The following is a 144,179-nucleotide window of genomic DNA, read 5'->3' on the forward strand; positions in this document are numbered from 1 at the left end:
TGAATATTGATGTTGAATTAAGATATAAAATTTCATTGACTAGAGACACTAAAAGCTTAATTTCTGTAATATAGTTGTTGATTAAATTAAACTATTATGATGTAATAATGATGCAAACTAAAGGATGGAGATATTGGAGGATGATTGATAAAGTTCACCAAGTGACAATTTAGAAGCTTAGCCATATAGAGATTAAATAATTAATTTTTAATAGGAAATAATTAATTTTCAATGTTGTGTTTGTGCCTCTTCAAACTTTTTATCATCTCAAACAGATCTGAGTGGGCCACATAACAAAGATTACGGGAGTGTTTGGTAACCTTGAAAAATGCTTCTAAGAAACACTTTTTCGTAAAACGAGACAAACTCTTCCACATATTTACTTCGTAAATTGTAAAAGTATTTTTGAAACTATGGTTTGGTTTCCATCCAAACACCCCCTACATTATACAAAGAAGATGGAATGACAAGAATCTGGCATATTCCTGGATATTCTTCTTAACCTCTAATAGAATTATTTTTCTTTGAATAAAAAAAATAATATATAAATTTTAGGCAATATTTCACATACGATATTATTAAAATAATAATACTAAATAACCATAAAATAAAAATTATATTGGAGAGATTAATTCAATAATAATTTTTCATACAGAGATTACTTATAATCTCTAAATTTATAAAAATAATTTTTAACTGGATTTATTATTTAAATTTGCTAATTTTTAAAACTATAAATTAATTTATGATGATAAAATTTCATTTCATTTTTGTAAATAAAACTGGAATATATCATTTCATTAAAAAAAAAAAAAGTGGAAGCAGCAGAGAATTACAAATCAACATCATCCACATCCTCTCTACAGAAGGGTGGATAATAAAAAAAATTAAATTCATAATAGCTTCCCAACTTTTCTGTCCATAACTTCTTGTGAAAATTTAAACTTGTAACAGAGACATACCACATTAAATGAATAGGATATTTTGTGTGAACAAAAATGGTTTTGTGTCTTAAAAAAAATTGTCTTTCCTTTGTTGTGTCTAAATGCATAGGATATTTTTTTTGAATACCACATTAAATGTTTATGGAAGTTTGTAATATTGTTTACATTTGATAACAGAAGTTTTATTGTGCTCCATCCAGTCCCTATCACATGATGCCTATTAGAATGGGTTTTTTATTCGTTTTATAAGGCATTTCATATTTTTCAAGAAATATTAAATATGTTTTCAACGTATGCTCATATTTAATAAAAATAATGAGAGAGTCTCTACCAAAAATAAAAATAAAAATAATGAGAGAGTATAAATTGATGCAATATCAAACTATAGTGTAGTTAATAGAAGTAATATAAAAATTACTTAAATTTTATGATAAATTTAATGTTTTTGTATCGTTTTCATTAGTATATATGAATTAATTATAAGTGATTTATATATAGGACTAAAAAAAATTTTTTAACAATCTAAAATCTAATCAAAGTGACTCAGGCATGTCAAACACACAACCACATGTTTAAACAAAATCTAAAAAGTAGTTAAGTGTCAATTCAGTTAAACAACTCTGAACGAGTTTTTGGACCAAAGCATTCTATTATAAATGTATTGCTGATTTTCTTTGGCTAATGAAATTGATATTTAAGATCATTAAATGTTAGTGTTGTCAATTTCAAGTCTGTGATGATGAAATTCGCCCAAAATTTCATTGGAGAAAAGTGGCGAACAGAGTGAAAGACTGAAAGGCAAAGCAGTACAAAGAAACCAGAATGGAAGTCACTAATTGAAACAAACACAACTCTCTCTCTCTCTCTCTCTCTCTCACATCAACGAAGAAGAGTTATTTTTAAAAAGAAAAAACCTTTTGAATATCCTGACTTACTTGACTTTCTGAAAATTTCATTAATTGCATTAACATCATCTTCTAGGATTCCTGCTGCTATTTCAGAAAAACTCAAAAGAGGCAAGCATTATATGCGGAAGCAACCTTATTAATTATTCCCTCTCTTTTAAACCACGGGAGATTTTTTTTTTCCCCTTTTGTGAGGTACTAGTAGTATGGTTTTTAAAGCAAGATATTTTTTAATTTTTAAAGTGTAATTAATAAGTTTTTTTTGAACATGCCATTAGTGAGTATTAAAAAGAGAGAATTACAATCAAGTCTTATTATAAGAGAAATAATTACTAAAAGGTCTAATAACAACCTGAACAGCCACAAACTCTAGAGTGGAGAATAACAACATCTAGAAGTTGTCTTGTAATTTTTTTCCTTGTGTGGGACCTCATTGTAATTCTCCATATTAAAAATTAAGAACTAGCTATTCTCATATTTCTCATATAAGACACCATATTATTAATTAATTTACTGAGACGTAAGTTACTTAGTTTTTTTTATAATTTAAAATAAGAGTATTGATTTATTATTATTATTTAAGTATTACATATTTTGTTTCATTATAATTATTTTTAATTTTTTATGTTTTCTTTTTCCCGGTTGGTTTTCTAGTCTTTGAAATGCTCTTTTCCTATAGTAGTGCTTCAAGCTGTTCTCTTCACAACTCGTTAACGAATTGTTTTTCCATTTTTTTCATATTCATTAAATATTAATAATGAATTACTCAGTTTTGAAAAAACCATTTTCTCTATTTTTTTTTCCAGCAGAAAGGACCATTTTCTTTTAGCGTTATATTTTCAGATATAAATATTTCATTTCTACGTTTTTATTTTTCATGGTTGTTATCCTTAGACTAAATTTTTTTTTGACCAGGCTTAGACTAACTGATTAATAAATAATGAAAACTTAGCCCAACCATCATTTTGAGAAGAGGAAAGGTGTGAAATTGCACATTTCTTTCTTCAAACCTGTCCTCTTACTTTGATTAACCTAACACTGTTCTTCGATATTTTAAAATTAGGTCATCGAAACCTTTTCTCTTAATTGTATTCTTTTTTCATGGGAAAATAATAATATTTATTTTTTAAAGCATCTTTAATCAGTCTTATGGACCATACCAGCCAAAAGTAATAAGAAAATAAAAAGAAAAGAAAATCACTATGGACCCAAACAAACTAAAGCTCAAGCTTAGCTCATTTTGAATTGGGTTATTTTGTTTAGCTTTTTTTTTTCATGTTAAAGTATAGGTATTTTTTTATTAGAAATAATCTTATTCGAAGTATTATCAAGACATTAAATGTAAACATCTTTTTTAACAGAAATTCAAATTTTAATTTACTACGTTGTAAAACTAATTCTTTCAATTTCAACTAGACCCAGTCCTATTGATGTTTAGCTTTAAATTTGAAACCTCTCATTTATTTTTGCCCACCCTCATATTGGACTTTGAGCTGAACAAGCCTTTCATTCAACGATGACGCCTCCAAACTTTACAGTATTTACATTTTAGGACTTTTTTGTTGGCCATGCGAAGAGTCAGTTTATTTATTAATTTTCGATAAAAACTATTTATATTTTGAATTAATTGTTATAAATTTAAAAGAATGTAATCCTCATAAGTTCTTTTTAGAAGTATTTTTTTACAAATCGAAATAAATTTCTTTACATATTTACTCTATATACTGTAAAATCACTTTTAAAATCATAATTTGGTTTTTATCCAAATCAACAACTAACAAATACTTATACAGCAACAACTAACTTCACAAAGGACAATTAGCCCATCTTGCAAAAATTTAGTTTCAGTATATTCCATTAAACCTTCATAGAAATTAGGTCATTTCAAGAAGCTATGCCGAAATTTCAATATTTTTGAATGTCCTTATATGTTTTTCTACGGAAAGAAAAAAGTTACAAGATCTTCTTGGCTTCCATTGTCAAAACTTTCAATAAAACGTGTGATCCATCAATACCATGTACTAGTACTAATCACTATTAAATAGAGTAATAGCATTATTAACCGGGTAATAACAAAAAATTAAAAATAGAAAAAATAGTTGTAGAAAAGCCAAATTAAGGTAATCGAGAAATTAAAGAAAACAACAACTTACTATCTTTTCCTTTTCACTCTTTCAATGCACAAAGAAAAGAAAGCAACATTTTACCCACTGCATTAGCTAATTGGTTTTTTTTCCATTTAAGATTTTCCGCATAAAATTGTTACATTCTTTTGTCTTTGGCTCTTTGCCCTTTGCTCATCCTTCTTGGGACAGGTGGTTCCACATTGTCTCCAATTTTCTTTTTGAAAAAAATTAGTTTATTTAATGTATGATAAATTTAAAGTTGTTTATTAAAAACTTGATGTGGAGGCATTATATTTATTATTTATTTTATTTTTTTAATAATTTTCTATTTTGCATTCTAAAAACTCAAAAAGATAATTTTCTTAACATTAAACTAAACCAAAGTTTAAACCAAGTTAAGTCCTAAATCTAGTTAAAAATTTTGGCAGAAAAAATTTAGTTCAAAATAATTAAAAATTAAATTTAGTAAGAATTTAAAAATTATTAAAAAATTTTAAACTGTGTAAAAATAGTCTATAATTGATAAAATTTGGCTAAGATTAAAATCTTATAATTTTATTATTTTACTTTAACTATAATCTATTTTTTATTCGGTTGGTTAATTTTGAATTAACAGTTTACATCATATATTCATCAAGTTGTATTATTATTCTTTTGCTAAGCACATATATTCTTTTATCAGAAATAATTCTGTTCAAGAATTTATCCTTCTATCAGAAACAATCCTGTTCAAAATATTATCAAGCATTAAATGTAGACATCTTTTTTATCAAAAATTTAAACTTTAGTTTACTATGGTTTATGAGGAACTGGCCCCAATGTTCAACAAATTTTAAAAACTACAAATGAATGGACACTTGAAAAAATGACATTAAATTAATTAGTGGTCCATATAATTTCAGTAATAATCGTCAATCACTTTCTTTACGTGTCATCAATTTTGTCCCATCCTGAGTTACCCCCGATGGCATTAATTTATTAGTCAATGGGTTGCATCTTAAATGGGCTGTGGCCCAAACTTGCAAAAACATGGGCCCCAGTTATAAAAATATTGTTGACCCTATGAGACCTAAAAATGACAATGCCAGTCATATTTATTAATCATGTGATTAGACATTGATTTGGATCCTAATTTACTCGTTAACCTACTTGATAAGCTCTTTGTATGTCTATTAAATAGTTGTGTCGTGTTATTCATGATTTATGAATAATATGAATTTTTGTAAATTGTATATTTATTTTCTTTTTGGAATAAAAGGCAAAATGATATTAAGGAATAACAACATTACAAAGTTGCAATAAACTAAGGGAAAATAAAAACATTTCTAAATCCATATTGATGTTAATTATTCCTCCAGTTCTATTTATTAGACAGAAAAACGATTTTCTTGTCCTAGTATATTAGATGGAAGTAAAGTTACAAAGTTGTTGACTTTTAAGACCAAATTAATGAGATTTAAGTTTTTTTATTCTAGTGAAATATATCAAAAGTGACTTATAAATACTCTTCTAGTTCTTAATATAAGACCCATTTAACTAATTTGATTAGATTAAGAAAGTTAGGTAAGTTAGTTAATTATAAGAAATGTGACACATTTTTCCTAAAATACTATAATCATCTTTTTTAATATCTCATCCTTCTCTTCTACTTGATTATGGTTGAGGGAGTATCCATAAGGGTAATTTAGAAAAAAATTGATAAATATGATAAATGGGTCTTATATTTAAGACTAAAACCAACTCACTAATTGGGTCCTATATTAAGGACCGGAAGAGTAGTATTATAAAGGTTATATATTAGTTGTTAATATTAACAGCAACTATTTTTTTAGTGATAATATTAACAACAATTATTTTCAATTGTTATATGTTGTTTGCTTTCTTGTTTATCCAGGGTTTTGAATTAAATAACGAGTGGTGCTTTTGGTTATCTTTGTAGTGTTATTGTAAAATCTTGTCAAATACTCTTTTCATACTTGATTAAGACATATTTTATAGTGTAATTAATAATAATAGATTTTACATTTATGACTGAGGGAAATATTTAGGGTTATATGTTACTTGTATGATTTCAATTTGTTTGTGAGCTTGCGTATCAAGATCTCCGGTCAAAACTTGTGAATATGAACAGTTTTCTTGTTGGTTATACATGTTATTGGATTCCTGTTATGATTTGATCACAAGTAAGCCAAAAGCATTCCTCCTGTGGAAAGTTTAGGATACCAATTTCTTCCTTAAAAGGAATGTTTGGGACAAATTTACCCTTTAACCCCCACCCCTCAATTAAAAAACATGAAAAGCTAATTTCTTACAACATGACGAATCAAGGTTTGAATTTTTACTAAAAGAAGTACCCACATTTAGTGCCTAACAGTACTACAAATAGAATTGCCTCCAATAGGAGGGTACTTATACTTTAGCCACACAAAAAAAAAAAAAGCTTTAGCGTGATCATGTGTAGACAACAAAATATGAGAAATGAATTATCACCCCAAAAAAAAACAGAGAAATGAATCATATATAAATTTTATTAAAACTATAGTTACATGCAGGGGTGTTCAAGGCCGGGCCGGGCCGGCCCGGTGACTCGTTCCGATCCCGGTCTTATTGGGACGGGACGGGACAAAAAAGGAATCGGGACGGGGTCGTCCCGTCCCGGTTCCTTTTTTTTTTAATTTTTATCCTATTTATATAATATCATTTTTTTAAGATTTGAGACTATTATATGGAACTATAGATATATTTATTTAGAGTTTTTATATTTGTTGATGATTTGAGATTGTTGATAATTAGAATTTTTAGCAAGTTTTTATTGTGTTAAAAGCTTTTGTTTAGAGTTTTTAATGACTATTATATGTAATATTTTGATTTTTTGTTTAAGAGTGCCCAAACAAATAAAAAAAATAAAAAGATGTTTTTATAAAGTCTAAGCCAAAAAAATATAATTAAAAAAATCAATTTTATTAAAAAATTAAAAAAAATTTCAGGACATCCCGGTCCCGTCCCGGATCCGTTCCGTCCCAACCGGGATCGGGATAACACCGGGACACGGGACAGATTTTCTGTCTCGTTACTGTTCACCAGGACAGAACCAGGACGGGCCTGTCCCAGTCCTGATCTGTCCCGTGAACAATCTTAGTCACATGTATGAGCCATTAGGTATGCCAGTATATAAAACACAAGGGTGTAATCATGGGAGCGTGTGGAACTCACTTCACAATTTGTAATCGTTTAGGCCCCGCCGCTAAAATATGTGTGTATATATCTACTTTGATTCTAAATATTAAATTTATTTTATATACTACAAAATGAGTTTTATATTTAGAATTGGAAGAGTATTAAGTTTTGGTAGTAAATACTATCTTCGGCCTTTAATAAGTTAATATATGAGATAAATAATTAATTTAAAAAAGATTAAAAATATTAGTTAAGTTAGTTAATTATAACAAATATGTATTAATTTTTCTAAACTGCTCTCTTTGATTATATGCATTAAAAATATTTCTTAATAAGAATTTTTTACAACAATATTTTAGATAAAACATTATACATCTAGGAGGCAAAGTTGCGTAAGGTCTCATATCTTGATATTCCAACGATTAAAAAGAAAATTCTAGAATAGGTATGCGTGGACATGATATACCTAATGAGATAATTTTCATGAGGTGAGACGCGGGCATTTCTTCAGTGTTTTTGAGGTTAAGAGAGGTTGTTACACACTGCATCCCGTCTTTATTATAAATTTTAAATAATTCATTTATATAATAAAAAAATAGTTAAAATTATTTAAAATAATAAATAAGTTAAGAATATGATTTTGTTTCACAAATATCCCCTTATAATAAGTAAAAAAATAAATACAAAAGAATGTATAGGAAAATATGACGAGATAGTATGTGATAATGGAGAGAGCAAATAATTGATGACAAAATTAAAATAAAAATGTATCAAATAATAAGATAAAACTAAATTAAAACTTATAAAATAAGTTATACCTCTCCCCAAATTTAAAATTTAAAAATACAACCAGAAAGCATAAAACAAACAAGCGAATGAATAAATAAATAAATAAAATGAGTAATTACGTGGTCAAGGTATCAAATTTCAAAGCTGACTATAATTTTGATGCAGACATTATTGTGAAGTCTCATGTCCAACAACTTATTGTCACTCACACGCAAACGCGTTAATGGGCCATCCTTTGTTTTTCTTTTTAAAAGAAAAATTGACCTCTCCTCAGGTTACTTCTATGAGAAATTTCTTTCTTTTTTTTCCTCCTTATTTCCAGCTTATCCAATTATTATTTTTTAATATTACTAATTCTCATTAACTCAGATCACATGAATATAAAATGTTTCAACATTTTTTTTTTCAGGATTCAATAACTCTTATCCATAATTTAATTGAATGATGTCAAACAAATCACGAGTTCAATTTCTTTATACAGAAAATACCAAAGTATCCTCTAAAAAGTTTAAACAACTGAATAAATAATGTCTTACAATTAATGTTATCTAGGGCACATTAATTTTGGACAATGAAAGATTTGTTGTGTACATTGTGAGACAATATTGGTTATTTTTAATAAGTATTATTAGCATATTATATTATTGGATTAAGAATCTCATTTAATTACCCAGTACTTTAAATAATTTTTTCCCTTGCACGCAACTTCCCCATATTAACAATAATCTTATTTTAACCAATAAGATTGTATTTCACTCAAAATATCCTCAGCGATATTAATTCTCAAGGTCTACTTGCAGTTTTTTAATCAACGTCAGAACTTAGAAGCTACTCCTCCAGTCCTTAATATAAGACCCATTTAACTAATTTGATTAGATTAAGGAAGTTAGGTAAGTTAGTTAATTATAAGAAAAGTGACACATTTTTCCTAAAACACCATAATCATTTTTCTCAATACCTCATCTTCCTCTTCTATTTTACTATGGTTGAAAGGTATTCATAGGGGTAATTTAGAGAAAATTGATAAATATGGGAAATGGGTCTTATATTTAGGATCAAAACCAACTCAAGAATTGAGTCCTATATTAAGGATCGGAGGAGCATTTGATATTTCATTTCTTTAATCAGCATTCTGGTTTTGATTTGATACTAGTTACTATAATACTGTTTTTTTCATCATTAAGTTTTTTTGTCAGTAACAATACCCACCAAGAGAAACAATTAGACAGTTGAAATTTTATTTTATTTTATTTTTCACAAGTCATTTTTCATAATACAAGCCCCTGTAATCAATATTTAAACCTTCTTTTAGTTATCTTTTTCCTTCGAAACTTAACATAGATAAATTTGAAAAAAAAATCAATTTAAGACATATTCAATAAATTAATTATGATTATAAACAATGCTATGATTTTCCAGTAGGTGAACTAATTGAAAATGACTCGTGTCCTGAATTAGAAAAAATTAGATAAATTAATTTAAAAAATAATGAATATTAGAGAAAAAAATGAATTAAAATTTTATATTTAAACTAAAATTAATATTTCAAACGAGTTTATACATCATCAACATGAGCTAGTACATACTAAACTTGCTTTTAAAGAATCTACCATATCCTTTTATCTCATCAAATATTAATCTTTATTATTGAAATAATACTCTTTCGGTTCTTAATATAGGACCCAATTGTTGAGTTGGTTTTGATCCTAAATATAAGATTCATTTCTCATATTTATCAATTTTCTCCAAATTACCCCTATGTATACTCCATCAACCATAATCAAGTAGAAAAGGGAAAAGGGGTATTAAGAAAGATGATTTTGGTTTAGGAAAAACGTGTTATATTTCTTATAATTACCTAACTTTCTTAATCTGATCAAATTAGTTAAATGAGTCTTATATTAAGGATCGAATGAGTTTATTATAAAGATAAAAGTAGCATCCAATACTTGATGTTATTTTTAAATATATCAAGCACTCTAATTGTATTTATAACAATCTAAGGACAAATTTTAAATTAAAAATGACAACTCGTGAAACTTATTTTATAGTATCTTTTCCTTAGACCCACTATAATTTTCCCAAAATAGTATGTGATGTTACTTCTCCCTCTTCGTAGTATGCTTTTCCAAGAAAAAGGTCTGGACACGTGTCGGCTAACACACCGGCAATAACAAAAAGCCAGAAGGGAAAGAGAGATGTCACATCACCACTGGGTAAGGAGTCTTTACCTCTCCCTCACAGTAATTTACTCACATAATATCTTTTTTTTATAATATAATTTTGGGAAAAAAAATTACTGGCTTTCAATAGGCCAGACCAATTTATTTAAAACATTACTGATCAATATTAGTTAGTAAAACTCTATTAATAAACACAGGTGTTTTTTTGAAAATTTATTTATATTTTTAGGATATTTATTAAATTTAATCACTTTTAATCATACTTTGTAGAGGGATGATCTGGTACACTCCTCTGCATTTGTGCCGGATCCTATGAACTCCATTTTCATTATTTTTATCACATCAAGAAAGTAATATCAATCCAACGGTCAGTAATGGAGATTCTCCACCAGCTTTACCGTGGGGATGCGCACACCCTGTCGTCCCACTTTTTGCGAGGGAAAGAAAGAGAGCAATGAGTATAGAGTATTTAATTGAGTAGTACTCATCCGTTTTCGTGTGGACGAGGCAATCTCCCCCAAAATTCAAATCCGCCTCGCCCAAGCAACCTTTTTCTCATGTCCCCTAAAAATTAACCCTAAAATCTATCACTTTTTATTAATTAATTTATTTCTTACGTAAAACTAAAACTGAGTCTCAAGTCACGGACAAGAACTATTTGGACAATTATTTAACAAATTTAAGTAATTTAAAAAATAAGATAAATTAGTTAATTATTATAAATGTGATTTGGATGCCAAAAAAATGTCATATATGACATTTCTAAAATACTTTTATATATTATTAAATTATATATTAATTATGAGTTAGGTAAATTAGTTTGAAAAAAATATCAAACATGAGAAATATAATAAACTGAGATTTTTATATTAGGTATTGGAGGACTCATATTGAAATTTTTTTAAATATGTAAATAATAAATTTCTGATAAGTTGCATTGTTTTTTCTTTCTAAACTTCATGGTATATAAGATATCCGCTTAAGTGAAAATTAAATTCTTTAACATATTCTTTTAACTTGGTCACTGATCACAAATTAGATAAATTTTAATATAATATTTTAATAAGGGTAACTAAATTAGATGGAAAAAATTTTACATTAAAAATGTCAATAATTTAAATTGAGTCATTATTTATAAATGACATTTTACTAAACCATCAAATATATAATTTTTTTATCAAAATATTTCACTATATACATTTTGTTTTCTAAAATTCTGGCATTAAAATTTTCTGGGCGGATATATAAACATAAATAATATTATTAAATAAATAATTGTCACTTGTCAGAGCTATGAGATAGAGAGAGGGGAGGCCGGGACCCACAATCTTTCTGGTATTAGTTCTGACAGCTTTCTGATTGGGCCCACCCACTTTGCATATTTTTATTTTTATTTATATATTAATGCGTATAAGTAATGGATTAGGAATGGCCCACATCAATGATTGTGAATAACTTACGTGTCCGTATACTTTAGTTTTAAAGTTGCATTTTATATAAAATATAAAATTTATGATAAATTATATGCTTCTCAAAAATCATAAATAAAATGAGATATTATTTTGCGTAACATATTATATGTGAAGACTAAATTCAATTATAGTCAAACCAAATCATCAATATAAAATTTAAATTCTATGATAAACTATCCTATTTATAACATATAAATGGTATGATTTAGTTTTTCTAACTTTATAAATGCACTAAAAATTATGTCTAGATGTTTATAACTCAAGTAAATAAATTTTTTTTTGGAAGTAACTTATTTAATAGAAACACCCAAGGTTGTAGTTATAATTAACACCATAATATATTTTAGAACGGAATGAAAGGAAAATTTAGACACTAACCATAAAAAAACGAAACTTTTGACACTCTTGGAAGGAAAGAAACTTTTGAAAGAGTTATTATTCAATATGACTTATTATATAAGATATCAAATTAAATATTATAAAAAAATAACATAATAAGTAATATTAAGAAAATTATCTGCATAAATTCAAAAATTCAAGGGAGTTTATTGCTAATTTTTAAAAGATCAACCCAATTATTAATACCTTAAGAAGACAAAATAAGGAATTAGGCCTGGCGCGATACCTAAATGCGCTCCATCCTTCTATTAAGGTCTATCTTCACTTTATGATCAAATTTTAGTAAAAAAAAATCAAATGAGTTGGGAAAAAGAGTTTAATGTCTAAATAAATTTTGCAGTTTAATAGCACTTGCAAATTTGTAAATATGTAATGAGAAAGGTTAATATATTTTTTCATCCTTTAAATTTGTTCTTATTTTGGTTTTAGTCCCTCAACTTTCAAACTATAAGTTTTGATCTTTCAATAGGTAATATCGACTAAGTTTTTATTGGATTATAGTTACCAATAAAAATAAACTTGAGAAATTAAGATATATGATTTGAAATTTGAGGAAACAAAACTAAAATAAAGACAAATTTAAAAAATCAAAATTTATAATCCTAATAAAAAAATACTTGCATAATCCTAGAATGCCAACTAATTTGAACTCTGATCACTGAGAGCGCTCCAAGTCAAATATGATTAGATTGACACGTCAATTAAAATTATTTGAGTTGGAACATTTTAATTGGTCTCAAAATTCAGATTAGTTGGCACTAAGTATTTCTCTTTATCCTTATATAGACATATTCAGTGAGAAATAATTTAGATATGCTCTCCTAATCTCTATCTCTAAGTCAACCTAAGCTGTTTTCAAAACTTTGTTGACTTGAAATGAGAATAAATGGAATGTAAGGTTTCATCTCTTTGAATTTAATTAGCCACCTGAGCGAACATAACATTTATCTTTATTTAAATTAATGAATTAATGAAAATTTATATAGAAAATTAAGGGAAAAAATAATTGCTATTTATTACGCACTTCAAACTCAGATTACTTGCAGTATTTCCCTGAAAAAAATTAATTAAATTTCCAAAATTGGATTTGGTGCCTAGTGGGTTGTTGAGCCAAGACCCAAGATGGTCAAAATTTATCCGTTCACTATTTTCAACATTCTCAACCGCCATCTTTACCATTTTAAAATATAAAAAATGCATAAAATTACATTTATCGATGGATAAATTATTTTTTATAGGCGGAAAAAATGAAGGTCACATCATATCACATCACACCCACGCACGCTCACACAATCTGAATTTTTTTTTTTTCTAAAATTTAACTGGGGGCGTGAATTTCATGAAGAAGTCCCACGTGGTTTACTACGATTTTGTTTTTACAGACTGGGGTTAAAATAAAAGAAAAAAGAGGAAAGATGTTGTAATATTTACTGACAGTGACTGGGACTCTGCGCTCTCATTACAGGTAAAATAATAGGCATATTCCTTCCCACTTCTCTTTTTTTCAGGCTTTGGTAAGATAAAGATGGATTGGAGATTTCCACTTTTTCACTTTTTAATTAACTTTTTTTGCACCACTTTTTAAGTTTTCATTTTTTTTCAATACATATACAGCAACGGAATTTTTTTATTTTCACATTTCCTTTTTTTTAAATATTTTTTCAGATGAGTTAATACCTTACAATATTTTGCGATGTAATTTTATGTTTAAATGATTATAAAATATCTGAAGATGTTAAACCTAAAATCGAATCCTTATTTTCATTATAAGTTAAGGCGTATTCAACACTTTATAATATTTTTTTAAGTGTATCTAACATCTCATTATCTCAAAATATTTTGTAGTGCGCTGGTTAAAAAAATAAAATAAAATATTTTGTAATGTATTTAGCTTTTTCAAAGTATTTTTTAGGTATGTTCAGCACCTTGAAACTTTTGTTCTTATTTCGGTGCATGATACACCAAAAAATATTTTTAAGTACTGGACATATATGAAAAAATATTTAGAGATGTTGAATGCACTAAAAAAATATTTCATGGTACTAGAAACATCTAAAAAAATATTTTAAAATATTAAATATAATAAAAAATATTTTAAGGTGACAAATGTATAAAAAAAATACTCAGGAGCAAACGTCAACCTTTTTATTATTCTCTCTCTCTCTTTTTTTGGCTTTTCCTTGGGGCTTGTTTATGCCTGGCACCTGCTCACGGTGTTCTAGATGCCACGAGCGGGGCTTCCAGCCGGCGGCACCGCACCACATCTCCCCCACTCACCCCCTGTCTCATGAAAGAACTCAAAATGATAATTATTTTTATTAAATCTAAAAGCTATTAAAACAAAACGTGGATTTAAATTATTTAACTTGGCCATAATTTTATATGCATATGAATAACTTCAAGTTATGTACGGTTTTATTGCGTGAAACTAAGATCTATCCGTAATACAAGTCACCTAAATACTACTTTGGGTTCTAAATATAAGAGCTAGCTGATTAATATGAGTAGATTAAGAAAATAAATTAAGTCAATTATTTGTAATAAATAGGTATTATTTTTTCTAAAATATTCTTGCTAATCAAGTTTATTAACTAAAATTATCATTATTATAACTATTTTAGAAAAAAAATGAATAAATATAAAAGACAAGATAGATTAAGATCTCATATTTAAGATCAAAATAAAAATTAATCGAGATCTTATATTAACAACAGGTAATAGTTATTAATTTCCATGACAAAAAAGATAATGACAGTATTTTCCATTGAGAAAGATGAGAGAGACTTGAATAATAGTAAAGTTAAAATATTATTTCAATTTAAAACTGACTTAGTGAGGTAGCCGGTGTTTACTGATTTCGCTGAGATGGTTAAAAATGAGCAAGAGAAAATTAAAAAAAAAATTGTCCATTACTCCGATGGGCACTCCGGCCCTTTCTGCACAGTTTCAAGATATCAACCTCCGACCTAATTTCCACATCCCATCAAATAAATAAATCCATTACACAGTTGTTGAGCTATTAAGTATGATTTTTCACTTAGAAAAGTGAATTGAAAACCGAGTGAAACTGACATTTTGGGAACCGAGAAAAAAGTTTTATGCCTTTTTTTTTTCCCTGTTCGTGAAGGATTTAAAAAAAAAAAATCGAAATTGTCACAATTTGTACATAAAATCCTTACCTTTCTACAATGTATTTTATTACATGGATCATATAGTTGGCTTCTTACGAAACATCTCCCTACATCCTTTAAACATCAGGAAAACAAAATTGACAAAAATAAAATGAAATTAAAAAAAAAAAAGGAGAGAGACATTTATCTGAATTTCTCTCATTATATGCTTTTGCTTAAGGATTAGGGAGAGGGCAAAAAAAAAAAAAGGTACGACGTCCAAAATTTTACTTCGAAGGTTTCTCTTTGAGGAGAGAGGCTAATCCGGGGACGACCTTGGTTCCTTTCTCAATACTCTTCGGTTTGATCGCCGGCAGCTGCCACGACGGTGACTCCGTGATGACTACCGCCGGCTTGGTGGTCTCGTCGCCAGGATCAGCCTCCGGCTCCGGATCCGGCAGAGAATTTTTCTCGCCGAATATCAACTCCAACTCGCCACAAACATCCTCCGTCGTCGCGGAGTCATCGTCGCCGTCGCCGTAGCCGATCACGTCCCCCTTTTTCGAGGTCTGCGATTCCGAAACGACGTCAGATGGGACGGAGGAGGACGATGGGGGTTGCTTGGTCCTAGTACAGGGGGAAGACAGCCACTTGGCTCGCATATACTCCGCCTTCCTCCACGGCGGAAAGTGCATCCCTTTCTTCTTAAGACTCTGCTTCGCTGCCTCTGATACGATCGATATGATCTGACTAAGGCGATCTGATTTTCCGACGAAAATGTGAGGCAGTAATTGAAGGATGCTTTTGTAAGCACCCGTCGATCGAGCTATCTCGAACTCTGATCGGAAATCGATGTCTATCAACAATCTCTCAGATTCAACGATGACATCGATATACTCGTATTCACCTGAAAATCAATCAAAGCGGAAATTTCTATTTCTTAATTTCTGTTTCCAATTGAAATTTCTAAATAAATCTCAGAAAAATTTGAGGAAGGAAAGGGTACCAGCAGGGCAAGATGGGGTTTTGTCCCATTTGGATTTACAGATGGAACAATCGTAGCCAAGCAAAGAAAGGCCTTCGGTAACGATCTTTCTCAAATCATCTTTACGTTTATGGACCTTGTTGTTCTCAACGATCTTCGCAGTGTCAGCTAACAGATTCCTCTCGGCAACACTAGCGCATAAAATCAAACCCTGGAAAAAAGAGAAAAGAAAAAGCAAAAGGAAAAATTAATTTCAGCTTTACTTAATTTTCTTTGCTTGGTTGCTAGGAAAATGACAGAAAATCTGAATTCACGAAAATTTCGGTACTATCTAGGCTCTAGATTCTGCGATTTCATCTCAAAACCGTAAGGGAAACGCAGGATGGGTCAGCGACATTTACCTTCACCACGTCGGCGGCCTCACTGAATGATCCGCCGGTGCTTGATTCGCCGAAAGTACCGAACAAGTCGAATTCCTCGTCGGAACTGTCATTACTGTTCCCGTTGAAACAATTGCAGCGATTGCGGCCGCATTTCTGTGCAGGTGGCTGTTTCTCGTTACTTTCCTCCATGAAATTCTGCACCATTTTAGCCAAGCAAAGTGAGCTGGGCTCGAACTCCGAGCCTCCTCCTCCATCTTTCTGATTCTGAGCGTCACCGCCGATGGATTTCTCCGCCGAGGAAGTCTTCAAAACGCTTGGAGACTGCCGATCGAACACGAACAGCCTCCTGAGCCGCGACTTCAACACTGGTTTCGCTGCATCGTTTCTTACAGCTGCATCCTTCAATTTCTGGGAATCGACAGGAACATCAATTGGCTGTATTTTCATCGGAGGCATGGCTGAGAAAATTTTGAAGAAGATGATCTGAAAACCCGGGTCCTTTCTACCTCTCTTTTTCACAGACTCGTAATTACACTAAACTGTACCACTCTGCGTCAGCTCTGCTCCATTTTCAGAGCTCAATGAACTTCACTTGCTCATAAAAAGGTCAAGTATTAAAGCGACAAAGCCAGACACAGATTCTGAAAATGTACATCGAAATTGAAAGACTCCTCTCTTTTTCCAGCGAAGAAGAACCAGAACGAGCTAGAATACTAAGCAAATCCAAGCAGTAACCCAGTCAACAAACATTCATCACCTACAACTCTGGTCAGCTAAAAAACAACCACTCACAGAATCAACTCGCCTTTTAACCGATCAACCAACAGAAAACCCAAAAAAAAAAAAAACTGCCAAAATTTATTTACCACCCTACGCGACACCGAGAAACCGATACTTTTCTCAAGACACACAGAAGAAGCGTCGAATAGCTTCTAAAAAAAGCGAGAAAGGAAGGAGATCGCTATTTTAAGGCCAGGGTTTTCGTGAAAAACATGACGGCGATGATCGGAGAGACGAGCATTGTTCATCGATAACAAAGAAAGGTTCGCCGGAATATTCATCTCTCCGGCGAGCTGAAGATCACCGGCAACAGAACACGATGGAGGAAGGTAATTGGGGGAAAAGGCAAACAAGAAAGCTTCTGAGGGACCCCTCTGTTTTTTCGGTGTGGAGCGATTAGGATTAGGTGGTAGTGTGCGTGGGTGGGCTTGCGCTTTTATAGCGGGAGGAGCCTCGTGCTGACTTGGATGGATCCTGCCACGTGTAATACCACGTGGCGTTGATCATTTGGAGAACGCAGGTGGCTAGCGTGACCGCCAATGCACCAAAGCAAACACGCCAGTCTTAGGATCCGTGACGCGTGTCCGAACTGATAATCGTGCGGTTCCAATTGATTCGTACCATTGAAATGACCATGGAGTCCTCAGTACTTGTTTGGAATAACGGGTACATGCCGCTCGTAATCCGGATTATCGAAAAGCGCTCACAATGCATAGTAATTGTGTGAGTGTGTATATGTGCGCATTGCGTGCGTTTGTGTTTTCTAAAATAAAATAATTGCTTTTTACTTTTTAGATTTATAACTCTTGTGATAATTCAAAAATCAATAATAGTAATATTTAAGTCATCAACTGTCCTGTAAAATTTGTGAATTTGCTGTAAAAATGTTTCATTTTATTATCAATGTTTTTAAATTACGAACAACTTAATTATATACATGCATATTATAAAATCTAAAAAAAAATTGTACTATTCATCTAATGACATATTTGACCGAATGAAAAAGAATTACAAAAGAAAAAATAACATAAAAAAAGTTAAAGATTGTAATTTTTCAATTCATACATATGAGACTTCAAAATCTCAAAAGAGGAAATGACATATGATCAGATGTTTTACAAATGTAATTAAATACTTTTTCTGATCTTTAATATAAGATTCTATTTGATTTTTATTTTAGTTTTAAATATAAGACCTTACTCTATTTTATCTCTCATATTTATTTATTTATTTTTGAAATAGTCCTTCTAATAATGATAGTTCTAACCAATAAACTTGATTAGTAAGGATATTTTAGGAAAGATAATACATATTTATTACAAATAACTAACTAGTTTTCTTAATCTACTCGAATTATTAACTAGCTCTTATATTTAGGATCGGATGTAGTAACAAGAATGCCTTTGTATCAAAAAATTTATTAACAAGTTGTGAATCGATAATAACAAGTGTTAAACAGCAAATGGTAAAAATGTACCAGCAATGATAAGTTATTTATTAATAAATTGTGAACTAACAATGACAAGTGTTAAACAACTAGTGATAAGAAATGTACTGATAATAAAAAATTCAATACTTTTTCTTCTTTTTAATTTGATACAAGAGCATTTTAATCATTTGACTAGATTTGTAAAATACCAAATTAGGCATCACTTCCTCTTTTGAAATTTTGAACTTTTAAACGCCTGAATTAGAATATTACAATTTTTAACTTCCTTCTATGTTTTTAAAAAAAACAAAGGGGAAAATAGAGAAAATATTTATTAACATACATGACAAGCCATAATAAACCTATAAAAAAAAACACTCAAATTAATGTGTTTGATAAGCCTTAGGGAACTCTAATTTCAATGACAAAGATAACCTTGCTTACAGTTTAAGACTAATTATTTATTTGTTTTAAAGGCTATTTGTGCCATTTACTTGTTTTTTTAATTCTTTTTTCTTGAACTAGTTTTGACTCCTCATGTTTTGTTACATTTTTTTTTCTCTTCATACCAAACATTTGGTTTCATTTGCATATTTTTTCTTTGCATCTCAATTTATTTTTATTTGCTGTTTAGTTATTAATTTACTTGGATGTTTTTCTTTGCATTTCACTTTATTTTAAGAAAACAATGCACACACCTCTCGTCAGTTTTATTTATAAAGACTTTTTCTCTAAATTTTATGATAAAATAATAGACACTTATTAATAAGACATGCAAATTGGTTTTATTGAATGCCCTTTCTCTTGCACCTTCTAATTCCAGTTCCCTTTTTCTAATTTTCCCTATGCTACAAGTTCACTTCACTTGGTTTCAAGTGTTTTTCAATCCATAGCTCATTTGGATCTTGTTTTGACCAAAATTTATTTTTATTTGTCGTTTAGCGATTGATTCATTTGGATTTCTTTTCTATGCATCTCAATTTTATTTATTATTTAGCATTAATTCACTTGGATTTCTTTTCTTTGCATCTCAATTTAATTTTATTTGTCGCTTAGCGATTGATTTATTTGGATTTCATTTCTCTGCATCTCAATTTAATTTTATTATTTGTTTAGTGATTAATTCATTTGGATTTCATTTCTCTACATCTCAATTTATTTTTATTCATCGCTTTGCAATTAATTCATTTGGATTTCTTTTCTTTGCATTTCAATTTATTTCAAGAATACAATATAAGGATCTTTCCCTCAATTTGATAAAAATTATAAAGACATTCTTTTTAATTTTCATGGTAATACTATCTCTGGTCCTAATTATAAGATATTATTTATAGTCTATAAATAAGGTCTTATAAATAGGACCGGAGTTAGTATACTAGAGACATTCCCTTAATAAAACATCAAAATTGGTTCATTGAATGCCCTTTCCCTTGCCCTCCAATTTGGATAATTATTTTAAAAAATTATATTGAAAACCAAAAAAATAAAAAAAGCTTTTGGTAGGGAGTGGCTATGCTGGCAATGATAAGTGGCGGGTGATAGGTGAAAAAGAAAAAAAATTTCTACAATTTTTCAAAACAAAAGGTATAAAAATACAAATACAAAAACAAAAATATAAAATTATAAAAATTTGTTTTAGGGCTTGTTTGGTTTATTGTTGTGAAAACAATTTATTTTTTTGAAAACAAAAAATCAATAAAACTTGTTTGATAATATGTTTTTAGTTAGTTACTTAAAAAACCAAAAAAAATAGTAATATGTTTTTTAAAAATTAAAAAAGCAAAACAATTTTTTTAGATATTTTCTTGTTTTGAAAAATTGAAGATATATTCTTTTCTTCTCACTCGCAGCCCGTCACATATCATCACTGGCAACGACTGCCGCCAAACATGTTTTTCATTTTTTTCTTATTCTAAAAATTTGTTTTAAAAAAGCAAGTTTATGAACGAAAGCAGAAACAAATAAGCTCTTAGTTTTTAAGTTTTTAAGTTTTTGAAAACATATTACTGTTTTTTTTCCCCTTGATACTTACATGACTAGATCTATAAAGGGGAGTCTCATTCCTTAATTTACAAGTATTAATTGAATGTTAAGTACACAGGTCTTTTAATTGAGGTTACGCAAATAAAATATTTAATTGCAAGTGTAGGGATCCTTTTAAGTAATAAAATGTTAAATAAAGTGTTATTCTAATGAAAATTTGATATAAAAAAAAAACTTGGTTGAGCATTGACAGATAATGAGAGCAAAACAAAGCATAAACCATACACTGCACTACATTTATAGTTGGTGACGATTCCAGAACTAAAAGAACAACTAGTATTATAATATAATTAGAGCTATTTTTAAGTATGATACTACCCTCTCTATATTGTAATTAGCATTATAATTTGTTACTCTACAACTATTGGTTAGCTAATATTATCTTCCAAACTACTTAAAGCTGTTTTGATTAGATTGATCACTGAAGTTTGGAAACGATAAATAAGCAAAATGCATAATTTTCAATCAAAAATCATATATTTTTCTCTTCTACCCACAAATACTCATTTTCTAATAATTAATCAATAATCAAACTGACCAATTAAAACACAATTCATACAAATAAAATAAGGAAAATGTGCCCAAACAACATGCATGAGTCCTTTTTTGGCCGAAACATGCGTGAGTCCTTTGAATTCACCAAAATGCATTTGTTCAATTATAAATTAATGGATAAAATTAAATATTTGATGACACCATTGCGGAAAATAATAGATAACAATTATGATTACTAATTCTATTATTTTTATTATAACATTTTTTAATATTTTGGCATGCTTGAAATAGACAGGAGAAATGCAATTTTCTCCCTGTTTTTTTTAGTTAAACCAATTTTTTCATTTGTAGGTATTATTGATTTATAAGACATTATTTTGTTCTCTTATTTCTTCTTTCTCATTTTATTTTTAGATCATTTTAATGAAAATTAGAATACTTATTTCATTCGCATTCGCAATATTTAAGTCACAAGAGATTTTCGGTTTTGTGAACTTAAAATGCTTTAATTTTCAGAATAAATTAAAGCTTTCAAAAAATATTTAAATTGCGACCAAAAAGCACAGTAGTCGAGCCAAATGCCTCTCTCGGATTAAAAAGGGGGAGAGGGGTCAAGTACCTCCATTCCAAAATACCAAAAAATGTTTATAAGTTATAGTATAATTAAAATGTTAATTAAAACAGATGACATTTACACATAATTGAAAAAGAGTTACATTGTTTCATTAAATGTCACGAACTCACGATGTGTTTTTTATTTGAAAAAATAAAAAAAAATACCTCTTAAATTTTAAAATTCTAGATTAAAAATTATTATAAAAATATGTTGTCATTTGTTTTTTAAGTATAGTTAATTGCTATTAAAGCATAGTAAATAAGACTGATTTAGAATTTTGAATTTCAAGAATTTTTTTTGGAATTCGCCCTTTTTACTTTAAATATTTGTTTTATGATTTAAGCAAAAGTCTCATATTTATTTGTTTCGAGAAGCTGTACAATAACGACTCTAAACAAGTATTGAGCATAAAGAGTATATATTCAACTGATTCTTCCACCTAAAAGACACGTTTTAATTACTTTTTATTATGTTTTACACGTAATTAAATTAAGCATAAAGAGTATATACTTAAACATCATTCCAAGTTTAAGTACATTTACTTCAGAAGGTGACCAAGAATCATACAATTTGGGTAGGTTCAATGTAATACAGCTTTCAATCTAATCTCACGAAAAATATTTCAATCATATGTTTTCACTTGCTGCCATGTCACGTCATTTGTCATTTGTAATACGAACTAACATAATATTGATTTAAATTATGAATCGGGGTGGATCAGTTTTATTCAACACAAAAGTTAAAAATTATATATTTACATTTGTGTTTATTTATAAATATTTTTATATAAGTCGAGACAAATCTCTTGTCATATGCTTACCTATAAATTGACATTTAAAAACTACTTTTAAAGATCTCAATTATTACTCCAAACAAGTGAAAATATCAAGGGAAAAAAAAAAAACCGGACTGGACCGGCCGGTTCAACCGGAAAACCGGTGAACCGATCTGCAGTCCGGTCTGGTTTGGATAGTGAACCGGCGGTTTAATGAACCGATAAAAAACTGGTTTAACCGGAAAAAAACCGGTATTAAACTGGGTAACCCGGTTCAGTGGTTACCCGGTTTTTTTTTTGCTTGCCAGAATCCCAAAAAGGCACCATTTTTTTTAAAAAAAAAAAGCGCTTCTTCTCTTTTCCTTCGGTCGAGTAACTCGAATTCCCTCATTTCCCTTCCCTCTCCTTTGCGCAACGCCGGCTCTTCCCTCCCTCAAGCCCAAGCCAAAATCGCCTCCTCCAAGATCCCTACTCCCTGGCGTCGTTGGCTGCAGAGGTCCTTGTTCAGCCTTCCCCAACATTGCGGTCGCCTTCGCCTTTGCCTCGTCTTGCTTCAGCTTCACCACTCGCATTCGCAGAAGGCAGAACCGCAGAACCAAAAGTCAAGTCGCAGCCTCCACCTCCCAGTCGCATCCCATGTCTGAGGCTCTAAGCTCGCAAGTCTCCCTCGCTCACCACCTCCTGCTTGGCCTTCACTAGTAGCATTCACAGAAGGCAGAATCGAAACTCCAAAGTCACAGGTCTCCCTCAAATCCCGATCAGCGTTGTCCCTTCAGTGCATTGAGTTGTGGGTAAGCTCGAAAATTTTTCCTTTCAGCTAGGTTGTGTTTTAGGATTAAAGAAAGAGCGCCTTCGTTTCTTCTTTCTCTCTGGCTGTCGAAAGGTTTGGGAAGGGAGAAAATAAAAATTTTCCATTTGATTTCTGAACATTTGAAGTAGGAGAAGAAAGTAGTTGATGATTTTTTTTTTTTTGCTGAAATAATATAGATTTTGTTTCTTTTGGAGATTAGATGAAATTGATTCTGGATATGTAAAGTATAAACACTCTTAGCTTAAAACCGAATAATATACAAATTTTTCTGTTTCAACTTTCAAATATTGATTAGTACTCTTCTGGTCAAGAAAAATGTATTGATTAATAATCAATATGATATTTTTAATATTATGAATTAAATTATATTATTTTAATATGACCGGTCTGACCACGGTCTGACCAGTAACCCTTGACCCACTGTCTTGACCGGTTTAATCTCCGGTCCGGTTTTTTGTTCCTTGGAAAATATCATATTAAAAGCTTTTTCTATTCACCTAAATTATTTAAATGGGAAATTTGGTCAAAATTCTGAATAAAAAAATTAACTGTGCAAAAATATCTAAAAATTTAGATATTTGAGCATGTCTTTTATTTTGAATATAGTTACGAATAAGTCACACATAACTGAAGAAAAATTCTACCTGTTGTTTTTTTTGTCAGCTACACTTGCTGAAGATAGATCGTATATAAATCCATAAACAATTTACAGTTTGTTGCCATATTTATTTTCTTATTAGGGACTTTTCACTATTTTTTTCTATTTAAACTTAACTCGATAGTATTATTAGATATCAGATAATTAAATAAAAAAACTTGAAATGATATGGCATACTAATATACTACAGGTTAAAGCTAATGAAAAATAAATAACTGCATAAAATGGTATACCAAAACTCATAAACTTGGGGTTAATGGACAGAGGAGAATATCAGAGTAACTCACTTTGATTGGCCATTCATGTTTCATGGCTTTATTCATATTCACCATTGAATTATTGAAATAACACATAATCTAATTGGTTGATGGTGATTGATCGATGTTCTGGTCTAGATTACAATAAAATTAATAAAGAAATTACAAAAAAGTTTGTGATAAAACCAACCATTCAATATATTAGTATTCGTTTAGGTGAAATAATTTTTTTGAGGTGGTTAAATTATATAGTACTATTAAATATATCAATCACCCAAAACCGAACATGTGGGATGGGATAATTTTAATTTATTTAGAGCCATGCTTATGTTCTAGATTGATGTTGAAATTCTGTACAGATAAGTGACTTTAATAATAAATATTATATAGTATAATTAATATATTGTTTTATATTATAATAACCCCTGAGATTATTCATGAGTGAAGAGCTACATATATGATGACAATGGTGAAATGGCACCCTGTTTTATATAATACATGAAAGGGACCAAAAGTAATAAAAAAATCGTGGTTAAGGAATTTGAATTACATATTAATATCAAATAAAAAATGAAAACAAATAAAGACTAAGTCAGATCATCCAATCGTGATATTTTAATTATTTTAATTTCAGTTGTTTTGGTGGATGAGGACTTACTTCCGTGAATTGTTTGTGATGAGTTTTTCTTTTGGCAACAGTAGGTAGAGAATCTGGTTCAAATCGTGTCCGAAAACATTATTCTTAAGAGTTATTATGTTTAGTCTTTAATATAAGAACTATATAACTAATTTAAAAATATTAAGAAAGTTAAATTAGTTACTTATAATAAAGATATATTAACTTCCACACATTTGAATGCAGCAATTCCTGATCACTAAACTTAGCAAAAGAGCAGAGGATGAGGAGAAAAAAATAATCAAAAGCTCAAGAGCAATGTGCTGAAAGATATAATAATTTTATTTCATTTATTTTTAATGAGGTTTGGTTTTAATTTTTATCTTTTTTCTGCCGTTTTCCGTTGTTTATATAAGAAAAGTTAGAGTGGCTCATATTGAAGAGAAAATGTAAAAAATCACTCAAGATAGTTTATTCATGTTTAAAGATCTTTGACTGTGCTCATGAAGAGGGTGACCAAATGACATGAAGTTCTATGAAATATTCAATAAAATTAATGAACAAGTTTTTTTAATTAATGGCTTATCCAAAAACAATTTGATAGTTGACAGAGCTTAATAATATTACGCGATTTATATAATCGACCTCATCTAGTGAGATATTAACTTTGTTGATGTGTGGTGTTAACATTGGTAAGTAGGCTAATGTGGATTACTGATCAAGATTGATGTAGCCTATATGCAAATTAACTGAAACTCATTAAAAGTATAAAAACCAGTTTTTAAAAAAAATGCAGCTTACACGCATAAAAGAGAATAAAGAAATCAATTTTAACTCGCAAAAATGATATTGATTTTGAGTGAAGAAATCGATTTTCAATAGTGAAATCCTTTCCACATTCAGAATTTCAAATGTTAGAATTTAATTTTTATTGTTGAAAATTTATTTTGTTAGTCAAAATGGGTTTTGTAAGTTGCATCAATCCTATTTAGCAGCCTATGTTAGCCTATTTAACGAGGTTAACACCACATTCACAAAGTTAACATTACTAAACTCAAATTCAAATTCTTATAAAACTAGAAGGATCAACATTTTGGATGAAATAAAATATAAGAACGGAAAACAACTAAACAACATAAAAAAAAAAACTATAATCAGAACTCCTAAAATGAGTTTAACCCTAATTTTTTCTTGAAAAGAATACAACTCTTCTCTTCCCTATTAGATCACAATTAGATAATTACAGAATCATTATATTCTAATGAGTATTGATGTGTTGATTAGACTGTCCATGCTTAAAATTAATGAAATCTAAAATATCCGACTCTGCTTATTTACTTGGTCCCAATCCTCTGCGCATGTTCCGTATGTCTAAAAAAACTGGGAAGCCTGAGAGATGGAAACGATGAGATGATTTGCCTTTTACTAAAGGTTCAAAAAAGTTAAAACTAAAGTTAATAATAATAACAACAACAACAATAATAATAACAATAAAGGTTAATTTATCTTTATTTTAGTTTTGGTTCTTGAAGTTTTAAATGATAGGTTTTGATTTCTTAAAGAACAAAATGATTCAAGTATTTATTAAATTATAGGGACTAATTTTTTAAAAAAACATAAGAAACTAAAATCAAAATAAAAACAAATTTAAAAAAATGATATTAATCATAACAATAATAATAATAAAACAAGAAAAAGGATGTTTTTTTTGACCAGCAAGAAAAAAGAATTGAATGAATTGAAAAGTCTTGAATTGTACGCATGTCTGTCTGTTCAGAGAGGTGCCCCACCAATGCTCCAAATATTGATGTTCGTGCCAGACAATCTTCAATAATATCAATAATCATCATATTAAACCCAATTTTGCAATCTATAATAATCATATATAAGTATTTTTTTTTACTTATGAAGATTGAGTTCATAATTAATTGTCTCATGTTTTGTGATGATTCAAATTGACTTGAGATTTCGGAGTAGGATGATTAAACGAGGAATTCTTTGGTGTTTACACATGTAAAACGAATTAAATAATTATAATTTTGATTCTTAAGCTGAGCGACATATCTTATTATCTAAGTATTAAGAAAAGTATTAAATGAACTTAATGTCTCGTTATTTGATTTTCATCTCATTTCTTCCTTGTTAATTTCTTATTTTTTAAAACAATTTCTCACTTAAGATGTGTATATATATTTTTTTTACCGCCTTTCACCGAATTAAAAAAAATTCACACATCTAACACATTTACAAAGTTGGGGAAAAAATTTAAAAAAAAAAACTTATGAAAAGTTAAGTACACAATATTGTATTTAAATAAAATTTAAGGAGGTATTTAGGGTTAGATGGGCCAAATAGCCCTAACAATTAAGATGTAGACATCGAAGGCGTATTATTTAGATTCTATTAACCCCAAAAAAAACAAAAAAGGCAGATTGTATCTAGAACTCTTACCATGAAGGTTATTAAAAAAAAATTCTCATCATGAATAAAACATATTTCTGTACTTAATAAGATTATCATATTAATTACTTTCCTTGAATTTAGAGTCATGAGTTGAGCTAAATGAGCTATTCTTTAACATGGTATTAGAAATCACTTATAAGCATGTTTCACGTAAATTGAGATAGAAATTTTTTCACATATTTATCTTGTATTTCATAAATTATGATTTAAAAGCTATTTATAAACTATCTTAAGCGAGTTCTAAGTTGGCTCGTTTAATCAGTAAACATATGTTTCATTTTTCACCCTTTCTTTGTGTCTGTATATATGTTTTACATGATTTTTATAATGAATATTAATATCAATTCTAGTTCTATTTTAAGTAGTATTGCAAATGATTGGTTTGAGTTAAAAAACTAATATCTCAAAAATCCAAATTCTATAGATACAATTAATCTTGAGAAATCTACTCCTATTTTCAACACACACACACAGAGTTTAAGCTCCAAGCATTCAACTTTCTTTCAATTCATCTTTTTGTTTTAGAAAAGGGAAAGCAAAAATCATACAACAATATCTTTTCACAATCAACTAAAACCCACACTTTAATTTGTGAAAAGTGGTTCAATTGATTAAATATTAGTTTATAAGACTGAGTCAATTTTCCATCATGAACAAAAAAAAAAAAAAAGACTTCCTGTTGCCTTTTATTTCCAGCTAATTATTATAGAAGATATCATTTCACTGTTTCTTTGTATATTGTCACGTAGACAAGAATTGCTAACTCCATGTTTAAAACTATAAGAATAATTAAGAAGTAAAAATACTCTATCACCCTAATATTTGCAGTCAGTGCAATTATTTTAGCATATATGTTTTTCTTTTCTTTTTAGCACTTTAAATATCAAAATTTATTTTCGTGTATTAATTATTGAATTGCTTCTCTCAACATGTACCCACATGTTGTTAATTACTCAAAATAGGAATAAATTATTTTCCTAGTAAATGATTCAATATGCGAGGCAAACAAGTGTATTTTATTCCCTATTAATTATACGTATTAAATGGGAATTTTCATAAAAAGAATCAGTTTTTAATACAGAAAATTAAAAAGTATTGTAGAACAATCAAACTACATTTATTACAAAAGACTTGCTTAGCTAATTTTCTTTGATCTACGTGAATTATTTATTTAGTCCATACATTTATAATTAACGGAAGTCACTTTTTTAAAAATTCTACTTTGTTGTTTGATGAAAAAAGTAATAATCTAAAAATCAATTTTTTAAAAAAACAATGTTTTTATTCTAAAATTTGATAAATAAAAGTAATTAATAACATCGATTTCTTATAGGAGACCATCAAAATCGGTTCAGGAAAGATGTACACAGAAAAGTACATCAAGAAATTAAGAGCCTCTTGTTTGTGCCAAGCTGGTTGAGCATTATGGTTGTGAATAATAATAATTAACCTATGAAATGTCATTATTATTATTATTATTATTCATGAGAGCCTATAATTTTTATACTTTGTCTTGGGAAAGCAAAACAAAATCACTTAACAAAAGCCATAACTTTTCTCAAAACACTGAATTGTAAACTTGTATAGCTGTATGCATTTAGAAAATTGTTTTAATATTATTATTTACAAAATACAAATATTTTCATTTTTGTTGTTCTTTTATGTATGATTAAGTGCCAAAAAGCCACAGGGTTTGCAATCAGTGAGACATAATCATGGCCAATGGATTTGGTTAATGTCACTAAACACTCTTGGGGTTTATTTTTTCAATGTTTGAGCTTTACCATTGATGGCACTTTAATGAACTTCTTTTGATGATGTCTCTAATGAAATTATTAGAATTATTTTTTTATTTGCTTTTGAAAAATTAAAAAGAAAAATGCCCATCATTCTCACTTTAAATCTTTTGGGAACATGGGCTAGTTGTTAGCTTTTAAATATTCAAATGCTATAATTTTATTAGGGGTTTTGCTTTTTGTGTGGCTTGGAAAAAGTTTCAATCTTTGAGTAGTTTAAGAAATTCATTTAAGGGGACCTACCTCCAAAATTTGCAAATATTAATTGTATCTTTAATTTTTTTTAACCCCTCTAAGCACTGAAATCTTATTCCAATAAAGTCATCTTGAAGGACAATCACTTTCTTTTCATCAAATTTGCCATATCTAATTACCAGATTAAGAGGAGAAACAGGACAAAGTTTGCAGCTAATTTCTAGCTATCAAGGATCATGACATATCCATTTCAATATGATTAATCATGAATATTAATTTCTATTATCAAAATTAGTTGAATCAAATGAAATGGATTTAATATTTTTTCTATATAATCTCGACTTTTTTTGGAAAAAATTTCAAAAAAAATATCTCTTAAATTTCATAATTTCAAACTAGTAATTACTATAAAAATATGTTTTCATTTGTTTTTTTAAGTATATTTAATTGCTATTAAATGATTATAAATAAGACTAATTTAAAATTTTAAAATTCAAAAAAAATTTAGGATTTCTTTTTGTTTTTTTTTTTTTTACACTGAAAGAAGTATAATCTCGAATTTGAGTCTCGTATAAATAAAAAATAAACTTAAAGTGCTTTTTTTTATTTATAGTTCAATATAGCTTGAATATGAATCGTTTGATGCTGATAAAGAAAAAATGGGGAAAAGTCTTTTATTAGACATTTTATTGGTGAGCAGGATCTAATAAACTTTTATACATATAAAGTATTGGCGCCTTGCAAATTTTATACACGTACTTTGATTTAGGTTCACCTCACCAATAAAATGTTCAATAGGAGACTCTTCCTCAGTTTTTCCTAACAAAAATGCATACTACTTCTCAATAAAAAAGTCAAGAAGTTCAATTATTTTCAGTAAGATTTTTTATTCAAAAAATATTTTTTTACATATTAACACCATATTGGATAAAATTGTGCTCTTATTTCCTGAACAAATAAAATAAATTATCACCGGAAAACAATAGAATGAATTATAACACTCGTGCTGCTATAAATTTGGACAATTTAACTTTAATATGAATAGTCCTTTTTTTTTTTTAATAAAATAAGTTTAATTTTTAAATTTTTTTTTAGCTAGGCATGGGAATGCTCATATTTTTTTATGGAAAAACCATATTGAAGGTACCTATACTTTCTCTCAATTTTTAATTTGATACCTATGTGTTTTTTTTCCTTTAATTAAATATTTAATTTTATCTTTTTAGCAACATTAGCTCTTATAACTTTGTTCTATTGATATTTTTAGTCTCTACATAAGGATTAATGATGTTAATAGAGGAAAAATAAAGATTTGGTTAAGAACAAAAAGCACATAGGTACCAAATTGAAAATTGAAAAAAAAAGTATAGGTACCTCTAATATAGTTTTCTCTTTTTTTATTGAAGGCAATTCTATTTGAACACTATTAAGCATTAAATGTTGGTAACTTTTTTTAGGGGATTCAAACTTTGATTTGTTATATTGTAATTTATAAGAGACTAGCTCCTTTTGTTAGATTTAATCTTCGTTAATAATTTGTAACTATTCTTTATTTCAAAATAGTAACTAACTATTATATCCTCGTTCCATTTTTTAATACAAGAGCTAATTTATAGTTTAATTTGATGATAAATATAAAACTTCAATCTAATATGTCCATCGTATCTATTATTTCTTTCTAAATGTCTAATTTTTAAACTAATATATAATCTGTACGAAATATATTGAAAATAATTTATAAATAGGATATATTAAAAGCCGGTAAAAATATATAATTTGAATAGCCTTAGCTTTATGATAACATAAATAATGCTTTTTTGCTTGTAGCTGACGTGTCAATCTTAATTAACTTCAAATGGGATTTATGATTGAGGATTAATTTAGGATGTAGGTTACTTAACATGATATGTTCCGGAGAGAATCTTTAATTTTATTTATTTTAATTTATAATCCTTGATTGCTTTTACATTGGATATCCTTTTGTCTGTAATCCACACGGGCGCGCACCCACAGGATTACACACAATGCATTTGGCTTTATGACAAGTTTATAACATAAATATATATTGTCTGAGCTTAATCTCAGGCATAGATTTGGTGAGTTGACTTTGACATATATCTGTAAATAAATGTGTGTTAGGAGTAGTTTTTATAAAATATTTTTTTTATTTATTTTTGTTGAATTTTTTTGATAAATTTTTTTAATATATACAATCAATAAGAATAATTTAAAAAGAATATAAATTTAAAAAATAAAATAAATTAATATCTTATATTTAATATCAAAACAAACTACTTTGTTAGTTTTTCTATTTAAAACCGGAGGAAGTAGCTAAATAGCTGATTTACTACCTCCAGTCCTTAATATAAGACCCCGTTTGACTTTTTGTTTGGTCCTAATTATAAGACCCCAATCCATTTTTTCTCTCATATTTATGCATTTTTTTCCAAGATAGTCCTTCTAATAATGATAGTTCTAACCAATACACTTAATTAGCAAGGATATTTTAGGAATAACAACACTTATTTATTACAAATAACTAACTTAACTTACTTCCTTAATCTCATCAAATAAGTCAACTGGGTCTTATAATTAGGACCGGAGGTAGTATTTGGCAAGTTAACCAATTTAGGGTAATGTAAGTATCACTATTTCCTCTGTTCACACACCAAACTTTAGCCAAAAGAACCTTTATCCTTTGTAGTTTGTATTATGAGAGAAAATAGTATATTCTGTCAACTGGGGAATATTCGTATTTTAAACGATGGTAATACTCAAATATTCTACTTCAACGGAAATGGCAATTTTAAAAATATTGCACACTAAATGATTAATATACCATTTTGTAATTTCCAAATAATTTCATCCTCCAAAAAGCTTGGGCAAATAGATTTTCGTAGAATCTGCCTAATTTTTAAATGAGTTTGTGCATATTTTTATAATTTAAATATTTTAACAAAAAATAAGATAGATTGGTTTTTAAATAATTTTTTATAGAATTTAATTTTAATTGGAATTTTAAATTAATTAATTAATTAACAAACAAGTTTTAAATATTGAAGATGTAGAGGGTCTTTGTCCATAAAGGGCATAGCTAATAAAGGGGAAGCAGCTGGCCTATAAATAAAGAAAGTGGGCCATTTGGATATATTTTGTTGCAGATGAGATGTCAAATCGTTCTCCAGTTATCAACAGGGATTGATCCAAGTAGTAAGCAGCTTGGTACCGCTTAAGCAAGGTCTCGAGTTTGAGCCTCAGCGTATACAGAAATTTCTGTTGGAAGTCTCACCCACCATAGCCAGATGTGCGACGCGGGTTGGATCAAGATGTAGCCGGAGCAAAACTCTAGTGAATTAGGTAGGCAACAAAAAAAAAATCATTCTCAGTTGCTTTTAATTTTAGGCCACAAATTGGTTAAAAAATAACTAAAGTATATCTTATTAGTATGAAAATTTTAAAAATCGGATAATATATATTTTGTTCTAAAAGTCAATGGTTGAAACAATGATCAAACGAGTTATAATTAAATTATTATATTCTTTATATATAATAATTATTTTAAAGAGCACAAAAAATATTAACAATTGTGATTTTTAAATAACACATAAAATTATGATCTTTGATCCCCTATTATTATTTTCCATATATACTTGGAAGAAATTAAAAATAAGATGGAAGGATGATGAAGATCTCTGAAGGTTTTACCATCATGGAAGAAAACAAAAATGATTGAGACGTGGAGTGAAATTACTAGACAGAAAAATAATTAACTTATTTGGAAGAGATCATTTTAAAAAATAAGAAAAAAGTTTCATTGAGAATTTCAACTGTTTGAGTCAACTTCATTTTTGGGAGTTTTTGCGGTTCATTTTTGGATTTACTTCATGATCAAATTTTTATATTGTTTTTTCTCTTTTAATTTTATTTTATAAACATATTATTATCTTTTGCTTATTCATTTGATGCATACAAGAAATCAATTTTGACTTAATATTTAGTTATTTTGATTGGCTTTAATGGATTTGGATCCTTAATTTTGAACACTAATTTATTTAAGTAAAACTTATCACTCAATTAAATATGGTTACATCAGATAAAAGGAAGCTAAATAATTTTTCAGTCAACTATAAATTTGAAGCTTCTGAATATGGAAAAAAATTAGGGTAAAAAAAAGTACATATCTGGTCCTCTAATTTTATACAAGATTTCACTTTGGTTTCTTAATTTTGTAAAGTATTTTTTATTTGTCTTAAATGATGATTTTTTATGCTAATCATTTTTTTTTATTTTAAGAAAATTTTGTCAGTCTTTTTTTGAAATTTTAATGACTTCGTTTTGTTGTTAATAAAACTAACGACAATAGAATTAGAAAATTTAAAATATATTTTATAGACTTAAAAAATAAAATAAAATTTTGTATAAAATTAAAACACAAAAAATATATTTTTACCAAAAAAAGTGTAAAGACAAGGACAATGGTCTTTTATTTAGATATGACAATTGAAAATTTAAATTAGTCAATAATATTGAATGTCATATGTTTATATAAAAAGAATTATCAAACAATAAATCTCACATTTAATTTCTCTATTTTTGTTTGAAAAATGTTGTAATTAATTTTCCTAAATTAATAAAAAAAATAATATTTATACTACCGAATATCCAACCCAAACTTCTAAGCCCTCAATGCATGCAACCAAATAATAATGATGAAAAGTCGAAACATGTTTGGGTGACCACTGCAAAAGAAAGAAGAAAGACCGGTAACATACTATGCAACCACTTTACCAAAATTAATAAAAAGGTAATTGTCACTATATTGTTGTCCTTTTCCTTATTCCTCTAAACTTCCTCATTGGTTGGCCTACCTTACCATCATCATCATTATTCATATTATATTTCTTTTTCTTATTTCTTAGTTTTTTTTCTAATTTTCTATGAGTAGAGTATTTCTTTTGTATTACTTCATTTGAAAATAAATAAAAATAGTATTATTTTATTTAACTACACTATGAAGTTTGTACTTTACAAGAGGTCAATAAGTTTAAAACAAAGCGTATTATTTATTATTGTATATTAATAGTTTTAATTTATAAGATAGTTCTTCACCACTTCCCCTTCTTACATTTGTCAATTGACCTGTCAGGTTAATTATATCCTTTAAAGTTTCAAATAAAAAATATTTAAATTTAAAATATCAAAATAAAAAAATTAATATATTTTTCTGAATAATAGCTTATTTTGTGCATTTTAAATCATAACAATAAATTTTTTCAAAATAAATTTAAAATTTGACATCTTTTTTTATAAACATTTATAACTTTAGGGTCTGTCTCATATAACAAAAATGGAGAGGAGTAAAATTTTTTTTTAATGAATTAGATTAAAAAAAATAAAAGAGCGGGGTTAAAACATTTTAATTACTTTTTTTACTATTTTATCTTATATTTTTTCTTTATCAAAATTTTATAACCACCTTTTTTCAGTTTTTAAAATCGAATCCATTAAAATTTTTCTTCTTTTCTCCTCCCCTCCCCCATTTTTCTCATACCAAATATAGGGTTAATGTTTGAGTTGTAATTTTTTTTTTTGTAAGTGATGAAATCTCAATTTTTTTTTTTTGTGTGGTGATGATATGGAGATAACCTTCATAGTAAAATCTTGTGATAAAACAATGGCGGTTTCTATTTGTTTGTATCAAATGCAACAAAAGTGGTTGTAATTGGAAGCAGTAATAATTTGCTTACATTATACAAAATAAATGTAAAGAAATAAATAAATTGAGATATGATGAATGATAATGACATAAAGCAATTTGACAATGAAAAGCCTTCATAGGAAATGATGACTCTTTCTTGTTTCCTCTTCACCAATACCACTTCAGATTGCTGTGGGTAAGATTCTTGTTTCTTTGTTCTTGTTTTAAACATTTGTAACATGTAGTTCTCATACATTTTGCTAATTTTCATTTCATCTTGATGAAATTTTATAATAAATTTATCATGGTATTATTTATGTTTAAAATTTTTAATCTAGTTTTACAAATAAAAAATGACTTTGATACTCCTGTTATAAATATAAAAACTAAATAATTAATTTGATGATTTTAATAAAATTATTTAATAAAATTATTTGTACAAAAAGCAAGTTGATTTTTTAAAATATTTTTTAATAATCATTTGTATGGCAAATTACTATCTCCATTATTAAGCAAAATATCTAGTTTGTGATGCAAATTACACTACAAATTATATTTTATAATTAAATAGGACAAAGTATTTATTTAATAATAAAATTTCCTAATATGTGTAATTAATGGAAAGATTTTACAAGAAAAAATATAAATTTAGAAGACAAAAGTGATTAAAATATTACATTTAAAATCAAAGCAAATCTTTCTACTAACTCTTATAGTTTTATATTTACGATGGGAGGAGGAATTAATATTTAAATTTGAACTACTAATATTAGATATTGGATGATTGGATTAACAATGCATCAATTTAATTTTTTGTATTCGAGGCATGTAACATAGTAATAATTTTTTATGAGGTGATTGATAATATGTTATCTTGACATGTTAGTTGTATATAGTGTTATTTTAATTAAAACCATTAGAATAAAAATTTGACATCAGATCTTTTTATCGGATATTTGATGCGACACATATTTAGTGTTTTACATGAATGGAATCCTTTTTATTTTGGCCAACGTTAAATGAATTGAATCAAATTGTGCATATTCAAAAAAGTGATGGCAATGCTCGTAGAATTTAACAAAAGTGGTTGGTAAACTAAGCAACTTTTGGTGATAATATAAAAAAGCCAAAAAATGAGTGAAATTATAAGGATTAAACATTATTTATATAGCATATTATTGTCAGGTAGTTCCATTTAAATGTGTTTGTGAGATTTGAAATGTTTTTTCACCTATGTTTCGATTATCAATTAATGATGTAGACCGTGGTGATTTTTAAAAAAAAAACAAAATATTGATGTAAATTTTAAAGTGCTTACAAATTGATAGATAGCCCAAGCATTACGCTTTGATCTATTAAATAGTTTAGTTGTTTTATTAAAACTAAGCTAATAATTTGACACTTAATAGTTAATACCACCAGAATTCACAGGACACCGATCTAAAGCATTCAATCTTATTAATGATTTGAGCTTTCGGTTAATTGGGATCTAAGAGTGCCTTAATTGAACTGTTCCGTCGGGAGGTCCAAGACAAAATATCTGACTAAATTAAATAAATTTTGTGTTTTTTATTGGAAAAATCACAAATCCTTTAATAATAAATACACACAAGTATTTAGATTAAAATATTGGTGGCAAAAACATAAACTAAACTTTCTTAAAGGGATCAGTTTTTTTTTTTTATAAGATAACATTCACTTTAATTTAAACATTTAATGAGTTTTTTTTTTAATTTTATCCTTATATATTCTCTTTCCTCTTTAATTCATTTGTTACATTTTTTACTTATTCTCTTTATTAATAGGGGTATATTAGGAAAAACAAATATATGTCTTACACATTTATTGTTTTAAATTAATTTTAATTATTTTCTTGATAAACGTAATAGATAAAGTTTGATTTATATTTTGAACGAGAGGGAGTATTTAATCAAAACATGAATATTCCAATTAAATTATAGGTTAACTTATACTGCATAAAATAACTTTATTACATGAGAAATTAATACTTATTTTAAAAAATATAAATTTAATTTATTAATTTATATTCAAATATTGTGGAACTGAAATACATAAAGAGAAAATTGAGAAAAAGTCTTCCTTTAAAAAATTTATTAGTGAGAAGAATCTAAAACAAAGTACTAATATTTTATGGAGTTATAATGCATCTAGCGTCCCAAAATATTTTCTTAAGTGTATTTAGCACTTGAAATATTTTGTGGTACATCCAGTGTCCTAAAATATTTTTTAGGTGTATCTAATACCGTGACATATTTTTTTATGCATCTAGCACTTGAAAGAATTTTTTTGGGATGCGTCCATCACTCAAAAATATTTTTTTGGTACATCCAACACTTATTTGAAGATGTCATATGCACCTAAAAAATATTTTAGAGTATTGAATACACTATAAAATATTTCCGATACTAAATGCACATGAGAAAATATTTCGAGATGCGAGATGTATTTTAAGCCCATTTTATATGAACAAAATTTTCAGAATGCCAATACTTTCCATCTATAAAAACTTTTTTTTTTGAGCACTGTGTACAAAAACTTGTCAGACATTTACGCTAATAAAAGTTTTAATGGGAGACTTTTTCACAATTTTTTTCTAAGAAAAATTACAAGAGTTGAATGAGGCTTGTTTGATGAGATGATGAACTTGTGGGCAACTGATTGATTTAATAAGCTTAGTAAAAGATCAAATTAACTAATTTTAAAAAATTAATAAATTATTAAATTACATAATTATAATGTATGTTGTATAATATTTCTAAAATTATTTTAATTTATAAATGAGACAAGTTAGTTTGAATAAAATAATAAATATAAATATTTTAAAATAAATTAATAATTTTTTTAATTTTTTAAAATCAATCAATTGAGTCGTATATTAAAAATTAGAGATGGTGGAACAATTTTTTTTTATATAGTATACGTGTGTGTTTTTGGGGGAGAAAAAAGATATATGTGTGTGAACACTTCATTAGACTTTTGAATCACGCAAAAGATTAATATAAACTGAGATAAAATTCTCTGTATATATTTATCTCGTATTTAATAATTTATGATTAAAAAGTCGTTTTTAAATCATTTCAAACAACTCCTAAAACCTCAACAATTGTTCTCACTCTTGATGATCACAGCCTCGCAGGTACCTATCTGATTCTTATTATATGTTATTTGTAACACATTTTTACTTATTAAGGAATACATTAAATTAACAAGACTTTTTAAGTTTGCTCTAATTAAAGTTCCTTCTCTTTCTACATTTACAAATTGTTATCATATTTCTCCTCTTTTTTTCTCTCTTTCCAATAAAAATTAAATAATGATAAAATTTTTAAAAACCAATACTCATCCGGTCCTAGATATAAAACCTATTTATACTATAATATGGGTCTTATATTTAGGATTAAAATATTATTAAATTTACTAAAAGTAACTTATATCTAAGATCACAAATTCTCCCTATACTAACTTATTTTTAGGATCGAAATGGTGGTCGGTTGGATGACGAACTGTTGGATTCTATTTGCTAAACCCAGTATTAAGTATTTGAATAAGTTTATTTGAAGGAAGTAAATACATTAGACGAGTTTTGTGTCATAAAGATAATGATCCTTATTTTAAGAGTACAATAACTTATAATAAGAATTACATTTTTTTGGGAATATACATGGCAGCAATAATAAGAACTAAAATGATATAAATAATTTGCAGTGCTATCACCTTTTATTTTCTGGGGAGTTGAGGCGAATTCACTCCCCAAATTATTTAATAGATTAGGATATAAAAATTGTCCACCAACAAAATTTTCATACGGACAATTATATCGCAGTCACAAGCTTGCGAAGCATGGAAAAAAAAAAAAACTTAGCACCCCAATGATTAATCTTGCTATAATTTAAATTAGTCAATGCTTAATAAGAATTCTAAATACCAGTTAGTACTGGAAAAAATTAGTAATTTAAGATCAAATAGGGATGTTACCTAGCAATAGACATAAGCAATGTGCTTACTTTCTATTTCTTTAATTAAAAAAGAATAATAACATTTGAAGCAGAAGATGATATTCTTTCTGGGTTAGGGATAAAGGGAAAAGAACAAAAAGTTGCAGGGCAGTTGAAGACAAAGACAACTACAAACTCTTTAAAGCGGAAAAAAAAAGGAAAATTAAAGAAAAGAAAAGTTAAAAAAGGGATTAAAGTGGTCTGAATCTGGAGCTTCTTGCAGGTTCCATAATGAAACTGTGAAACCCTCCCTGTATTTTGGATCATTACTTGAACATCTTACTGTCTTTTCTAGCTCGGTGTTCCTTCGGGGTCAGATATCGGGTCATTGGTCAATCCAACCCGACCAATCCGAGTCGGATATTACAAATTTTGTAGGAAAAATAACCAAAAAAAAATCTACTTCATTTCAAAATAATAAATAGATGATTTTAGCATGTTAAATTCTTTATAATAATAGTCAAAGGATATTTCTTTTGTGATTTTCTCAATTTAATTATAAAAGTGTTGTACAAAAATATTTATTCGGTTCTTGTGAATATCTAAAATATTACTGTTAACGGATAACCATGTGCTGTGATTTGTTGACACTGGATGTTTAGTAAAATCAGCAAGTTAATTACAAAAGTGTTGAATGAAATTGTTAATTAGTTATTATGAATATCTAAGGAATTCTCATCAATAATTAATTTATTATTGTGAATGGGCAATTTTTCAGCCATCGCAGAGGTGACTGTTAATAATAATAATAATACCAGTAGCACCTTGATTGGTAAATTACCATAGTATACCAGTAGCTCTTTTTGCCCCAAAAAACGCTACTTTTATGAGTGTGTTGGAACTTGGAAGCCAAAACAAAGAGTGGGGTTTTGCACAAAATCTTTAAAGTAACAAATCTGAGTTTTATTTTTGACCATAAAATCTGAGTTAGTAACTGCATTTATGGCTTCATTTATATCACAAGCAGGCCTATACGCCCAGCTACTTTACCATTTGTACCTTAATTAATTAGGCTTCTTTTTTAAAATTTTTTTTTTTGCATTGTTTAATGCCAGTTTTTTTTTCCCAATTGCTATTTGAACTTTTTTTTTAAAATTTGATTTAAAAAGGTAGATGCCAATCATCTGAAATTACAAATGAGACTCAACCTGCAAAATTTTTATTTACAGAGAATTTTTTATGTTACTGGACTATAAGATTATTAGTTCTGGTAATTTGAAATTTAGACACCCTCTTGCTTCTTGTTTTGGATTTCCACTTGTGAATCTCAAAAAGCAGTGCTCAGAGAACACAGTTTTTAATGGGAATTTTGATTAGGTTTCAAGTTTAATTTAATACACAAGTGTTGACATTATAGCCTCATCTCCTATTTTGCCATCACTTGTGTCATTATCCATCCACCGACTCGCTTGTCTTTATAATTACTATGATTAGACCATGATTCGCTTGCGTTGTGAATTAATAATAGCAGCAATAATATGCATCAATTTTAATTTTATTATAATATTTTAAAGATTTGCTTTCTAAAAACTACTTAGGTTTCATTTGATTTTTCGAACACAGAAATTGATTTTTGATAAGTAGAATAATATATTTTAATCTGTATGAGAGAAATTAAGTTTACTTCTTATCCATTTTTTTCAGCCACTGGCCTTTTATACAAAACTGAACATATGTAATACGTGGAACAAATTTATTATTATTTAATGTTTTTTTATTTTTAACATCAAAATTTAGGTAAATTAAGTTTTGGGTACTTCTAAGGGTTTTTTTTAATCTATTTGATTTCATCATGCAATGTCAAATGATATTTTCATATCAAATTTTAACTTTGAAATACTCCTTACAAGAATCAAATTTAGGTTGCTATCTTAATGAACTAATGAAGAGTCATGATTAATTGAGGGCAAATTACAGCTATTAACCCTAAATTTTTATCTTCAGTCCCTATTTATATTTCTCATTATCTAATGATATTCAAATGCTTCAACTGCAACTTGTCTCCTATTATCATTAAATGAAATTAAAATTTAAAAATTTTAACCATCCAAAATTAATAAAATAACCTTCTTCACCTCCTTTAATTAATCCGTCTGGGGCCATAGAAAGGGTTTTGATGGCAGAATAAAGAGCAATAACTCGCATGGTGCAAACAAATATCAGATGTCAGACTGAAGAACATCAATGCCCTCCTTCTTTTATCACTCCGGAAAAATTTAGAGAGAGAGAGAGAGAGAGAGATTTTCATTTCTTTTATTTAATTATTTTCATTATTCTTCTTCTTCTTCATCTTTGGATGAGACTTTTATAGGATTCTCATTGCAAAATACTCTTCCAATTTTTGATTTAAGATCTAATTAACTAACTGAGTAGATTAAGAATGTTATGATATTTTTTTTTAAAAATACCCTTGACATATTCTTTAATTTCCTCATTTCCTTTCCTACTTGATTATTGTTGAGAGAATATTAGTAGGACTAATTTGAAAAAAATTAATAAACATGTGAAATAGATCTTGCATTTATGACCCACATCAACTCTTCAATTAGGTCCTACATTAAGAAAAAGAGGAGTACTTATTTTTAGTGGGATTTGATGTGACTAACTCCTGAATTTCAAATTCCTGGTGATAATCTTATTAATCTTGATTGTTCTCATGAGATGCTTATACAATAATCTGCCCAACAACTATGATTACATGTCATCTGCAACAATACCCCCAAATTTTCTTTAGGAAAAATCCAAACTGAGAAAAATAAGAACGAAAGAATGAACAGAGATCATATTAATTTAACATCTTGCTCATCAGTCTGTTTGGTTCATTTGTATTCTTATGCTTGTTCTTTTTTTTTTTTTTGTAACATACGCAATCTAAATAAAAGTTAATAGACAATGATAAATCTTTACTAAAGAGTGTCAATATTTATTTTAAATAAAAAGTATATTTTTTTGACAACGGATTGTCATGGTTTTTAACCTATTAATTTTGCTCAACCAACCAAATTAAAATGGACTGTGCTCATTTTTCTCTATCAAGACAAGAGGTACTGATGAAAAGAACTAGAAAACAGAATAATAAAACAAGAAAATACTTGTACCTAACAGGGGAAAAAAATTTTCAAGGTTAAAAAAAAACAGGAAAAAAAAGTTAAGAATAGATTAGCAGGTTTAAGTTCAAATCGGTAATCGGACAGCACAAGCCCAATACATATTTTATCCGCAAGGTTATTTCAAGATGGTGCCAAACAAAGGTTGCAAAGTGATATTGGGCCGGGCCAGGGAGAGGGGCGGCAGCAGCAGCATGTTATTTTTCCCAAATAATATTTATATTTTTTTACCAACAGGAATTGGGTCTAATAGAAAAAATTAGTCCATCACAGCATGACCAACAAAAATTCAAATCTCTACTAATAGAGATGCTTACATCTAGTGTCTGACAGTGCTTTGAGTATATTGAGTAAGATTGCTTCTAATAGAAGAAAGATATGTATGTTTTAGCAAAAAAATATATACATATTTTTACTCTATTTTTATCTTTCGGAGATACAAGGACAAGCCGGAGCTTGGAGTAAAGTTTCTCACGAACAATATCAGAATTTTCTAAATCAAATTCAAAGGTCACCTTGGTTATGTCTAGTAACGGACCCTGGCTAATGCATCTTACTTTAACAGAACTACGAAGGTTCACAATTGTCAATGTGAAAAGAAGGTTCTTCCATTACCACTTACCAGAAATAGTCCAGTCCAGCCGCTAAAAATTTACTGTTGAAACAAGCATGCATGCGCGCGCGCGCACACACATGTATGGCACATTTTAGCTAGGCTTCTCACTGCAGAATCTTTTATTGGAATACCAAAAACAGCTTATTTAAGACAAGTTAGTAATACAACATAACAAACACAAAAGCTAGATTGCAAGCAAAAGAAAATGAAAGCAGGAGCTACATCTGACCTTCCAAGGATAAAATTTGCCACTATAGTATCTCACCCTAACAAAAAGAAAAATCATGTGCAGGTGACTTTGTGCACAAATAATAAACAACCACTATAGGTAGAGTACCACACCGATTTTAGTTGCAACTCTCAAGGCGCAAAAGGCGTAACAAGAAAGAGCTTATCTCCTGATTAAACTTTTCTCTGCTCCATTGTAGCACATTACCAGTATGCAAATTTTGCACCAAGGGCAATTTAGACTATATAATCCAGAACTATTGACTGTGCTTGCAGCAGGAACGAAACATACTTCTCAAGGAACATTCATTACTTGTATGGACTGCAACATATCAGAAACAGCAATGACAAGGTCGCCTGATTTGATCAAATTTCTTGCCTTGAGCAATGAGAAGGTTCTATTGAGGTTGCTGTCCATGTCATCGGAGAAGCTAAGGCGAAAGGGTATGAGGCCCCACTGCAGGTTCAGACGTCTCCGTACTGATGGAGTGGTAGTGAAAGCAAAGATTGGGCAGTCTGGACGGCAACGTGACAGCAGAGAGGCCATGTGCCCCGTCGTTGTGTAGACAAAAAGTGCATCTACTTCTAAATTATTGGCTGCAAAAGAATAAAAACTCAATTAAAGATACAGGAGTAAACAACTTTCAGCAATTCAAAAGAGCTTTCCGTTTTCATAATCATGAAAGGTTCCTCCAATCCTGAAACATAGAAAATGACAGAAGCAGGTGTCTAACTGGAGCCTTAATAATTAGTGTTTCAAAAAGGAAAACTTCGAAGCATGAAAAGAAAGTCCACATTAAATAAACTCAGGAACATAGCAATCCACATTCTTCGAACATTTCATGACTTCGTAGGGTTGTTGAACACATTTACAATCCCCCGCCTCCCCACCCCTCCAACAGAAAAGGGGGGCGGGGGGCTCGCTGGACTAATATTTATGGTCATGCTTAGTAATAGACGAGACAACACAGGAACACACTATAGACCATTCCACCATACAAGCTCCCTAAATCGCAAAAAACATGTAAACTTCAGTTGGCTTTAAGGCTTTACTGGTTTTTACCATGATAATCATCAAACCTCTAGATTGGCAATAACATTTAACATACCAATGATATGACTATACTTTAGCACATATATATCAACAAGAAAGATCTACAGAAGCCAATAGAAGTTTCTTAACTTGACACTGAGTATTGATGCCATGTCCACCCAAGTAAGCATGTTGCAAACGTATTTGAAAGGGGGGGGGGGACAACACCAGCATCAATAATACTTGCATACAACCAATCTGTGAATGAAACAGAAAATTAACCAAAGCAAGAAAGTGTAGAAATGCGAGCTTCTTACCCATTTTAGCAGCAGAAATACAGATCTCTTCAGATATATTTTCTGAAAAAGAATGCCCAATTGATGGAAGTATCATGGCTTCATGACGTTTTTGTTCCCTCCACCACCTCTCAATCCTCAAACTGACGCTCCTTAAAACAGTTAGGGCCTTGTCAGGGTATTGGCCCATGGCTGATTCACCAGAGAGCATCAAAGCATCAGCTCTCTGCCTGACTGCTTCTGAAACATCGGCTACTTCAGCTCTTGTAGGTGTGGGGTATTCAATCATGGACTCAAGCAGCTGAGAGGCAACAATGACTGGCTTATTCAACTGCCTGCAAACTTGAACAATTCTCTGCTGGGCAGATGGAACCTGTTCCAAAGGTATCTGTGCACCTAGATCTCCTCTTGCCACCATAGCCCCATCTGATGCTCGAATGATCTCCTCCAAGTTCCTCAATGAGTCAATACTTTCTATCTTGGCAATGACAGCAATATCACTGCATTACCGCATAGCAATAACATGGCCAAGATTAGCAAAAGTTAATAATTTAATGACCTAACATTCCTAGTAATAAACCAATGGTATAAAGTTTCAAAGGAAAAATGCTCCATCTTCAAAAATTAATGACTGGCTAAAATACTTAATTGTTCCAAATGCCTGGTACCAGGGACAGATTGGTTTTTAAAGAAAATTTTGGTCACAGCGTGCCCAGATAGCACGATTACTTTTAGCATATTCAATTTATCATTACTTGAGATCACTTTATAAATCAAAATACTAAAAAGTTTTACCCTTCTGGTTGCCTTCATTTTAGTTGTTAATTTGGTCTTAATCTCAGCAATAGCAAATATTTGTTGCCGCACAATTTTTAACCTCCAAAATAGAGATCTCATCAAAGAACAATGGCACGTTTTTAAGATTTTAGTAGCTCTGGATCATCAAATATTAATGTGCCCATTCCTACCGGTAATTTACAATATAACTTTCTTTCATATTTTATAATGCTTCAATTAATTACATTGGCAGAATGTAGGACTTTATTCCAGAAGTAACAAACCCTAATTTCCTACTGAGCATCCGACACGCAGTCTATCTGCTCTTCCTTACAAATCAACAGGATCCCTGCTCTACTTGAACAATGGCTTCATAAATATTCTACCATGGGGATAACATTTTCCTATAACAGTTTCCTTAACGAAAAAGAACTGATGAACAGGGGAGTCAGTATTCAATACAACTGAGCTGACAGCTGAGTATGAAATATGTCCATATTCTTTTGGTTCAGTGACAGATCAGATGGAATCAATGCAGATTTCTTAATGCTTCAGATTCTGAGTCTATCTAACTAGGGTTACAGTTCTTAGCAAAAAATATTTTGAAAATTAAATGACATTAATTGGTCACCTGTCGGCATAGTCACCCAATTATATCAAAACGCAATCCAGTACCAACGAAAAAAAAGGGTAGTGCAAGTAATCAATAATAAACAGATTATACTACTAAAAATGTATAATAACAACATAAACTTTCCACAGTACATACCTATCACGAGCTCGTGCAGCAATATAGCTTTTAAGATGATTAATGACTTCAGCAGACTTGACAAATGATATAGCAATGAAATCAACACCCTCAGCAATACCAAAATCAATGTCCAACCAATCCTGGACAACAAAAGCAGTTTGAGAATCAGATAAACGGAAAGTAAATCTATTAAGGTAGATAATTTTCCCAAAAAAAGGTAAACTGAACACCAGACCACCTATAATCCAAAGTCCAAACAAAATCATTCAAGGACAAAGACCCCAGAAAATGTATAAAAGGTATATTAACCGTACATTCATCAAGCTCCATACTTTATATAATATTGGAGAATCAACAATAAAGTCCTAATATTTCCTGTCAGGGTGTTGCAGTGATTGTGCCATAATCCTGGTCGCCAGGTCTAGTTCATGTTTGGCTCAACATCACCTCAAATCGCTTCAAACACTGCTGACCGGTTGTTTCCCAGTTAGTCCATGTTATTCCGAAACTCCACCTTGAAGGGGAGTTTCAGATATACAGAGAAAATGCTAGATTAAATGCTAACGATAACCAGATAGTGATTCTAATTTTGAGGCTTTTTATTAGTCATAACTAGTCTTTAATGCGTTCTTTGGTATCCTGAACAATGGATACAAAATTTGATGCAACTCATCATCATGCTACATTTCATCTGAAAGGTTTTCTCTCTTCGTTGATATTTTAAAATCAAGGGAAATAAAAATAAAAATTTGTTTCATTCTTTTTATGCATTAAGCTTCCAAAAAAGAAAAAAGAAAAAAAGAACCATATCATTATATGCTGTAATATGCTCTTCTCAGGCTTCCCCTATGTGATAGAACTTAACGGTACTACCACAGATGATATCCCAAATTAATGAGCTTCAGCTCTTTGCTCAAGACATGTTGACTAAAATATTTCATGCCAAACATAAACTTCAAACCTCTCCAAGTATTCGACCACAAAAAAATAACATTTAAGTGAAGCAAAATATCTGGAGGAAGAAGAACATAAAAGAACTGTCAACCTTTGAAGAAATAGTGGGGAGCATGGCATTCCTCTCTCGGACTAGACTCCCATTTCTCCAAAATGTCAGATTGGCCCTTGGCAACATCAATCCAGGATCAGTACAAAGACACTTAACGTCTGGGCCAATCTTTTCAATTACTTCAAATCTGACCATTCCTCCATCTACTAGGAGTTCATCACCCACTTTGACGTCTGTGGCACATCAGATCCAATTTAACAATATAAATACAAAGTTAGCAAGAAAACTAGCAACATTATGACTCCAAAAAACAAAAAGCTAAATGTTTCATCTAGATTAACCTTCAGCAAAACCATCATAGTTCACATTGATGGTGTGTTCTGGAAGAGTTGAATCAAAGGCTCTGACACTGAAAGTCCAAATGTCACCATCCTGCACAAGAGTATTGAACCACAATGAGCTTTACAATGGAGAAATTAATAATTTGTTAATACAAGCTCATCAATTTGTTAAAAAAAAAAATTACAAGCTCACAAGTTAATCAAACATCAATGTAAAATGTACAGCCCCAAATCACTGTCATCAATTTTCTTTTGATTTTTCAATCAATCAGTTTGATAAGATGAATTTAGGCATATATTTCCCTTATTCTGACCATTGTATATGATCAGAATTCCAAATGAGAGCACAAAACCAAAAAGAAAATGAATGCACATGCTCCACATCGGACAGATCGAGCATAGAATTATAGGAAGCCTTAGCAATGAGAGCAGAGGATGAAGAGATGGTGGCGACAATAACGGAGGTGGAAGGGAGCAGGATAAGGGTGTGCACTATGAGAACAGACAATTTGAAAGAAGTAAGCCCATAAACATAACACTGACGCAATGCGAAAACTTCCACTGAAATAATATCTTAAATGACAAATAAATAAATGACTGATCTCCATGTCTATAATGGACACAAGTCAGTATTGCTTAGAATAGGCTAATATGTAAAAATTTAAATTCAACTCAAAGCCGTAAAAATATATGAAATATTCCTGAGGAACTAATAAATGACATTGTCTGCTCATAAATCTGTATTGAGCACCACGAAAAAAAAAAGTTTGCGGCTTTCTAATTAAACAACTATGTGCCAGCCATAATTGTCTTCAACTTCAAATACCATATGAACAGCCAACCAATACAAATAATGCTATAACTGTATTGCACTGTACAATAGAGCTACTGTTCCCACCGATCCTAGCAATATATCGTAAAGGCAAACCTAGACAATAATGAAAATTCCCTGGTTTCATTCCAGAAACCTTCGTTCTCACACTATACTGTCTAGTATGCATTATCACCCACCATACTTACAAAAACCAAAACACTGAACAGTGCAGTGCCATTGCATAGAAAAGAGGTAGAACAAATAGCAAACAAAGCAGTCAATCGCAGGATTAAGGACCCAGGGCAATAATAGAATTTCGAATTAAAACCACCTCTGCCTTGGCTGAGGAAGCACCACCAAGATCACCCATATGGATTTCACTACCCTCTGTGTCCATCATAATAGCCACAGCAAAACCCTTCTCCTCGTTGAGCCTGCGCACGCGTTCGATCACCATTTTATGCCACTCCCGGGTACCATGACACATGTTGATTCGCGCCACATTCATCCCTCCCACTGCCAGAGCCTCAAGCTGCTCGAACCCACAAGTCGCCGGTCCAATAGTGCAGATAAGCTTGGTCCGCCTCGTGCTGCGGAACCCATTCTCCTTAAGCTCAGCCTCAGTCACCGAATCGACCTCAATGGAGCTCAAATCGGAGACCAACCCCTGAGCCGGAGTGACCACAAACCCAGCTCCAGCACCATTGTCAGACAACAACGCCTGGGAAGATGAAAACGAGGGATCGAGATCCGAACCCGCCGAGGCTCGAATGGATAGATTAGAGGTGAAGGTCACCGGAAACCAAGAATTCAAGCTCCTGGGCAATGAAAGTTTCGAAATTGAATGGTGAGTGTTGTTGGGGAATGCACTGCAATTCAGGCTCCGAGTAGATGGTGAAGTGAAGAGGTGAAGGGACTGAGACATGGTGCTTTGAAGAGAGACGGAGGAGAGAAAAGAATTGAGATTTTGAATACAACTTTGGCGAAGATGAGGTCTATGAGACGGGAATGAAAGAAGCAAAGAGGAGGGGGCGGAGAGAACGAAGGAGGAGGAAGTGTGAATGAAAGGATGAAGTGATATTGGAGCTTCGAAGATGTCGCCCGTGTTGGGGAATAGTGAGGGCACGAAGAGAAGAGACCCCTCTTTTGAAAACGGCTAAACGAAAAAGAACGAAGAGGGGTTTATGATTCACCCGGGGGGACCAGACCCCAACGTTGGAGACCTCGGCGGGTGTTTTCTGAAAATTAAGAGGGTATATTCCATGTTAGATTTACTTTTTAATATAAAAATTAATTAATTAATTTAAATAAATTAAAAATCAGTTAAGTTAGTTATTTCTAATAAATAAATATTATTTTTTAAAAATATTTTTATTAATTATATGTATTAACTAAAACTATCTTTTGATGAAATTCTTAACATATGTAACTACTATAAAAATTATATTAAAAAAATAGATAAATATAAAAGATAAAATATATGAGAGTTTTATATTTAAAATCAAATTAAATATCAATTAAGGATTGGAAGCAATATTTGTTTCATGTGTCTATTTATTTGATATTTTTGTTGCTTTGATTTGATGACACATACTAATTGGTGAATATTCCACGTCATTTGCATTCCATATTATTTGACATTTTTTTGCCAACATTTATTTGACATTTTTATCATGGAATAAACTATGTCAGGTTGAATGAATCATGTGTGTCAGACTAAGGAATTAATCTATTGGTTAATGTTTTGGGGTTGGATTTCTTCTTCTTCTTATTTTGTTGGGTTCGGAATTTTATCATTGTGAATTTAAAAAAGAAAGAAAAATAGTAGAGTTTGGGTTGCATTACGTGTTATTTATACATGAATGTTTTATTTATTTATTTATGAATCAATGCATTTGTTATTAAATATTTCAACTAAATTATATTATTTTAATTATGATTGAATTTATTCTATTCAATCACAGTTAGACTATTCAACTTTAACTATTCTAATTTTTCAATATTTTTTTTATCAAAAATAAATTTTCAGTACTTTTGAGTCAGCTCATTTTACGTAAATTTAAAAAATGCCAATTTAATTGAGACTATATAAATTAATGTCCTATAAAGCAAACATATTAACTCGTATTATTTCTTCTTATAAATTTTATTAATTTTTAAAAGTTAAATCTAGTAAATATAACTTATTTTAAACCCACATATTATATAATACACGTTCACATAATTTAATCTTAATATTTTAAAGAAAACATAATATACCTTAACTCAGGGTTTAGGTGCAGTAAATGGCACTTATACTTTCCAGTTTATCAAAAAAAGTAAGCGGCAATTAAAAAAGACTAAGATATACATATGATCTTTTAATTTTATATAAGATTTAGGTTTGACCGTTTAACTTTAAAAAGTATATTTATAATTCTTTAATCCTAAAATGGTTAGTATTAGGTAGCGATTTTTTGTAACAATCATTATTATTTTGAAAATATCATCATTTTTTGTTAATAGTTTCAGATTTAAATGACTTAAAATATGCTTTTTAAAATTAAAGGATCAAATTAAAACATCGTACAAAGTTAAATAACTAAAAATATACTTTAAACTTAAGGGGGTGTTTGGTATTAGACAACAGTGCTTTTAACAAGCACTTTTCTGTAAATTGAGACAAAACTTCTGTATATATTTACTTCATATATCATAAAATTATTTTTAAAACTATAGTTTGGTTTTATAACCTCCTAAATAAAATATGGGTTATAAAAGTCAACCTAAAGTTAAAATGGGCTAATCCATAAACTAGATACTACCTCCGGTACTAATTATAAGAGCCAGTTAACTAATTTGAGAAGATTAAGGAAGTAAGATGAGTTGGTTATTTGTCCTAAATAGGTGTTGTCTTTCCTAAAATATCCTTGCTAATTAAGTGTATTGACTAGAACTATCATTGTTAGAAGGGCTACTTTGAAAAAAAAAGTATAAATATGAGAGACAAAGTGGATTGAGGTTTTATATTTAGAACCAAAATAAAAGTCAAACAGGGTCTTATATTAGAGATCAGAGGTAGTAGTTTGGGCTTAAAATCTGTCATGGAAGTAAGGCCGGTGTGGGGGACGGATAAGGGACCATATGAGCTATTGGATTGCTAGTTTTACCCTATATCTTGGTAGATGTTGCGCGTTCGAAGCTGAAGAATATACATTGGCATGGGATTTGGATTTCAAGAAAATATTACATCTTCTCCTTAACATGAGAGTTAAATAACTAATTTAAATATATTAAAAAATTAATTAAATTAGTTAACTATAACAAATACTCCTCTAGTTCTATTTATAGGACATAGAGAGAAGATATTTTTTGGTCCTGTTTATAGGGTATTGAGAGAAATTTTTTGTATGGATATACAATTTTATCTCTAATTTATTATTGTGTTGATTTTGTTTACATGAGGTATAATGAATATTAAATAAGGATAAAGTTGAAAAGTTATTAAATTTTAAATGAGAGTTAATGAAGTTTAAAGTTTTCCTTGATCTATGTGAAATATGTTGGAAGTGCCTTATAAATAAAATAGAGGAGTATATGTTAACTTTCTTAAACCACCATCTTTAATCATTTGTAATTTGTATGGAAACTATTTCTTGCGAAAACCCTTTACAATTGATAAAAATATTTTAGACAAAATATTATAAATTTGAGAGAAAAAGTTGTTTGAGACTCTATATTCAGGACTAAATCCAACTCGTAACTTTTATATCAAAGAGCAGAGTTAATAATTCTTGAATCACTTTCCAAGAATTTGATTGATATGTTGCTGAGTAAGGGTAAAGATCAAGTCTGCAGTCTTGTGTTTATTCAAATTCAAAGCACAATGAAATCTGATGGGATGTGCAAGTGAGGTATGTCTTCATAGAGCATGATAGCATGGTAGTGCTGTTGATGCGTTGGCTGAGATGGAGTTGACAAGCTCTAAAGCCTTTGGATGTGTATCCAGCTCATGATAGGAAACTAGTGGATAGCGAATAAAGATTGTATGGGATTAAATTCACCCATTGATTAGTTTTATTTTGTTTTAGGGCGTCGCCCTCTCCCATAGATGCACACACATCCTATTTTCGGTACTTAATATAAAAATTAGTTTGATATTTAATTTAGTTTTAAATATAAAAACTCAATTCACTTTATTCATGATATTCATCTATTTAGTCCTCAAATAGTTCTTATAGTAGTTGTATATGTTATAAAGTTACTGTCAATAGGTAATTCAAACACACATAATTAATAGGGATATTTTTGTAAAGACAAGATATATTTATTATAAATAACTAATTTTCTTAATTTCTCTAAATTAGTCAATTAAATCTTATATTAAGAATTTAAAGGAAAATAAAGAGGCCACATTAAATTCATAAGCAATTAGCAGAGGCATAAGTGAGAGAAAATAAGATCATCCCTTCAAGGGCACAAGTTTGCATTTGCATTACTCTATGCCCCGGGGGGGTTAGGAGAGAGGAGTTTTAAAGCAAAAAACTTGCACTGTGAGAACTTGCTTCTTAAAGAGATAAATTATTATTTATAAGATCACCAAGAGCTTGAATTAATTGTTACGATCAACAGTCTTGAGTTTGAGTTCTGGTTAAAAAAAAAAAAGGTCATGTTAAATATTTAGCAGGAGAAGTGAAGAACTATGCTGCTCTTTGTGATCCTACCATGACTCAAACGATCTAACTTAATTTATGTTCTATTAAGTCTTCTAATTATAGTGGGCAGGCCTAGAATATTAGGTGATCTAACCTAAAAGTTATTAATTAAAAGTGTGATCTTTCCTAATGATTTTGTAGTGAGAATACAATCCGCTCCAATCTATATTGGTTGGCTTTTATAAGTATGGAAAAGGGGTTAGGTTAGATCATCTTTTATTTATTTTTATATAGGATGGGATTGTCGCAAAAGATTTTAAAATCATGTGGATTGGTGAGTTATACAGGTTAATATACTAACCCACATCTTTTTTCCCCACATAAGTTTCAACAATTTCTAAACTTAGGTCTAACTTATATTTATTACGAGAAAAAAATAAATTCACTTTACCAACAAGTACTTAGTTCAATTGGTGACGAACTTGTTCAGGCAACTACTTTAAAAACTTGTTAGGAGAATCTGTCACTTAAAGTGGTATACCAAACTTAAACTTGATTAGATTAGTTAGTTGTTCAGATACGCAGTAATAAAATTTAAGAAAAGTGATGGATAGGATGACAGGTGGCCCAAAGAATTATAAATAAAAAAAAGCCTAATAGAATTTTTTAATTTTTCTTATAAACATAGCATACTTATTCACTAACAGGAATTGGGTCTAGTAAAAGGAGTTAATTCCTCACAACATAGCAAAACAAAGTTCAAATCTTCTTTAGAAGAGGTGTCCACATTTTGTACCTAACAGTACTTCGAATAAGATTGCTTCTAATAAGAGGATACTATGCTCTAGCCAAAAAAAAGAAAAAAACATACTTATCTTTGGTAGACACTAGACAGTAATTGGGGAGACTGATACGGAAATGGAATTCATTTCCATAAGAAAGTCCATTTGGTACGGAAAAAAGGTTATAGAATTGGATTCCATGGGGAAGCCAATTCCATCAAAATGTGATGTAATTGGCTTCCACAAAAAAAGTGAAGATTTCTAATTCCATCTTCCTTCTCCCTCTTTTATCCTCACTCACGATGGCCCCTCTGGAACCGCCATGCATCAACTTCAACAAGCCCAGCACCATCCCATTACTTACCTCACCCTTCGACGGTAACCTCCAGCAGCTACGACGGTGATTGTGCGATGGCAAGATCTGGGAACCATCACCTCCCTCTTTGGCTTCCTCTTCAGTCTTGTCTTCGCTACAACCTCTGATCTTCCTCACGCCTTCACTAGTAGCATATAAGGTTCCTTCATGTAGTTTTTTTTTGTTGGGAAAATACAACTTTTGGTCCTTCAAATTTAGGCCCATTTTTTATCCTTGAAATTTAAGACCAGAGGTATTGGTCCCTGAAATTTACTCCGTTACAAAACATTAGTCCTTGGAAGTCATGTGCCATTACAGTTTGCTGAGGTGACACAAACGGTGTCAGCTATAATGATTTGGCTTCTGACTTGGCAACATGAGCTAATTAAGTGGTATTGGAGTTGGATATCTGATGTGGAAAATAAAAAAAAACAAAAGAAAGAAAGAAGGTGCCTGTTTAAAGAAAAAGACAGAGGACCCATATCATACTTGGGGGGAACAGAAGAAAACGACGGTACTGTCGATTAGGGCATAAACGATAGAACAAAGCGATCTGGCGAGGTGCTGGTAGGCGATCCATCAATTTGCCCGTGACCTCAGAAAAGATTGGATAAAGAAGTGTAAGAATGTCAGAAATAGGAGGTTAGATATATGGGCGACAATCGATTTGAGGTGTTATTCAATACTCATAAGTTTAGGGTTGACCTAAAAACATGCACTTGTCTTTGGTGGCAACTTAATGGAATTCCTTGCAGGTAAATATTTATGGTTTATATGGTTAGTATATTCAGGGTGGAATATACATATGTATGTAGTGCTATGACTTGCATATTCATTTGTGTTATTACCTATTATGATATATATATATATGTATATATATTATACATACAACGTTATATATATATTACCTATTAATTCTTGAATATGTATTGGAGAAGGGTAGTTCTTGAATATATATCAGAGAAAAACAGTTTAGAGAAAGGTAATTTCATCCAGCTCTAGCTATGTCTCAATTATGTGCCTTCGGTTGAGCTCCTCTCCCCCTTGCAAAGCTTTCCACTTCCCTTTGCCCTACTTTCCTTCACCCAGTACACTTTTGCTGAATGTCCTCTTTCCTTCTACAACTATAGCTTCGCCAGAACTCGTTCTCCCTTCACCTACCAACCCCTCGCCAGATCACTTTGTTCCATCGTTTATGCCCTAATTGTAATAACCCCCGTAATTCATGGTAAATAAACATTTTCAAAAGGATAATTACTTTAAAAGGCTAACCATGGTAGGAAGGACAAACCTAATCAAATAGAAATCTACCATAGTCAATAACAAACCAAATCCTTAACAGAGTAGTAGCTACTGTTCTAGAATAGTAAGGATAGTTAATCAAATAAGAAATGGTCAACATTTGATTTTTTATGTATATATCAAATCCATCAGCAATACTCTGGAATCTCAAATACAATTAAGACCAATTGTAAAGGGCTAGGGCATTTGAAGTCCACCAAAACAACTACCACTGCTGCCCATTGTCAAGTGCAATCAAAATAACAATCACATATGTCCAAAAAGGGCTCCGCCCAATAATACAAGTCTAGAATGCAGCGGAAAGGCTATGATAATGTTAACTAAAACAAAAAGGCCCTAAAGTTTGGCAATATACATCAGTCAAATCATGTATATCAAAATAGAGGCTATACAGAGTGGAAAGGAAAACTCAAGCCTTGGACACCTTCCCCTTGGGACCAACACCTGAACCCTCGTCTGAAAAATGTTAAATAACCACGGGGTGAGTCAAATTGACCCAGTAACCACAATTCTAATTCAACAAGTATCCAGGGAGTGATTACAAGATAGCTAAGCGGGCAAAGTACAATTTCAAATAACATATAAGTTAAACATCTTTACAGAAAACAATATATGATAATTCAAAAAAGTAACTTGCATGCATAGAACTTCATCAACCATCCTTATAACCTCCTTGTAACCTCTGACAGAACCCATGGGCTATTCACACATAACAGGATTCATCTCTTTTACAAGACTGCACCAAGCTCTCCAATAATGAGGTGTAACTCGGCCAAAAGTTACAGAGCTCATACTGGACCATGGGTTCCCTTTCCTTGGAATATGGAAAGGTGTCATGTCCCTTGGGCTGACCCTTGACCCGGCCAAAGGAAGGGTGATACCGAGGGCCCTAAGAATGTTAATGCCAACCACTGGGCGCCAAGTGGCGGCTATACCACGTGGTATAAATAATCAGACCTCCCACAACTACATTTCAGCATAACCAACACAGCCCAATCCAACCATCCAATTCCACACAATTTCATATCCATAAAGTATTCTCATATTCAATAATCAAATTTATTCAACATCAACAAGATATTCATAAGATGAAATAATTCATGCCCACTTAACTAATAAATTTATCAAAACATAAATCTTGATATAGATGTATAATTTACTTTTCATACAAAAACCACCATAACACATATTGAGAATATTCATAATATCAACACATGCTTATAATCACATCAACAAGCATACAAGGTAAATTAGAAAGTGGTTACCTCAAGTTCTTGACACAAGAACTAAAAGTAGGAGGATTCAAACCCAAGAGCTCAAACCAAGCTTACTCTACAATAATAAATTGATAAACATATATTAATATAAAAAGACTAATTAATATAGCATTAAAATAGTTTATTAACTAAATCCCCATAATTGGTTTGCTTAAAAAAAATTATCTTTAGAAAAATAATAATTCATCTATTCCTCCAAGTGACAATTCCTAATACTTCCCAACTCTATTTCTCTCATTCACATCATTAATAAGAATATTTCCTTCAAATCATCTAAAAATCTCCAAAAAGTGCTTATTTTAACTCTTAGAAGAATAACCATATATCAACTATGCCTTCAATCATTATTAAAATCCTATTCCCTTCTTCCATTAATCATTTCCCACTTATTAGAATCAATAACTTAGAATATTTTCCTCAATTTCCTCCAAACACCCAACTTCCACTAATTAAAGTCTCTCCAAGAATCATCAACATTACTATTTCAACAACAATCCTCAAAGTTTAAGCATTGGATCCTCAATATAACCTCAAGTGAACTCAACTAAGAGATAAATTTCGAAATTAATATCATCATTAATACAAATCACAATTTCCCAACCAATCCCTAACTCACATTGCCTCAAATCAACCATCAACTAAAAATCTAAGTCATAAGGCTTCTATTCTAACCCCATAAGCTCCATTAATATCATCAAAATGAGTTAGAAGCCTCAAAGATTAAAAATCTAACAAGCCCTAAAATATTCATTCTTCTGCCATTAGCTAAGGAAAATAAAAGAATAAGGTAAATAAGAAAAGAGGGGATGAGAATAACTTACCAGAAAAAATCCCAAAGGAATCCCCAAGTAAACCCCCTTCTATTCCTCACACTCACTCACTCACGCTTACTGTTCGATGATGGCGGAGCGGCACGGACCAGGGGGGAGTGGACGACGCGGAAAGGGGAGGAGGAGTGTTTGAAAGTGGGGGTTACACGTGACCCCCACTTAAAATGCCTTGCTATACTTTTTTTTTTAATTTTTTTTTCTTTTTAAAGTATATTTATATATAATATATATTTTTTTATCCTTTCATAATTTATATGTATATCACAAATATTATGATTTACAATCTACACAGTACTACTAAATTTTTTTTTATTATTAATTTATCTCATACCCATATAATTTAAATCCTATATAAAAAAAATGGATCGTTACACTAATCGATAGCACTGTCATTTCCCTCTGTTCCCCCAAGTATCTGATATGGGTCCTCTATCTTTATCTTTAAATAGGCACCTTCTTTCTTTCTTTTTTTTAAATTTTTTTTATTTTCCACATTAGATATCTAGCTCCCATGCCACTTAATTAGCTCATGTTGCCAAGTTAGAAGCCAAATCATTATAGCTGACACCGTTTGTGCCACCTCAGCAAATTGTAATGGCACATGACTCCCAAGGACTAACGTTTTGTAACGGAGTAAATTCCAGGGACGAATACCTCCGGTCTTAAATTTCAGAGACCAAAACCTAAATGGGCTTAAATTTGAGAGACCAAAAGTTGTATTTTCCCTTTTTTTTTCACCTTCAGATTTCTAATTTTCATGAGAGATGTGATGAGAATTTGAGCTTTCAGAACTGAGCAATGATTTTGGGCTTTAATTTGTGGTTAAATCTTTGGCACCGAGGACTTGAACGGTAGATTTGAAGAGTTTCAATGGTAGAAGCTCTTGATTGGCTTGGTTGAGCATCAATGGCAGAAATATGGGTTTTTGGATTCAGATTGTAACGCTGCATTTGGCTCAACATAAGAGAGGAGAGGAATTTTAATTAAAAAAGAGGGGAGGGAGGAAAGAGGAGGGTAGCTACAGAGGGAGGGAAGGGAGGGGGAAGAGAGGGAAGAAATTTAATGATTTCTTGTTTGGATTGATTGGAGGGGAGGGAAGGAAGAAATTTTAATGATATCTTATTTTGTTCTAATAAAAAATTGACTATTTCAACCTTATTAAATTTAAATGAATTTTCTAACTTTTTTATTATATATATATAATGTAATTCATCAATTTTGATTTGTAAAACACAATCACGCACTTATAGGATAATAAGATAAAAAGTCATGAGTAATGGATTTCAATAAAAGAAAAGACCTTGAAAGTGAAAGAAAATACTGACGGTCTTTTGGAATTAGAAGAAGAGATAAAAAAAGGTTCAACAACGCTCACTAATTTTGGAGATAACTATCTCGACAATCTCTAGCTGGATGTTCAAAAGAACTTCTTATCTAGAAATATTTATGACTGATTAGGGGTTAATAAATCGAGATAATATATGAGGAATTAAAGTATTTTAGTTAGGTTAATTTTGAAATTTAAAATTTTATCTCTCATCTTTCCTCCAAAAAACCCTATTTTTGGAGGGGAGGCTAGAAGGGGAGGGAGAGAAGAGGAGAAGAGCCCCTTTCTCTTTAAAAAATATTTTAACCAAACAAGTGGAGGGGAGCAACTCCCCCCCTTCTAAAAAATTGCACAGCCCCTCCCCTTCCTTCCAAAATCTCCGCACCAAACATAGTGTAAAAGATATTGAAGGGCACTGTGGTCTTTTTAACAAAATACATATTTTAATTAAAAAATCAGACTATCTCATTTCCATTGCATACCAAACACACTTTCAAACTTTTATTTTCATTTCCATTTCCATTCTAGCATACCAAACGAACCATTAATTCCTCACTCATACCATATTCAATAGTTCCAAGAATAATCATCTATCACATTTTATAGACAGCACGCTGCACTACTTACCTATCACATTGGGAATAAATGGATTAATCCGCTTAAATTATATAATCAAATGATTAAAACTATAAAAGTTTAATTTTTTTTTTCATATGGGATGGCTTTTTCCAACTTAAATCACTAAATAAAATTCAACCCTTTTACGAAGACCAAATTTTGTTCTTATTTGACCAAAAAAAAAACTTTGTTCTAATTTAAAAAAAACCCATGAAGACCAAAATTGTTTGGTTTTTTGGCGAGTATTCAGATTTCATGTCCAACAATCAACAAATATAAGTCACGAGGTTTATTAAACCAAGTTGAAGCATGATGGCTTAATCAACAAATTGATTCAATATTAGGTTACTAATTCTACGTCATGCTTTGGAGAGGCAGATTAGATATAAATAATAAGTATACATTTATTCAAATGGCCATATTTAATATTGATAATTTAATTACTTAAATGTGAAGTAAGCTATTCTTGAATTGACATTTTGAAAGGACCAAATCGAAACATATTTGACCAAGTTCTTCGATTTTATTGTCAAAGGAAAAACATAGATTTTCAGTAAATATTGAAAAAGGTATTATGCTTCAATTTGAAGAGCTAACAACAAAACAATAATTTGTCAGAAAAAATAGAATTTTCTCTGTAAGATAAAAAGAAAGAAATAACCATTTTTATATTTTCTGTTTATTAAAATTACGAATTACTATGAACTCATCAGGTTGTTATTTGATAAACATTTTTTTTTTTTTTTGGGAAAACCATGCAAATTCCGATCTTTTTCTTTCTCTTTCCCAAATCCATATAGGATTCAAACTCTGGACTCATTCTCCAAAATCTATAAACACTCACGCTGCGCATAATCGAGGACGGTAACCTGTATCTTCTTCGCACTCCATCATCCTTCTTCGCCAAATCCTATCCCTGTTAAAGCCGGCGCCGCTGCTTGACCTCTCGGCGATCTTATTGCTCCAGCCTCCTTCGGTCACAGGTTTGTTACCTTTTGATCTCTTTCCGTCTTTCAAATAATGTTCATACAATTATATGGATCTCAAATCTTGTTAAACGAAAAAATTATTGGTCTTGATTGGGGTTTCTGTAATTCGAATCCCCATCATCTTAATATTTTCATATACACCAAAAACCATATTTTCGCAATCTCCTCAGGTTCTTTCTTTCTTTCTTTCTTTCTTTTTGAGGTCACTTTTCATGCATGCGATTTTATCGATCCTAAAGTTTGGCGTTGAAACGACGCAATTTGTATTATTATTTTTTAAAATTTGGGGCTGAAATCAGGTTTGTAGTTGATCTATTTGATCCTAATAAATATGTTTTGTGGATTAATCTTTTGATGGTGTTCCAGGTGAACAAGGATGGGAGCATTGATATCCAAGTTTTGGTTCATGTTATTCCCTGCCCAGGAGTATAAGATTGTGGTTGTTGGGTTGGATAATGCTGGGAAGACCACAACCCTTTATAAATTACATCTGGGTGAGGTCGTCACTACGAACCCTACCGTAGGAAGCAACGTGGAAGAACTCGTCTACAAGAATATAAGATTCGAGGTTTGTTAGATGTACTCTGAATTATTTTTAATATTTTTGATCTCGCTTTATTGGTTTGTGATGTGAGTTCACACTGGTAGTTGTGTTACCCTCTTTATAATTAGCAAGCGAGACATGAGTGAAGGACAATGATTAACCAAAGCACATGTAGTGGGAAAAGTTTGCATCTTGTTTACTAGAAGAATTGCCTCCGGTTAATCGGCTTACTTTCCTAATTCCTGGAAGAAAAGGGTGTTAAGGCAATATGTCTTCATATTTTTATGTTTTATCTTGGCCCTGATTCAATTAGCTAAGTTCCTTCGATGTAATTCACATGTAAGGAACCTTCTTTTTTTCAAACAAAAGTCTTGCCAAAGTGAAGGTTCCGTAGTTCTTGCTTCATCCATACTTAATTAGCCGATGGTGATTTTCTTCCTTAAATCATCTCAATATCTGTGACGTCTACATTTTTAGTGCTTTAGGCGAATTTGAATCGACTCTTCTATTGGGTAACCATTGTCCAGACCTGCCCAACAACTATGTACAAAGTTCCTTTTCCTATTAATTCTGTTTTTTCAGCCCCCGCTTCGATCAGGTTGATGCATAAGGGGAATACACATATGAAGTCATTGTTTTTATCTATTTGAATTGGAATGATAGTATCATCTCTTAATATGCTATGTGTCATGTATATTTCTTTTGTTCTTATTTACCCTTAATATGATTTTGTTTTTGGATTAAAAAATTGTTATTGATGAGGAGAAAAATTCAGATATGCATTAATGGTGGGCAGGTGCTCCTTCCAAAACAAAGAAAAATAGACTTGACGCTAAAGAACTTTATATTTCCTTTGTACCACCACGGGACCCCTGCCTCCCAAACACACACACAGAGAGAAAGTAAACCCGCATACGCATTACAGTAATTTGCTCCCATGTGACTTGGGGAGCTTCCAACTAATACTCTTGTATTATGTTTTAACCACAATCCTGCAGATACTGCTCCCTGCTGGAGAACTTTTATGTTTCCTTTTTTCCCCCCTGCTTGAAACCATTAAAACCCATAGCTGATAAATCATGTACATTAACTTAGCTCTGTTCATTGATTAATCCCAGTCAGCCTAGAATTTGACAACATCTCATACAACTATGCTTCTACTCCAGGTCTAGGAGGGGTTTTTTCAACCTCTTTACACCTTCTCTAGCTCTTTCTTTTGGTGAAGATGCACATAACTCCTTCCAACTTAGGGGCTTGTGCAATTTACTCATCTCAACTTTAAAAGTTGACAGTCGGACCTCCTAAGCCTTCACTTTGGTTCCACTTAGCACTTCAGTTTAGAAAACAAAAAATCTGGCTAATTCTTTTTTTTTTTTTTTGGCCAGCAAAAATCTGGCTAATTCAAGTGATTGGATTTAAGGGCTAAATATATGTGCTCTTTTCCCTCTGTTGTCCTATAAACTTATAACCTGGATTGTCGTTACCAATTTTGAGGGCTAATGTAGGTCATAGAAAGTAAGTCTGGCTAATTCATGATCACAAATCGCCTGGATGACCTTATTTTGTTGCCTAAAATCTGCCACGTTTACACTGATTAAAGATTTTGAAAGCTTTATAGTCATGATTGTTTTTGACAACTTTTTAAGAGATTATGATGTTGAATGATAGAAGTCTGGCTAAATCTTGTTAAAAAAAGGGCTTGACCAAGTTGCATGACTGAAAGCCTCTCATTTTGCACTGTTCAATTTTTAAGTTTGGCGATTGTTTTTGGGAGCTAATGGATATCAAATCAGAAGAAGTAACTCTGGCTAAATCTTGCTTAGTGGTGGCGTCAAATGACCGGATTTTATGGCAGAAAGATTGGCCATTGCATACAGTGCAAAGGTCACGGATTGCTGAATGAACAAACATCATCCCTAGAGCTGTGATATCCCAAACTGAAGCGATTTACCACCTGGTTCAAATTAGAATATAAGGACTTTCTCACCGTTTTCAGAGTAAAAAACTTTGAGAAGAAAAATGGTGAAACGTTGAGGGATTGGAATAGGAAGGGTGATATGCCTAAAAAGTTGTCGTTTGCCATTGAATGATGACGAATTTAATGCTTTTACATAGGGTGGCCGCTTCTAGCTGGTGCAAATAAGCACCACTAGGGATTTGCATGAAAATGTTGCCATTTGAAGTTTGAGTCAAACTGCACAAAGCGATGCTTTAATTTTTGGTCCTTTTTTTAATAAGTTGAATGTGCTGTTCGTGTCTTAAATCTTTGTACTGGCTGAAATATTACTCAATTCAATATGTAATCCCTTGCAGGTTTGGGATCTAGGTGGCCAAGAAAGATTGCGGACATCATGGGCGACATATTATCGTGGAACTCATGCCGTAATTGTGGTGATAGACAGCAGTGACAGAGCCAGGATCTCCATCATGAAGGATGAACTTTTCAGGTTGCTGGGGCATGAAGATTTGCAGCAGTCTGTTATTCTAGTATTTGCAAACAAACAAGACCTCAAGGATGCTATGACCCCTGCTGAGATCACTGATGCCCTATCCCTACACAGTATCAAGAATCATGATTGGCACATACAAGCCTGCAGTGCCCTCACTGGTGATGGGCTGTATGATGGCCTGGGGTGGATTGCCAGCCGGGTCACCGGGAAAGCACCTTCATGATTAAGCTAGACAGGTTGAGCTTCATTTTTCAAGGACTCGTGATTCTGATGAGTGACGAAATTCTGTGTATCATTTATACATTGAAGTAAACACTGAACGGCAAGGCCATGCAAATTTGTAGATTGTTTATTTCCGTTGTGTACCATTTGTTCACTTGCAATGGAGAATATCATTTACCCCATGTGTTCCCTCCTTTCAAATGGGGGCTTTTTTGAATGGGAGAAATTGAAGTCTCTCCTCGTCCCATCTATTTTAATTTTTTCTTGAAGTATAAACATAAAGATCACTTTACATCTTCACAACTACAGTTTAATTATTATCATTATTATTTTTCCCTTTCATTCTCTTTCATTCTGAGCACTACAGAATTCCTTACACTACCATTGACATTGGAGGAAAAAACGTTCACAGTCAGTAATATAATCATCCCCTGCACAAGTAAGCTTTCCTCTCAAACATCAAAACTATGTGTTTGCTTTAATCATCATCTGCACAAGGAAGCATTCCATGAACACTATCCAAAAACAATATCGTTTCAAAACTGTCAGACTTTCCGGGCCAATCCGGGGAAAAAAAAGAAAAGGTAAAACAAGAAAAAAGAAAAAGAATGTAAAGCTGCCACAATCTGCTGGTTGAGGCCAACGTCAAACAGCCTATAATGGTTGCAACTTGCAATCAGCAATCTTCTTCAGAGAATCCAGCATCTGCAACCTTTAGAATCTTGGGGGCCTTCAAACCATCGATCCCATAAGGGATTTATAGGGCCAATTGTTCTGTTAAACAAGGAAAATATAAGCTTACAAGGAAAAAGATCAAATATAAATAACATGAGACCAAGGAGTTCAGAGAAGAAACTTTACACCGGGAGTAAGGGGTCAGGTCTTTTTTCCACAGTAGTCAGCATTCTGGCAAAAGAAAGCAGCAGATGGAAATATAATTAAAATGGCAAAAAAGCATTTAGACTAACAAAAATACAAAATTAGATACTACATATACTAAACTAACAGTCTGGTTCCCTAAACCCTTTAGATGTCAAAGAGACCATTCTCCATTTGACATACAAAAAGACCAAAGTACATTGACATTATTTTTAGGGACTAATTCGTGTACTTACAAATTTCTAAGAATTAAAATTAAATAAGCCTAACAATGTAGGGACCCAATTGCTATTTAGCCCAGATAGGTTCTTGTTTGCTTTCAAGCTTACTCTTTGCATGAGGTAGATGCCTTGCCCATCTTTTCAAGCTGCTCAAGCTCTTCCTGCATTCAAATTATACTGATTAAGCACTCGCAAGTTCCGAAAGCCTATGTTAGTCAATGAAGAGACTAAGAACCACTATCAACCCACTCATGAAAGGTACACCAAATGTTGGCCTAGACGTCTTAAATTTCGGGTAACAGTAGACAGAATTTGAAAATCACATTGGGGGGGGGGGTAATTTAAAACCCGAGAAGTGAATGAAATATGAAAACAACAAACACGAAGTCCAAGAAAGCAATTTGGCAATCACCTTCGCTGTTGTCCTGACCAGCATACAAAGCAAATTTTTCTGTCATTCAGAAACTCATTGCTTTAATACAGGTATGCTCTAACGAGATTTCACATATGATATTGCCATATCTAATATCGTCAAAGGATTTTTTTTTTTTTTTGGGGGGGGGGGGGGAGGGGGTTGGTGTGCATACATAAAACTTTCCACTGACAAGCATTCACTGAAGGCCAAGAGAGTAATGCCTAGCAGCTGCTTTCTATTAGAACATTGCCATACAACATAAAATATGCTCAAGCATTATCACCAAAATAATATATATATATATATATATATATATATATGCTCAAGCGTCACAAATTAGAAGTTCTCCCATCACTTCAAAACGATCAATACAGTCAGCACTTTTAAGAAGGATGTTCAGACAGGGACACAACACTTGACCGTCATGATGAATGGAACTGTCTCAACCAGGTGCAGAATTCACATTTATAAAGAATTGCAAACAAAATCAGATGAGATACTGACATCTGATAGTGTAACGGACAAGTTTAAGCACCTATCAAGGAGCAACTTGTTTTAACTAATCAAAACAAATTGGAACGGAAAGGACCACAGTAGTCATCAGGGAACGGTATACACTATTAAAAAGAATACTATTAATCATTTCTCAGTATAAAAGAATTGGAAATAGAATGACTTATTTCCTACTTATTTAGTGAATAAACTCATAAGTCCATAAATTTTCACCTTTGGAGCCAAGAAACAGTTAAGGAAAATGCTTCCCTAGGAAACACCTGATTTTTGTCCACTAAATAACCATCCTCCCCGCAAGGGTATAATGAAGTGTAAGCTTTTGGAACTGTTGCTTCTTTGACAGGACCAAGTGGAAACGAACAGAATAGAAAAAAGATAAAAGAAACCTTTTAATCCCCTGCTTGAATACATGAACACGTGGGAGAGGGTGGGGTAACGCAGTGTCTTTTGCAAAATTTCTCTAAGTTGAAGCTTGAATAAAAACATATGCCCATCATACAATGTACTGAAATATAACTAGGAGAACGAGGGGCAAACCCTTACTTTTTGGACAAAGACTGGGAACATATGTACTAACAATCCCAAAAGCTTAAGCTGCGAGGCCAGGAGAAAACTCAAAGAACTCGAGTATCCCTAGTACATTTATCCATCAAAACAAGAAGTATACGTTTGTTATGGACAGGTTTCAAAATGTTCCAAGTAAGGTTGGCATTGACAGGTCACCAGGGAATATTGCCACTTCTCTGAATATTAAGTAGTTGATGCGCAATTTCTAACTAAGCAAACAATCTTTTTGACAATAGATATGCCTTGAAATTCTAACCTTAATAACTCACAGGTCGAACTATAAAACAATAATAATAAAGCGAAAAATTTAGAGGCATGTCTAATTCTAAGGAAGCTCAGCATCCTGAGTCATCAAGCCCCCCAAATAGAATCTTCTAAAGAAGAAGTTCAGTTTATGCCAATGACTGTTGAACAGAATTAAAAGATCAAAAACAAAACAAAACAAAACAAAACTCCCCCTTTCCCCACCCCCACAAAAAACACTTGACCCTTTACGCAACTCTCTAAATAAACTAAATTCCCCAAGTCAGTATCATAGTCACAACAAGTCCCTGCAGTGAAGTTGTACACCAAGATGCAACTCCATCTTTGTATATTGGAGACTACACCGAGGAAAGGTTCTATTTTAGATTAGTCATGAGCATGCATCAATACCACACTTCTACAACCTTTCTTACATTCGGACTTCTACTAGGCAGCCTAATTCCCGAACAAGATTTCAATCTTTGCTCAATATGATGATAAAATAATTGACTATTGTCTCCATCATTTTTGTTTTAATGTTTACATAATCGTGATTACCACAGATACTTTATAGATATAAATAACAAGCTGATTGGTGGAACAACATGGAAGCAAATCAACAATTGCACCAATCAGCTTAAGGGACTGATGTAAGATTAAATAATTATTAACAGCACATGGATCACTACTGTAAAGAAGAGTACAAGGGTCATCGTGTGTGCCATGTAGCATTGTGTATGGCATCAATCTGGCCAGGCACACACAATCAATACAAAGCAAACTAATGTAGTTGTAACAGAGGATGGATATTAGAAATTTTTTATGCAGCTGCCATTTCTAGAGTTTCCACGAGACCTGTGATCACAAAGCTACAGTGCAGAGTAGATATTAAATATGAATGTTTTATCACTTTTCTTGTTTAGATATATAGGTTGTGGGAGAACTACATACTTCTCTTGAGCTGGTAACAAAGGCCAGAAAGAAAACATCTGTAGAAGCAACATACAATTCAATGTGTTTCCAGTTTCTCCAAGTAAGAGATTTCAAACGCTATGTTAAGATCAAACCTAATAATTGTTTTGAGCTCCAGGGATATTTTTGATGATCAATGGATTTTTTTGGCACCTTCCTAGTGGGGAAAAATAAATAGAGAGCTTCCAAAGACACAAGTCTCAACTGTTGAGAAGATAGATATAAAGGCAAATCATAATAAACAAAGGTACAGTTGCATCACTTAAATCATTAAGCTCCTGATACCGTAGACCTCTACTCCAGTGCTTTTTCCTCCCTCACAAGACAAGATTTCCAGCTATTTCTCATTTGTTCATTATATATAATGAATAATCCAAATCTTATTAATTGCAGAAAACCTTCTATTAGTGGGGGAAAACTATGATTACCAAAGCTACATGGAAAGCAATAGCATGCCTTACAAAGTAAACGAAACAAGGCCTCTGCCATCGCTATATTAATTCCCCAAATCATCTTTTTTTGCCAAATCCATAAAGCATACTCATCAGTTCAGCCGACAGAACATTAATAATCCCAGCTATAAGCAGCATAAGACAAGAGCTAACGGATAGAACATATAAGGAAACCCCTATATTAGTCACTGATAGATACATAAACTTCAATTTCATCGTCCAAAAAATTTTTTTTTCCCCCAATTCAGTCCCAAAATCATTAAAATGCTTTCAGCGTCGCCATAGTATTTCATGTCTACCCAACAATTAACATCAAGCCTAGTACATTGCTAGAATAAAGATTGGGTTTACCTAAAGCTGGTAACTTAAACTTCAGGCCACTTCATGACTAAAATTCGTTAGGTTTGTCATTGAGGAAGGACGAAAATATGAAAGGTAAATTTAAAAGCATTTTACTGCTTGAGGCATCAAATTAAATAATATGCTCTGTTGATGATGAAATTGAAGCTGCAGCTGTTTGTACAAAACCCGCATTTTTTTACCCAGACCAAACTGCTAGGTTAAACCCATCATATGCAGCTTGATCAATTTTACCGCCAATAGAGAGTAATCAGTCAATTTTCAAAACAATGAAGAAAAATTTAAACTTTCCCATGGTATCAATTTCGCAAGAAAGACTCCGAAAACGCATCCGATCAGCTACTGAGAACTCTAACAGCAAAATCACACACAGATACACACTGAAGAACAACAATCACATGAATAAACGGAACTTCAGAATTGGATGATGAAGTAAGTACCTCTAAGAACCTTGCTTCTTGCTCCAGTCGTTTCAGTTCCGCTTGTATCCTATGCTTCCCTCTAGTATCCGTAGATGACAAAAACTGAACCCGGTGGTTAATCGGGCTCGCGGATTCGGACCCACTAGATTGCATCTCCGTAAGAAGCCTATGGCACACTTGAACTTCAAAAGCCTATGACTAAACAGAGAGATTATACTGAAAAGAGGTCTGATTCACAGTAAAAAAAGCCATCCTTTAGCAAAAACAGGAGGACCCAGAAATCTTCATGGACCCCATGATGAAGTCTGGCATGAAAGACAGAGAGATCTATGTTTCCATGCTTGTACAGAAAACTGAAGGGCACAGAGAGAGACAGAAGAATTTTGGGAGGATATGGATGGAAGAAGGTCCAATTTTGTTGTGTTGTGTGTTGGGGCGTTTCAACTTTCGCTGTGGAGGAATATGGTGAAAAGAAGACCTTTTTAGGCGAAAGGAAAAACTTTTGTTGGAGTTGTCGTTGGGTCGTGTTGGTCGAAAGCTGGTTTTCTTTTGCGTTTCTCATTTTCTGTGTTTTTTTTGTCTTTCTCTCTCTTCTTTTGGCTCTTCCTCCCTCTCACTCTCTCTCCTCCTTTTCCGAGTTAGTGCGGTGCGGCTCACTCGATTTCTTAGTTTAAATAATAATTCGAAGATTTGACTACTTCCCTTTTTCAAAAGAATATAAATATAAATTATTTCTTTTTTATTGAAATATGGGTCTTATATACTGTGGGAGGTATAAAGCAATGAGTTACATTGTTGATAATTTATAATAAGTACTCCTCCGATCTTTAATATAAGACTTAATTACTGAGTTGGTTTTGGTTCTAAATATAAGACTCATTTCTCATATTTATTAATTTTCTCTAAATTACCCTTATGATACTCCCTCAACCATGATCAAGTAGAAGATAAAGAGGAGGTATTAAGAAAGATGATTATGGTGTTTTAGGAAAAACGTGTCACATTTTTTATAATTAACTAACTTACCTAACTTTCTTAATCTAATTAAATTAGTTAAATGGGTTTTATATTAAGGATCGGAGAAGTAGTAAATATTTTGAACTTTCTAACCTTATGAATGTTGGTATTGAAATATTGATTAATTTTAAAATTTGACTTAATTAGAAGTTTTCGCACGCAACCTAGGAAGAATTTGAAATTCTTTTGAATTAAGAGAGAAAGAGTTTGAAAATAACAGTAAGATATGTGAATGATTTAACTTTTTACTTTTACATTGCGTGATGATGATGATTACAAGGAAAATTTCATTCAAGAATCTTAAGAAATTAAGCCAACAAAAGAAAAACTAGACATTTAAGTGTAATTATATTAGAACAGCTAAAATTTAAATTTGAAGGCAAATTAAAAGTATCTTCAAGCGTTAGTGGCAAATAGTAAAAAAAAAAACCACATAAAGTAATTTGATTGGACAATAATACATTTATACAAGTTATTAAGTATTATCAGTCCTCAGAATAAGAACTAGTTGATCAATCTGAATAGATTAAGAAAATTAGTTAAATTAGTTATTTGTAATTAATAAGTGTTGTATTTCTTAAAATACTTTTACTAATCATGTGTATTAGTTAGAACTATTATTTGATAAAACATTTAACACGTGCAACCAGTATAAAGACTACCATAAAAAAAATATATATATGAGAGGCAAAATGAATTAGGTTATTATATTTAAGAACAAATTAAGTATCAAACTAGTTATTATATTAAACACCAAAAGTAGTACTAAGGTTTCTTACATTCTATATTTCTCAAATGAGACCTCAACTATAAATTCTATACGTGAAAAAAAAAAACTTGAGTTTCGTCCAATTTAAATTCCAATAAAAATTGAACTTGGATTATTTTGAAAATCAGAGTAGTATATGATTATTAAAAAGTAATAACAATATTACTATAATAATATCCTTTAGAGGTTGTAAATATTCTTAAAAATTATTTCAGGTCAGTCTAAAAAAAACACAACTTAAAATTACATATATATTACTATTTTTTATCTTTAATATAAAGCTCAGATGAATAATTTGAGGAGATTAAAAAAATTACTAAATTGTTTAATTATAACATGTTATATGATCCCCTAAAATACTTAAGTTTATTATTAGAGTATATATCATCAGTTTATAAGTAAGTCAAATTAGTTTGAAAAATAATAATAAATTTAGATACTTTAAAGTAATTTAGTTAATTTTTTAATTTTTTTAAATTAATGAACTGGATCTTATATTAAAAATTGAACATAATATATATATATATATATTTATATATGTAGTGTTCCTATTCCTCATAATTTTCTTCTATCCTAATTCGCTTTTTGCCAGTGTATTTAAGCTTTCTAAATAAGTATTCGCTTTTTCTTTTGAAAAAGAAACTACTTTTTTGGTTATATCAAGAAGAACATAATATGCTACTTTTTTGACAAATAATATAATATGCTAATTTGAACTTCAAATTAATTTACCCTATAAAATAATAATTGAGATTTTTGCCATGCATGTCAAATGTCAGAACAGTCAAGTGATTCTTTGACTAGAAAATAATAAGTACAATTAACCATAGTTCGGAAGAAGTAATGCGATCTAGTTTTAATAAGTTTCAGATTATTTTAAATTTTAATATTATATTTGATCTATTTGGTACCAGTATTTATTCATCATATCTGATTTATTTCTTTGTTTGGTCTCAAAATTCCAAATTAATGCCCAGGTGATTATGACAGATACTCTGGATAAATCCCCAAACCCACAGCATACGTGCGTGTATATACTATATGTAGACACACATCTATATATTTCTCCCCTGGTGATGAGATAAATCTAAATTCATTGAATTTTTTTTCTAGTGTTCTGTTAGCAATTTAACAAACAGAGAAAAAACAGAAAAGAAAAGGAGAAAAATATGAACTCTCCTTAAAAATTTTTTATAAAGATACCTCTTGAATTTCAAAATCTCATATCACGAATTACTACAAAAAAATGTTATTATTTATTTTTCAAGTGTAATCAATTGCTAAAAATGTAGTAAATAAGACTGATTTGATATTTTAAAATTTAAGATTTTTTTGGGGATTTTCCCTAATTTAAATAAATAAGAGCTAACTTCACAATAACTATAATAGTCATATAAAAAACTGAGGTCATAGTTTTTTGTTATCTCATTTGGAACATCTTTGAAAAATGCTTTTTTTTTTTAATTTCTCCACTTTTAAAAAGAAAATTTTGAGAAGAAAATACATGAGTTTCATACTTGTTTCTCCTTCACTTTTTTCTTCTCATTTTCTCTTGTTGATGCAGAAAAATTCTATTTCCCCTCCTATTTTCTCTTATATTTTTTCTTCCCATCTAAATATAAGATAATTATCCTTACCTTTTAGGTCAAGTGCATATATTTTAAAATCAAATAATTTTGAAGAAATATATTTTTCTTGTTATATATTTTGAAATTAAATAATTTTATATGTTTCAAAATGTATTTTAAAAATCAAATAATAAATGAAAAGAATCAAATGATATATATATTTAAAAGTATTATATGTATTTAAAAATAATTCTAAAATATATATTTTTCATATGTGTGAAGGTGGTGGTGGTGGTGTTGGTTACTCGATAGGGTTAGTTGAATTGAGAAACCGGCGTAGTGAAGGGCAGCTATTTCTTTCCAAAATCTTTTCATATTTGGAGAGTTTTTTTTTTTTTTTAAATTTCGCCTTATATTTGGGGAGTAAAGATCAGAGAAAATGAGGTGGATTCTGCCTCTTATTTTCTTTCCTCTTATTTTTATTCCGACATCTAAAGAAAACGTCTAATCCTCTCATACTTTCTATTTTTCAAAACTTTTCCTTCCCATCCAAACACAGAGTTGGGATCGGAGGGAGTAACGTTGAAGGAATAACAAGGCCTTTTGACACAATAAAATCAACAATCCTCTCCAATCCAGACAAAGACAGCACTTTGGTCTTCACCATGTGACATCAACAGTATAAGGAGACCATGTTGGCCACCAGTCTCATGCATAGACATATGATTGGGCTGCGGCAATTGGAAATCCCAATTTTGGTTAATCATATTTTTACAATTGCAATGATGAGGCATACGGTATAACTTTTACATATGATTTATACATCATTTTCATATTATTGTCCCAATAACAATGCCGGATAAGGTCTTAAACTCAAGTATGACATTGAGATATTTGTGTGTGCCTATGTTTAACCGTATAAATGGGGGGAAATATCCATATGGGAAGAATCTTCCAGACTGCTCCTGAAGATCCTTTTTTCCCCAAGCCCCAGAAGGGTTTCCTGGCCAACAGGCAGCAGCACTTTCCTTCCCAGAAACACCAGCAGGCAACAGTATGCTATATTTTTAAACTCCCCTTAACAGTGAACAAGAATAACCTAAATGAAGTTTTCTTTGTTCCCAAAATAAAGCACACATACAGATCAGACAGTGATACAAAGTAAGCCTAAAGTAAAATAAAATTTCAGTCAAACAACAAAAGTTAATAGGGAAATAGAATGAGCGATCACTAATAATCCAAAAGTACTACCATTCCATGTGCAGGCTCTTAGCTCAAGAAGTCAGATGAAAGCCACACTGGCATTACAAAATCAATATCTTTATCTCAGTCCACAAGAAGACTGGATCCTAATAATCCAAATAGAATCAGAAAAACAACATATATTTTATGTAAATATCCTTCAATTTTGTGATTCCCCACATAACCCTATCTAGGAAACCCATTGAAATCCGATCCTTTATCTTCTTGCATTATCTAGAGGATGTAGTGGCTACCTGTGGCAGGTTAACCAATTATTGTGATAAAATCATTGGCGTCGAAAGAAAAACAATAACATAAACTAATGCAGGAATACTTGAAGGTCTTTCAAGTCCACAACATAAGATGCAATGAAAAACATCAAAACTAACAAATAGAGACTATAAACCATTACAGCCCAAAATTTGCCGCTTTCACATGACAGAAAAAAAAAAGAACTTAAAACATGAATGCACTCAAGGTAAGCAACACCATCAATTGAAATTAGAAGCAATTTCATAAAGACGCAATTGACGTGAAGGCTAATTAACAGCTCACAGTACCCAATGCAATAGAAAATCTAACACCCAAGGATGGGGAATGTATGGCTGTATCCATTCCAATGAAGTGAAAACACATTATATCTGAAATGTGAATGAATGCATAAATAGCGCAGACAATACGAAAAAGGGGATAAAAGGATTAGCAAAAGTAATAACCCATTATATCTGGAAAGTGAATTCCATTTCCCGTATGATATGAGTGGCTCAAAATGTTGAGAACGAGTAGTTGTTTGAAGCATCTTCAAGTTAAAGGGATGAGAAGCATACATGTCAGGAATCTAACAAGTTTCACGCAAAAGTCTTTTAGTTTAAATGTTCTCCCCTCATTCTCTCCCTGGTTCAGCTAAACCATATTGTCTCTTCATAAGAACCCACACGCACAAATGGAGAGGCAGAGTTCAACCACATTATGGTGAAAACTTTTATGGAACTACTCGCTAGTAGAGAGAGAATGCTTGCCTTCCGTTACGTTTATAGACTATGGTCCTATTCCAAAACACACTACCATTGCATAAGGAGAAAAACCGACACAGAATGCCACTGCGAGAAAGAAACTATTTTACAATTGACAAATATAAAAAAAATAAACAAATAAAGGCATGAGAAACAAACTATTCTATAATAGGAAAAAGAATTAGATGTATAGGTAGGTGTGGAGAAGCCTTAAGCCTTTAAGTTAAAATGCTTATAATTTAGTCACATCCCTGATATATTTACAACGGACAAGCATCCCTTTGAAACTAGCAATGTCAGCTTATCTTGACCAGTGAAGCAGACAGAGCAGCAGGTACCAGAAATTTATCTTCAAAGCTAGCTCTTTTCATACTGTATATTGTTTTGACAAGATAATGTCAATCTAAATAGAGGTTTCATTTGAAATCATAAGTAAAAAATTATAGGTAATTTAAAGTTTTAATATGGAAAAGAAGTATGCAAGCTTTGCCAAGTTATGCAACTTAAAACTTATAATTTAGGTTGAAATCTCCATAGAAGAACTTCAACAAACATTTGATAAATAAAAGAAATAGAGAACCATGAACAGTTATTTTAAGTGATTGATGCGAACACTTTGCACAGAAGAATATAGAACAAAAGGCCTTACACTAACAAGCACTCTCACCTCCTAATACACATGAATCTAATCAATAAAAATTCAAGACCTGGTGAAAGATTGGATTTAAGAGAGAGAAGGTGAGATGATCAATAATCTCACCAATGCACAAATGAGATATAGAAGATAGAATAACTACTAGAAGATTTGAAATTTCAAATAAGGAGCTGTACTGTTCATAATTTATAAATAAGATATCTGCTTATTATTAGAATTGAGTTATAAAGTCAGAGCACTTCTTTTTTTCCCCTGCATATGTTTTCAGAATTAAGCAGCAGAACGTGTTACTCAACTATTTAATCTGCGAAATTGTAACAATATTTATATTTTTCCCAGTAAAATCTTTTATATACTATGCCAATTATGGGCTTTGTTTAAGAGAAAACAGTGTCTTTACGTACTCTTATCCACCAGACCTCAAGCTCTAGAAAACAAGACCCTAAAACATTGAAGTACTGAGTTTTATAATCTGCCAAAACCAACTCAATTCCTTTCTTGGCTATTCTATGAGATAACAAAGTCATGACTAGATTATAAAAACTAAGAGCAAATATGAACAAGGCCAAAAATGCAAATGGCACCAATTAAGACACTCTTCCTGTAGCCTATAATTTTATAGATGTTAAATATTGAGATACAACGAGCTATGAGGTTGAGTTATGACGGTTAACGGTGCAGACGGCAAGTCTGAGTTGAAGCAGAAAGGATATGCGCAGATCACAAAAGTGATTAAAGGGGGGGGGGGGACAAAATAGATTATCATAGGAAGAAGTAAGTACATTCAACATCAGAGTACAATTCAATTCGTATCCCTGGCAGTATTGAAGCTTTCGCCCACAACTACTTTCTGGTAACCCAATGAGCTGCAGCGAGAAAAGGGAATAAAAAGCGCAATGTGAAGTTATAAAGCCTTCACCAGTAATCCCCACAAGAGCATTTACCATCCTTGAAATGATGAAACCTTTTGTTATCTCTGACAATTAATTCCCTTCCAACAATCCTGGACATGATCTTGATGGCATTATGACAGTCACCACATACTCGAAGATTCTTTATAATTCTAAGAGGTGTTCTTGGAGGTGTGCTAATAAGACCATAGGCAATTGCTAGACGCTCACTGTGGTAGAGCAGGGCTTGCTCCTTTGCTTCTTGATCAATGTCATGAAGAACATATCTTGTATCAGGAACATATCCTGCTTCTTTCATTGCACTCAAGGCCTTTAGCTTCTCATCATCCTTGTAAAGGGTAGGGTTCTTATACTCAATAATTCTGTTCTTTCCATCAAGCATGCTTATTGCAGTTCGCTTCTTTGGTGGGGGGGTAGGGATCTTATTGGCTACAACCTTCGATGGGTCCAGACTAACCATCAACTCCTCAGCTTGATCTTCAAGATCAATATCTCCATGTGTCCGAGCATAATCCCTCAGTCTCTCCCAAACAGCCACTGTGGGCTCAAATGGCAACTTCTCTATATATTCCTCAGCTTCCTTAAGATACCCGGATTGACCTAGAACATCTAGAAGCCCCATATAATGCTCCACCCCTGGTTCAATTCCATGCTTACTTTTCATGGATTCAAAATGAAGGTAGCCATCCTCCACAGCTTCTGAACTAGCACATGCTGATAACACTGCTAAGAAAGTCTCTGAAGTAGGTTCCAAGCCCTGCTCTTTCATCAGCTCAAACAATTGCAAGCCATCATCTCCCATGGTATTATTTGCGTACCCATAAATCATCAGGTGCCAAGAATCCATATTTTTATTGGCCATGTGATCAAACACTCTGCGGGCATCAGTCATGCTTTTGCACCTCCCATACATCTCAAGCACCTTATTATTCAATTTGAGATCACTCCTAAATGTAGACTGCAAAAAGTAATCATGGACCTTTTTCGCATCCTCCAGACGTTTTGATTTACCACACAAATCAAACAGAGTATCAAAACAGTTAGCATCAGCTTTCACCCCTCTATCCATCACTTCAATAGCTTCCTTAACCTTCCCCTCTTGGCACAATCGGGTCAAATCAATAATGGACGGAGGCGGCGAAGATGGAGATTGGCTTTCAATGGTTTGCCCTTCATTAGGAACTTGATTGCCCAACTGATTAGGATTTTGAAATTGAGGAACTGATTGAGATGCATTTCCACTTTGAAGGTACCCTTGGCTCCCACTGATAAACTCGTTGGGGCTTCCAGTTTGCGGGTATCCCTGGTTTTGACTGTTCCATCGATTCGGTCGAGTGTTCGGCCCAAAATTAGGGTTCTGCCGGCTCACCTGATTAGGCCCTGGATACTGGGGATAACTCTGATTCGGAGGATTCCATTGATTAGGGTTTCCTTGAGGAGCATATTGCCGCCCTGAATCAGGATGCTCCCTATTCTGAGGAATCTGACTCTGATTAGGAGGATATCGACCCGCAACGTTCTGAACACGATTAACTTGATAGTTGGAATTCCTTTGTTGAACGTAGCCCTGGTTTTCGGCAAGTGGGCTCGATTGTTCAGAGCTCCTGACATGAGGGCCACCCTGCCATCGCGGGTCCCACTGGTTTGGGTCTCTGTGATCCTGAAAACCTCTAGGGTCGGATGGTGGTTGATGAGCATGAGTTCTCTGATACTCATTTGGGATGGCGGAAGTGCTCAGAGCTTGACCTAGGATTTGATTATAGTAATTGCGGTAGACCAAACAAGAAGGTTGTACGTCATGGCGTACCTTGAGGAAGGAAGAGAGCATTGTGTTTCGTGCACGTTGAATCACCGTGAACGACGCCATGTCCAAGTGACATGCCCGAGTGAAGTGAGCGAATTGTAACCAAAACCCTGTCCACCCTGGGCTCAACCCTCGCACACAGAGAGCCAAAGATGAGAGGAGGAGGAGAATAAAATCGGCTGTAGCTTCAACGGCCTGAGGATCCCTGAACTCTGTAGATATCAGCCGTTCGATTGTACGAATGACCCAGATGATGCCACTTCGCTACATTTGCCTCAACAAGAATTTGTAAATTTATTTATTTGTAAAACATAATCTAATTTAAGAGTTGATATTGATTTTTTATGTAAGACTTATTTTATATATTTATTAATTTTTAAATTAATTTAATTGATATTTTCTTAACAATAATCAAGTAGGAGAAGAAGAAAAGAAATTAAAGAAGATAATTAGAGTGCTTTAAAAAAACATATCATGTTAACTAATTTAATTAAAATTCTTAATCTACTAAAATTAATTAATTAGGTCTTATAATAAAAATATGAAGAGTATTAATTTTTAAGAAAGTTAAATTTCAGAAAGCTAAAGCTTTTACCAGATCATAAGAAAATTAATTAATATAAAAATTGTTTAGAATTATAATTTTTAATATTTTCCCCCTAAATCTTTTGGCTCCCTCAAGAAATGATAATGCATTGCTAATTCAGAAGTTCTGCTGAAGGAAAGTTGAATTTTTTTCTCCGAAGCATAACTTGAGAAATTAAAATATTGAAAAGAAAAAAATTAAAATAGGGCTGTGGAGGGCAGGGAAAGAAAATAATTTCAAGTACTAAAAAAGAGCGTGAGATGAAAAGGAAGATAGAAAAGAGAAGTGGAAATATATATAATATTATTGCTGGTCCCTAATATAACACTTAGTTTAACATTTAATTTAGAACTTGGCTTGGATTGTTCACTCGGAGGGTGTAGTTTCTAGTTTCTACTTTCTTTGGTGTTTTATTGACACCTTTGTTGGGCATTGGCAGTGCCTTCTTTTGTTGGGTTGCAACTTCTTGGTGTTTATGTACTCTTTTGTGTTTGAATGATATGGAAACAAATTTTTTGGCCAAAAAAAAAATCACTTTGTCTATTATCTTACTCTAAAATATTTTCATTGATTATAAGATTTTATTAAAGATATTTTCAACCACTCAATACACATGATAAAGAGGATAATTTAGAGAGGTTACAACAAATTTGTGACAAATAAATAACTTAATTAATTTTCATGGTATCTTCAAATTAGTTATATATCACTCTCAATTCTTAATATAAGGGCTAATTAATTAATTTGAATAAATTAAGAAATTTAGTTAAGTTAGTTATTTTTAATACATAGGCATTGTTTTTTTCTAAAATACTTTTGCTAATTAAATGTATTAACTAGAACTACGATTTGATGTAACCTTTAACATATACAACTACTATAAGAACTATTTTAGTAAAATAAATAAATATGAAAAATAAAGTAAATTATGATTTTATATTTGGGATTAAACTAAAATTCTAAATAGTTTTATATTAAGGACCCAAAGTAGTAGTTCTTATATTAAGCATGGAGAAAAAATCATTCAAGGAGATGTAATTAAACTAGGCAGGAAAAATATCATTCAAGGACCATTGTAACTATTTATTTTTATTTGAAAAACAAATAAATCTAAAATTTCACTACAGATTATTTTTTTGGCCCGAAAAAATTCACTACAGAATTAGGAGGCTAAATTCAAATTAAGTTGTTTGTTGTCTACTTATGATCCACACACTGCCTCTACTTCTTACTCCCTTTTATTATTATTATTAAGTTTCAAATAATTTATTTGCATATAACAAAAAAATCAGTTAAAATTAATTAACATAATAAATATATCAGAAATATATTTTTATTTCTAAATGTAGCTTTATAATAAATGAAAGAAAAATGAGAGAGGGTGTGAAAAAAAAAGCTAAAAAAATTATTTTAAAGTATTCATATTTATCTTTTTTTTTCTAAAAGAATTTACTTAACTTATAAATTAATATACAACCTAATGATATATAAATAAATATTTTATAGAGATTATATAATATATGTTATAATTAAATTATTTATTTAGCTTTATTAAGTAGTACTACCTCCTATGCTTAATTAATATAAATGCTAAATAATTAATTTGAGAATATTTAAAAAATTAATTAAGTTGATTATATGACATAAATGTGTGTTTATTTTTATAAACTACTTCTGCGGTCCTAAATATAAGACCTTTATACACACGTGTATAAATGTCTTATATTTAGGACTGGAGAAGTATTATATTTGATCATGTGCATTAAAATACTTTTTTATGGAACCTTTTACAATTAATAGAAATATTTTTAAAAAAATAAAAAATAAACTTGATTGAAATAAAAGATCAGATTCAATCCCATAACTGGCTCTCGTATTATATTTTATTAAAGTGAGCAGATGGAACACATATATATATATATATATATACTCCGGTCCTAGATATAAAACCCTTATACACATTATAGTATAAAAGTTTTATATTTAAGACCGAAGTATATATATTTATATATATATAAACCCATGACTGACAAAGCTGGAGTGAAGAGCATGCGAGTATGCAACGTGTCGAAGTGTCGAGCATTAAGCTGCGAAATGCTTTTTGCGCTGGACACTCTATATTTCTACAGATCGCTCGCATACATACATATAACATATATATATATAGACCCCCACATATATGCGAGTGTGTGTGTATATACACATGCACATATATCTATGGATCCCGCGCATGTGTGTGTATATATGCGTGGTGCTGGTACACAGAACTTGCGCTAAACTTGTCTTACAGAGTTTTACGAACGAAAAGTAACAATGGCTTCAATTCCTTCAGTCTTGTCCTCTTCCTTTCTCAAGCGAATCGTAACTCCAAACTCCGTCGTCATCACTTCAAGACCTCCTTGTTCCTTCTTTCCCAATATGCCGACAAAGCCCCTGCCTTTGCCGGTGGCACTATCTACCGCCCGCGACCCGCCGGCGGAGATTCCATCCGTGCCCGTAACTGAACCTCCGTCTTTTCCCAAAGAAATGCCGGTTGGTCCGAACCGGGATCCGTCGGAAACTGACCCCGGCGTTCCGCCTGAGATAATCGTGGATCCTCCTCCGACTAATCCTGTGCCTAATAATCCGAATCCGATGCCAAAGCCAGAGGGGCCAAAGCCTCCGCTGTCACCGCCCGGGCCTGATATTCCTATGCCCCCGCGGCCGCCAGATGTTGCCCCTCCGCGGCCACCTGGACCAGAGATCGTTCCACCGCCTTCGACCCCGCCGGATATTTCACCGCCTCCGACCCCTGAAGGGCCTCAAATAATAGTGTAGGGAAACGTATTTATAAATTTTCGAAGTTTTTTTTATCAAGCATTGTTGTTTTTTTTCCTAGTTCTGATGATCTTAGATTGCAAAATCCGAAAGATAAATTGCTTTTTCTCGTTTCGAAGGAAAAAAATGAGAGATGGAACCAAAAAAAATGACGATATTAAGCATCGATTTGGAAAAAAAAAATGTTCGCAAATGGATTACATTAATTTCTTTAGGCAACAGGAGAGATCAGGTTAGCTTGGCTGGGATCCACATGGGGACATATAATTCTGTAAAAGATGGTTTTAATTCAGAAGTTGAGGGGTTTAAGGAGTATTAAAGAACCATAGTACTTTTTCTTTATAGAAGGAGATTTGGAATTTGACAATCTCATTGTAAAACTTGAAGGAGCGAAAGCAAACCTGCTTATAACCTAACTATAGTTAAAATATAGTTCAGGGGTGGTCAGAAGAGCATTTTCTCTGGACATGGGTTGCAGGTTAATTGCCACTAGAGAGACAATTCTTAAAAGAAAGTGTGGTTGCGTAATTCTACATCGGATGATTGGTATCGCAGAGGTAGACAGAAACAGAGATGTTGTTCTGTGTTTTAGTATCATGGTCTAAATCCCAACGAAAGTGTTAGGGACATTGGAGAGAGCTATAAGGATGGCATCAGATACATAAGGCTCAGTGACTTTTTCTGTTAAAAAATGAGGACCAAGTCTAACGGAGTTGTCGTTCCTAGGTACTTAAAAATCTGAATTAGGCTGGTATTGCCATTATTTTTCATCACTTTGAGGGGATGAAGGTGACAGAAGGCCTATCGTGAATTGTTGAGGAAACTTGAGGTTTAAATATTTTATGATGTTACACAACGCAATAGTGCTAAGAAAGGTGATCACAACGGATCAAGCTAGCGGCAGGGCGGGCTGCAGAAGTCTGTATGTGGGCGTGTTGGTGTTTTGCCAATCTGAGCCTGTCTGAGGAAAGCTGGTAGGTTGACGGATGAACTCATTTTTTTCATGTGTTTTCAATTTACAAATTTTTTTTAAATATTTTTAAATATTCAAAGTAAATTAAAATTTTGAAAATTAAATTTAAATTGTTTTTTATTTTCATAAAGTTAAATAGTTAAATTTAGGAAATAAATAACAGTTTGAGCATCGTTTTTTTAAGTGGGAATTATTTCAACTCACCTAGATAAATAATTCTCCGAAAATAAGTTGTGGTATGAGAATGCACGATTTAAAAAAAATATCCTATGAAATTGATATCCCATACATAGAAAATTACACAAAAACAATAAAGGTTATTGGGGAATTTCATGCTTCTTTTTTTAAATTACTAAATATTTGACATTTCTCACATGCTTTACAGAAATTATATGCATCTTTAAACAATGTGTGCCAATAAAATCCTACTTCTAAGAATTTTTGTTAGCTGTGTTATTGGCATGTGCCCACCATTTGCCAACGAAAGACATCAAATAAAATTTTTGTCACCATCCAGAATGCATCTTCTTATGATTTGATCATTGCACAAATGAGGATCCTCCCAAATGTTATATTGTGCTCTTCTGCTTAATTTCTCCATTTGATGATTATTTATACAAGATGGCACAACATGAGCAGCAAGATAGTTAACAATGTAGGAAAACCATGGGTATTTCATATGCAAAGGGAGAAGTGCAGAATGTGGAAAACAATCACAAGATAAATCAAATTCATTAATTCCCTTTACATTATTTCTTTACTATTTTTTTTTGCCGTGATTAATACAATTGATTCTGTTTTGATCAGAAAAAAGTTACAGGGGCGAGATCGTTTTTAAGGCGTTGGATTAAGGTTCTGGTCTGTAAGAATTTGAAGCCCGCCCTCATCAATTGTGTTATATTTTCTCACCAAAAAACCATTAAATAACAAATGAAAATTTTTAAAAAATGAAAAAGAAATTTAGGATAGGAAAAGTTATGGTAAAGTGAGGGCAAATATGAGGAGACATTTAAATTTAAATTGTAAAGTATAAAAGTAGATAAAGTAGGATAAAGTTAGTTTTCTTCTTGTCTTCTCTTTCACTGAATTCTAATAGTGGTTTAAGGTGACATTTTTTCTAAACTCTTAATAATACTAAAAAGTTAACATATAAATGTATTTTGCTTCTTGTCTAGTTATATTATCTGGCAATTCATACAAAAAGGCAAAATAGGTGAAAACTCTATGGCTATATATAGATAATGATGGGATGTTTCATTATAGTACACTTGTAACCCAATTAGTTGGATCTTCTACAAGGCCTGATAAAATATGTGTCAAAACAATTACTTTCCAAGTGTTAAACTGTAAACATTACAAGTTTTATTGTCTTACTGATTAATGTATCCTTCCATAAAGGCATGACAAAATATTTGTGACAAGAATTACATTCCAAGTGTTCAACTCTAAAAATGGGAAATCTAATGTATGTGATGATGATGAGCCATTCTTTTCATACGGATAGTAATTAGTCTTTATAAGAGAAGGAAAAAAAAAGCATGATAACCTAATGGCTGGAAATTAATAAATGACACTTTATTAGATAAAAAAACAATACTAAGAAAAATGACGAGTGATTCAAATTCATTATTGAAGAAGTAGACTCATGTTCAAGAGTAAATTAAATTAGCAAGGCCATGGTTAGTATTCAAAAAATGATGAGTGGAACTTAAAAAGCACATATTTTGTATATTTCATATAAATTTTGGAGAGACTAAAAGTATGTAATACTTATTTTTGTAGTACCAAAAAAAAAAAATTAAAGTCTGAAAGATAGATGCGGTCAATGTATGGTGGCAAGGGAACATGATTAAGTGATGACCACCATAGTGTTTATTATTGCAGTGAGATTTGGACCGTTTAAGAATAATTTCGGCGATACAGATTTAAAATTTTTAATTAATAATTTTTAAATAATAAAATATTTCTTAAACACTGACCGTTAATAAATTATTTATAATTTAGATTCTATACCAATTAATATAATTTTTATTAAAAAAAATAAAACAAAAATCTTGATTAGAGATCAGATTCATCAAAACTCAATTCATTTGGTCTAATTCTCTTCAACGGGCAGGGATCTTAAAGGCCACCATCAGGTAGATACCACGCCACTGTGCCAGCACCTGTTAAAGCAGTCGCTGTTGGTCTCGTGTTCATTTTACTTCTTTAATTAAATTACTTCATAATAATTGAATATAAAATTTATATATCTTCTCTTTTCACACGTTCAAGTGGGCTGAGATCGGAGGGCACAATGCCTCTCGTTCTATGCAACTATAATCTGCCGTCTCATTTTTAACAAACATAAACACACGCTGCTTTCAGCTTTTAATGCTCTTCGTGAAAATTAATTAATTAATTTGAATAAATTAAAAATATTAGTTACATTAGCTAATACTCCTCCGGTCCTTAATATAGGACCCAATTAGTGAGTTAGTTTTGGTCATAAATATAAAACCCATTTCTTATATTTATCAATTATCTCTAAATTACCCTTATGGATACTCTTTCAACCATAATCAAGTAGAAGAGAAAGATGGAGTATTAAAAAATATGATTATGGTATTTTACGAAAAAGTGTCATATTTCTTATAATTAACTAACTTACCTAATTTCCTTAATCTAATCAAATTAGTTAAATGGGTCTTATATTAAGGACCGGAGGAGTATAATATATTCTTTTAACATGTTCTAAACATCTTTCTTAATTCTTTTCCTCCCTCTCATACTTAATTATTGTTGTGATCAATAAAGTTAATTTAAAAAAATTAATAAATATGTGAAATAAGTCTTATATATAGGATCAACATTAACTTCCTAATTAGGTCTTATATAAGGATCGAAGGAATATTTTTTTTCCTAGCCAATTTTTAATTCATGAATCATTATGCTAGTAAAAACACATATTTCATTATATGATAAGTATTATAAGAATTATAAGAATATAATTATAATTATATATATTATAATGTAATACCATAATTATTGTCATTTTGTGTGTGTAATGATTTAATGGAGATTTTTTCCCTGAACTTTGTGGTCATAACTCATAATGCCATAATTATATTACTGCTAAAAAAATTTAAAATTACCAAATCTCAACTAAAGAATTACAATAAAAATATATTGTTATTTGTAAATCTTCTTAATATTATTAAAACTTGTTAAAATGCTACCCGATTCAGATTTAGTAATTTTAATTTTTTTTAAATGGAATTCTGTTAAAAAAATTTGTTTTCTCTTCGCTGCCGCTTCCTGCCTTCACGGCACGCACGCTTTTCTTGCTACCTGCCTTCACGGACACGGAAATGTCCTTCACAGTTCTCACTATTTACTTTCTTTTTGGGATACAAAAAGGAAAGTATATTTAACAATAAGTCCTTAATTCATCTTATATTTACAATTTTACCCTCCGCGCCCGCTCCATTTATTTATAACTGCAAAATCATTCACCGCCAATTTCCCCCGTCATTCTGACACTCTCACACCTCACTCCCTGAGCTCTCGGAACCATTCATGCATGATGATCGGGACCTATCTTGGATACTGTGCAGGTGCCCCTTCGCGCTCCGTGAGTCTTCCCGTACGTGAATTCAACCATGTGCTTCTTGTTCCTCGAGAACTACCAGCGTCGGTAATAGGAAGCGGTAGACCAAGAAACAGAGGAGGAGCTCTGAGAGCGGCTAATTCCGATGGCGGAGACTCGTACCTTGATATGTGGAAGAAGGCTGTGGGTAACGAGAGAAAGAATCTTGAGTTTCATAGGATTGTTGAGAGTAGTTCTGGAGGGGATAATGGAGGTGGTGCGAAGCCCAGCTTTGAGGAATTGCAAAGGAAGAGTCAAGAGTTTCAGAAGATTCTCGAAGTTCCGAAGGAAGAAAGGGATAGGATTCAGCGAATGCAGGTGATTGATCGGGCGTCTGCCGGCCATCGCGGCGGCCAGAGCAGTTCTTCAGGAGAGTAATGTGTCCAACCCGGAGAGCCAGTCGGATGCTATCGTCGGTGGAGAATCGAGGAGAGAGCGCGGTGAAGCAGTGGGGGAAAATCAAGATGGTAACAGCATGTTCCCTATGTTTGCTTTATTGGAAGCTTTGTCATCGAGTTCTTTTCTTTAATGTGATGTTTTTTCCTGTAGCATTTTAGGGTTTTCCACTTGCTTGTGGTTTCTTTTTTTGGTCAAAATTTGCCTATGGTTTCAGTTGTTTGAATTCTGTAAAATATGCGATATTGTCTTAGGGGCAATGCTCTTTTTTTCCTTTTTAAATGAAATTTCTAGATAACTGTTTAAGAGTTGGCAACTGACTTACTTTATCATTCCGATATTTTGCAAGCAAAACTTCGTATTAGTTTTTGTAACCAATAATGCATTTTAAATTTTAATCGGATTGTCATTTATTGCTGTTATCAGCCTTTTATATATAGTAAATTATGCAGTTTAATCCATGATCAAGTATTTGAAATTTAAAATAATCAGGAATGAAGAGTGGAATTCCAAATCTGCCGCAATCAGAAAGTCAGAGAAAGGGAATTCCAGGTCCTGATTTTTGGTCCTGGACACCGCCTTCAGACAGTAATGTTCCTTCGAGTGATGTCACGGGCTTGCAGGCGGCCAAAAAATCTTCAGTTTTTTCGCCCAATCCTATTGCTGAGAAGGAAAGATCTTTTCAATTTCTTACAATTCCATTTCAAAGACCGCTTTCTCAAAGCAAATCTAGTTCTACTCTTCCTCCATTTGAGTCTTCACTAGAGGGTGAAAAACGAGAAGCCTCCAGGTCCAATGTAGAGCTGCCTTCCTTGGAAGAGGAACAGAGACGAGATGCACTGTTTGCTGACCATGCAGCAGAAGTTGTTAATGCCCTCAATGTTGTGGACAAATCATCACCTAGTGGAGTGAATCCAGACGGATCAAGATGGTGGAAAGAGACAGGAATTGAGCGAAGACCTGATGGTGTGATTTGCAAGTGGACAATGAATAGAGGTGTTAGTGCTGATAATGCCACCGAATGGCAAGAGACGTTCTGGGAAGCTTCTGATGTGTTTGGCTATAAGGAACTTGGTTCTGAGAAATCAGGTCGTGATGCATTTGGAAATGTTTGGCGTGAATTTTGGAGAGAATCAATGCGGCAGGTTAGAAAAAGGGACAGACTTAAGCTGCCCTTAAATGTGTTTTTTACTACATGCATCATATATTTTATCACCTGGGCAGCATTGTTTTAGGAGTTAGTGGTTTCCATCCTCATTGGCTCATACATTCAAGTGTGCAATTCGGTACTGTTTAGCTATTGTACATCAATTGGTACCTACCAAATATCGTTCTGCACCTGAAGCCTGATCTTTGTATTATCGAAGTCAAGAGAGACTAGAGTTGGCTGCCTTCTAAATTTGCACGTGAATTTATCTGCTGCCTCATGAGTTGCTGTCCCATATTCATGTTTTCTTTGCCTGTTTCTGTTTCATTTTATAAAACTTTATTTGTTAAGAATATGTTTGCAATAACTAATAACTTCTGTCTGAATAATTTTGCATTCACTTATGGATAAAGAACAGCATATTAATGCTTACTGTTACTGAGTAGGAATTTTGCTTGCAGGAAAATGGGCTTCTTCATATTGAGAAAACAGCAGACAAATGGGGAAAAAATGGTAAAGGTGAGGAGTGGCAAGAAAACTGGTGGGAGCATTATGGTGGGGGTGGTCAAACAGAAAAATGGGCGCACAAGTGGTGTAGTATTGATCCAAGCACACCCCTTGAACCTGGGCATGCTCATGTTTGGCATGAAAGGTACGGCTTTAATGCACTGGACTTTATAGCTTGTTATCAAATCAAATATATTTAAGCATGCACCGTGTCTATATGAAGTTCTAGGGAGTTTGTCTCTCTGATTACTGATCTTTCTAACTTATGAATTCATTAGATAATTGAAGTAAATCAGAAATCATACATGGGTTAAGTGAAATTTCTTGGGCTTTTGCTGTCGAGTTTTTCAATAAAAACACAAGGCATGGAAGAATTTTCTTTGAAAATCCAATCTTGCAGTGTTTCGCTGAAAAAAAAAATCCACTTTTTTTTAATTGTTGCTGAATAATCTAATAAAAAACACCTAAAAGCCTCCAAGTTTTCTCTTATTTTGTTAATATGAGCCATGTAGCTTTATGGGTTTGAGTTTATATTTGAACCTTGATCTCACATGTTGTCATGTTATGTGCTGGAAGCTTTGCATGAGTGGAATATGGCTCAGTGCTTGTTACTAGGAAACACCATGTATAATTTAGGGAATTCCTCCACTTGGCCTACCTAATTCCTTGAATGGGAGTTTTCCTTAACATCAAAGCTATCTGCTGCCTCAGTTTCCTCCACTTGGCCTTTCTAATTCCTTGAATGGAGTTTTCCTTTACATCAAAGTTATCCGCCGCCTCAAAGTTTCTTCTAACAGATTTTATAAATTTAATTACTTGCCTAGGAAGAAGTTTTTTCTGCTTCGCATACAAGTGGTTTACTTTCTTTTCATTTCTAGAAATGCATGTGGAAGCTAATATTTTGATCATTAGATGTACTAGTTAGTAACAGGTTCATCTAGCTTTAACTCCTAAAAATTAGTTAATTAGTTAATGCACAAAATAGCCTTTTTGAAAAATAACAAAGCTGCTATATAATATTAATCCTTATATCAAGTAATCTAAAGATGTTGCCAGAACTAAAATGCAATGAGTTCATATTTTCTAGCTCTACAGTTGTTCTAAGAACTAAAACGCAATGAGTGATCTGTTTTGGGGGTTGCTACATTCACTAATTTAGTATTTAAAGCTAAATGGTCCAAACAATTGGAGGACCTAACTATTAGTTTAGTCTAATTATAATAAGTAACATTGATAATTTTTAGCCTAATTCTTGGTTTTTCTGTTCCAATAATTTCCTATCTCTTGCCTAATTTGTGCTGTGCCTTTGTCAGATGGGGTGAAAACTATGATGGAAAGGGTGGCAGCATGAAGTATACGGACAAGTGGGCTGAGCGGTCTGTGGATGGTGGATGGGAGAAATGGGGAGACAAATGGGATGAAGATTTTGATCTAAATAGCCACGGCATCAAGCAAGGAGAGACGTGGTGGGAAGGTAAAGATGGGCAGCGATGGAACCGAACTTGGGGTGAGCAACACAATGGTTCTGGGTGGGTTCACAAGTATGGGAGGAGCAGCTGCGGGCAACACTGGGATACACACGTTCAGGAAGATACGTGGTACGAGAGATTCCCTCATTATGGTTTTTATCATTGCTTTGAAAACTCAGTTCAACTCAGGGAAGTTCCAAAGCCTCCTGAGATACTGGAAGAGTCTTGAGGTCTTACTGGCAAAATATAGGCGCACGCCATGGGGTCCTCTGAGAATAGCGCTAAGATCTGTATAGACAGTATAGTATGATCATGCCGATGTTTTTCTACAAGGGAAGTAAAGGCTACCTATGTTTTTCAAGCCTTGATAGAATTTTGTAATATGTTTGCCGATTTCTCTCAGCTTATCGTTCATTGAAGAAGTGTTAGTAACCATAATTGCTCTTTGTCGTCCTAAAGTACGGTTTAGCCTCTGTAATCTGAAATTGCATAACTCAAAAAGGATGTATTTTGTTGGATGGTGAAAAATTTCAGGTTCAGGCGAATGATTTTTACACAGCTAAAAATTATTACACGGGAAGGTTGATTAATTTCATACAGTACATCGCAAAGGTAATCATTTTCCGATAACGTTCCTCGTGCTCTTGTGCCCAAAAAAAAACAATGAAGAAGGGAAAGACAACGGAAGAGGAAAAAATTACACGAGTCCGATGACCGCACAAAACGCTGCCGTTTGATTTGATGGTAACGATTCGTTAGCAATTGAACAGATGAATCACTAATCTGCACGAATGTGGTGCATGTTCACTTGTTCAGCGCAATAGCGCCAAGTTGTGTGTCCTCATCTTCGGTGGCATTTTCGAAATTCTTCCCTTATACGAGCAACAGCCTCTTCTTGTTTCTTTCGTTCAGCCCCAATTTCGTTCTTCTGGAAATACGGCACCGACGAGTTTTTGTCAATCTCAGCCATCAACTAATCAGAGCATACCCACCAGAATGTGCAATTCCTTCTGGACATAGTGTTAGTATTTCAGTAGTTTTCTCTTTCACAGCAAGAATTCATGGCGTCTTTAATGCTCAATGGACCTAAAACACCCCTCTTCCTTAGTAATAGCATAACCCCATCTGGTTTAGGTTCTCAGAGTCTTAATTTTCCCAAGCGACCTCTAGTCGAGAAGGGTTTTGTGTCTCGTGATGACAAATATAGATTCAAGAACTTGACCCCCAGATGCAGCATCTCAGCCTCAAGGCCAGCTTCTCAACCTAGGTTCATACAACACAAAGCAGAGGCGTTTTGGTTCTACAGGTTTTTGTCGATTGTGTATGATCATATTATAAACCCGGGACACTGGACAGAAGAGATGAGAGACGAGGCACTGGAGCCTGCTGATTTGTATGATCGTAAAATGAGAGTCGTGGATGTTGGCGGAGGGACTGGGTTCACAACTCTTGGGATAGTGAAGCATGTTGATGCCAAGAATGTTACTATTCTTGACCAGTCTCCTCACCAATTGGCCAAGGCTAAGGAAAAGGAACCCCTGAAAGAATGCAGGATCATTGAGGGCGATGCTGAAGATCTTCCATTCCCTACTGATTATGCTGACAGATATGTTTCTGCTGGAAGGTAATTTTATTGTCTTGCCATGCTGAATGAGGTGTAAACTAGGGGAAACTATTCTACCTTCTAAATCAAAGTCAAAGGTTATTCTAAAATTTGTGTATGGACTTCATGTAACATAAGTGATTTTCAGACTAATATTCAACTTTTAAGGTATGGGTGTAGCTTAAAGTGAATATTGCATGTAGTTTGGGGGGAAGGTAAAACAGTACGTAAAAGTGAGATGCAGTTTTAATGATAGTTATTTGGTAAGATTGTGAATACCTAATGGGGATTTTGTTTATAAGTGAAATCATTGGTGAATATCTCTCTCTTATGTAATAATTAGAAAGAAAAGAAAACCCCTGGTCTTCTCGTTGACTTTATCATCTACAAATTGGTTTAGTCTTTTCTCTGTTTCCTGGATAGCTCTCATCCTTAATTTATTATTATGACTTGTGATTGTGTTATTCAGCATCGAATATTGGCCTGACCCACAACGTGGCATTAAGGAAGCATACAGAGTGCTGAAAATAGGAGGCAAGGCATGTATTATTGGTCCTGTATACCCAACCTTCTGGTTGTCCAGATTTTTTGCAGATGTGTGGATGCTCTTCCCCAAGGAGGAAGAGTACGTTGAATGGTTTCAGAAGGCTGGCTTCAAAGATGTAAAGCTGAAAAGAATAGGTCCAAAATGGTATCGTGGTGTGCGTCGACATGGTCTAATCATGGGTTGCTCTGTTACGGGTGTAAAGCCTTTTACTGGGGACTCTCCACTTCAGGTAATTTGCTTTCATTCTTCTCTGTTACTTTTAATTTGATCAAGCATTAGTCGAAGCCTACAAATTCGCTCTTTGTCCAATTTGAGTACATCATTACTATGCTGAGTCTCAAACCCACGTTTTTTTGGGCTTCTGATGATATAGTGCTTGACAGTAGGATTAGCATCTCATGCATCTGCTCAAGAGTAATCTTAAAATAGACGCAATGCTTGTTGTGGATCTGGGAATTGAATTTCCTTTGAGAGAGGGGGAAAAAAAAAGGACGGTAGAGTTCAAACCTTCTTGGAAGGAAAGAAGATACAAATGCTTTAGGCATATAGACTGTTCAGATATGTTTGTTCATAAGCAGAAACAATCCTGCAAAGTAAAAGGACTTAGTTGCTGCTCAAATATGAACTAAGTGAGTACTGGATAATCACACAGAAAAGAAAAAAAAAAAAAGGGACATGGTTGCTTTGCATTAGCCAGAATAGCTTCCTTTAAGTTTACTGGTATTCTGTTCTAAATGCTACATCCTTTGAAGTTTGGATGGAATAAATGAACCCTATAGGTTTGCATTGCCAAGTCAGGCAAAAGTCTTACTTTTAGTCTGATGGGTTTGCATTTCACAGTCTAGCCGTTAAGTCAGCTGAAATAAATGAATAGTTGAGCAAGGATTGTGGTTATTTTTTACTCCCTCCAATACTTTATATAAATCACGTGCTAGGAAGAATTTGTGGTCTTGAATATAAGTCACTTTGCATGAGTTTTTGGGGTATTTGATTTTTTACAAAAACGCCCTTCTTGCAGATTTCCAAGTTAATTATGTATGGCTTTTTAAATGAGTGTTGATTCGGGTAAATATGGAAACTTATTCAATTTTAAGACCATTTTAATAAGGCAACATTTTTTTGATTATGGTAAGGGTTTAAAATGATTTAAATTTAGAATCAAAGGAAGTAAACTTCTGTTGTGAATCACTGCTGGTTCTGCATTCTCACTTCTCAATGCAGACTGGATAGGGAAGACGTTTTGAGCCTAAATCTGGATAAATTTAAAAAAAAAAAATTAAGAAAAGGCAATGAACAGGGGAAACAGTGGTATGTTTTAGGCAGGTGATATGTAGATTTCTGACATTTTTCAATCGAAGGTACATTCTTTCGGTGAGTCCAATTGCTTGTGTCCATTAGTAGTTCCGATGGTCTGACCCTGTTTGATTCTTCCTTTGATTTTATTTTGGCTACTGTCAAATCTTTAGATTTATCACCCCTACTTTTGAGATGTTTCTTGTAATCTGTTTGGTACAAAATGGGAATGAAGAAGAGAATGGGAAAGGGAAAGCTCTCTTCCCATTCTATGTTTTTTCAATGGGAATATGTTTTTACAACTTCCATCTATCAGACACAATAAACATGATTTCCTTCACTTTTTTCTTTTCTTCAAAGAACCTTTCTATGTACCAAACATACCGTAAGAGTAAATTATACTGACCCTTTTGAATTTTGCTAATATTATGCATATAGGCTAAAACAAGACAATCCCTCACTTTTCTATTGTCAGACCAATACACTGCAGACATACGATCACCGTGAAGTACATAGTCGCCCCACTATGCAAAACATTTAAATACTTGTAGCATTAATTTTAGTACAACATCTAATGTATTTATACATGCAGCTTGGCCCTAAGGCAGAAGATGTAAAGAAGCCTGTAAATCCATTTGTGTTTCTTTCTCGGTTCATTCTTGGTGCCCTTGCAGCCGCTTACTATGTGTTGGTGCCAATTTATATGTGGATCAAGGACAAAATTGTTCCAAGGGGCATGCCCATTTAACATTGATCCCAAAACTGGGGTAGGGTTGTCATTCTTATGTACTTTTCTAAAATGACTGTTTGTGACTTTGTGATGATTCATACATAAATCTTTTCGCATTCTTCAATCTTGCCTTAATATTAGAGACAAGCTCAATCAGTATATCGGTATCGCATGCCATTAGTTATTCTCCTGATTGACAAACAAAACAGTGTATTAGCTTCAGAATTTTTGCCTGAACGTTTCTACGATGCCTTGTTCATTATTATTCTGCATTTTTCTTTCATATATTTCTTCTTGTTTTTTCCCTGGCTGACTCTCACATTACAGATAATATTACTTTTGGTCTTAAATATAAAACTTCAACTTACTTTGTCTTTTATTTTTCTCAAAATATCCCTATTTGAATGCACATGATTAAAGAAAAAAGTTTAAGGAGATCAACACATTTATGACAAATAATTAGCTTAACTGATTTTCTTAATATTCTCAAATTAGTTATATAGTTCTTATATTAAAGGCCTGAAGTCATATATTGAAATCCTTGGGTTCATAGTTTAACCTGAGAAACATACCAATGCGGGAAAGTAATGAAATTTAAATACTAGATTTATTATAATGAAGAGAAAAAGCAACGTCGAAGTAAGAAAATTGACTGAATAGACTTGAAGAGGCAAGCCATATCTCATTAGAGATGGCGTTAGTTTCATGGATATTATGACATCATCGTTGGTACATATAATGAAATAAAAATAAAGAGAGAAAAGAAGCTTTTTTTGTTTTTTATTTAAAAATGATAGGGAAATACAGAAATTTCAAATAATGACCATCATCATAATAATATGATAAATTTATACCTAATTTTCTCTGGTCAAGATGGAAACAAAATCTTCTTCCCATTCCCACATTTAATCAGTCTAAAATGTACAAGAATCTTTGGCCAATCCAAAATATTTTTTTCTTTGACAATTTCTTACTCGAGAAAAAGAGAAAAATAGTAAATTTGCTTGTTTGCTTGTGGTGGGAAATAAATAATCATGCGTCTTATTAGCATGATAACATTTTTAGAAATCAGAATAACCAAGCTCAATGATGAATTTGAACCAAATTCTATTTTCATTTTCTTATATTATTTTTCTAACATTCAGAAAACTTATTCCAAACTCATAAAAGATATAATTGAGAATCACGAAAATTTAATACTTTTCCAGTCTTAAATATAAGACTTATTTAGACCAAAGGAGTATTAAATAATTCTAAATACCATTTCCAATTTAGGTAATATAATTGTGTAAAGTTTAAAATCTTTAGTTTGAAAATAATGAGCAATTTAGTTATTGGAAGCTCAATGATAAACTGTGGATATTTACATCTGAATTTCTATTATTTACAGATGAGCTTGGGAATAGATCATACAGGTGAATGAACCAATTTTTCGTTCTATTTATTCATTTACCATCGTTTTCCCAACACATTTCTAAATATAAAAATTGCCGGAAAACTCCGGAGTGTTCAATTGAAACGGAAACCAAATGGGAAATAGTTGTGCATGGAACCAACAATGATCTGGCACATTTCTAAATATCAAAGCCGGTAATAGATGAAGAAGCAGCAAAAACAGAGATGAACAGAGTTGATGATGAAGAAGAAAATGATGACAGGGAGCAATATAATATAATATAATCTGAGAAAGAAATTAGCAGAGTAACGCCAATTTAAGAGGCAAACAATCACAGAGTGAATTTCATATATATATAGTGAGAGAGAGAGAGAGAGAGAGAGAGAGAGAGAGAGAAGGGGAAGAGGAATTGAAAGAACTGAGATCGAGGTTGGCTATGTTGTGATCTTAAAGAGGTTAAGCTCTTCTTACAGACTCCATGAACAACAACATGCGTATGAAAGCACGAATTTTGAAGAGTCTGTGTTCTTTTTTTGGACAAAAGAAGCATTGGGTCTTTTAACCCTTTGAGGAGAATGAGAAAATTTTTAGTAAGCTCCGATCAAAAAATTGGGAAAGTGAGTGGTGAGGTATAAGGTGAGAAATAATCATAGTTTAGTTATACGATGTTCAACAAATCCTCAAACGACACTTAGAATTGAGTAAGGACAATAATGATACTCCTCCGGTCCTTAATATAGGACCCAATTCTTAAGTTGGTTTTGGTCCTAAATATAAGACCCATTTCTCATATTTATCAATTTTCTCTAAATTATCCCTATGGATACTCCCTCAACCATAATCAAATAGAAGAAGGAGAGGAGGTATTAAGAAAGATGATTATGGTATTTTAGAAAAAATATGTCACTTTTCTTATAATTAACTAACTTACCTAACTTCATTAATCTAATCAAATTAGTTAAATAGGTCTTATATTAAGGACCGGAAGAGTAACATATATTCCTACATTAAGGGAGCGATATGATAGGTTTACCTTTAGGTTCTTGGTGCTGCCCTTTGATGAGTCGGAGGTATATACATATGGAACCATATTCTCCTATGTTCCTTTGCAATTTGAAGGCCTCGTCCTGCGTCACAAAATGATCAACTCACATTTTAATTGTAGTAATTATTGTAGCAAAGATGTTGTCAATAGTAAGTTGTCTCTGACAATTTTGAATAAGATCCCAAACTTGATTTTGGTATTAACATGTTTACGTGCGTATGCACATGTTTAAAGTGTATAATAACAAGGTATTTTTTGGATTAACATTTCAAATAACTTGTAAGTATGTTTTATGTGAGTCGAGATAAATCTTCTCTCACATTCTTACTTTGTATTCGGCAAATCACGATTGAAAAGCTACTTATTAGTCATTCCAAATGAGTAGTAAGATTATGAAATCCAAGCTAATTATTTGTATATGGAATTAAACCCAATGATCTAGATGGCGGACAAAAGCAATTAAACAAGGCGTTACTGTATGTACTATAAGGGCATTGGCTAGTGCTTGCTTTAATTAGTTTTTGGTTTCTTGGAAACAAAATTGGACTGAAAGGCAAAAAAAAGGAATTGACCTGAAATTGAAGGTGCCACGTGCTTATATATAGACAGATATAATATTCTTGATGCCGCCAACTTTTGTCCACTTTATTACTACGAGCCATGATTCAAATTGTGAAAGAGTATATATGTGCTGCCGGTGACACGGCGTGCGTCACTCGTTTCTCCATTTTTAACATATATCGGAAATACATTTCTACCGAGTGATTTATAAATCTTTAATGGGAAAACTGGGGATAAACCATCATGTAAAAAGTTAATTATAGAATGTGACCTAAACTTTTGAGGTCCTTTTGCAGAATTAAATAAAATTGTCATTATACCCTTAATGAAATGCAATTAGGATTAAGGATATACAATTAGGATAAGTGATATGTCATTAGATCATATATGCAACTAGACATATGTAATATGTAATTAGGATCAACCATATATAACTCGAGATCAACAATATGCAACTTGGATTGTTTAGTCTTTTACCCCTTGAATTTATTATCATCTAAAGTCAGATTCTATTCTACAATTAACTTTTCAAATAGGGATTTAAAAATCCCCAATTTTTCCCATCTTTAATTAGTATTGTCATTTTTTTCAATAAATTATCCCACTCATAATACATGTATATCTATTTATGGATCAAAAGGAGCATGTGTGAAAAAAAACCGGAAAGCACAAGTGGTATTTAGTACTTAGCAGTAATAAGTGAAAGAATATCATTTAAATTGCACATATAAATCCTAAAAAGTGAAAAAGGAAATTAAATTTGGATTCTCTGTTCTTACCTACTCTACTTTTAGATTTAATATTTTATAGTTGATATTTAACAAAGAAAAATTACATGAATGAACAAATGTAAACAGGTAATAAATTGTAATCTCGAATGGTTTAAACTTCAGGTGAAAAAAGTAAAAAAGAATTTGCTTTATAAAATACTTTTTCATTTCAGTGATGAATTATTCAAATCAAAATTTAGTAATTTCAATTTATTTATTGTTATTTAATATTATAATAATATTCTTATAATATATTAAATTCAAACTATTGGAAAATTAATTTTAAGGGTAAAAGGGCTAAAAGGAGAATAGGGGGAAGGGAAGGTAAGAGAAGAGACCTCAAACTCCACTCTCTTGGGACATTTGGCTTATACTTACATAATTTTCCACACTTAATTAGAATTGGACAAGAACCGTAATGGTGAATTGGTAACATATATTGCCACACACTTGGCCAAAAAAAAAAAAAAAAGAACACACATTGCCACACACATGCATTGGAACACGTAGAATGCTAAGATAGTAGAGTTAGCTAGTGTGCGGTGGCCGGTGGGGCAATGGGTACGTAGAGCTAAGGGTTGCAATGATCAACTCCTACGTTATGGAATTGACTCGCGATAGGTTTAACCCAGATAGTGAGGGCCGAAAAGGTCCGCTTTCACGTGGGCTGGTGAGTTGGCCCACCAAACTCTCACATTTATTTGTTTTTTTTTTTTAATTTTTCAATTTTTTTTATATTATTCCCTCACACACATATATAATATAATAAAGTTCTTGGTTTCCCTTACATATTTTATAGAAAAAATTAATATAGAGATATTTTTAGTTTTTCAAATGAAATATGACATATAATCATATAATAATAATTAATAAAATTCAAAAAATAAATGTAGGTTCACGAGTTGGCGGCTTAGCAAGCCAAAAAAGCCTGCTTTCAAGTAGGTCGGATCTGTGGATCCCACTCATATTATCAGTTCTACCCCAAGCTTTTTCCAATGACATTTAGGGTCCGTTTGGATCAGCGATTGGAAAAGCAGCTTATTAAAAAAGTAGCTTATAGAGAAGTGAAATTGGATAAAAGCTAAATTGGATAAGTTGAATTGTGTTTGGATTAGAGTTCAGAAAAACTAGATTGCAAAAGTGAGATTGGTAAAAGGTTGTTTGGATTATGATTGAGTAAAAGTAAGTTTGATTATAAAATGACTAAAATAGATATGAGTTTTAATAAATAATGAAACATGATTAAAAAAATAATTTCACATAATACAATGAAATTAAAATAATTTAATATGAAGAAGTCATAAAAAATATTTTAAATATAAAGTGAAACATGAAAAAATAAAAGTATATTTTTAGGAGCATATTTAAAAAATATATATATTTCTAACTTATTCATTACTTTCAACTAATTTTAACTGATTTTTTATTATCTACAAATTAGTTATTTGAGGCTTATAATAAGAACCAAAAGAGGTAATAAATTTCTTAACTTTTTCTCTCTCCATATTTCAAAAGCTATAAGCCATAAGCTATAAGTTATAAGCTGTTAATTTTAGCTTATAGCTTATTGTAGCTTTTCAGACAAAAGCCCGATTGTAGAAAAGCTGATCCAAACAGACCTAATTGTGTCAATCGAGCTTATAGAGCTTATAAGCTACTTATAAGCTCAAAATAAGTGATGCCAAACAGGCACTTAAGTTCCTGGCGTTGGCTGTTGATATGAATTGGAGGTATATGTTGAACCATAACCAATGTATTCTCCTATGTCATCTTTTCCCTTTGGGATTGAAGAATTCATCCTGCGTTAAAAAATGAGAAGGCGGTCAAATTCTCAAAAACTTCTCTGGTTCAAAAATTAATGACCCATTTTCCTAAGTGATTTAAATATTACAAACAACACATTGAAAAGTGGGTCAGTCATTGAATTAGTTAAGACAGTAGTTTAAAAGTCAGTAGTTGAACTAAAGTCAACAAAATCATGATTAAAATAATAAAATCTAATTAAGAAATATAAAAATATTCATATACATAACCCCTGAAAACAATATTATTTAAATTAAATACATTAATTAACAAGTAAATGAAATGTTTATATATAAACCACACATAATCGAAATAAAATGGAGTTACTAAATGACAAATATGACTTATTGTTTTTATTTTTTAGACTCAAAACAACATTATTTATTCATACTATGCGAGGAGATAACAAAACTATACAATCTAACCTAGTCGACACATCTAAAACTCTTGGCCGAACTAGCCAAGAGATCAGTTTACTAGTCTAACTAGTTTTCCTGGGTTAGATTTTAATACTATGATTACGGAGCAGAAAATTAAGAACAAAGCAAGTCAAAAATAACACACTAAACCAGACACAAAAAGAATGAAACATGTATATAGATTAAGGAGTAAATTTATCTTGAAAGTTTTCGCTCAAGATTAATGGTATTTTTGGGTTCAATATTGTTCTGAAAGTTTTAAAACGTAACAATGTTGCCCACCTCATTGGTAAACTAACATTCACTGTTAAAATATTGATATTAACTATTAAGATTTTTAATAAAAATTAAGGTTCAACATTGTTCTATTTTAATACTTTCAGGACAATTTTGAATTTAACAAAACTTAACCTTGAAGGCAAATTTGCATAACCTATATAATTTTTATAGTTTGAAAAGCTTCAGAGATCATGACAGTGGAGTGATGATGGAGAAGAAATTTTACGTGTCGGTGGGAGGTAGCCTCCCGTAGCCCAGCGAGTCTCCAATGACGGTTGGCTCGATGGCCCTTTCCTTTGAGGTTGATGAATAATTGCCACTAGCACTATCATCACTATTATCACATTCACACACATATGTACGTCCGTATCCGATGTTATCTCCAATAATCACCTTTTTTCCCTTTGCATCTGATGAATAACTCATCCCTGCATTATTATTACCACAACGTTGTTGTCTCTATCAACGAAATCGCAAGGTAACGCCAAGAAGCAAGCAATTATATGCTGAAGAAACAAACAGACAAATTAATTTTCTGGGCAACAACAGAATCGGAATAAGAAAAGAAAGCGGGGCGATGGAGGCCAATGAAGATGAGGGTGGTGGTGTTGTAGTTGACGACGGAGCAGTAAAGATGTCCGGCGAATGATGGTGGCGGGGAATGTTCTTCATTCGGTACTTCACTATCCAACGGAGGCGACGCCGTAACAGAAGAAATTACAGCAGAAAACGATACGATATGCTGTAATGATATACTACCTCCGTCTCTAAATATAAGAGTTAGTTAACTATTTTGAGTAGATTAAGAAAATAAGTTAAATTAGTTATTTGTAATAAATATATGTTGTCTTTCCTAAAATATGCTTGCTAATCAAGTTTATTGGTTACAACTATCATTATCAGAAGACTATCTTGAGAAAAAAATAAATAAATATGAGAGATAAAGTAGATTGAGGTCTTACATTTAAGACCAAAATAAAAGTCAAATGATGTCTTATATCAAGAACCGGAGGTAGTAGAGGTTTACCTGCAGGGGAAGCGACGCTGGCGGACGATTTCTTCGGAGCTCTCTCACGAACTGAGAACTTTGTAATATGTATATCAAAGATTTAAGCTCTCAACTATATATGAACAACTCACACTGTGTAGCATGAAATGAATATATAGAGTGAAGCTTTTCTTTCCAAGTCATTTTTTTATAAGATGACGAGAGAATAGAAAAGCCTTTCTTCTTACGTCAGTTTTCCTATGAAGAAGAGATAGGGGGATGGGGGGGGGGGGGGGGGGGAAAGCTTTTCTTCCTACGTTTGACGAGAGAGCGAGATACAGAGAGAGAAGCTTTTCTTGTTGCATTAGTTTTGCTAGAATCGGGTTTGAGTGCTCATCGCCCTAAGCTCACTGTGGTGAGATATGAACCTTGTAAAAATAATTTCAAGGTTGAATTGTCATAAGATTCCCCCAAAAAAAATATATATAAAAGTCTCAATAACAAGAGAGCAGCATAAACCACTTGTTATCTTTTATATTGGGACTTGTCATTACATGCTACATAGTTGTCAACAAGTTTTAGAATAATTAAATCCCTTCTTATTGCAATTCCTCCAGATTTCAATGGCGCATACCTATAATTTTCAAATGATAATTTCTAAGAATGGCCAAAAATAAATGATGATTTTTAAGATCTGTACCCACGAAAATAATTTTGCCAGGAAAGGGTCGCTCCACTTCACTTTCTCTCCATTTTCATCCACCTCTCATTTCAATCATTAAAATTGCGATTTGAATAATTCAAATTTCATATTATCTAAAATAATTTTAAAAATATTTTTTATTGTTATTTTAAATTAGCAGGGCTAAAATTCAGCAGTTTAATTTTATTTTTTTAAAAAAATTAACATTTTAGGAAAAATGACAAAAACAGTTAAAAATTACTAAATCTCAAATCAAATTTGGTAATAATATTTTATTTGGTGTTGATAACATTAAATTCGCAAATAACAACAACATAGTAATTTTCAACTTTTTTTTAATCATTTTTCGCAACATTTTATTCATAATTTAATAAAATAAAAAATCTAAACCTTTTAAATTTTAATCTCATGATTAAAAGAAAAAAGGAATGAAAATGGAGGGGAAGAAAGGTGGCGAGGCCCCTCTCCTGCTTCGGTCGCCGAAGCTCACTCGATCACTCCGTTTTGGTAAGGTGACCAGCGAGATATTCGGTCCAAAAAAAAAAAAAGACCAGCGAGATGGAGGGGTGGGTGAGCGGTCCAATGAGGTTCAAAGCTTTTTTCATTTTTCCCCCCTTCTAAAGACATGTAGGAGTAAAACCACGAAACCTGAAGGAAGACGAAGCAGCACAGCTCAGCAAGCTCCCTACAATCCAACATTCCCACCCCCAATTCACCACGTTTTTTTTAGCCCAGAAGAAAAGCCTGAACCCATCCGTTTATTTTTTTGTGTTTTTTAATGTTAATATTCTTATTCTTAGTCTCTTTATTCTTATTTTGCCTACAATTCTTGCGTCTTTCCGTTCCTTTTCTTCTACTTTCTCTGGCAACAAATTGTGGCAAGTGCATATATGCACTTGGGCAAGATTTTCTGGTGCCACATCTTGACCATTTGGATGGTTCAGATACCCCAATGGCGTTACGTTTCTGAAGTTCTACGTTAATATATATATATATATATATATATATATAAATATTAGCGGTGTTATGATATTTTCCAGAAGGATTCGTCGGCGGGGAAATTAAATTTCCCGCGAAAATCAGCTCTTACCAACTGAAACATTTTCCCCGCCCCTTTTGCACTATTTCCGCACTCATACGCCTTTCTAAAAGCATTAATTGATTTTCCGGCTGCTGCATTGTAACTCCCTCAGTTCTTTTCTATAAGAGTCCATTAACCGAATCATGCTGATAAAAAAAAATTTTTTTAAATCAGTTAGAAACAATAAATATGTTAAAAAATACAATTATTTTCTAAAAACACCTTTATTTATGAAAAATGTGGGGCCGAGAGAAAGAAAATGAGAGAGGCAGGTAATTACTTGAGGATAAATATGAAAAAAAAAATTATTAAATATCCAAATATTTCTAAAGTGCCTCCCATAAAAAAAAACATGTCTCTTCAGAATATATATATTTATATATATATATTTATATAAAAGTCTGCATGAGACGTTTACGTGCGCACATACGGCTCCTGGTAACCCGTAACAGGCTAGACGGGTTTTCCGGTCGGTTTAACTTTGTGTTTAAAAGGATCACTAAACGGGCTAGCCCATGCCCATAAACGGGCAGATCATAAGCCCACGTGGCTGTTACTGACCCCAACAATTGGCATGGACACCCAGATTTTGCTTTTTTGAAAGAAATATCAGACAGTCAATAATACAGACTTATTAAAAATGAATTAAAAGAAGTAAAAATGATGTTTAATTTTTTTATCTAAATTATTAAGTTCTAGAATTTGAATTCTGTTGAAATTATGTAAATATTCCATTTATTAAAATATACTCAGATTTTCTTAATATAATATATTTTTAGTAGAATTATAAAAACTGCACGCAAATTATGTAACTATTCCTTTTATCAATACCATATATAAATATAAAATTTATAAAAAAAATTCATTATTCTCATAAGTCACAAAGATGTAGTAATTCATTTTTCATGTTAATTTAATCTTATGCCCATCTAAGTTTCAATTAGAAAAGCCGAATAATCAATGGGTATTGGGTGGGGAGCCCCGAGCGTGTGAAGTCCAGTTGTGATTTGTGAGCGCTGGCAAAGGACCCAAAAAACAAAAAGGATAATATAATGTCTAGTCCTTAAATTTGTCTTTATTTTGGTTTTAATTTTTCAACTTTCAAACCATAGGTTTTAGTTCTTCAAGGGGTAAAATGATCCAAGTTTTTATTGGATTATAAGGACCAATATTTTAAATGAAAGAAAATTTAAAGAATCAAAACCTATGATTTGAAATTTGAGAGATCAAAATCAAAATGAGAATAAACTTAAAAGGCCAAAGTTTGTATTAATAAATAAAAAAAAAGGTTGTGAAGTACTTATTTGTGAGCAACCAGAACAACATGCATGCTCGATTTTTTTTTTTTTCACCCGGTCATTAAACTAACTTGGCATTAAAAACTTATCCGAAAAAAAGGAATTACCATAAAAAAGGGGTCACATATATGGTTAATTTTTCATTCTCACTATCAAATCAGCACCTCTAATCATAGCCCAAAACAGTAGTATCTCAAAAAATTAAATCTAAACCATTCAAATTAGACATGAACAATCTAAATTTAATGAGTTTGGATGCTCAATTATTTCCAGATTGAGATGGTACCAAACACTGAGTGATGAGAGAGGCTCTTGACGAGGGAGGTTTTCAGATATGAGTCCCCAGTCTCCTCCACACTCATGGGACGGGCATGTTAATTTTTTATTAATTTCAAAGTCAATTATTTTCAGAACTCAAAAACTCATAATAAAAATTATATAAAAATAAAAATAAATTTTTGTTGAAATTGTTGATATTATGTAAATATTCCATATATTTGAATGAATAAATAAAGTTGGGTGCGACGATACCAACCTTAGGACAGCAAATGCAAGAATATATTTTTAAATAAAATTAAAAAATTGTATAAATTACTGTCCAGTTCGATATGAATTATTTTGTCCTGCTTGACTCTCTTTTGATTTCTCCCTCGCCATACCCTCCACTTGTCCCCAATCTTCATCACACCCACAGACCTCAACATGACCCTTCCTATTTGACTGGACTCTACCAAAACAGCCCTCAAAATTCCATTCCATGTCCAGGCCATTTTTGTCAGTGCCTCTGAAAAACTCATAAAATTCCTTTCTCATTTGCAAAAGCAGCGCAATAAGTATCCTAAAAATGCAAAATTTCAAGTTAAGCACTTAAGAGTTATAAATAACAGAGGAGAAGGAAAAGCATCACCTTGCATCATGAAAAAATGAAAAAATGACAAAAATACCATAAATGTCAACAAATGCATGTTTTCTACAATTGAGTTGAACATAATATTATAACACATTTTAACAAATTTCAAATTCACATTAACAAGTTGTTTTTTTCCGACTTGTTAAGTCTTGAGGTTAAAAAAAAGTAGATTGTCAATCTTAATTTTAACATTTTCATAATTCCAATGGACGCTTTTCCTCATTCTCTATCATTTGTAAATTGTAACTGTTAGGTACTTGACTTAAAATTTAATTTTTTTCAGAGTATTTTGGATCATTTTTCCTTTAAGCTTGATCTTATTATCTAATTTTCTGTTTGATAACTTCAGTGCCTCTGACGGACCCACAACGATTTATTAGTTACGCACGTGTTCATGAAGAATCTAACGTCCGAAGCCTCTTAATTTAAAAAAAGAGTAAAATACATTGACTACTCCTCTATTTTACTTAAATTATAGAAATCTCTCTTTTATTTTGAAAACGTATACAAACTTCCTTTCAAATTAAAATGTATGTTACACAAATCTCCCTTATACTTTTAAGATTTAATTTCTATCCATCCAACTGTTAGTTGATTGTTAAGTTTGACTTTTAAATTTTTATGTTGACCAAAATATCCCTCTTTAACATAAATGTTATTTAAACATTTACATAAAAAATAATTTTTGATACAACAAAAAATAATTATGATACATGTATTTTCAAAATTTTTAATTTCATTTATATTATAGAATTATATAATTTTAGTTCTTCATGAAATATTGAAACTTAAGATTTTTTTAAATGGTTAGAAAATATTTTGAATGCTTATTTTCTTATCACATATTATGCGAGTTTGGAAACTTATATAAATCATTTAAATTTATGATTGTATTAACTAAATTACTTAATTTTTTGGTCCAATATGATAAAAACATTAAACAAACAACAATTTTCAAAAATAAAAAAAATAAAATTAAGGTAAAAGAGAAAATCTTAAATTCTTCAATATACTTTTAACTAAGATTTTGAGATTTAGTATTATAGGGTAATTTAGCAAATAGAAAGTACTTCAATATAAATTTGAAATAAAAAAATATTTTCTGAAATATTCTTAACAGAGTTAACAATTTGGATTTAAATGTACGTTTTTAAAATAGAGGGAAGGTCTGTGTATTTAAGACAAAATGTAAGGAAAATTAGAGTATTTTACTCTTTAAAAAATGGTGATGGCATGAAAATTAGTGAAGGCTTGGGGAGAAAATAAGAAAACTTGGGGGCCTCTAATTTATTAATTTAATAAATAAATTATTATCCTTTTTTAATCCAAAAGAAATTCTATTTTACTAATAACACAAAAAGAAATTACACGCACCTCAATAGCTAAAAAAAACAAAAGAAAACTCTCAAAAAAAATCCTATAAATTATTCAACTATAGTCAAGATAATTCTATGGGAAAATGACAATAAAATACCACTTGAATTTCAAAAAGACAGATAAGGGACCTAAATAAGCAAAATGACAAATAGGGCACTGGGTACCAATCTGGAATTCATATTTTCAGCCAAAAGACCAAAATGCCCTGATGATATGCGGGAAGACTGAAAGCTGAAAGTGAGAGAAAGGAGAGAGGAAGACCGACGCTGATGAAATGCGGGAAGAAGGAAAGAAGAATGTTGGAAATGCTATTATCTTACTCCTTCACATCACCATTCTGTAGAGATTGTTGATTTGATGGGTTTTGGTTATGGGAAAGAGGATTTGTAGTGAGAGAGGGAGTGAACCAAAGCGGAAAGATGAAGCGGAAATCAGAAAACTGGCAAACAATTACGTAACGTAACTGCTGTCATATGCCTGCTGGTTTTTGGTAAATCCCATTACGTGAATGGTAAATTTCACTATACATGTAGTTAATTATGAATTTTACAAAATACATATTGTGATTTACAATTTTTGTAATGAAAGTGACTACTTTGTTAATGGGTTTTGCAACCTGTTTTCAGGAGATAAACAACTTGTTTGTAAAAACTAATAAAAGTGACAACTTTTGTAGTCACGTTGAATTAACTGGTTACAAAAGCCATTTAAGAAGTGGTCATTTTCACTATAAAAGTTGTAAATATCACTGTGTGTTTTGTAAAATTCAGCGTCAAATTTTATTGATTTTTAGAAACAAGTTGCTCATCCCCTGAAAAGAGGTTGCAAAACTCATTTAAGAAGTGGTAATTTTCACTACAAAAGTTGTAAATATCACTCTATGTTTTGTAAAATTCAGCATAGAATTTTATTGGTTTTTAGAAACAAGTTGTCAATCCCTTGAAAAGAGGTTGCAAAACTCATTTAAGAAGTGGTCATTTTCACTATAAAAGTTGTAAATATCACTGTGTGTTTTGTAAAATTCAGCGTCAAATTTTATTGATTTTTAGAAACAAGTTGCTCATCCCCTGAAAAGAGGTTGCAAAACTCATTTAAGAAGTGGTAATTTTGACTACAAAAGTTGTAACTATCACTATGTGTTTTGTAAAATTCAGCATGGAATTTTATTGGTTTTTAGAAACAAGTTGCCAATCCCTTGAAAAGATGTTGCAAAACTCATTTAAGAAGTGGTAATTTTCACTACAAAAGTTGTAAATATCACTCTATGTTTTGTAAAATTCAGTATGAAATTTTATTGGTTTTTAGAAACAAGTTGCCAATTCCTTGAAAAGAGATTGCAAAACTCATTTAAGAAGTGGTAATTTTCACTACGAAAGTTGTAAATTTCACTATATGTTTTGTCAAATTTAGTAGGAAATTTTATTAGTTTTTAGAAACAAGCTGCCCATCCCCTGAAAACAAGTTACAAAACCCATTGAATAAGTGGTCATTTTTACTACGGAAGTTGTAAATCCCACTATACGTTTTGTCAAATTTAGCGTGAAATTTTATTAGTTTTTACAAACAAGTTGTTTATCTCCTGAAAACAGGTTGCAAAACCCATTAACAAAGTAGTCATTTTCACTACAAAAGTTGTAAATCACAATATGTATTTTGTAAAATTCATAATTAACTACATGTATAGTGAAATTTACCATTCACGTAATGGGATTTGCCAAAAACCAGCAAGCATATGACAACAGTTACGTTACGTAATTGCTTGCCAGTTTTCTGATTTCCGCTTCATCTTTCCTCTTCAGTTCACTCCCTCTCTCACTACAAATTCTCTTTCCCACAACCAAAACCCACCAAATCAACAATCTCTACAGAATGGTGATGCGAAGGAGTAAGATAATAGCATTTCTAACATTCTTCTTTCCTTCTTCCCGCATTTCATCAGCGTCGGTCTTCCTCTCTCCTTTCTCTCACTGCGTCAGTCTTCCTCTCTCCTTTCTCTCACTTTCAGCTTTCGGTCTTCCGCATTTCATCAGGGCATTTTGGTCTTTTGGCGAAAATATGAATTCCAGATTGGTACCCAGTGCCCTATTTGTCATTTTGCTTATTCAGATCCCTTATCTGTCTTTTTGGAATTCAAGTGGTATTTTATTGTCATTTTTCCTAATTCTATACTATTTTTTATCAAAAAGAATCATATAACTAGTTGATTGAATTTATTGGGTCGGGCCTGACCCGAATGGAGGTTAGATAGAAGTGACACCCTCGTAAGCAACGTACCATTGCCGTTATAACTATGCCGCTGCATACAGCAGTGGTCCAGATTCAAATCATAATATCACATTAGTGTCCGAATTAGCAAAAGGACAAAACCTATGAAAGTACAAAAGATTATCACTTTATTCAGGGTCCCCATTCCAAATTTTATTTTATTTTTTCCCTTTAATTTTACGCCTATAACGTACTAGATCCAGAAATTTTGCCTCAACGTTTCAACAATGCCTTGTTCATTATTATTTTGCCTTTCTCTTTGATACCTTTCTTTTATTTCTTTTCCTGGCTGACTCTTACACTACAGATAATATACATTGAAATCTTTGACTTCATAGTTTAAACAGAAAAACAGAGCAATGCTGGGAAGTGATGAAATTTAAAGACATTTATTATAGTGAAGAGAAGAGGCAATGAAGGATATCATCATATAGATCTAAAGAGACAAGTGGCCTCTCATTAGATGGGATTAGTTGTATGGATATTATGACACGATTGTTGGTGCATATAATGCAATGAAATAAAAATAAAGATAAAAACGAAATGACGCTGCAAATGATTTTTTTATTTATTTGACAATGATAAAAAAAATACAGCAATTTTAAATAATCATCATCATAATAATCTAATAAATTTATATCTCATTTTCCCTGGTCATGGAAACAAAATCTTCCCATTCCCACATTTAATTTAATCAGCCTTAAATGTGGGAGAATCTTTGGCCAATCCAAAGAAGATTTTATTTCGAGAATTTTTTTTACTGGAAAAAAAATAATAAGGAAGTGTAATCATGCTGCTTTTTAGCATGATAATCTCTTTGTTTACAAAAATAAAGGCAAAGGGTGTTTTTGGACAAGCCCAATAGACTTGATCGGCCCAAATTGTTTGGTTAAGGAAAACTTTTTGAGGGAGAATAACAACCAAGGACTTTTTAGGTTTTTAGGGTGATAAGGAGAGGGAAGGGCATTACATTTGGGTAAAGACAATTTAAGTCCCAATTCAGAGAACTAAATATCGATCATTTATCTTTGAGCTTCTATATATATATATATATATATATATATAGGTTTAGGTAAGGTGAGCTTCTATACTTGTAACGAAGTTGTTCCTTATTTCCAGTCAATCAGGTTTCAAATTCATAAGGGCATTGAATTGAAAATCCATGCTTAGAATTGGGCCACCTGTCCACCCTAGTCCACAATTCAAACGCATCCCTCTGCACATTCAGGTATCATTTGGTAGGAGGCATTGAAAATAGAAATAGAGATTGAGATTGTGATTAAATAAATCTACTAAAAGAATGTTTAGCATGAGATATTGATTGTTGTAAGGGGTTAGCCAAACCTATATATGTGGGATTAGGAAATACCATAGGGGAAAGTGGTATTCTCCAATCCCACCTCTATGGGTTTACCTAATCTCATATAATAAATAATTATTCATAATAAATACTATTTTAGTGATTTTTTTAATCATAATCCCAATCTCTTATTTTTAATGCTTCGTGCCAAACGGGATCTCATTACTTTGGTATGGATATGAAGTTATAAAGAAACTCTATGCACACGTGCGCTCTCTTTATAGCCACAATATAAAAGCATCGCAGAGAGATTGCTTGAACATGGAAAGGGGAGAATGGGAGTTGAGAAAATTTCAAATTTTTGATCTTTTTGTGTTCTGGTATTTTGGGGGAAAAACAAAACAGAACATATATTTTCTGTTTTTTTTAAATGAAAAAGGGGTAATGGTAATGAAGAGAGGTGAAAGAACTGGAACGCTTGGGGGGGGGGGGAAGGGGATTGGGCTATAAACGTCTCTGGAAGGTTGATGCATGCACTGAACTAATATTCTCAAATAAAAACCAACCAATTTTACTTTTTCATTTAAAAAAAACAACAAATGTTATATGGGGAGCTGAAATCTTTATTCCCTCCAACGATTTCATTTTCTATTAAAAAAATAATTGTCTTATCAAGTGAAAAATAAGCTCTATTCTGATTCAAAGTTGTACATGGTAATTTATTCTTTTTGAATATCTTTGATGCAGTATTTTAATAAACACTTTTCATCATCGTATAGTATTTTGATAATATTTTTTAACTATTTATACGATCTTTGTATAAAAGCCAAAATATTTTTGTATCTCCCAACCCAAGTAAGTGTTTGAAGCAAATTTAGTTATGAAGTGTTTATATTTAACTTCTAACATCTTGAAATTTTGCAGTAGCTAATCTGTTTTAGAAGTGTGAGCATAGGAATGGTTTAATTTTTTTTTCTTTTTTTCTTTTAACGCACAAGTATTCTATTAAAACTTCTTTCATGTATTAAATATATGCATCTCGTTTATTAAAGATTTAAATCTTGATTTGATTAATTTCTTTTCACAGAATGGTCTAATGAATCTATGGTGTTTGGTGAAGTTGCTTGCACATGGAAAGAAGGCCGTGGGCCATGAATACTAGAATCTAAGAGTAAAATATGAAGTCACTTGTCGTCATTGCAGGTAAGTGTGTGTGTGTGTATCAAATAACACTATTTATTCTGATGAACTGAAGAAAGCATGCGGTGATTGTAACTTTGGCATGAGCCAATGAACATATTCCAGCGATTGGCTGATGAGCATGGTTTGTTTTGTTCCAATGAACAAGAGAAACTTCCAAGTGGGCATGACAATCCCACTCCAGTTTTATTTTGTGTTTTTGATCTAAAGCTCCTAAAGAAATACAGCAACTTTCAATAATAACAATAATAATAATAATAATAAAGTTACATCTCATTTTTGATTATATATCTGTATAATTACTTGAAACACTATAAGGAAAAGGCAATGGATGTGGAGGGAGGAATACAATCTAATAATCTGCACTCACATGAGCATAGGAAGGTGATTAGATAACTAAATAATGAGTGATTAATAAGCAATGGAAGTGGAGGGGTGGGGGTGGGGGGGGGGTGGGGGCTTAATTTGGGAAGGCGTGTGTGCACAAGAGGACGCAAGTAAAGAGAGTAAGGACAAAGGGAACAGCTGGAAACGCGTGGAGGGGGAAATGGATCCCGGGAGTTCTCACTCGTGGGTCACTATACTGTTGTGCTTCGCTTTGATGACATAATCTCTCCTGTATGGGGCCCTTCCCCTTTCCCTTGGTTTTAGTGCTCTTCTCCCTCCGTATCAATAATTGGATGCTGCACCGGAATTGATAATGAGTTAAAAGGGTTGGAACTGTTATTTTTGTCAGTTTGCAAAAGCGTCCAACTTGCTTCAACCTACACCATCTGGTTGAAGCAATTATTATTGAAGGAAACTCTTATGTGTCAATTTTGAGAAGTGAAGAGTAAATAAGATACTCCTCCGGTCCTAATTATAAGACCCAATTGACTTATTTGAGCAGATTAAGGAAGTAAGTTAAGTTGGTTATTTATAATAAATAAGTGTTGTCATTCCTAAAATATCCTTGCTAATTAAGTATATTGGCTAAAACTATCATTATTAGAAGGATTATCTTGGAAAAAAATGCATAAATATAAGAGATAAAATGGATTTGGGTCTTATAATTAGGATCAAATAAAAAGTCAAATTGGGTCTTATAATAAGGACCGGAGGAGTATTACTTTTTTGAATTCATTGAAATTATGTAAATATTCCATATATTTAAATATACATATTTGAATGAATAAATTAAGTTTGTATATTTTTTAAATAAAATTATGAAAATTGTATAAATCATTGTCCACTTTTATGTGAATTAATTATTTTGTCCTATTTGACTCTCTTTTGATTTCTCCACCACACCCCCACCTCAAAATGGCCCTCAATTTCTGAAGAACTTACAAAATTGCTTTCAACCTTTATCTGAGTGTCTAATTTTCTGTTTGATATCACCAAGATAACCTTAGTGCCAGTGAGGCACCCACAAAAATTTATTAGTTACGTACGTGTTCATGAACTCTTAATTTTGAAATATGGTGTCAACATGAAAATAGTGAAGGCTGGGGAGAAGAATAAAATCAGAAAAAATTGGGGCCCTCTAAGTTTATTAATTTAATAAAATTTATGTGCTTAAAAAATAGATGACTTACAATTATATTGAATAAAGAATTTTTAACCATAGGAAAAATAATTTTATCATTCTGAAAATATCTTATAACTTATTGATTTAATTTATTGGGTTGGGCGTGACCTGGATGGAGCTTAGATAGAGATGACACGCTTGTAAATACCATGTTCTTACAATTTTTCAGAAAAGAGATTTTAAACATCATAGAATTTGTTTGGATTAGCGGATTAGCTGTTGCAAAAGTGGTTTTTATTTTATCTAATTTTTTCAAATCTGAATTTTAAAAAAAAAAGTCAATTAGTGTAAAGTATTTTATATTTGGATTGACTTTTATAAAAAATTGGTTTGATCAACTGAAGATTGTTTAAATAATTAATTAAAAAGTGAGTCAGGAATAAATAGTTTAAGCCAACGACAAACCCACATATTTCATATCATTATTATTGGTTTGGTGCCAGCGATTTGATATCATTATTTAGTATTGTAGATATATAGAAAGATAAATCAGTTCCGATTTCAAGATTCGTACTACTCCCTCTCAGGGTCTCGGTTAGTTTTTGATGGATTCAAAAAAAATGAGAAACTGTGACAGTCTTGGTACACGAGTGTTTAACTATTTAAGATGAACAGGTGATGGCAAAAAAAAAGAAAAGATGAACATATAATAAATATTTGCCCAATAACAATGTTGTTTAATGGAGAAGATGGATATAGATATATGGCAGTATAATATCTAAGGAGATAGGAAAGCATAGAATGAATTAGAAAATAGAGAAGAGCAGGGATAGCTAAGAACACTTATGCATATATGAAATTGGAGAGCGGTCCAAGTGAAAACAAGACGTCTAACCCAATGAAGAAACAAAACAGATTACTTAAATGAAAGTAATTAAAGTTGCAGGAGGAAGTACTTAAAGCAGATTATTATGAAGGCAGGGAAACAAAGACCACGCAACACAACCATGCATGCAAATAATCTTTTAGTCGTTGGTGGGAGATGACGGAGGCCATGACCATCCGTAGCCAGCGATGTCCCCAAGGGTTGGCTTCTTGCTACTTCCCTCTGACCTGTTTGATGCATTATTATTATTATTATTATTATTATTATTATTATTATTATTATTATTATTATTGTGGTTGTTGTTATTGCCGTTATTGTTGTCATCAGGGGGATGCGTACATCCATGCCCCGCATGATATGCGAGCGTCTTTTCTTCCTTTGAATTTGAGTTTGAGGCACTCATCCCTGCATTTGCCAGTGAACTCACTTCATTCATTACTTCTTATATATAATAATAATGAAATTGCTATAAATGAAATAATACTGTTATTTAACTCAAGATCAAGATGTGGGTGTAGTGGGTAGGAAAGCTGAACAATTAAAATGATGAACGTAAATGACAAAATTAATGATAAACAGACTGTGGGGGTGGGTCCACATGCTCCCCTCCCTCCGGGCAAGTGCATATGTGATGCGTTTGAAAAGCGCAAAAAAGGAAACCTTAATAAACCAAAAGCGGACCAATTTAAGAGCAGCATGAGAAACGAATATAATTTTCAGTGACACCAATAGAAGAACTAAGCTTAGGTAACTGTAACACATTATAGCGAATTAGAAAAGGTATGTAGGTGCCTTGTTCGCCAGGAAAACAACTAATATATGTCATACAGGTTATTATTAACATACAAACAGAGCATGACATTTTCAGATATCAGTTTTGTCCATCACAAGTCCTCAGCAATGAAAGTGCGGATATGCCAAGAACCCCCCCCCCCCCCAAAAAGGTAATAAGGAGAGAAAAAGGTACTAAGCAAATCCAGAGTTTCAGAAACACAAATCTGGCTCGACATACATATTGAGGAAAAAACAAACACACACGCACACATACACAAACACACTGAGTAGAGTAGAAGAAACATGCTATCCTTGCTCAAAGTTAACCCAACAAGTAGAACCTCAGATTATACACAACCCAAGCACTACCAAAAAGGCAAATGGAAGAGTATAGCTCCCAGTTTTGCCATAGAAAGAATGTTTAAAGATGAGTACAGGACGAAGAGGAGGACGGGGAAGAGGAAAGAGGAGGAGGAAACAAACAGGGAAGGTTACCTGCGGAGAAGGAACACCGGCGGGCGATTCCTTCCGAGCTGGTTCACAGTATGAGGTCTGAAGTCAATCACAGCATCAGAAGAAGAGAAATATACTGAGGAAACAAAGAATTCAGTTCTGCTCTACAACTTCAAAACAGTATGAAGATTTCCTCAATCTGGCTCGACATAAATATCGAGGAAAAAACAAACACACACACACACACACTCACACAAACACAAACACACAGAGAAGAGTAGAAGAAACATGCTATCCTTGCTCAAAGCTAACCCAACAAGTAGAACCTCAGGTTATACACAACCCAAGCACTACCAAGAAGGCAAATGGAAGAGTATAGCTCCCAGTTTTGCCATAGAAAGAATGTTTAAAGATGAGTACAGGACGAAGAGGAGGAAGAGGAGGACGGGGAAGAGGAAGGAGGAGGAGGAAACAAACGGGGAAGTTTACCTGGGGAGAAGCAACACCGGCGGGCGATTCCTTCCGAGCTGGTTCACGGTGTGAGGCAAAAGAACTGAGAGATTTTCAATGTCGTTGTCTACGACGAACTCTGTGTGTGAATTCTGATTCATATAGAGGGGAGTTAAAACAGAAGACGTCGGCAACGCAACTCAATATCCGTATGTGAGAGTGAAAAAGAAAAGGGAAAAAAATAACCCTTTAAAATATTAAAAATTTCTTATTATTATTTACCTATAAATGAATTCATCCAAGTTTTATAGGGGAAATTCAGACTTTCATTCGCCCCTTAAGTTTTATATGATTTGATGAGTAAATTTTTCTTCTCATCTTAGGTCCATTTTCCTAAGACCATGAATGTTTTGAAAAGTGTTTGCCGGGCCGAAATTCGTATATTGTTTTCGACAACCTATTTTTTGGGGTCAAAATAAAAAACCTTTTTTATATAAAAAAATAATATTAACAAATTATGTAAGAGTTACATATCAGTCATGAAAGAAGTACAACAATTTTCCCCATGAGGTGGATTCTTGATGAAGGATTGGCTTAGGTTTTGTTTTGAGATGTATTTTTTTTTTCCCAATATTGATTTCAGTTTTCATTAAGAAAAAAATCGACAATGAAGATAAATAATTAGTTGCGAGGCAAGAACTTTAAGAAATCCCATTATAATATTGACACCGCGAAGAATGATGGTCTAATCAGTGACGTTTAAATGGAATTGAAGATCAGGAGACTGTGTGTGTGGACTTTGAAGTTTAGAATGCTACTTAAAATTGAATCTATCAACGAGTGGATTTGAGGCGGCCACGTACACCAGCTGCTTTTAATTTTTCCCCAGCCCCACGTGAAAAAAACACCTTAAGCCGGTTATGGCGCACCCAGGGTTATCAGCAATCTGAAGCATTCATATTTAATTTAGACGGTTCAAATTTAATATTTTTAAATAATTATTTTAAAATAAAAAATTATTTTTAAAGAATGATAATTAAGATATTATTTTTATTTTTATTCTATACCTATTAAAATAATTATTTTTAAAAAATAAAATAAAAGTAAAACTAAATCTGGACCATCTAGATCGGGTTTAAACCGTCCAGATCGGATGAAGTCTTAACGAGCACCCAAACTCATTCCCTTAAAAAGAAAGAGAAAAGAGTAGTTGCACTGGCAGTCTGGCACACTTTGTTTCTATTATTTTGATATAACTGATTATTTTATTGTTTCTTAAAAATTAATTTGTTAATCCTTATTCTTATGAAATGGAACCAAACGTCTTATGAAATGGAACTACAAAAGTAGAGTAGAGAAGGATGAAGACAAGAAAATGAAAGAATTATTGTATTTCTTCACTTGCTCCACAACATAAATAACATGCTCTATTTAAAGGCATAGTCTTGCACATAGGTTACAATTGTCCTTAAATGACAAATAATGGATAATCAATCTTATGAATGTGAGTGGGGGTGAGTTACAAGATTAAATGGATAGCAGAGAAGTAATGGATAGTAAAGGTAGTGGAAGTTACTTGGTGAAGTTGAAGAGGAAGAAATAAATGGACATCCATATAATATTCATAATACTTATTAATTTTTTCTTAATTATAAGTATTAATTAATATTCTTATTATCTATTAATTATGACTAGTATGCCATATATAAGTTGTTATAAAACACAAAATGAAACCGGCCCAAAAAAAGAAGAAAACAAAAAATGAAAAGTGAGATTTCTTAAAAAATAAAACCACGACATGAAACTTTTTTTTTCAGGTAATAAAATATTATTACTCTCGGTTCTTAATATAAAAGTCAATTGACTAATTTAAATAAATTTAAAAAATTAGTTAAATTAAATATTTATAGTTAATAGATGTTATCTTTCTTAAAATATCCTCATTAGTAATGTATATTAGTTAGAAGTACCAAACCCATTTTATATGAACACAATGTAGCAAAACAACAAATTGTAAAAGTACTAAAAAAGAGTAAGGTTTTAAAAAAGAAAGTGGCGCTTGAAAGTTTCAAGACACAATATTCATGAAAAAAAAAAACAAAGATGTACAAATCCGATCATGTAAATCAGCAGGCCTTTCAATTATTTTTATTATGCTCTTATTTTTTGAAATATTAAGTTGAAGAAATTTTTTGTAATTGAAAAATAAATTAGAAAATTATTTTATCCAATTTAAATATATGTTACCACCTCTGATTCTTAATATAAAACCCAATTAACTAATTTGGAAGAAATTAATGAAACTTAAAAAATTATTTTAAAATATTTATATTTATTATTTTTTCCAAACTAATTTTCTTAACTTGTAAACTAATATATAATCTAATGATAAACATAAATATTTAAAACAATCATGTAAAATAGACTATAATTAAATAATTTTTTAACTTATTTAATCTCCTTAATTAATTAACTGAATTGTATAATTAGATGTAGTGTTTATTTTTGAAGGACAAAAATTTGTTCGTTAAATCAATCCATTTTTTCGGCGACAAGATCTCACATCAGTTGGTGTCCAAGCGTTCATGTCTTGGCCGAAGCCGACAAAGGGGCCCCAAGGATCTTCGTTTTCCAGCTTCATACCCGCCTTTTGGCTCATGCCATTTTATGTCTTCAACAAAAACTTTTGGATTATTACATATTTGGTCAAAATTATTTTAAAGTTGAAGATAAGAACTATGAGTTAGTGGTGTTGCAAATAAAATATTAAGTGCTTTGTTTAAATATGAACAGATAATTTTGGCAAAAAAAAAAAAGAACAGATAATCAATATTCATCACAGAATGAGGTTGGGAAGCAAAAAATGGAAGTCAAAAAAGTCACCCTCCCATAAACAAATATATATATATATATATATATATGCACATATATACTACATCCAGAACGTAATATAAGAAACGGATAATTAACTTACAATATTAAAAAAATTAATTCATTCTTTAGAGCCTTTCAATTTCCAAATCCCCAAAATGATTGTCTACATATAACCTTTTAAACTTTTTTTTTTTTAAAAACAGACACATGTATCTTTTTATTGGAGGCGATCCTATTTGATGTACTGTCGAATACTAAATGTAAGTACCTCTCTTAGAAGAAATTCAAACCTTGATTCACTACGTTGTGAAAAACTAATCTCTTCTAGTGAACCTAACTTGACATTGCTTTTTAAACTTTCAGCATATAAGCCTCTTACTTATATCTTTTCCCTTTTTAAGTATCTCGATCTAAAATAGCTATAGTACCCAAACACAATATGCTGATTTTCTGAGGGTAGTTTTAAAATTCTGGAGCAACCTTAGAGTAATTCTAAAATAATTTTAACCTGCATATTAGTAGATATTTATGTTGATGACTTTACAAAGTCTTATTAAAAGTTTTGGAGTAACTCTTTGACAATTATTCGCAAGCTAAAAAATAATAAATAATTCTGAAAACTCTTCCATATGTGTGTGTATATATATAACCTATATGTGTGATTACTGTGGTTCATTAATAATCTCTTAATTTAATCATGTTTGACTGAATTTAATGAATATTTCTATATCTGCATCTGCTAAATTTTCTAATAAATAAAGTTTGGATGTTGTTATATTTATTTCGTTTATGATTTTATAACATTAACAAATATAATTAAGTAATATTAATACTAATTTAATTTCTCAGTAATTGTAATAATTAAATTATAAAAATATTGCAAAAATTCATACTATTAATCTTAATTCTTTAATCTGTGCGTGCGTGTGAGCTGAATTAAGAACATTTGTGAAATATTTAAATGATCTACATCTTACTTCAGTTCTCGCAAACATACTTGTGTAAGTGGTGATGTATAATTTGAATTGAGGGAAAAATATTTAAATAATCATAATAATCAAGATACATATTTTGAATTGGAATTTTTTTTTTCACTTACTGTATACGGCTTAACGCAGTGAGCGAGCAGAGGCTGTATACGAAGGAGGCACGTGGTTTCTCTTCCTCTTCCTTGATTCACTAATCTGGGCCATTCTATTAAAGGAGAAGTTGGGCTCAGTAAATTTGGCCCAATTTAAATAGGCCATAATACAAAGACATGTGAGAAGACGGCCAATCATCATAATCATGAAGGCCCATCGAAGCAAATAAAGACCATTCCATGACAATGAAGCAGGCCCAACTCAACATGTTACTGGGCCAAGAGTGTATGTGATTTTCCATTTTGTTAAAGGACGGTGTGGGCATTTTATTTTTAAGAGGGAACTTGAGGAATAGAACCTAAATACATTTGATCCTTTAACCCTAAAATCATTAAGCTTTAATAATAATTTTTTGTAATAATTATGAATTTTTTGAAAATTAAACTTAATATGTTAGCAGTTGAGAATATTTTATCAACATTTAAGATCTTAATGTCATTAGTTTTTTTTAAAAAAATCTAGGATTAACGAACTAAAAGTATATTTTTTAAGTTAAGAAACCAAATTGAAACCTTGTACAAAGTTAAAAGACCAAATATATATTTTAGTCATACTTTTTTAATCGTAATTTACAAAATGTGAACTAAACATATGAAAAAAATTTTGTTTCAGTTTGTGTTAAACGTGCTTATTAATCCTAACAAGCACTTAGTTGACGTCGATCATTTAACTCATCCTATCATCACTAAACATATCAATTATATGCGGACTCATCACCTTTATTATCCCAAAAGTCCAAAACTCTTATTATCTCTGGTCTTTAATATAAGATCTTATTTAATTTTTATTTTGACTATAAATATAAGACCCAATCTACTCTGTCTCTTATATTTATCTATTTTTTCTCAAAGTAGTCATTTTAATAATAATAGTTATAATCCATACACTTGATTAGTAAGGATGTTTTAGGAAAGATAACACATATTTATTATAAATAATTAACTTAACTGATTTTCTTAATTTACTTAAATTAATCAACTAGTTCTTGTATTTAAGACTGAAGATAGTATAATTGAGGAGGTCTTTGGATGGAGCCACATGGTGACGAGAGGATCCAAATCCAAGATCGTCATCTTTTAGGGTGTGTTTGGTATGAGGGATTTGGGAGGGAAGGGAGGGAAGGGGAGAGATTTTAATCATTTCCCCTTGTTTGGCAACATACAAATTTTAGGAGGGGAGGGAAAATTTTTTAAAATTTCCCCTCCCCTCCCCTCCTCAACCTCCCCTCAAAAATTGGGAGGATTTGGAGGAAAAGTGTAATATTTTGTTATATCATGACCATTATGCCTATATTTTGTCATGTTGTAACCATTATATTTATATTTTGTCATGTTGTGATCATTATACCCACGCCTTAAATAAAATAAGAGCAAAATTGTCCATATTAAAATATTTTTCCCTCCCCTCCCCTCTTTTTTTATAAATCCAAACAAGATAATATTAAAATCCTTCCACTCCCCTCCCCTCTCCTTCCCTCCATTAAAATCCCTCCCTTCCCCTTTCTCTCATTGAGCCAAATATACCCTTAGGGAATAAAGTCGGTGGTTCGGGAAAATGACACCCCACGGGCGACCCCAAAAAGGAAAATCTCGGCTCTTTTATTTGGCATTTATAGGAATAAAAACATCGCAAAGAGATTGCTTGAACAAAGAAAGAGGACAATGGGAGTTGAGAAACTTTCAAATTTTGGATCTTTCTGTGTTATGGTATTTTGTGGGAAAAACAAAACAGGACATCCATTTTCTGTTTTCTTTTGGTAATAGAAGGGATAATAGTAATGAAGAGTGGTGAAAGAAATGAAAAGCTGAAAAAAAAAAAAAAAAAAAGAGGGTGGGGGGAGATTGGGCATGGGCTATAAACGCCTTAGGAAGGTTGATGCACTGGACTAATATTCTCAAATCAAAACCATCAATTTTACTTTTTCACTAAAAAAACAATAAATGTTATATGGGGACTGAAATCGTTTGAAAGAGTACAATGAGATCCTAAAAAAAAAATAATTACTATAAAATTCTAATAACAATCTAAATAGCTAATAATGACAAGTTTTATAGTAGAGTCTTTGTTTGAGATTTTCTCTAATTAATTTCTGGTTTGCCTCTTTCTTTACCCCTGAGAGGGCATAGCCCCATAAGAAAAAGTTGACCTCGCCACCGTCTTTTTTGAAGGAAACTGTTATGTGCTCGGTTCTGCGAGTGAAGATTAAATAATATGTTACTATTGTTGAATTCGTTGAAATTATGTAAATATTCCATCTATTTAAATATACATATTTGAATGAATAAATAAATTTTGTATATTTTTAAATAAAATTAGGAAAATCGTATAAATCATTGTCCACTTTTATATGAATTAATTATTTTGTCCTATTTGACTCTCTTTTGATTTCTCCATCACACCCCCCACCTCAAAATGGCCTTCAATTTCCGAAAAACTTACAAAATTCCCTTTAACCTCTATCTGAGCGTCTAATTTTCTGTTTGATATCACAAAGGTAACATTAGTGCCAGTGAGGCACCCACAAAAATTTATTAGTTACGTACGTGTTCATGAAGAATATAAATGTTCGAAGCCTCTTAATTTTAAAAAATGGTGTCGACATGAAAATAGTGAAGACTGGGGAGAACAATAGAATCGGAAAAAATTGGGGGCCTCTAAGTTTATTAATTTAATAAAATTTTTGTGCTTAAAAAATAGATAACTTACAGTTATATTGAATAAAGAATATTTAACCATAGGCGAAATAATTTTATCATTTAAAAATATCTTATAACGCGTTGATTTGATTTATTGGGTCAAGCTTGACCGAGTAGAGGTTAGATAGAGGTGACACGCTTGTAAATACCGTGTCATTACAATTTTTTGTTTTTTTTGTTTTTTCATGTCATTACAATTTTTAGATTAAGAGATCTTGAACATTATAGGGTGTTTTTGGATTAACGGTTACAAAAATGAATTTTATTTTATCTAATGTTTTCAAGTGTGAATTAAGGTAAAAGTCAGGTAGTGTAACGTGATATGTATTTGGATTTATTTTGAAAAAAATCGGTTTGATCAACTAAAGCTGTTTGGACAATTAATTGAAAAGTAAATGATAAAAATGATATGTGTTATATTAAATAATCCATATTTATATTATATGTAAATAACGTGATAATTTCAAGAGAAATATTATAATTAATTATGAGAATGACAATTTATTATTGGAAAATCTGTAAAAATTTTAATGAAAAATTTAATATTAGTAATTTTTGATTTTGATTAGTCAAACATAAAAATTAAAATGAAAATTAAAAATTATACTTCTTACTTAGCGAATTGTTTTAAAATTTTGGGTAGACTATTAGTTACAAAAATAATGGTGACTGAAAACTAAAATAAACATAGTAACAGGGAGTGAGGGACTTGTTCCATTATTCACGAAAACAGTAATAAGATGTGACGCTAACGTGGCGAAAAAAAATTACAATTAAGTCCTACAGAAGATAAATAATTATAAAAAAGTTTCAATAACAATCTCAACGACCTATAATAACAAGTCTTATAGTGAGGATAATGACTTCTGGAACTTATTTTTTAATTGTTTTCCTTGTTTAGAACCTCATTGTAATTCTCTTAAAAAAAAAAAAAAAGTAGCGTTGCTATTATCGTGCGATAGGCAGAAATGAGCCTTTTCATTGTCACCTACCCAAACAAGTAAAAAATTCTAAATGAACTTTTTTTTTTACCTGAATTCTAAATGAACTTTAAACCTTCATTTTACAAATTTCTAGGCAAGTTTGTACCTTTAAACGCCGGTATGTTCCTTTTTTTTGTTTTTTGGTAACAGAAACGCTGATATTTTCCTCATGAACACGTACGTAGCCCTTTTTTTGGGGGTTGATTTTAAATTAAGTGGGAAGTCAGGACTTAGGAGTCAGGCATAAATAGCTTAAGCCAACGACAAACCTACAGATTTTCAGATCATTATAATTTTATTTTTGTGCCAACTATTTGATATCATTATTTAGTATTGTAGGTATATAGAAAGATAACTTAGTTCCGATTTCAAGATTCTTACTACTCTCTCTCAAGGCCTCGGTTATTATTTAATAAAGTCGAAAATGAGAAACGACTTCAGTCTTGGTATACGAGTGTTTAAAGATTTAAGATGAACAGATGATGGCAAAAAAAAAAAAAAAGACGAACAGATATGCCCAATAACAATTTCTTGATTTCTTAGAATATTATTGTTGTTGTTGTTATGTTTTTCGTCAAAGATCTAGGGGCACAAAATAGATAATAAATATTTACCCAAAAAAAAATCAAACGTTGTTTTTGGATTCAATTCTCTCGGTCCCTCACTCCCTCCTTCCTCCTGGCCAAGGATACTCCTCCGGCGACGTCAAGTTCTCCCCACTCTCTTCCATTCCCTAGGGCTCCTCCTTCTACGGCCTCGACTTCACAGGAATCACCCTCGCCGGCGTCAAACTCCCTATCTCCACCTGCACGTTCTCGCCCAGCACGATCATCAACTCCAGCACCATCATCACACAGCTCCCCCTAGGGGCGTACAGTCTCCTGAGAGACGTGTTCAGGAAAGTAATGTCCAAGTACCCAAAGGTAGCTCCGGTGTCAATCCTGGACACATGTTTAGTAAGTACAAAACTGTTGTTGTTCTGAAGATAACATTGTCGTTTGGTGGTGCGGTGTGAACGTAGAGTTGGATGCAACTATACGTAGTGAGGGAAACACAAGTGTGTTTGGCTTTTTCTTCGAATCAAGATTCAAGCAGTGTGACCATTCTTGGAAATGTCCAACGGAAAACATTGGAGGTGGTGTACGATGTCGGGGCTGGTAAGGTTGGCTTCAGAGCAAGTGCTTGCACATAAATAATTAATTAAAAATATATTTAATTAGTAGATTTGATCTTAAACTATTTTGTAATTTCTTATCTTTTTTTTCGACTGATTATTACTAGGGCTGCACAACAAAGTCTGAAACCCGGTCAACCCGGTCCGACCCGAGGAAGCCCGGTCTGACCCGGTCTAAAAAAAAACAGCCCGATCAAGAGACATGACCAATCGGGTCAGACCAACAAACCGGGTAAGACCAGGTTGAGGACTCATATTTCAGACCATGTGGTCTAGCCCGGTCCAGGTAACCTCTTTTTTTTTTTTTTTAAACATCTATATGTCATGGACTCATGGGATATATTAAATATGAGCCGAGCCCAACCCAACGACAACGAGCATTGACTAGCTGACTTGCGTTGCGATTCTGCTCTGCGTTCTGCTGCCCATGCTTTTCCCTTAATCCCTTTCACTTTCAGTTCACGGCTTTCACTCTCAGTATATGCCCTAAGTCGGCCTAACATTCTCTGCTTTTCCCTTTCACGACCTGAGAAAGTCGCTCTCTTCAATCAGTAACTATTGGATTGGGGGTCAAGGAGAGGAGCGAACCAAGCTTGAAATGGGAATTGAGAGGCACGAGACGGAGACAGTTAGGTCGCCAAAGCAGTGGCGATGAAGGCTGACAAGCACAATTGACTAAAACTGGAGTCTCACGAGGGATTTGGGAACTTATCCAGCCGGCCCTATCTTCAAGTTAGTCGATTCGAAAGTAGGTTCAGCTTCACTTCGCGATCATCTCCTCATTTCCTCAGTAGTCGTCTGCTTTTCAGTTTTCCCTTTTGGGCGTTCGTGATTATCTCCTCACTTCCTGAGTTCGCTGCGCTCCTGCTTCAACTTCAGCTCCTCGGCTAGCTTCTTCTCCAAAGATTGATTAGCTTGTTGTCTTTGGAAGGCTCATTCAAGACTTTGAGTAGCTTCTTCTTCTTGACTCTTTGCTTTTTTTTCTTGCTTTTAATTTCCTACGGTTTATTCTGTGCACAGCAATCGTTTCATTTTGCTTCGTTTTTATCAGAAATTGGTCATTCTTCAGTGTTTGATCGCTGATGCTATTTCGGTGTTTCTGTCTTCATGGGTTTTGATTAGCGTATTAAACCGTTGATATTTTTATGGCTTGATCTGAATCTGTATTGTTCGTCTGAATAGCTCATGCCCAGCACATTGTGATTCTTTCACTAATATCTCTCTATGATCAGTGATTATCCCATCTTCATTGTTCTGATCAGGATTTTCTTTCGCTGTTATTGTCTTTTGTAGTGTCTGCCAGTCTGGTGTTACTGATTTTATTTAGATTTATATGCAAATATGTGTGTGTGTGTGTGTGTCATGGATTCCCTTGTCGGTGTCAATTTAGTGAATGGTTGAATGCTTCGTGATAACTTGTGAGGAGGGTCCTTTATTATTCGTTATGGGCTTATGGCTATGTCAACGAGAAGTCGAGAACTATAGTATATATTATGATTTGATTAATTAATGTATGATTTTTATTTTCATGTTAGAAATGGTTGATGAAACTTCAGCAGCTACTAGTCAACCCTCATCTGCACAAACACAATTAGTGGGCACTGGTGAAACTGAAATAGGCCCTCCTGCTGAATCAATTTCTCCCACTCCTCCTTCTTCAGTAGCTGAACCTGTTTCTAACCTTGGACAAGATACTGCTGGAGAGAATGTGAGTAGAAAGAGAAAAGAGCCTGAGAAGAAATGCACAAAATCACAAGTTTGGGAGCATTTTGTGAAATTACCTTTGGAAGAAACAAATGGAGAAGTTAAGGCTGCTTGTAGATATTGTCATGCAATTTATGCTTGTGACCCAAATAAGCATGGCACAACATCCTTGAAAAGGCACTTTCCAAAATGTCTCAAGAACCCAAATAGGGCTGACACAATACCAAAGCAATCAATATTGAACTATGTGACTCCAAGTGGGCAAGCAAGGAGTTTAGTCCCTCATGTTTTCAATCAAAAACAATGTAGAAGGGCGCTGGCTGAATTTGTTATTTGTGATGAGATGCCATTTCGGATTGTTGAGAAGCATGGGTTTAGAAACTTTGTGAAAGAGCTAGAACCAAGATTTCGAATCCCTTCAAGAACAACAGTTGCTAGAGATTGTTGGCAACTATACCTTAGAGAAATTAAGATATTGAAGGAAATATTGAAGAAGTCTACACACCGTGTTTGTTTAACGACTGATTGCTGGACATCTGCTCAAAACTTCAATTATTTGTGCTTGACTTGCCATTTCATTGATCCTGATTGGAAGTTGCATAAGAGAATATTGAATTTTTGCATGATTGAAAATCACAGGGGTGATACAGTTGGCAAGACAATTGAGAAATGCCTCTTGGAATGGGGAATAGAAAAGGTATTTACCATAACCATGGACAATGCATCAAGTAATGACTCCGCCTTGTCATATCTGAAAAAGCGGCTTAAGAATTGGAAGGGAATGATTTGTGGGGGTGATTACCTTCATCTTAGATGTTCTGCACATATACTTAATTTGGTGGTTAATGATGGCTTGAAGGAGTTGAAGAATAGCTTTGATTCAATTCGCAATGCAATTAAGTATGTTCGTTCTTCCCCAGCTCGTCTCCAAAAGTTCAAAAATATTGCTGAATTAGAGAAATTGGACACCACTAGCCTTGTTTGTCTTGATGTTAGTACTCGGTGGAATTCAACATATTTGATGTTGGAATCTGCTTTGAAATTTCAGAAGGCTTTTGAACGGTTGGAAGATGAAGGTGATGACTATGAGGCATATTTCACTAAAGGGGACATCTCTAGGCGTGAAGGCCCTCCTGAAGCTAATGATTGGAATAAGGTAAGAGTATTTCTCAAATTCTTGAAGGTGTTCTATGATATAACTTTGATGTTTTCAAGTTCACTAAATGTCACTTCTAACACTTGTTTCCACCAAATTGCCCTAATTCATGAGTTGTTGGAAGAGAACATTGTGAATGCTGATCCTTTGCTTTTGGAGATGTCCTTTAGCATGAGAAGTAAATATGAAAAATACTGGGGTCAAACTGAAAACATGAATCCTTTGCTCATTGTAGCTGTGATTTTAGATCCTCGGTATAAACTTGCTTATGTGTATCATATCTTTGAACAACTTTTTCATGATGGGGAAGTTTGCATGGCCATGAAAATTAAGACCAGAGATGTCTTGCATAGAGCCGGGAAAACGGGCCGAGCCCGTCGGGCCGGCCCGTTTAAGCCCGTTTAAGTCGCGGGCCGGGCTTGTATTTTGGAGTCTTGAAAGAGAAGTCGGGCTTAAAAGGGCCAGCCCTGTAGGGCCGAAAAATAAACGGGCCAGCCCTGTAGGGCCGCGGGCCGGCCCGTTTAAGCCCGCCAATAATTTTTTTTTAATTTTTATATTTTTTTCTTAACTTAAAAAGGAAAACCCTAACATTTTACACATAATATACTCTTAGTTTTACTTACCCCCACTGCTTACACAAATGGCATTCACAAAAAAGAAATCACCATAATTCTAAGTATATTAACAAAAATGTGTTATTATTTATAAGTTGTCAAAACCTATTAAAATACTGTATGTGTTATTTTACAATCTTTATTTATCATTCTTTCATATTTTTTATACTTGAAATAGAATTGGTTAAAGAATCTTTTGAATTAAAATAAAAATCTATATCATTTTTATAGTTAGAAACAAATTTAGAACTATGGATGATGAACTCTTTTCTTTTTTGTCAGTAGGACAAACAATTATTTTTTATATATACTATGTTTGTTAGTTAAACTTTTTTGTTAATTATTTATAATTAAACAAGATCATCCATATTGTAATTATTTACTGAACTTAGTGTTTATTTAGTTGTTTATGTCTGTCCTCTATTTAGTTTGTTCATTCAATAGACTTTATTACACTGTGATAGATGTTTTAACATAATGATATTTATGTTTGTGACTTATTTTTATTTATATTTATATCTTTTATTAGTAATTTTGTTGTTTCATTTTATTATTTCGATAAAATAGGCAAAGAAAAATAATAAAAATACATTTTAGTTAAACGGGTCAAAAGCCCGCGGGCCAGCCCGAGCCCGTTATCTCACGGGCCGGGCTTGGGAAAATGCTTCATTTTTTGAACTCGGGCTTAAACGGGCCGGCCCGGCCCGTTTTCCCAGTGCTAGTCTTGCACCGCATGTTTGATGAATATTCTATTGGACAAACAAGTAATGGTTCTTCAAGCAATGCTGGTTCTTCAAGCAATGCTACTTCTTCTGTACTCCCAGGATCATCAACATCAGCAATGCTACAAAGCCAAGTGGGTAGAGATCCAGGTCGCAGATGGTTAGCTTCTCAAAAAGAAAAAAGCTCTTCTGACCCACAATCAGAATTGGATAGATATCTTTCATCTACTTCAGCTGATGATAGCCTTATTGATGATGATTTTGATATCTTAGCATGGTGGAGAGCTAATTCTGGCAAATATAAGATTCTTTCTAGAATGGCACGTGATGTCTTGGCTATTCTAGTGTCTACAGTGGCCTCTGAATCAACCTTTAGCACTGGGGGACGTATAGTGGACTCTTATAGGAGTTCCCTATCCCCATCAATGACTGAAGCACTGATCTGTTCCCAGAATTGGCTACTCCCTGGGCAATCTCTCTCTGAATTTGCATCCATGCTTCAAGAGTTTGATAACTTTCAAGAGACAGACGGTGTGGTGAAGACCGGTATGTGTTGTAGTGCTATCGATTACTTATATTTTATATAACTATTTAAATAGATTTTATTTGTTTGTAATCATTTCATAATATGTGTTGTTGTATTGTAATGTCATTGACTATTAATGTTTTACATACTTTTCAGATCATTCCACTATTACTGATGTTGGGGAGGATGTTTGACTTTCAACATTTCAGTTTCAGTTTCAGTTTCAGATATTTTGGACATATATGACTATAAAGTCTTTTGTTTGTTTGATGGTGCCATGGTGGTAGCTTGTTTTTTTGGCTATATGGCTGGATTTTTTTTTGTCAGTTCAATTGTGCAGGTTGATGATCTTTTTGATGGTTGATGTTTTGGATGGATGATCTCTTGGATGGTTGATTAAAATCACCATATAGTTGGTTCATCATAGTCAGTACTAACTGGTGGATGACTTACTGAATTAATTAGGGCTGCTATATAGCTAACTCACTTGATCTTTTGTATATGCATTGAAGTTGAACCGTGGAACATTTTGACTATTATTGGCCAGCCAAGAGCAGACTTTGATATGTAGACTTTGATATGTAGCTTCAATGACTGATGATAATTTAAACTTTAAAGGAAAGTTTAGTATTAAAATGTGGTTATTTTATTTTGTTTGTTTGTTCTTTTATTTTTTTTCTTTGAATATTGTCAATATTAAAAATGATCTTATTTAGTTTGTGATGTATAGATCATGTAAGAATATCATCTTCTTGGGAAGAGTTGTGTTTATTTATTTTCTGATAAGTAAAAAGAATAGAAAGCTCTATCTATTCAATGGAAAAGTTCAATGTACGTTAGAATATTTGGATTCAAAGCTCTACAATATGCTGTAAAGATATCTTATATATATGGGGGAAAAAAAAAAGGGACACCAACCTGGACCAGTCCAGTAACCCAGCCGGACCAGTCCAACCCGGTCCTGGTCCCGGGCCTAACCAGACTGGACCAGACCGGAGACCAAAATGTCCAGCCCGCAAAATTTTCAGACCAGACTTCAGACTGATGGTTAACCCGGTCCAGTCCAGTCTTTGTGCACCCCTAATTATTACTACCTCCGGTCCTAATTATAAGAGCCAGTTGACTAATTTGAGGAGATTAAGAAAGTAAGTTGAGTTAGTTATTTGTCCTAAATAGGTGTTGTCTTTCCTAAAATATCCTTGCTAATCAAGTGTATTAACTAGAACTATAATTATTAGAAGGACTATCTTGGAAAAAATTGAGTAAATATGAAAGACAAAGTAGATTGGGGTCTTATATTTAGGACCAAAATAAAAGTCAAACAAGGTCTTATATTAAGGACCGAAGGTAGTATTTATGAATTTGTTCTATTTTAATATTATGAATTAAATTATATTATTTTAATGTGACCGGTCTGATTCCGATTTGACTTTTGGTCCGACCAGTAACCCTTAACCCACTGTCTCGACCGGTTGAATTCTCCATCCGGTTTTTTGTATGGTAGTTGGTGAAGTTGCTTGCACATGGAAAGAAGGCCGTGGGCCATGAATACTAAAATCCAAGAATAAAATATGAAGTCACTTGTCTTCATTGCTTTTGCCGCTCCCACTTGAGGTAACTAGTGGGGTCCACTTTAGCGGGTGTTTGGTAATATAATTAAAAAAATACTTTTAAAAAATATTTTTATATAAGTTGAGATAAAAAAATTTTTATATATTTATTTTGTATATCATAAAATTATTTTTAAAATCATAGTTTGATTTTTTTTCCTCAAACACTCCCAGAATCTAGTAAAAAAATTATGCCTAGTGTGGTCTTGAAAAAATGTTACACGGGGCCGAGTATCAAGTAAGATATGATGCCTTACTTTTTGGGTCTTACCCAAATCTTATATATATAATTATATTTAATAATCAATAGGATCTAGTAGAAGGAGTTACTCCCTCACAAAATAATAAATCAAGATTGAAATCTCTCGAGGAAAATGTGCTAATATTTAGTACTCAATCCATCTCTATTATAAGAATACTGTGTCTAGGAAAAAAAACTGTATTTAATAAATATATGTGTGTCATACCTTTTTTTTTTTGCTAACAAGTGTGTAATATATATAATTTATATATAGTGGATCATGACATTGTGCGGAGAAATTATAATCTCATGAAATCTTCAATAAGCTTTTGTCCCTTTTTTTTCTGAACAACTCACCTCTGCTTTATTATTTCCAAGACATAAGGGGTGTTGGGATAAAATCAAAAACATTATTTTAAAAGTAATTTTATGGTATACGAAATAAATATGTGGAGGAGTTTATCTCGATTTATAAAAAAATGCTTTTAAAAAAGACTTTTCTTGATACCCAAACACTCCCGTAGTCTCTACCAACCAATTGAAACTTAACTCCAAATTGAATAACAAACAATATAATCACAGTTCACATACGATTAAGAAATTGTTGCTAATTGTAATTTCCCTTCAATGACATCAAAGTGGGAACTTTGTAAATAAAAAGTTTCCAATTAATTAATAAAGCCTCTAACGATACTTAAATTTGATGTTTCAGATTTCAGGTGAGTGTGTGTTAAAAAACACTATCTATTCTGATAAATTGAAGAAAGCATGGTACTTGTAACTTTGGCAAGAGCCAATGAACATGTTCCGGTGATTGGCTGATGAGTATGGTTTTGTTTTGTTCCAATGAACAAGAGAAACTTCCAAAAGGGCATGACAATCCTACCCCAGTTTTGTTTTGTGTTTTTGATTTAAAGCTCACAAAGAAATACAGCAACTTTAAATAATACTCCTCCAATCCTTAATATAAGATCCATTTAACTAATTTGATTAGATTAAGATAATTAGGTAAGTTAGTTAATCATAAGAAAAATGACACATTTTTCCTAAAACACTATAATCATCTTTCTTAATACTTTAGTTTCCTCTTCTATTTGATTATGGTTGAGAGAGTATCCATAGGGGTAATTTAGAGAAAATTGATAAATATGAAGAATATTTTTATATTTATGACGAAAACTAATTTAAGAATTGGGTCCTATATTAAAGACCGGAGGAGTAATAATAAAGTTACATCTCATCTTCTCTGGTAAAGATGGAAGGAAACAGAATCTTCTTCCCAATCCCACATTGCTGTATAGTTGATAGGAACATGCCAATCCCCACAGCTTCACTCTCACTGGTCACTACAACGTTACTACTTTTTTACAAAATTAGAAAAACTGTTTTAATTTTTTTAGTTACTGAATACCACGGCATCATTAAAAGAATAATAAAGGTGCTTACCCTGATCTTATTTTTCAGGTGTATCTAACACCCTAATTTTTTAATGGTATAATTTTATTTATGATATTTTTTTAATACAATTTTGCCCTTCAAGAGGAAATTGCACCCAAAATGAAAAATAAAATTACAAAAAAAAAATCATCGGTGAAATTATTACTTATATATGTTGATCTTGTTGCCGCTGCATGTGGCGGTGGTTCAGATTCAAATCATAATATCACATTAATGTCCGAATTAGCAAAAGGACAAAAGAAAGTACAAAGGATCATCACTATTAAGAGTCCATTATCCTGCTTTGCTTTTGCTTTTCTTCCACGCTGAAGACATATATGCGGCAGATTAGGAATGCAAATTTTATTTTACGTATATAATGCCTGTTAAATAGGCAGATGCGATTCCCACAAAACCCAGCAGCATTGATGACAGGTGGGGCAGGTCAAGTAGAGCCCGGTGATCTAGGAGGTTGGGAACACGAATTAGATGGATTCCTTAGGGCATGTGAATTGAAATTAATCAACGAATCTAAACCCAATTCATATTACTCTTGCCTCTAATCCTTAATATAAAATACGATTGATATGTTATATGCTAAAATAGTCGTATATATCATTTTATTATAAATCAATTTATAAGTAAGATAAATAACTTTAAATGAAAAATAATTCAATAACGTGCTAGGGTTAATATTAGAATAGTTGGCCAAAAATAAAAATCCCAGAATACTACTCCGTTTCTTATTATAAGATCCTTTTAACTAAATTATGCGGTTTAAGAAAACAGTTAAAATTAGTTAAAAGCAATTAATGCGTAACAAATATAATTTTTTTCCAAATATACCCCTATATGTAAATGAATAAATGTGAGAAAGTAATAGTGAGATATATGAAGAAAGAAAATGTATTAAATACATTAAGTTAGGGGTAAAATAGGTAATAATACATTAAATGCTCAGAAAAACTCAAAGAAGATCTTATAAAAAAGGACAAACCCATTCAAAAAATTGGATCTTATATAGGGATGGAGGGAGTACATGGTTTGCCTCCCTCTTTATCCCTGAGAAAGCATATACCCATAAGAAAAAGTCGACCTCGCCCCCATATTTTTTGAAGGAAACTCTTATGTGCTCAATTTTGAGAAGTGAAGAGTAAATAATATATCAATTTTGTTGAATTCGTTGAAATTATGTAAATATTCCATATATTTTAATATACATATTTGAATGAATAAATTAAATTTGTATATTTTTTAAATAAAATTGTGAAAATTGTATAAATCACTGTCCATTTTTATATGACTTAATTATTTTGTTCTCCTTGACTCTCTTTTGATTTCTCCATCACACCCCCACCTCTAAATGGCCATCAATTTCTGAAAAACTTACAAAATTCCTTTTAACCTTTATCTGAGTATCTAATTTTCTGTTTGATATCACAAAGGTAACATTAGTGCCAGTGAGGCACCCACAAAAATTTATTAGTTACGTACGTGTTCATGGAGAATATAAATGTTCATGGCCTCTTAATTTTGAAAGATGGTGTCGACATGAAAATAGTGAAGACTGGGGAGAAGAATAAAATCAGAAAAAATTGGGGCCTCGAATTTTATTAATTTAATAATTTTTTTGTGATTAAAAAAATATAACCCACAATTATATTGAATAAAGAATTTTTAACCACAGGCAAAATAATTTTATCATTCAAAAAATATCTTATAACTTGTTGATTTAATTTATTGGGTCGGGCATGAGCTGGATGGAGGTTAATTAGATAGGGATGGCACGCTTGTAAATACTGTGTTCTTACAATTTTTCATAAAAGAGATTTCAAGGTTGTATTTGGATTAACGGTCGCAAAAGTAATTTTTATTTTATCTGATTTTTTTCCAAATGAGTTAAGATAAAAATCAATTAGTGTAACGGAATTTATGTTTGAATTTACTTTTGTAAAAGTTGGTTTGATCAACTGATGCTTGTTTGAATAATCAATTGAAAAATGAGTTCAGATGTAAAATGATTAAAAAGAATATATATATTATATTAAATAATACATATTTATATTATATCTATACGATGTGATAATTTCAAGAGAAATATTATAATTAATTGTGAGAATGACAATTTATTATTGGAAAATTTGTACAATGTGCTTGTCATATTTTAATGAAAAAGTTAACATTAATATTTTTTTTATTTTGATTAGGCAAACATGAAAATTAAAATGAAAAAAAAATTATACTTCTTATTGAGTGAGTTGTTATAATTTTTTTGGGTAGACACTATTAGTTATAAAAATATTAGTGATTAAAAACAAAACAAAAAATAGTAACGGAGGGAGTGAGGGACTTCCTCCATTATTCCTGAAAATAGTAACAAGATGGGACGCTAACGTGGAGAAAGCAATAAAAAGTAGCGTTGACTTTATCGTGCCACGGGAGAAATGAGCTCTTTCATCACCACTTACCCAAACAAGCAAAAAATTCCAAATGAACTTTAAACCTCCAGTTCACAAACTTCCTTTTTGGTTGATATTGAATTAAAAGTGGGAAGCCCGGAGTTAGGAATAAATTAACAGTTTCAGCCAATGACAAACCTACAGATTTCAATCATTATTATTTTTCTTCTTTGATATCATTATTTAGTATTGTAGATGTATAGAAAGATAAATTAGTTCCGATTTCAAGATTCCTACTACTCTCTCTCTCTCTCTCTCTCTCTCAGGCCCTCGGTTATTATTTAATAAAGTCAAAAAACGAGAAACTACAACAGTCTTGGTGTGCGAGTGTTTAAATATTTAAGATGAACAGATGATTACCAAAAAAAAAAAAAAGATGAACAGATAATAAATATTTGCCCAATAACAATTTGTTTAATGGAGAAGATGGATAAAGATGGCAGTACAATTTAAGATATGCGATAAAAAAAAAAATCTAAGGAGATAAGGAAGCAGGGATAGCTAATACGAACATTGATGCAGATGTGAAATTGGAACAATGAGGATCCACGTGAAAACAAGAAGTTTAACTCAGTGAAGAAACACAACAGATTGGTTAAATGAAAGTAATTAAAGTTGCAGCAGGAAGTAATTAAAGCAGATATTATTTTAAAGTAGAGAAGCATGAGAGGAACAGAAACACCCAAACACAACACCACCATGCATGCAAATGGTTACGTGATGGTGGGGCCCTGAGAATCTGCTTCAGTTGTTGGTGGGAGATGACGGTGGCCACCCGTAGCCCGCGAGGTCCCCCAGCGTGGGCTTCTTGCTACTTCCCTCTGACCTCTTCGGCCCCTTTGATGCTTTCTTATTATTCTTCTTGTTATTCTTGTCGTTGTTATTATTATTATTTTCATCAGGAGGATACGTGTATCCATAACCCGCATGATATGCCAGCGTCTTTTCTTCCTGTGAATTTGAGTTTGAGGCACTCATTATTCCTGCGTTTACCAATGGACTCACTTCATTACATTTCTTTTTATTTATAATAATAATAATAATAATGAAATTGCTATAGGAAAGTTGAACAATTAAAGAATGAATGTAAATGACAAAATTAATAATAAAATTCTCAAATACCAAACAATGGCGTGCGTGTGTGTGTGTGTGTGAGGGTAATTTATTTGATTAACAGATGCGGAGGACAGACAATAGACATGTGATTGACAAATACGAACAAGAGGAATGCCGCATCTCTCGCATTCCCGTTAAATTAAAAGGGGGGGGCCACATACACACATAGAGAGGGAGAGAGGGAGAGAGGGAGAGATTTTGCTGCTTCCCAACAAATGAATCACAAGTTACGAATTCAAAAATAAATAACGCAAAGCCCAATCAAAATTTCCTGCGAGAGTACATATTTTCTTTGAGAAAAAACAATTTTTGAAGGATCCAGTATAAATGTCAGTGAAACACTCATACTTGGGGAATCCTTTCGGAGACCCAAATTTAATACTCCTTCTGTTCTTTATTATAAGAGACAAAATTAGTTGAGGACAATTAATGTGTAAAAAGTATAACGTTTTTTCCAACAATACCCCATTAATAAGGAGAGAGAGTATGAGAGAGACAAGTGAGAGGGAGAGAGAGTATGAGTTGGAGACAAAATAAATAGGGTTAAAATAAGAAATCAATACAAAAAAATAGAGACAACTTTTAAGTGTCTCTTATATATGGAAACATGCTATAAGCATCAAATGTCTCTTATAATAAAGAACGGAGGGAGTAAGAAACTAGTCCCAGCACATTATAGTGACACGGATAGAAGAACTAAGCTCAGGTAACTGTAAGCACATTTCAGAGAAAAGTTAGGTGCCTTATTCACCAGGAAAAGAACCAATGTATGTCCTACAGGTCATTATTAACATACAAAGAGGGCAGCATTAAATTTTCAGATATCAGTTTTTCCCCATCACAAGTCCTCAGCAATGCAAAGTGCAAATATGCCAAGAACCGGCAAGGTAATAAAGGAAAGGAAAAGGTACTAAGCAAATCTACAGTCTCAGCCTTAGCTTGTCCCGCTTTGCTCACTCTTAACAAGCACTTTGGATGAAAAAGAGTCAATGACAGCAGCAGAAGATCAGAGAAATATACTGAGGAAACTAAGTATTCAGTTCTGCTCTACAACTTCAAAACAGGAGTACTCCCGTTAGCAGGTCTCTCCGCATGAAGATTTCCTCAATCTGCCTGGACATACATATTGAGGAAAACACACACACACACACACAACAACAACAACAACAACAACAACACACTGAGAAGAGTAGAAGAAACCTGGTATTCATGCTCAAAGCTAACCCAACAAGTAGAACGTCAGATTATGCACAGCACAAACACTACCAAAAAGGCAAGTGAAAGAGTATGCTCCCAATTTTTCTTTAGAAAGAATGTTTAAAGACGAGTCATATACAAATGGAGCATTTGAATAAATTAATACATTTCCACCAAACTGAAGCCAGATTTGATGGAATATACAGCTGCTTTGGTTAATCTGATGAGCATAAACCTACAATATCATTCAGTTCCTTCTCAGATGACCATAAACCCCCCCCCCCAACCTGCATACTTGCACAGTGCCTGCTGCAGAGATTCAATTTTGTTTCTTTTTCATGGAACATACTCTGAAATCGCCTATTGTTATGTCTCAGAGCTACAAACCAACCTGGGCTCTTATGAACTACTCATATGACATACAAGCTTACAAAGAATTTGCTGCTAGTGTATGGCATTTTCCTGTAATTAACCTGATGGCGTGCATCATTCTCCTTACACGTTGCCTTCATGTGAATGTGTACAGATGGTTGCTGTTCGCCATTGAAATAAGATGAATTGTTCTAGGTGCGCAGGGAAGCACACGCTAGTTAAGGAAAAAACAAACAAGCAGACCTTAACATAGGAAGAATACAACAGTCAAAGAGAGATGAAACGAAACCTACAACAAAGGAAAAGGAAAACTGTGGGAACAATTCGAAAAGAGATGACCCGGTGCTCTCGGAGCATCCGAGAGAAACTTATTGGCAACGTGACCCGGAATGAAAGCAAATCTCAAGACTTGTAATTAACAACGTGGAATTTCTTCCAATTCAAAACAAAACATAGGAAGAATGCAACTGCTTGCTTACATTCTGCATCTGATAAGCGCAATCAATAAATAAAACAAACAAGCAGACCCTTCATATGTGAAGAATGCAACAGTTAGAGAGAGAGATGAAACAACACCCGCAACAGAGCTTCATGTGCACCATTAGATGCTTCTTCTATGCTTCATTCAAATGGGGGAAAAAAAATTGTGGTAGCAGTTGGAACGTAGATGACCCGATATTATCGAGTGAACAAACAAACAAACAATCTAATTTCCTGGGCAACAACAGAATCGGAATAAGAAAAGAAACCGGCACGACGGAGGCCAATGAAAAAGATTGTACGGCGAGCATGCGGACTGCGAGATTTTCCGACGAATCATGCGGCCCACTCATTCACGCACTGACCGGACATTCCCTAACGGCTCTTCTCCGATCCTGGCCTCGCCTTCCTGCGGCGGGTATCTCTTGAAATACCTGTCGAAGTCCGGCCTGCCGACGGCTTTTCTCTATCCGGTCGGATTCTCCGTCGGCTAACTCTCCCACATTCCCGGAAATCCGACGATGGGAAGCTTCCTCCGGGAAGAAATGCCGGAGATGACAGAGCTGGCGCGCAAGCAAAAAATCTGAAAGCGTGAACTCTCCGGTTTCTGGGACGACGTTGCCGAGGAGATGATGAAGGACGCCGTTGCGCTCGTCGATGGAGATACTGTGTTGTCAAGTCCCTCGTAGACTTGCATTTGGTCAGAGTTGATTATTCCGCTGAGAGGAAACGGGGTTGCGAGGTCAATCGAGATTGTGGGTTTTCTGGCAGCGGCGGCAATGATTATGGCAATCAAAAGGAGGAAGAAGGATATCACCAAAGCGAAAAAAAAAAAAATAACAAGAAGAGGAGGAAGTAGAAGGAGAATTGAAGAAGGGGTAGTAACTGTAAAGAAGGAGTGAGTATAGATGACCCTCATCTCTCTCTGATCCGAGCGACAAGGCGAAAACGGAGAAGATTGAAATCGTTAACCATGAGGAGTCCATCATGAGGCAAGTGAGTGAGAGAAGCCACCGCCAGAACCATGGATACCCCGGCGGTGAGCGGTGGCAGTTTACTGGCACCGGTGGCACCCATTATGGCGGCCAAACGGAGGAGAAGATCGAAATCGTCGATGATGAGGAGTCCACCATGAAGCAAGTGAGTGACAGAGAAGCCATCGCCAGAGCAATGGATACCACGGCGGTGAGCGATGGTTACAGCGGTGGCAGTTTACTGGCACCGGTGGCACCCATTATGGCGGCCAAAACGGAGGAGAAGATTGAAATCGTTGACGATGAGGAGTCCATCATGAGGCAAGTGAGTGACAGAGCAGCCACCGCCAGAGCCACGGATATCACGGCGGTGAGCGATGGTTACAGCGGTGGCAGTTGAGGTCCCACATCAGAACAAAGTAGAAAAACGCATTACCAAATATATATTTATATATGAAGAATGGAAGAACCAGTGTGCTTATGTAACAGAAGAAATGATAGCAGAAATCGATAATGGATACGGCGCAGTGATATTTGAGTATATATAGAGGGGAGTTTACCTGCGGGAGAAGCGACACCGGCGGACGATTGCTTCCGAGCTTTGCTTTAAAAGAACTGAGAGATTTGCAATGTCTATGTCTATGAAGAATTTCATATATAGGCAAGTTAGAAGGTACCGAAACTCCCAACCGCATGCGGGCACAAACCCGGACTCTCCGATTCCGTCTAGTTGGGTCGGGTTCTCGGATCTTCAGGACGGAAAAGAAGGCTGAACCCGGACGGTCCACACTTATTTTTTAAATTTTATATTGTTAAAAAAATTATTTTATTGAGTACAAAATTTAAGACAAAATTATCTCGTATAATATTATCATTTAAATATAGGGAAGATTAGAAAGAAGGATCTTGAGCCATTGATCTTTATTAAGAAGGATCATAGAAGAGGACTAAATCTCAAGATGAAAAATTAAAAATACCAAATTATCCCTTACAAACCCTCCTGGATTTCGTCATGCTTTCACTTTTTTTACCCAAAAAAAAAAGCTAAAACCAAAATTCAGAACTGACCATATCCATTGTTTTTAACCTTTTCTCACCATTCATATCCGCATCATAAATTTATTATTTCATTATTAATATTCGTATTTATCATTTATATTATTAGTCTTTTTGACCGATTTATATTATATGTCGAATATCAATTAAACTCTTTTCATTAAAACAAGCAATTTAACTTGCATAAAAAAAACCCTCTTGAGATTTTATTGATCATATTGAAATTTTGTATTGAAAATATTTTGTTTTTGGTAGTCAGAAATATACTTGAATGGAGACAGTCCTAATTATCAATGTTATTTAGAAACATGATAGATTATCTGGACTTTTAAACCTTATTAACATTACATTGATCTTTTATTTTTAAGACTTAATGAATTTCTTGTAAAGTAAAAGCAAATTATACAAACCTTCTTTGAATTTTTAAAACTACTTAAAATTTTATTTTAATTTTCTAAACAATATCACATTTTTAAATATATAATAAATTATAAAGAATATCAAATTTTACTAAGATTATATAATTTTATTTTCATGTAAACTGCGTTGTTGTTTCAAAAATGAAATTCTACTTTACTCATGACTTATTTATGTGTTATCTCCAATCAGATATTTAGGGAAGTTGTGAAATAGGAGAAAAATTTTGTTTAATCTAGTAAATTAAAAATTCTCATATATGTTTTCCCAAAAATATATAAAATTATTGATTAAGATTTGTAAATATTGAATTTCAACAGTCAAAAAATAGACCTGGAGAAGTAGAATTCAGTTTCACCACTGGGGTTGGGCAATTTTTCCAGTTGCCTGTAACTGTAAGCTTTTGTGTGTGGTTTTTTTATTATAATAGCTCGAGAGAATTATAAAATTTTATCAATGTGAATTTTAACTACTAGAAAGAGTTCTTTTGTTAAGATTTAGTTGGAAAATTGAGCGTAAGTAAATTTATCCAAGTTTTGCATGATTTGATAAATAAATTTTCCTTCTTATTTTAGGTCCATTTGCCTAAGATAATCAGTGTTTGAAAAGTGTTTTCCAGGTGGCAATTTGGAAGTTGTGTTAAAAGATTGAAGAACCTAGTTTTTTTGGGATCAAAATGGAGAAATTTTTTTTTAAAGATAAAATAAAATTATACTAATAAACTATATAATCTTTGTATCACTTTTGGGGGGTTTGGCATCACATAAAAATACTTTTTGAAAAATATTTTTTGTAAATTAAGATAAATTTCTCTATATATTTACCTCGTATACTGTAAAATCACTTTTGAAACTATAATTTGGTTTTAATCCAAACAACCACTTGAAAGAAGAACAATAATTAAGATAATTAACTACTCCTTCCGTTCCTTATTATAAGATATGAATAACCGAATTATGTTGATAAAAAAACAGTTAAAATTAGTTAAGAACAATCAATGTGTAAAAAGTACAATTTTTTTTCAAAAATATCCTCATTAATAAGGAGAGAAAGTATGTGAGAGAACAATTAAATTATTAAAAGAAAGAGAAGTGGGAGGAAGAGAGAGTGTGAGTTGGAGACAATAAATATGGATAAAATCAAAAATCAATACAAAAAAATAGAAACAACTTTTTAAGTGTCTCTTATATATAAAAACATGTTATAGATATCAAATGTTTCTTATAATATAACAAGAAACAAACGGACGCAGTGGTTACCGAGGAAAAACTTAAAAAATTGAATGAAAGCCCCTGACCAGCTGACCTCCCCGCCAACCAAAATCTAAATCTGACATCAATGCCTGGCAATGTCGTCTTATATGACAGCACTGCCAGTGGTCGATATCAGATTTATCAATTAAAAAAGGGAGGAAACGAAATTCCTACTTAGGCTCTGTTTGGGTGCTCCAAAACCATGGTTTCAGAAACACTTTTCTGCAAAACGAGATAACCTCCTCCACATATTTACTTCGTAATTCGTAAAAGCACTTCTGAAACTATGGTTTGGTTTTTATCCAAACACTACCTTAAACGGAAGAGCAAATTACAGAATCTCGCTACCCACGTTTGACTCTTTGTTTTGTGGCAACGAGGAGACATGATTGTGAGGCGGCCCCACCTGTTCCGCGTCATTTTCCCCAGCGCCGCCACATGCTGCTGCTGCCCCTTCTTCCTTCTATTGCCTGTTAAATATTAAATCCGGTTTTTAATATAAGACTCTATTTAATTTTTATTTTGATTATAAATATAAGATTCTAATTCATTTTGTCTCTTATATTTATATATATTTTTTTCAAAGTAGTCCTTCTAATAATGATAATTCTAGTCAATATACTTGATTAGCAAGAATATTTTAAGAAAGACAACATCTATTTAGGACAAACAACTAACTCAACTTACCTTCATAATCTCTTCAAATTAGTCAATTGAATCTTATAATTAAAACTAGAGGTAGTAGTTTATTAATCCATGTGCCAGGAAAAACACTTAGAAAGAAAGGGGGCAAAAAGTAGTTATACTGGCACTCTTTGTTTTCATTAATTTTTGAAAAAATTGCAATCAAGTTCTACTAAAAAACAAATGATTATTAAAAGATTACAATAACAACTTGAGTAGTCTGTGATAACAAGTTCTAAAATAGATGATGATAATTTTAAGACTTGTTTTGTAATTTTTTATTCCTTTAAGACATTATTGTAATTCTCCCTTAATTTTATTCTTTCTTTAAAAATAATTTGCTAATCCTATTAGTTTTTCTTAATTATTAGTATTAATTCATATGCTCATGATCTATTAATTATGACTAGCATGCCGTATGTAAGTTGTTATAAAACACAAAACTGAAACCTGAAACCGGCCAAAAAAACGAAAAATGAGATTTTTTTTAAAAATAAAATGACGACATCAAATTTATTTTTTATCAGGGAATAAAATATCATTATGTGTGTATGTTTTTCCATATAGCTTTCTAAATTCTAACTTTGTCACAGTCTAGTATTATCAGAATTCAGAACTAATTAATTAGGAATATCTCTTCAAATATTCTCGGCTTTAATTAATTGTATCTTCTGTATTAACACAAACTTGAATTGGAGATCTGGTACTCAAGTAGTCAAACTCTTTTACTAAACTGTCACCTGTTGGTACATTTATGTTTCATGAAAGTTTCGCCTGATACCATGCCATTTTCCCCCTACGTGCTTCGCAAACAAGTAACTTTCAATATTTAAAACGGGTCAAATGTAATATATATTTATGAAATACTCCTTCTTAATACAAGATCTATTTATTCTATAATAAAGATAAATAAATTATTTAATTATAACATATGTAACCTAATGTTTTTTAAAATAATCTTATATAATTTATATTATATATGAGTTTATAAGTCGAGTAAGTTAATTGAGAAAAATAATAATGTGAAAAATAACTGACAAGGTCTCACATTAATTTACTGTGCGCAGAAGGGATCTGACGCTTTGATTCTTGGCTGAAGCCGACAAGCTGGGGCCTACAAGGATCCTATGTTCTTCATCTTCCTGAGTCCTTTGTCGGCATAAGCCATGTTATTTCTGCTACAAAAACTGCTCACGGTTTGCTGTTTTAGATTATTATATATTTGGTCAAATTATTATAAAGTTGAAGAAAGAACCCATTCGTGGCTTCGTGGTGTTACGCATAAAATTTTAAGTGCTTTAACGAAACAAACAGGCGTTTTTTTTGGAGATAAAAAAAAATATATTATAAGATTTTTTTTTACTTTCAGGGAACCAATTTTTTAATGCATTTGATCGCATGTTAGTAGTACTTAATTCTGAAGAACAGAGGAATTTGACACCTCAGCCTTGACTCATTTCGTTTTTGGCTATCGATAGTGAGGAGGTGCAGAGCTCAGTCACGTTCACGGAGTGGGCCAAAGAGTGGGGCCTCCTACTTTTTCTTTTGCCCTCAACATGCACACCTAACCCAATGCTTATTTTATATTATTATGAAGTGGAAAAAATGAGAACCGGACGTGGTCTAGGAGCTTCACGCATAAAATTATTAGGTGCAATATTATAAAATTGAATTTCAGCAGTTGAAAATAGACTTGGAGAATCTAGATTTTATCATTAGGGATGGGTAACTTTTCCCATTGCCGGAAACTGTGAGCTTAAAAACGGGCTGGCTAAAACAGAGTTGACCTTTTTCAAAGGGCAAAATAAAAATAAAAATAAAAGAGTTTTATTTCTTGTTTATATACAAAATTACTGGAATATTGATGAGAATTTGGTTTTTTCACTATAATCGTTCGACGGAATTATGAAATTTTATCAATGTGAATTTTAATTATTAAAAAAAATTCATATGTTAAATTTATCCAAATTTTTTATGACACGATGAATAAATTTTTCTTCTTATCTTAGGTCCATTTTCCTAAGACGATGAGTATTTGAAAAGTGTTTGCCAGTTGGAAATTTGGATGTTGTGTTGAAGATTGAAGATCCTAGTTTCTTTTTCTTTTTTCTTTTTTGGGTTCAAAATGAAGAACTTTTTTTTATCCTTGTATCACCCATGAAAGAAGACAACAATTCAGACAATTAACTAGTCGTGGAGGAAAAACTTTTTTTTAAAAAAATTCCCTGCACGTAAGACAGCAGTGCTATTCCTCCATATCAGATTTAATTAAAAAAAGGAAAGAAAGGAAATTCCTTTTCACAATGAGGAACAGAAGCTCGTCATCTGTCTTTGACTCTTTTCTTCGGGGCCACGGCCCACGAGTGGACGTGAGGCGGCCCCACCTGTTCCTCCTGCTTTTCCCCAGCTCCACGTGCTGCCACTTCGTCCTTCTATTACTTGCTAAACAGTTTACTATTAATTAATGCTCCAGCAAAAACAAAGGAAAAGACACCTTAAAAGAAAGAGAGAAGAGTAATTTGCTAGTCGTTGCTAATTTTTCTTAATTATAAGTATTAATTCATATGCTCATGATCTATTAATTATGACGAGCTAGTATGAATAACGATTATGCCATGTATAAGTTGTTATAAAACACAAAATGAAACTGGCCAAAAAAAAAAAAAGGAAACCTTAAAATAAAAA

General features: G+C 32.2%; 8 protein-coding genes across 9 annotated transcripts; 4 read left to right on the forward strand and 4 right to left on the reverse strand.

Annotated features, from left to right (window-relative positions):
• Positions 1 to 15,145: 15,145 nt before the first annotated feature.
• Positions 15,146 to 17,646, reverse strand: LOC114740203 (uncharacterized). The gene is made up of 3 exons (XM_028928321.1): positions 16,492 to 17,646; positions 16,112 to 16,301; positions 15,146 to 16,012 (listed from the first exon to the last, which is right to left on the reverse strand). The coding sequence occupies exons 1-3, from the start codon at positions 16,927 to 16,929 to the stop codon at positions 15,393 to 15,395; spliced, it is 1,248 nt and encodes a 415-aa protein (XP_028784154.1). The 5' UTR covers positions 16,930 to 17,646; the 3' UTR covers positions 15,146 to 15,392.
• Positions 17,647 to 42,933: 25,287 nt separating this feature from the next.
• LOC114740230 (pyruvate kinase isozyme A, chloroplastic-like) lies at positions 42,934 to 49,231 on the reverse strand. Its single transcript, XM_028928351.1, has 6 exons — positions 48,422 to 49,231; positions 47,277 to 47,367; positions 46,975 to 47,168; positions 45,948 to 46,069; positions 44,423 to 44,901; positions 42,934 to 43,669 (listed from the first exon to the last, which is right to left on the reverse strand). The coding sequence occupies exons 1-6, from the start codon at positions 49,013 to 49,015 to the stop codon at positions 43,368 to 43,370; spliced, it is 1,782 nt and encodes a 593-aa protein (XP_028784184.1). The 5' UTR covers positions 49,016 to 49,231; the 3' UTR covers positions 42,934 to 43,367.
• A 10,817-nt stretch (positions 49,232 to 60,048) lies between these two features.
• On the forward strand, positions 60,049 to 63,654 carry LOC114740225 (ADP-ribosylation factor-like protein 5). The gene is made up of 3 exons (XM_028928345.1): positions 60,049 to 60,198; positions 60,571 to 60,772; positions 63,062 to 63,654. Exons 2-3 carry the CDS (start codon positions 60,581 to 60,583, stop codon positions 63,419 to 63,421), a joined length of 552 nt encoding a protein of 183 aa, XP_028784178.1. The 5' UTR covers positions 60,049 to 60,198; positions 60,571 to 60,580; the 3' UTR covers positions 63,422 to 63,654.
• Positions 63,655 to 63,789: 135 nt separating this feature from the next.
• On the reverse strand, positions 63,790 to 69,044 carry LOC114740226 (guanine nucleotide-binding protein subunit gamma 2). 2 transcript variants are annotated; one of them, XM_028928347.1, is made up of 5 exons: positions 68,483 to 69,044; positions 64,629 to 64,681; positions 64,282 to 64,326; positions 64,095 to 64,194; positions 63,790 to 63,909 (listed from the first exon to the last, which is right to left on the reverse strand). In XM_028928347.1, the coding sequence occupies exons 1-4, from the start codon at positions 68,615 to 68,617 to the stop codon at positions 64,110 to 64,112; spliced, it is 318 nt and encodes a 105-aa protein (XP_028784180.1). In that variant the 5' UTR covers positions 68,618 to 69,044; the 3' UTR covers positions 63,790 to 63,909; positions 64,095 to 64,109. The 2 variants fall into 2 exon arrangements, with proteins under 2 accessions (XP_028784180.1, XP_028784179.1); XM_028928346.1 differs by having other exon boundaries at positions 63,866 to 64,194; positions 68,483 to 69,040.
• Positions 69,045 to 75,310: 6,266 nt separating this feature from the next.
• LOC114740232 (pentatricopeptide repeat-containing protein At2g15690, mitochondrial-like) lies at positions 75,311 to 77,571 on the reverse strand. The gene has a single exon (XM_028928353.1). The coding sequence runs from the start codon at positions 77,504 to 77,506 to the stop codon at positions 75,644 to 75,646; it is 1,863 nt and encodes a 620-aa protein (XP_028784186.1). The 5' UTR covers positions 77,507 to 77,571; the 3' UTR covers positions 75,311 to 75,643.
• Positions 77,572 to 80,342: 2,771 nt separating this feature from the next.
• LOC114740255 (vegetative cell wall protein gp1-like) lies at positions 80,343 to 80,846 on the forward strand. The gene has a single exon (XM_028928375.1). The coding sequence runs from the start codon at positions 80,343 to 80,345 to the stop codon at positions 80,844 to 80,846; it is 504 nt and encodes a 167-aa protein (XP_028784208.1).
• Positions 80,847 to 85,349: 4,503 nt separating this feature from the next.
• On the forward strand, positions 85,350 to 89,508 carry LOC114740223 (uncharacterized). The gene is given in 5 exon segments (XM_028928343.1): positions 85,350 to 85,786; positions 85,788 to 85,914; positions 86,336 to 86,988; positions 87,452 to 87,642; positions 88,811 to 89,508. Coding segments are annotated over 5 exon segments (1,761 nt in total). The 5' UTR covers positions 85,350 to 85,381; the 3' UTR covers positions 89,196 to 89,508.
• Positions 89,509 to 89,608: 100 nt separating this feature from the next.
• LOC114740224 (2-methyl-6-phytyl-1,4-hydroquinone methyltransferase, chloroplastic) lies at positions 89,609 to 93,387 on the forward strand. The gene is made up of 3 exons (XM_028928344.1): positions 89,609 to 90,590; positions 91,039 to 91,345; positions 93,002 to 93,387. The coding sequence occupies exons 1-3, from the start codon at positions 90,028 to 90,030 to the stop codon at positions 93,155 to 93,157; spliced, it is 1,026 nt and encodes a 341-aa protein (XP_028784177.1). The 5' UTR covers positions 89,609 to 90,027; the 3' UTR covers positions 93,158 to 93,387.
• Positions 93,388 to 144,179: the final 50,792 nt, after the last annotated feature.

The sequence above is a fragment of the Neltuma alba genome, unplaced genomic scaffold (assembly GCF_004799145.2).
Source record: "Neltuma alba isolate B1F8T4 unplaced genomic scaffold, ASM479914v2 tig00003082_pilon, whole genome shotgun sequence".
In the NCBI taxonomy this organism is placed as follows: Eukaryota; Viridiplantae; Streptophyta; class Magnoliopsida; order Fabales; family Fabaceae; genus Neltuma; species Neltuma alba.

Excerpts from the sequence above, each read along its gene's own strand:
- LOC114740255 (XM_028928375.1), top strand. The coding sequence starts at position 80,343 with ATGGCTTCAATTCCTTCAGTCTTGTCCTCTTCCTTTCTCAAGCGAATC.
- LOC114740226 (XM_028928347.1), bottom strand. The coding sequence starts at position 68,617 with ATGCAATCTAGTGGGTCCGAATCCGCGAGCCCGATTAACCACCGGGTT. Across the intron at positions 64,682-68,482 it reads AAGAAGCAAGGTTCTTAGAG|GAAGAGCTTGAGCAGCTTGA; the intron begins GTACTTACTTCA and ends ATTTGAATGCAG. Across the intron at positions 64,327-64,628 it reads GCATCTACCTCATGCAAAGA|AATGCTGACTACTGTGGAAA; the intron begins GTAAGCTTGAAA and ends TTCTTTTGCCAG.
- LOC114740232 (XM_028928353.1), bottom strand. The coding sequence starts at position 77,506 with ATGGCGTCGTTCACGGTGATTCAACGTGCACGAAACACAATGCTCTCT.
- LOC114740230 (XM_028928351.1), bottom strand. The coding sequence starts at position 49,015 with ATGTCTCAGTCCCTTCACCTCTTCACTTCACCATCTACTCGGAGCCTG. Across the intron at positions 44,902-45,947 it reads GCTGCACGAGCTCGTGATAG|TGATATTGCTGTCATTGCCA; the intron begins GTATGTACTGTG and ends GCGGTAATGCAG. Across the intron at positions 43,670-44,422 it reads TATTTCTGCTGCTAAAATGG|CCAATAATTTAGAAGTAGAT; the intron begins GTAAGAAGCTCG and ends ATTCTTTTGCAG.
- LOC114740203 (XM_028928321.1), bottom strand. The coding sequence starts at position 16,929 with ATGCCTCCGATGAAAATACAGCCAATTGATGTTCCTGTCGATTCCCAG. Across the intron at positions 16,302-16,491 it reads AGGCCGCCGACGTGGTGAAG|GGTTTGATTTTATGCGCTAG; the intron begins GTAAATGTCGCT and ends TCTTTTTTCCAG. Across the intron at positions 16,013-16,111 it reads AACCCCATCTTGCCCTGCTG|GTGAATACGAGTATATCGAT; the intron begins GTACCCTTTCCT and ends ATTGATTTTCAG.
- LOC114740225 (XM_028928345.1), top strand. The coding sequence starts at position 60,581 with ATGGGAGCATTGATATCCAAGTTTTGGTTCATGTTATTCCCTGCCCAG. Across the intron at positions 60,773-63,061 it reads ACAAGAATATAAGATTCGAG|GTTTGGGATCTAGGTGGCCA; the intron begins GTTTGTTAGATG and ends AATCCCTTGCAG.
- LOC114740224 (XM_028928344.1), top strand. The coding sequence starts at position 90,028 with ATGGCGTCTTTAATGCTCAATGGACCTAAAACACCCCTCTTCCTTAGT. Across the intron at positions 90,591-91,038 it reads AGATATGTTTCTGCTGGAAG|CATCGAATATTGGCCTGACC; the intron begins GTAATTTTATTG and ends TGTGTTATTCAG. Across the intron at positions 91,346-93,001 it reads CTGGGGACTCTCCACTTCAG|CTTGGCCCTAAGGCAGAAGA; the intron begins GTAATTTGCTTT and ends TTATACATGCAG.